General features: G+C 39.4%; 7 protein-coding genes, 1 long non-coding RNA gene and 2 pseudogenes across 16 annotated transcripts in view; 9 read left to right on the top strand and 1 right to left on the bottom strand.

The window, feature by feature from the left end:
• Nucleotides 1–10061: 10061 nt before the first annotated feature.
• On the top strand, nucleotides 10062–12433 carry LOC109794480 (uncharacterized). The gene is made up of 2 exons (XM_083068097.1): nucleotides 10062–11215; nucleotides 11401–12433. Exon 1 carries the CDS (start codon nucleotides 10087–10089, stop codon nucleotides 10693–10695), a length of 609 nt encoding a protein of 202 aa, XP_082924223.1. The 5' UTR covers nucleotides 10062–10086; the 3' UTR covers nucleotides 10696–11215; nucleotides 11401–12433.
• A 25681-nt stretch (nucleotides 12434–38114) lies between these two features.
• Nucleotides 38115–42179, top strand: LOC145954868 (uncharacterized). Its single transcript, XM_083069554.1, has one exon. The coding sequence runs from the start codon at nucleotides 38115–38117 to the stop codon at nucleotides 42177–42179; it is 4065 nt and encodes a 1354-aa protein (XP_082925680.1).
• A 4659-nt stretch (nucleotides 42180–46838) lies between these two features.
• Nucleotides 46839–49645, top strand: LOC109792923 (transmembrane 9 superfamily member 11). Its single transcript, XM_020352373.3, has 2 exons — nucleotides 46839–47067; nucleotides 47283–49645. The coding sequence occupies exon 2, from the start codon at nucleotides 47316–47318 to the stop codon at nucleotides 49296–49298; it is 1983 nt and encodes a 660-aa protein (XP_020207962.2). The 5' UTR covers nucleotides 46839–47067; nucleotides 47283–47315; the 3' UTR covers nucleotides 49299–49645.
• An 8654-nt stretch (nucleotides 49646–58299) lies between these two features.
• Nucleotides 58300–59154, top strand: LOC145954869 (uncharacterized). The gene has a single exon (XM_083069555.1). The coding sequence runs from the start codon at nucleotides 58300–58302 to the stop codon at nucleotides 59152–59154; it is 855 nt and encodes a 284-aa protein (XP_082925681.1).
• A 4173-nt stretch (nucleotides 59155–63327) lies between these two features.
• Nucleotides 63328–64517, top strand: LOC145954870 (uncharacterized). Its single transcript, XM_083069556.1, has 2 exons — nucleotides 63328–63400; nucleotides 63496–64517. The coding sequence occupies exons 1-2, from the start codon at nucleotides 63328–63330 to the stop codon at nucleotides 64515–64517; spliced, it is 1095 nt and encodes a 364-aa protein (XP_082925682.1).
• Nucleotides 64518–84274: 19757 nt separating this feature from the next.
• LOC109792924 (PPR superfamily protein) lies at nucleotides 84275–96479 on the top strand. Of its 9 annotated transcripts, none has more exons than XM_083068103.1 (7): nucleotides 84275–84783; nucleotides 84872–85178; nucleotides 85275–88658; nucleotides 88764–88874; nucleotides 89060–89205; nucleotides 89971–90302; nucleotides 90501–91504. In XM_083068103.1, the coding sequence occupies exon 3, from the start codon at nucleotides 85295–85297 to the stop codon at nucleotides 88562–88564; it is 3270 nt and encodes a 1089-aa protein (XP_082924229.1). In that variant the 5' UTR covers nucleotides 84275–84783; nucleotides 84872–85178; nucleotides 85275–85294; the 3' UTR covers nucleotides 88565–88658; nucleotides 88764–88874; nucleotides 89060–89205; nucleotides 89971–90302; nucleotides 90501–91504. The 9 variants fall into 9 exon arrangements, with proteins under 9 accessions (XP_082924229.1, XP_082924230.1, XP_082924231.1 ...); XM_083068104.1 differs by having other exon boundaries at nucleotides 90180–90302; XM_083068105.1 differs by lacking the exons at nucleotides 89971–90302; nucleotides 90501–91504 and adding an exon at nucleotides 96267–96479.
• LOC109794137 (transmembrane 9 superfamily member 11-like) lies at nucleotides 88913–91504 on the top strand (annotated as a pseudogene).
• A 13802-nt stretch (nucleotides 96480–110281) lies between the features above and the next one.
• Nucleotides 110282–110985, bottom strand: LOC109794159 (splicing factor SF3a60 homolog pseudogene; annotated as a pseudogene).
• Nucleotides 110986–115581: 4596 nt separating this feature from the next.
• Nucleotides 115582–124689, top strand: LOC145954223 (uncharacterized). Its single transcript, XR_014431400.1, has 3 exons — nucleotides 115582–117195; nucleotides 118085–123278; nucleotides 124168–124689. It is a non-coding gene; the product is annotated as an uncharacterized LOC145954223 (long non-coding RNA).
• Nucleotides 124690–138525: 13836 nt separating this feature from the next.
• Nucleotides 138526–144179, top strand: part of LOC145954224 (uncharacterized) — a 5861-nt gene continuing 207 nt past the window's right edge. Inside the window, exons 1-2 of the mRNA XM_083068107.1 lie at nucleotides 138526–139621; nucleotides 140838–144179. The exon at nucleotides 140838–144179 is cut by the window's right edge and continues 207 nt beyond it. Coding sequence (XP_082924233.1) covers nucleotides 141576–142973 — 1398 coding nt within the window. The 5' untranslated portion in view covers nucleotides 138526–139621; nucleotides 140838–141575 and the 3' untranslated portion in view covers nucleotides 142974–144179. The remainder of the gene's footprint in view (nucleotides 139622–140837) is intronic.

Here is a 144179-nt window from a genome sequence, read left to right on the forward strand (position 1 = left end):
ATATCCGAGTCGAAAGGACTATGACCTCCTCAGTGGAGGATAGCTTTCCAACTCAAGCGATGAGTGAAGCTAAGCCTGAAGAGGCTTTCTAAATAATACTCTGGGATATATAAACTTTAAATCCCCACTCGCCTACTCAGAGGCACCCCTTCAAGAAAAATCACAAAAGACAAATAATCATTCCCCAAGTGGAATCCGGCTCTCAGCCAAACATCAAACGTCAAGATAATCCGCCTAACAGAAGAGGCCAATCAAGATCATCACAATAGAATCCCCCAGCGGATAACAGCCTACACAGAGGCAACAAGATCAGAAAACCAAAAAGAGTCACCCGAATAAGGATAACCGGGATACTCCACCATCGTCGAAAGGACGTCAGCCAATCATAAGGCATCGCTCACATCAGAAAGAGCATCTTCGTGTCTACACCCCAAGGAAACAGAAATTCCTCAATGGGCACCAACTACGCAATGGAAAGTTGGGACACAAGAACCTATGAGTAACTGCACATCCCCTAGACGGATCCCTGCGTTATCCAGCCCTCAGTGGCACAAAAATCAAAAACAATCGTCGAAGCAGCATCGTGGACTGTGGAGACAAAATCATCACAAATCCCTGGAGAGGGAAAACTCACGCTACCCCGAGGTTGTCAAGAACACGGAGGTATGCAACTACCACGAGGTTGTCAAGAACACGTTGGTATAGCCTGGAGAGGCGGTACTCGGCTACCCCGAGGTTGTCAAGAACACGGAGGTATGCAACTACCACGAGGTTGTCAAGAACACGTTGGTATAGCCTGGAGAGGCGGTACTCGGCTACCCCGAGGTTGTCAAGAACACGGAGGTATGCAACTACCACGAGGTTGTCAAGAACACGTTGGTATAGCCTGGAGAGGCGGTACTCGGCTACCCCGAGGTTGTCAAGAACACGGAGGTATGCAACTACCACGAGGTTGTCAAGAACATGTTGGTATAGCCTGGAGAGGCGGTACTCAGCTACCCCGAGGTTGTCAAGAACACGGAGGTATGCATGAGCCTGGAGAGGCGACGACTAATACTCAACCTGGAGAGGCTACTCAACAATTTTCCACCGGAAGACACTACAAGTCAGAAGGATGGCCTACTCCCCGGACAATTGGGTCAACTCCTTTACTTATCAAACGGTACACCAAAAGGCCGTTTGACTAAGTAAAGGGGGGGCAGCTGTAGACCCCTAAAATTGTCCGGGTCGGAAATAAGACTCGAAGACTCTCAAAGATCAAAGGAAAGTCAGCCAGAAGGACTCCCAGAAGACCATAGGATGACTATCTGTAGGTTTAGAGGTCTTAGAGTAGCCAAAAATAAGAAAGTGGGAGGTTTGGAGCTCAATACGGCCTCCTTGGAGTTCAGTACGGCCGTACTGCACATTTTGTACTACAATACGGCCGTACTGAAACCAATACGGCCGTATTGAAGTTTCTGTATTTCAATACGGCCGTACTGAACTCAATACGGCCGTATTGAAGTACAAAAACTCAATACGGGCCGTATTGACCCCAGGGGCCGTACTGCGCCTCATCCCTATATATAGGACGTCATTTGGACGTCATTTGACACTTTTCCACACTTCTTGGACTCTCTTCTTGAGTATTCTGGGGTTTTTGAGCAGTGTTCTGCCCTAGAATTCTCTCCGAGAGCCGATCCGACGAAGTTCTTGAGTTCTGAGCATTTAGCTTGAGAATTCGAACTAGTCGAAGTGAAATCTTTTTGATTTCCATAGTAAAGATTAATTTTTAGGGAAGGAGCGAGCGAGCGTGTAGTGGGAGGGAGCGCCAAAAAGCCTCCTAACATTTGAATATATAAAAGCACGCTTCAAAGGTTTCTTCTTCAAAATCCTTCCTTTTACTGCTTTCTGATTGTTGCATCGCATGTTTAATTTATTCATCATGTAGATATCTTATTCATAGCCGTTTATAATAAATAGGGGTAATTTAGTAATTTTACACTGTTATTTATGAAATAATCCGTCATAGGGAACCCGAAAGGGGCGCTGTGGGGTGCTAACACCTTCCCCGCACGTAACCGACTCCCTTACCCAACTCTGGTTGTAATGGCCAAGGTTGATTTATAAAATCAATTGCCTTAAATCTTTTTCCAATGTTTTGAGTAAAATATTGGTGGCGACTCCAAGAACCCTACCTTTTGCGAAAACCACTAATCCATGGAGGGTCCCGCTTGGGATTAACATAGATTGGTGAATCATTTAATAAAATTGTTAGCTCGACAAGGTCTCAGTTTGAGAATAAGTCGTTCTAGCAATCCACCACTTTCCAAAACTTTAAAACGAGTCATGACCATCGTCGCGAATGCCAAGGTCCGTTTCGGCGGGTGGCGACAAGTGGTTCTTGTGTCACATCCATAAATCTATAGAACACACTCACTTTGTCTTGTTTGTTTTTGGTTCATCTTCTAAATTCTTGTGAACCAATCTTTGTGTGTGCCTTAGGTATTCTTTGTATGTCTTTTTCAATGTTTTAGGGTTGCTTTTATCTTCCTTTGGACTCCTATAAATTCGGACTAAAAAGAAACTCCTAAAAAGAAACAAGAATACAAGCATTTTTCATTTCTTAATCTACTAGTTTTGTCTTAGAGTCATGTGTAGTTCTTTTACTTGTCATTAAATCCTTGTTGTGCCTTTTTCTTTTTGAATCTAAATGTGTTAATCTCTGTTCATATGTAGTGTCATTGCTGGTTGAACATTATTAAATCTTAGTGTGCTCATAAAAGATTCCAATGCATGTTATTAGACCTAACATGTTCTAGAGTCAATTTTTGTGAACTTCTTTTGCTATTAGTTTCTTAGCAAATTGTGACCAGCAATTCCTTGTGTGTCTTGTGCTTGTTTTGACAAAAGAAAACAGAGTTAGAAATGTATTGAAAACGAAAATTAAAGTGTACAAAAGATAAGAACAAACTAGTACCAAAACTAGTAACATTTTGTGGTTGAAAATTTTGACTAGTACACTTACATTGCTTACACTTCTTGCTCTTCTTTTCTCCACCAATTGGAAACCTCTTATTAAATTGTGTGGCCTCTGTTTTAAGTGCTTACTCTCTGTATTCAAAGAAAAGAAAGAAAGAAAAGAGACAAAAATATAAGAAAAAGAAAAGAAAACAAAAGAGAAAAAACCTAGAAAAAGCAAAGTGAAAACAAAACATCATTAGTAGCACTTGGCCTTGAAATTTTGTGTGACTTTTTCTTGAGGTTTGCTTGCTGTCCAGTGGCTGGAAAAAGAATTTTAAACCCTCAAAACAATTGCACAAATTTTGTTTTGGTTTTTATAATCCATTCTAGTGCCATTCCTAGGTCTAATCTTTTGTTTGCTAGCTTTTGAAAATTTGCCTTTAATTGTTGCTTTGTGTCTTCTTGGCTCTCTTTGTTTTATCTCATTAATTCCTACTAGAGTGTAGCCTTTTCGAAATTGTGCTTTTCAGTTTTCATTCTTTGGCCTCTATTCTTTCTTGTATGGTTGTTAAGCTTTGGTGAGACACAATCCTTTTCAAGCCATCACACTTGGAAGGAAGGACTAATTGAGACATATTGGCTAATCTCAAAGGGGTCTATACTTTAAGGAGATTGAGGTACACCTAACCTGAGTGAAACACCTTGGATAGGCTCACTTGTTTGTTGTTTTTGCAGCCAAGAATTGTTTTGATTTTTAGGTCACAATTAGAGACGGATTTTGGAAGCAAACTAGTGACGGATTTGGAGAACTTGGTGTAGAATTGGTGGAGACCAATTAGGGACGTTCCACTTGACTTCAAGGCTGTCCAAGCTTGCCTCCTAACTGCCCTTGGTGGAGATTCTTCAAGAAGTTTTGCTTTAGTTTGTTTCCATTGTGTTGTAACTCTTAAACCCTACCTTGGGTTAACTTGTTAAGTTTACTATTGTTAACAAACCTACATTTAGGAGTGGTTGTTTGGGAGATTGTTTAAGTCCCATCACTTCCTAAATAGTACTAAATAAAGACTCATAGACTCGGTTAGTACATGTGGAAGGGTCCCCAAAGGCTTTAAGTGCCATTTGGGCTTCCATTAGGACACGCCTAGTTTTATTTGCTTTCATAATACGTATAGGACTTGTGGAAGTGTCCCAAAAGACTTCAAGTGTCAATTGGACTTCCACCCTAGGACCCTACGACTAGTATATGCTTTACTTGCTTTCCTTTAACTTGTTTTAATTTTAAGGTCGCTTAGAAGTCTTCCTTTGCCTAATAGGGGTTGCGTGCACACACACACAACTATTTGACTTGCTTGTGTGAAAAATTTGTTTTGTAAGAAAAGTATAAGGGGGTTTAGTAATTTCCACTTGAAAAGGCTTGGTTATTAAGTGGCTCCTTGTAGCTCACCTCCCTTGATAGTGCAACTTGTATACTTAGACCTCCAAGTACTTAGTATTACACCAAAAAGAGAAACCCTTTTGTGAAAATCTTTATCACTCACTTTGCAAAATTCTTTAATATTTGTGAAACCTTTTCTCTTGCAAAAATGAGTGATCATTCTCATAAGAGTATTGTGCATGGTCATCATTCTTCTAAGAGTCATAAAAGCACTAAAGATGAGCTTAGAAAACTTAGGGAATATATTAGGAGAAAAGAAATAGAAAATGAAAAGAATAATGAGACAATCAGAAAGTTGTTGAATAAACTTGTGGTGGGGGGTGAGACTAGCAAACCCCATGCCAATGAGGGTCATGGGCCTTCTAGGCCCAAAAGACATGATGGTGAAGGGCCTTCTAGGTCCCATAGACATAAAAATGAGGAAACACCATGTGAGGGTGATCTAATAATTTCCCAAAGGTTATTAACCAACCAATTAAAAGAACAAGATCAATCACAAGGAGAGAACCTTTTTCATTCTAGATGCAAAATTTTCAAGAAAACATGTTCTCTCATTGTTGATAGTGGCTCTTGTAACAATTTTGTAAGTCAAAGGTTGGTTGATAAACTTCACTTAACTACTATAGCCCATCCTAAATCTTATAAACTTCAATGGCTTAATGAGGATGGACCTATAGAAGTTAAGGATCAAGTAAATCTGCCTTTTTCCATTGGAAAATACAAAGATGAAGTTTTATGTGATATCATTCCAATGAAAGCAAGCCACATTTTACTTGGGAGATCATGGCAACATGATAGAAAAGCCATTCATGATGGTGTCACCAATAAAATCCGCCTAGTCCATCTAGGCAAGAAACATACTTTGACTCCTCTTACACCTTCCCAAGTGTTGGAAGATCAAATATTCATGAAAAAGAAAATTGAGGAAGAAAAAAAAAGGAAAAGGAAAAATTAGAAAAAGAAAACCTCCTAAGTCTTGAAAAGGAGGAAGAGAAGTTTATAGAGTTGGAAGGAAGTGTCCCTTCCAAGGAAGTTGTTCCTAGAAGTCAATTTTCAATAAATCATTCAATAAAATAATGTCTTCTAGTTGAACAACTTCTTTTCCTTCTTAATATTAAAAAGACACTACTCTTGGAAAAGAGTAAGGAGGATAGTGTCTCCACCAAAAATCTTGTGCAAAAGGAAAGTCACTTTTTAATTCAAAATGATTGCAAAAAGACTTTTCTTCTTCACAAAGATTTTAACTCTTTTTCTATTGCTGCCACAGACTTAGAGCTTAAGATCCACAACCTAAATAATTTTGAAAATAAAGGATCTCAAGTTCTTAGTCTAGTGAAGAAGAAGTGGACTTCACCTAGTTTTACTTCTTATGCTACTACTTTGGTGGTGCCCAAAGTAGACAGTCATTGTCTATTTAGGACTTCTCTTACTTTAGTTGTTCTAATAAAGCACCCAACCTTTGTTTTATATTGTTAACTAGATACATCTCATGGTGTCTTATTTTCTATTTTTGATCTTAAGGGAAGTTCAAAATTGTTTGAACTTAACTTGACTACTTCCCTTTAAGACCAAATTAGATTCTATGACTCTTTTAAACTCTTTACACCCTCATCCATGATGTATCTAACATATAATATGATCAAGGGTTGTTTAGGTAGTTTCCTTATTATTTTCACTTTGTTTTCTTATAGAAGCCTAGGTTACTACATAGGGTACTTTAGGCAAGATACCTTAGTATGTAGGAGTACTTCATTAGTTTCTTATAGTTTTAGTACTTTAACATTTTTAGGATTTAGTTTTACACTCAGACTACACTATAGTGAGGATCCTATTCTTATGCTTAGAGAACCCATCCATCCAAGTCTAAGAACCCTTGGTAGGACTATAGAAGGGATTCCTCATAGGGTTCACTTTCCACATGTATTATATGCATATTTTATTACTAATGCTTTGCTTCTTATTTTTGTAGGTGATGCTATCCTTGTGGAAGGACCACGGGATTTGAGGACAAATCCTTTCGAAGGGGGAGGGTATGATGGAAATCTAATCTTCAAGGATCCATTTGGAAGAGGTAAGACCAAGAAGGGTAAAGGGTGATCCAAGGATGCTCACACTTGAAGACCATTGGGCATTTAACTAGGTCCATGGTTAGGAGGCTAGAGGAGGCTTCTAGAGAGGAGGTGCTTCTTAGACCTATGCTCAATATGAGTATTGAGTATGATTCCTCTTGTTAGTCTCATAGTCTCTATTGTAAATACATTGTATAGTTTGATTTCTTGTACCTTGTATATAGTAGATACTTGTATAGGTGTATTTTTGCCTTTGTATTTGTGAGGCACTTTATTTTCTTTTTAGTAGCTATTGTATATTGTTTCTAGGGTAGGTTACTTGGGCACTTTGACTCCATTTAACCTAACCTAGAAATACATTCTTTTCTTAGTTTTCTAGTAGTAGGATTGGGAGTGGCATTAGCAAGCTAGAGAGTGTTACTAGCAATTTAGTCAAAAGGTGGTCCTAGGCTAAAATTTACATATTGGACTCATTTTACTCCTAATTTTTCATAGATTTGATTTAGCTAGGTTCCATTCACATCGGATGAACCTAACTAAACCAAATTATCAATTTCAAAACCGGTTGGAGTAAATTAAGTCCAAAGAGCCGCCCACCTAGATGTGTTCACACTTGTGTTCACACTTGTGTTCACACTTGGCCAAATAGCTTGGTTCTTCTCAAGCTTGGAAGCTTGAAGCACAAGCTTCTCCTTAGCTAGCTTACCAAGCAAGCTAAGTGAGGAGCTTGCTCTCCAAGCCTCTAGACCATGGGTGGTTAGCTAGACCTTACCATGGTTCCTAGTGAACCATGGTTAAGACTAGCTTACTCTCCAAGCTTCCTACTCCTATATTTTCGTTTTTCCCTCTTTGTAAAACACTTTTGATGTATTGAGAATTCATTTTCTGAAATTGAGTTCAGATTTTCTCTCTTCCAAAAGTCCTTAAACCTCTTTGAGTGCATCCAATTCTCTTATCCCTTCCATAGAAGAGTGTGGTGAGAATTGAAGGGGCTTATCTCTTCTTCAAGGAGTGGCGCCTCTTGGGAGAGTTTCTCCACCAACCGTGGTGGTCTTAAGGCCTCCTCCTCCATAGGAGACCTTAACGAAGCATAGGAAGAATCAAGGAGTTCAAGATCTAGGGAGGAGCTTGAAGGAAACTCAACATCAATCCGGGTTTCTCAACAAGTTTTCCATCAGGTACTCTAGGGTTGGCTCACTTCAGGATGATGAAGGCCACTTCTAGGCAGTGTTTAAAAAACCAGACCGAACCGGCCGGTCGGACCAATTGGACCGGGAACCGGTGGTCCAGCCGGTCCGAACCTTAAGTTGGATCGGTTATGCAGTCGACCCGTTTCAAACCGGATTGAACCGATCAATTTTTGGGTTCAACCGGTGAACCGGTGGGTCAAACCGGTTCAACCACTTTTTTTTTTCTTTTTAAGGGACCATAAACCACAAAAATAATAATGAAAATTGAATCTTTTAATAGAAGAACAAAGATTCTTATATAACAATAACTACTTGTTCTAATGTATTTATTTATATAATATACAACTTAAATAACTTTTATAGTATATTATTAATTTTATATTATATATTTAATAATATAATATATATGTAAATATTACATATATTATTTTGTGATATCAATTGCAAGCATATTATATATGTACATATTATTTATATTTTTAATTTGTATTAATATACAGTTTAATATGTAATTTTTTATATATTTTTTACAAAATAAAAATAAAAATAATTTTAAATAAGATAGAAAAATTGAAATTTAAAATAAGATAAATTTATTAAAATTTATAAGTATAAAATATATTTAATATGAATATTTTTTTAATATAAATAAATAAAAATCGAGTCATGCGGTTCAACTAGTGACCCACCGGTTCAACCTTTGACCCACTGACCCAGTACCTTAACCGGTTCGATGACCGGTCCGATTTTTAAAACTATGCTTCTAGGGTTGTTTCTCTCAAGGTGGAGATGGGAGGGAGGTGGCCAAATTAGTCAAGGGTAACTAAGGAAAGATATAAAGGCACAAAAGGCTCTCTTTATATTCAATATCCAAAGTATTTACAAGGTGTGGTGCATTGGGTATTTATAGGAGGGGAGGCATCTAGGGATGGCAACGGGGTGGGGCGGGTACGGGTTTCATGATACCCGTCTCCGTCCCCGCGACTCAAACCTATACCCGTCCCCGTCCCCATACCCGTCAGGTATGTAAATTTTGTCTCATCCCCGTCCCCGTCGGGTATCGGGTATACCCGTACCCGTACCCGTACCTGTAAAAAAATTAATTTTTTTTACAAAAAAAATATTTTTAACTTATCTTTATGTCATATTACAATGATAATTGGATTGTTTGTCTATCTCATATTTTAATCAAAAAACTTCTTAATAATTAAACAAATACAAAATACTTATCCCACCCCAACTGCAAGTTGGTCAAGACAAATGAACCACAACATGGCCAAATTTCCCCTGCGAGGTGCAAGTGCAACAACCCAACAGAGCCCACATATCTCAGACGCAAACGCAATCATATCATCCCTATTCAGCAACCCAGGTATACTCCTCTCATTACCTCTTTGAAGATGAAACTAAACTCAATACTAAAAGCATGTAAATCCTTATTTAACTTGCTAATAGATAAAGCCCATGTAAGAGGAAGATTAACAGACAAGAAAGAAGTAAAAATGAAACGAGTCTTCAAATTGCAACTTAATTCTATCTTTAGAGTTTTATTTCTTCTCAACTTCAAATTACACCTTATTGATCATTAAGTTCCCTCGAGTGTGAAGGGATTTGAAAATTGAAACCCTAACTCTGAGGCTGGAGTGTTTGCGTAGGCGTGGCCCTTTAGATTTTAGAACATTATTTTTGAAATGTTAATTTTTTTAAAATAATTAAATCGGGGACGGGTATTTAACCGGGGATGGGGACGGGGACGGGGCGGGTAAGTATATACCCGTACCCGTACCCGTACCCGATTTCATTTATCGGGTTTTACCCGTACCCGTACCCGTACCCGGTCAAAGCGGGTATTCCCCGTCAAAGTCGGGACGGGTTCGGGTATTACCCACGGGTACAGGTTTATTTGCCATCCCTAGAGACATCTAGGGTTGCATTTGAAGTAGGCAAATGCACTCCAAATGAAATGCAAATGAACCCTAGATGCAACTTGGTGGCCAAGGATGGAATCTTTGGGTTTAGATTGGCTATATCTAGGTGCATGATAAGACCATGCAACCTTTGCCCTCCACTTGGGCCTAAGCCTTTCTAACACCAAAAATAGACCCAATAACACCAAAAACATGCGTCACTCTCTAATTAACACCCTAGCCCAAAATTAAAAACCCTAATCATCTAGAGCACCCCATAATACAAGGGTAAAATGAGAAATACAAAAGAAAATAAATCCTATGACTAAGATACCCCAAAATACAAGGGTAAAATGGAAAATATAAGTAAAATAAATTCTAAGACTAAAATGCCCCAAGATACAAGGGTAAAATTTGGAATAAAGTAATAAAATTCTATACTACTCAAATTAGTCATAGCCATGAACCATGTGATGGGTTTCACATGAAGTACCAAGGATGGTCCTCCATCAGGTTTTGTAACTGATTGTTTTACATTTAACATGGTTATTACCAAGTTCTGTGAAAGGAATGAAATGAAAAAGGCCTTTGATCTGGTAAAACAAATGAATCAGTTTGCGGTTATTCCTAATGTAGATACCTACAATGCCCTTTTTAATGGTCTCATTAGAACTGGTGCTTTAGATAAAGCCCACTATGTTTTGCAAGCCTTGTTGGAAAGTGGTTCTGTTCCTACAAATAAGCAATACATCACTTTAATCAATGGCATGTGTAGAGTGGGAAACATAAAAGGAGCATTGAAACTGCAAGATGAACTGAAAACGCTTGGTGTCAGCCCCCACAATATTGCTATGAGTGCTATTGTTAGAGGGCTTGCACATTCAAGGAAGATTGAACATGCTATTTGGGTTCTTGATTTGATGCTTGAGATGCAAATCATTCCAACTGTTGCTACTTTCACTACTTTAATGCACATTTATTGCAAAGAAGCTAATGTTGCAAAAGCTTTAGAATTGAGGAGAATAATGGAACATTGTCATGTGAAGCTTGATATTGTTGCATATAGTGTTCTTATATCTGGCCTTTGTGCTAATGGTGATATTCAAGCTGCTTTTAAACTTTATGAAGAAATGAAACAAAGAGATCTCTAGGCTAATACCTCTTTATATTTAGTTCTTATTGATTCTTTCTGTGTTGGAAATTATCATATTGAAAGTGAAAAACTTTTGAGGGATTTACAAGCCAGGGAACTGGTTTCTTTAAATTTGTTTGGAGGCGCCAAAAGATTGAATGAGTTATTGATAATTGCTAGAAAAGAATTAATTCACTTGAGGTACAAAATGAGTAGAAAGTTTGGTTGATTGCATTATGCTTTTTCTTTCTCCAGAATGTGATTTGTTAGACGAGGCTCAGCCAACAGTTCTGTTACAAGTCCAGATATGATAATTCTGTATGGTTTGTATTGCATTCCTCCAGTATCATTCTTTTGGTTTCTTGCACACTTGATCCTTATTTTTTTAGTGTAATTTCTAATTCACCCCTTCGGAACTTTTTTTTCAGGTTACTCAGCATCAAGTTTGTACTTCCTAGTCCATATGCATAAAATCCCACTTCTCACAATAAGGTTGTAGACAGTGTTACGAGAAGACATTTACAAGTCTATTAGCATAGGTCAGCTTCTTTTTTTCCCCTTCTAAACTAAATGTGTCATGATTAGTGTGCTATATGGTCTTGAAAATAGCAGTTTTTACTCAACAAACAAGCTGTTTGTATTAATGTGATTAGTGATGTTAGTAATCAGCTGTATCTGTCAATTTAATGGTATTTATATTTGCTAAATTTTGAAACATTTGCAGGTCCATACTTTTACTGGGTCAGTTCAATTTGCAGATTTGTTCCCTCTGTTTAGAGCAGTAGTGAGGAAAGAAGTGCAGCTTTCCCCTTGGTTTAAAACCTTTGGGAGACAAATAAAGCTCATAGAAAAGAAGTCCTTCATCATAAGGTAAGCATTTATCTATATATTACAAATTTTTAAGTGTCTAGTGATGATTTTATTCTTGATGATTTTTAGTATTTACTGCTGGTATACTGTTCTGAATTCAATGGCAATGGTGATGGGTGTGGAGTACACCTGTTAAATGGACCGTTCCATTTTTACTATTATCCACTTTTCGTGTTTCATGAAGTCACTAAGGGTGTGCTTATTGTGAATTGCCATATGTGGGTCTAAAGTTTGCATCCAAAATACTTTTGCAATTGTCAGCTAATTATAAATTCTACATTAGCTTCTCTGATAGAGTCCTTAGTTTGAACTCTGATATAGGAAAGGATTTATTATGATGGGCAAGCAATGGAAAGAGCCCACAATTTGGTAAGTGTATACTAAAAGGAATTTAGTGGGAAGAGGTGGCAGGTTGTTAGAATTTGAGGGAATGGGTCGGTGAAAAGAGGGTTATATAGTTTCTGCTTGCACGAAAGAAGGGGAGGAGGTTCATTTTGGTTATTAGGCCAGGCAGAGAGAGTATTTTCTCTAAGGAGCTTTTGCTCTGGTTGAGGGATCGATTCCTCTATTATACCATTACCCTCTCATTCATCTTGGTATCATTTTCGTTCTAATTTCTGGGTTCCTAACATACCCACAAGGACATGGATGTTAATCTGAATCACATATAATATCTACCTTTTTTTTGTTCTGTGCTAACTTTTTTTAAACATGAATTGAATTTATTTATTTTTTACTAACAGAATTTTATTGGTGTGGTTGTAGTTTCACACCATGATCTAATAGTGGAGTCATTTTATCCTGGTGTTTTGGTTGTTACAGCTGAAAATCATTGGGATATACCATTTTCAATAGCAATTGATCTTGATTCTGTGACTACCACTGACTCTTCTGGTGGTTCTGTTATACTTAATTCAAGCTATTCGAAAGCATTAAAATCAAAGTAATAATGCATCACCAACTTTACTTCTTAGGTTGGCCTTCAAAAGTTCCTTTTCATAGAAGAAGAGCATTGATATTTAAAGTGTTAGGTCCAGAGTAGGCTTAATAGTTACTCACAGCTAAAATAAGAGATGAGTAAAAAAGAGACAAGGGAGAAAATAACCACAGTAAAAATATTATTTACTGAAAGGGAGGAAATTACAACACTTCTCTCTCTATAACTTACTCCTTTGAATTAGGAGACTACTACTACCGAGAACAGATCTCAAGGTGTATAAGAGAGGAAGAGAGAAGAGAAGAAGGTTTGGGATGCAAATTATGATTTTCAGCTTCCCTATTTATAGAAAAGTCCCAATGGCATTTTCGTAATTTCTCCTAAACTTTTAATATTATTTTATTATCATGTGGGACCCGCTTTTAATTTTAAATTAAAAAGCCACCGAAAGTGGCATTGGCAGCTGGTGGCAGCTGTTCCCAACATTTCTCCCACTTGAAGATTATGATTAAATTAATCATATCTTCACGTCATTGATACTTCATGTTGCTTATGTCTTCAATAGGCCAAATAAGGATCGACACCATGTAAACTTGTCAGTGTTGACAGGCTTTGTCATTACGTCTGCTATGTTGTCTTTTGTATGGATCTTCTGCATATCCACTTTTCCTTCTTCTACTACTTCACGAACAAAGTGATATTGAATTCCTATGTGCTTTGTCCTGGAATGAAAGGCTGGATTCCTTGCAATGTGCAAGGCACTCTGACTGTCACAATACACAGTAATTTTCTCCTGCTTGTGCCCGAGTTCTTCCAGTAACCTTTGAATCCAAATTGCTTCCTTGCATGCTTGCGTAGCTGCCATGTATTCAGCTTCTGTAGTAGATAGAGCTACAACAGTCTGTAACTTAGACAACCAGCTCACTGCTCCTCCAGCAAGTGTAAACACATAACCAGTAGTAGATTTTCTTTTATCCAGATCTCCTGCAAAATCTGAATCAACATAGCCTCTGACAAAAAACTCCGATCCTTCAAAACATAATGCAACATCTGAGGTTCCTTTGATATATCTAAGGATCCTCTTTACAATACTCCAATGCTCTCTACCAGGATCTGCCATAAACCTACTGACCGCTCCCACTGCTTGTGCAATGTCTGGTCTCGTACAAATCATGGCATACATAAGGCTTCCCACCGCTGATGCATACGGCACTCGAGACATTTCCATCCTCTCTGCTTCATTGCTAGGACTCATACTTGAGGATAATTTGTAATTCACAGGAAGTGGGGTAGAAATTGGCTTACAGTCTTGCATGTTGAAGCGCCGCAAGACTTTCAGTAAATAATTCCTCTGAGAAAGCCAAATCTTCCTATCCTTTTTATCTCGGTGAATTTGCATCCCTAAAATCTTGTTTGCCGGTCCCAAGTCCTTCATATCAAACTCCCTAGCCAATTGTGCCTTTAATTCTTGGATCTGATCTTTGTTGGGGCCTACCACCAACATGTCATCCACATACAACAGCAAGATGATGAAATCATTGTCATCAAACCTATTGTAGTACGTACAATGGTCTGAACTCAGTCTGTTGTAACCAAGGCTAATAATGAAGGAATCAAATCTCTTATACCAACACCTTGGCGCCTGCTTTAAACCGTACAGAGATTTGGTCAACCTACAAACCAAGTTTTCTTTTCCTTGTTCTTTAAAGCCTTCTGGTTGGAGCATATATATTTCTTCTTGGAGTTCCCCATGAAGAAAAGCAGTCTTTACATCAAGTTGCTCAAGATGTAAATTAAATGCAGCACACATAGCCAGAACAACTCTGATTGTCGTTAATCGGACAACTGGCGAGAATATCTCGTTAAAATCAATGCCTGCTTTCTGAGCATATCCCTTAACCACCAATCTTGCACGATATCTCTCCACTTGATCATTGCCATCACGTTTGATCTTATAGACCCATTTGCAACCAATGACTTTTCGACCTTTTGGAAGATCAACAAGTTCCCATGTTTTATTTCTATGTAAGGCCTCCATTTCTTCATGCATTGCTGCCATCCACTGAGAAACATCAGAACTCCTCAACGCCTCTTGAAAGGTTGATGGTTCTCCTTCTTCAGTTAAGAGACAGTACGCATCATGACTTGCCATAACATAGTCTGAATGCCAAAATGGTTTCTTCGTCTGACGTGTTGTTCGTCGAACATCTCCATCATTGTCCTCATTTGGTTCTTGTTCATCGTGCTCTTGTTCTGCTTCAGAGGTGTCATCCTTTTTAGACTTTCCTCCTATCTCCACTATACTAGTGTCTTTGATAGTGCTGTCATTCTCCTGCTCCTTTTGCAGTTCAGTTTCTGCAAAGACTACATCCCTGCTAACAACAACCTTGCGGGCAGTGGGATCCCACAAGCGATACCCCTTAACATTGTCAGCATAACCCAAGAATATACATTTCCTGGATTTTGGGTCCAGCTTTGTTCTTTCTTGGGAGTTGTACATCACGTACACCGGACATCCAAACACATGTAATGAAGAATAATTTGATGGTTTTCCATTCCACATCTCCATTGGTGTCTTCAAACCAATTGCTGTTGATGGTGAGCGATTGATCAAATAACAAGCAGTTTTGACTGCTTCTGCCCAGAAAGACTTGGCTAATCCTGCAGTTCTCAACATAGCTCTTGTCCTTTCTAGAAGAGTTCGATTCATCCGCTCTGCTACCCCATTCTGCTGAGGTGTATGAGCAACTGTAAATTGCCTTTTAATACCCTCTTGCTTGCAGAATGCCAGAAAATCACCATCTATATATTCTCCTCCATTATCTGTCCTCAAGCACTTAATCCTTTTTCCAGTATCAAGTTCTACTTGTGCTTTAAATTCCTTGAATACTGGGAACACATCTGACTTCTTTTTGATTGGGTACACCCACAATCTCCGGGAATAATCATCAATAAATGATACAAAATATTTTGCTCCTCCCATGGAAATTTCTGGTGATTCCCAAACATCAGAATGGATCAAGTCAAGTATGTGTTTGCTCCTTGTAGTTACTTTGGCAAATTGTAATCTATGTTGCTTGCTTGTCACACAGTGCTCACAAAATGGTAAGGTTACCATTTTAAGCCCTGACAAGAGATTACGTTCCGCAAGAATTTTCAGGCCTCGCTCTGACATATGTCCTAGTCTACGATGCCACATCATCGTTGCCTCTTCTTGACTTATTGCTGCAACTGATGCATCTGCTTCTTGCAACGTTTCTCCCAAAAGCAAGTATAGATTTGATGTGATCTTCTCAGCTTTCATCACCACCAAATTGCCTTTAACTACCTTCAAGATTCCACCTTCAACGTGGATCTTGCACTTGAGATCATCTAGTTGCCCAATGGACAATAGATTCTTTTTCAAGCCCTTCACATGTCGTACCCCTTGAATTGTACGAACAGTACCATCATACATTTTTAATTTGATAGTACCAACTCCAGCAATTTCCAAAGCATGATCATTTCCCATAAATACGGATCCTCCTGAGATTGATTCATAAGTGCAAAACCAATCTCTATTTGGAGTCATGTGCTAGGTTGCACCTGAATCCAATATCCAACATTCATGGAGTTGTTTTTCGCCTCTGGAACTTATTGCTTCACTGTACAAGATTTCTCCATCTTCTTGGGTACTAGCAACACAACCTTGAGAGGTTGACGCTTCAGAATTCTTCCCTCCTCCACTCTTCTTGTGCCAACAATCTTTCTTCATGTGCCCTCTCATGCCACAATTATAGCATTTGAGGTTCTTCCTTCCTCGAGATTTTGATCTACCATGATTTTGACTCCCACTGGAGCCACGTTCCATTGATCTTCCTCTCATCATCGTCAAAGCTTCTGCTTGCTTTGAACTTTCCAGTCTGTCTTCCTTATTCTTTCGCCTGGACTCTTCTTCAAGAATAGCTCCGGCAACATCCTCAAAGGATAGACGACCAACAACATTATTGTTTGTTATGTTGATGATGAGTTGATCATATGAATCTGGTAAACTCTGAAGTAGAAGCTCCGCACGTTCATTTTCCACTATGTTGAAATCAGCTGTTGAAAGCTGAGCAAATAGCGTATTCAGATTGTTGATGTGGTCCGTCACTGCTGTGGACTCACTCATTCGAAGAGTGTAGAGTTTCCTCTTTAAGAATATTCTGGTGTGAAGTGACTTGACCTCGTATAATTTTACGAGCGTGTCCCAAATCTCCTTTGCAGTTGTCTTCTCTGCTATGCTCGACAAAACTGAATCAGCCATTGCTAAGTGCAAATTGGCAACAGCATTGTCATCCATTTCTCTCCACTTTTCATCAGTAATATCTGATGGCCTGCCTTCAATTGCTTTAAGACAGTTGTCTTTTCTCAAAATTGCTCTTATCTTCAATTTCCACAGGGAAAAATTGTTCCCGTTGAACTTCTCTATCTCAAACTTTGCTGCCATAATTTCTTCTATTAAACCGACTTAAGTAACTTCCACTAGAATAGTACCGCCTACTGGAACAATGATAAAATCCAGTAACAAGAATAATTCTTTTCTGATGTGACTGATCAGACAATACTGCAGCCACAGAGCATACTAAGAAATTTTCTCCGACACTATACCAATGTACACCACAGCGGAATAATAAACAACCTAGTGGCTCTGATACCACTGTTAGGTCCAGAGTAGGCTTAATAGTTACTCACAGCTAAAATAAGAGATGAGTAAAAAAGAGACAAGGGAGAAAATAACCACAGTAAAAATATTATTTACTGAAAGGGAGGAAATTACAACACTTCTCTCTCTATAACTTACTCCTTTGAATTAGGAGACTACTACTACCGAGAACAGATCTCAAGGTGTATAAGAGAGGAAGAGAGAATAGAAGAAGGTTTGGGATGCAAATTATGATTTTCAGCTTCCCTATTTATAGAAAAGTCCCAATGGCATTTTCGTAATTTCTCCTAAACTTTTAATATTATTTTATTATCATGTGGGACCCGCTTTTAATTTTAAATTAAAAAGCCACCGAAAGTGGCATTGGCAGCTGGTGGCAGCTGTTCCCAACATAAAGAACTGAAGTTCCTAAGTTGAAATTGGTGCAAGTGCAACCATACAAATCCTTATTATCTGCCTCAGGGATTATTGGTAAGTTCTCATTTGTCTGTGCATTATACTTATCCCAAGCTGTTCAGAAGTATTCAAAATCGAAGCAATAAAGTATGATCTATTCGATTTCCTGGTTTGAAATTCAAAAGTTCCTTTTCATGTGGGAAGAAAACTAATATTTAGAGAATTGTAGCTCCTAAGTTGAAATTGGTTGAATTATTGGCAAGTTATCTCCTTGTTTGTAACATTTTTAGGGAAACACAATCTAGAGTCTGGACAAAAAGGATACTTGGCTCATTGGCATTGAACTTTGCACAACTATTCTACGGGAAATACTCAAATATTTTCTTAGCATTTCAATTTTCAAATCCTTGTTTATCTACTTTCATTAGATGGAAAGGATTTGGGCAGCTTTGGGATGTCTGACTTGAGGTAGCAGGTGCAAATGGGTATAATGCTAGACTGAATAGCAGATAGTGGACTAGACTAGAGTAATAACTAACAAAACATATTGGCATTGATCATGAGTATCTTTTGCCACATGTGCATTTCCGTGCAACTTAAATTATGGACGCTTTTAGAATGTGCATATTATTTCCTGGAATTTTTTTATGGTAAGCCACTGCCGCCACCACCAATTTGGGGGATAATATGGAAAAACACAAATAGAAGATGATAGGCAAGGTTCTGTAAGAGTTTTTTCTGAGCTTCTGGAATAAAGTCTAACTTTCTGGCAGATATATTTGCATCCATTTGATTTATAGCCAACATGGAAACTTCAAAAGACAACTTCTACTTTTTAAATTAGTTCTTGAGAGACTTGTTCTTATTTATATGGTCCGGTTACCTATTAATTGTTCATGTGAAAGTTTATCCCAAATATATGATCTTTATAGAATTAATTTTCTTAACCCAAATCTTACTATCAGTATCCTTTCTCTTGCCATCCGCCATATTCTATCTGTGTTCTTCTGATGTCACGATTTTCGTCTTGCCCTGTATGTTATTGGTGCATATTTAGTTCTTAATGCTGCTGTAATGTTAACTAACATATCTTTTATGCATATCTTGTAGATTGTTGGTCCAATTGGTGTTAGAACCGAGAGCTATTCCGAGATTATTATTGAAAGAATGGTGAAGACGAGAAAGAATAACGTTGAAGAACACCAGTCCGAGGACGAGTGTCGCCACCGGCCCGAAACGGGCTTTCGGCATTCGCGAAGGATGGTTGGACTCTTTTATTTGTTTAAAAATATGGATTGCTAGAATGACTTATTCTCAAACTGAGACCTTGTCAAACGAGCAATTTTATTAAAAGGCTCACCAATCCATATTAATCCCAAGCGGGACCCTCCATGGATTAGCGGTTTTCATAAAAAGGAAGGGTTCATGGAGTCGCCACCAATGTTTTACTCAAAACATTGGAAAAAGAAGTTTAAAGCAATCGATTCAAAAATCGACTTCGGCCATGACAACCAAAGTCGGGTAAGGGAGTCGGTTACGCGTGGGGAAGGTGTTAGCACCCCACAGCGCCCCTTTCGGGTTCCCTATGACAGATTATTTATTAAATAATAGCGCAAAATTTCTAAATTACCCCTATTTATTATAAGCGATTGTAAATTAAATATCTACATGATGATAAATTTAAATATGCAACAATCAGAAAGCGGTAAAAGAAGGGATTTTTAGAAAAGAAACCTCTTGAAGCGTGCTTTTTATATATCAAGTAAAACTGGGAAGCTTTTTGGCGTTCCCTCGCTCTACAAGCCCGCTCGCTCCCTCCTAGAAAATTTTAACTATGGAAATCCGGAGATTTCCCTTCGACTAAGTTCGAATCTCCAAGCTAAATGCTCGGAATTCCAGAACTTCGTCGGATCGACTCCCAGAGAGATTTCTAGGGCAGAACACTGCTCAAAAACCCCAGAATACTCAAGGAGGGAGTCAAAACTGTGTGTCAAAGTCTAGAATGACGTCCAATTGACGTCATATTTATAGGGATGAGGCGCAATACGGCCTCTGGGGGTCAATACGGTCCGTATTGAAGTTTTGAACTACAATACGGCCGTATTGAATTCAGTACGGCCGTATTGAAGTTCAAAAAACCTCAATACGGCCGTATTGAGTTCAGTGCAGCCGTATTGAAGTTCAGTGCAGCCGTATTGAGTTCAGTGCAGCCGTATTGAAGTTCAGAAACTTCAATACGGCCGTATTGAGTTCAGTGCGGCCGTATTGTAGTTTAAAATGTTCAATACAGCCGTACTGAACTTTTGGGAGGCCGTATTGGGCTTCATTCCCTCCACTTTCTTATTTTTTGCTACTCTAAGACCTCTAAACCTACAGATTGTCATCCCACGGTCTTCTAAGAGTCCCTTTGGCTGACTTTCCTTTGATCTTCGAGAGTCTTCGAGTCTTATTTCCGACCCGGACAATTTTAGGGGTCTACAACGAGCATCAGTCAGGAGCCGAGACGACGGAAGAGACAAACTTGAACAGTATGATGCGACAGATGAAAGAGGAGATGGCCGCTATGAAGCAACAGCGGGAGAGAGATGCGGCCGAAATGGCTGCGCTACGGGCGGAAAATGCCAGCCTCAAGAACCAATACCACGATCCTACATGGAAGCCCTCCGAGACAACCCACACTCAAGGTTCGTTCCATTCGCATGGCCAGCACACCTCGGTCCCTTATACTTCTGTTGCCCCTGCCGCCCACGCCTCGGCCAGCCGACCAATACAGCCCATGCCGGCAGGATCACACCGACATCCCTTTACACCCAATATCATGCAGTCCGCCCTCCTTGACAATTGGAAGTCCTTGTCTCTCGACAAGTACAACGGAACCACCGATCCAGATGAACATGTTGACGTGTTCTTGACTCAGGTCACATTAAGCACCACCGATGACGCCGCCCTGTGCCGAATTTTCCCGACGTCGCTAAAAGGACGAGCGTTGAGCTGGTTCACTCGGCTCCCGGCCAATTCGATCGACTCATTCGGCACCTTAGCCTCTCAGTTTACCATCCAGTTCGCTACAAGCCGACCACACCAGTTGACTTCTCTATCACTAGTGAGCATCCGCCAGGAGAAAAAGGAGTCTCTCCGGGCGTTCATGAGCCGATTCAACAAAGCGGCATTAGAGATCAGGGACCTCAACCCAGCCGTCGCCTTACACCATCTAACCACCGCGTTGAAGCCGGGTCCCTTCGCCAACAGTATTTGTAAAAAGCCACCGGCAAACATGGATGACCTTCGGCGCAGGGCCGACAAGTATATGCAGATGGAAGAACTAGCCGAGTTTCGCAACCAGGCCAGAGCAGAAGTGGTGAGCAAGACAGAAAAGCCAATAGAAAACAATTTTCGCGGTCGTCCAAAAGAACTCGTACCCCGCGAGCGGCCACCCCGTGGTCCGAAGTATACACAGTACACACCACTGAACACCAGCCGGTCAGCAGTACTAGAACAAGCATTGGCTTCAGAAGTGCTGACTATCCCAAAGAGAGCATCGACCCCTCCCCGAGCCGACACAACCAAATCCTGCAGATTTCACCGCAATCGTGGGCATTCAACTGACGAATGTTCAGCCTTGAAAGACAAAATTGAAGATTTGATCAAGCAAGGACAGTTGCAAGGTTTTGTGAACCGTCCCGACCGGCCCCGACACGGCGAACAATCACAGAGACGTGACCATTCCGAACACCGCAGAGCAGAAACGCGCTCGTATAGAGAGCGCAGTCGGTCACGGGATAGGCATGAAGAACAGCAAGCAACACAGCCACGGCGAGTTATTAACACCATTGCTGGCGGTTTTGCTGGCGGGGGCTCATCTTCGTCGGCACAACGAAGACACCTGCGAGCTGTCCGACATGTGCATGTCGTGGAAACAAATCGTTGCCGTCTGCCAACCATTACCTTCACCGAGGCCGACTTCAAGGGAATCGACCCAGATCAGGACGATCCGATGGTGATCAGCGTTGAAATTCACAATTGCATCGTCCGTAAGACATTGGTTGACCAAGGAAGTTCAGCGGACATACTATATTGGAACACGTTCAAGCAGTTGGGAATTCCAGAGTCCGAACTGGTCCCTTACGATGAACCTTTGGTGGGATTCTCTGGTGAACGAGTCAAAACAAAAGGATATATCAAGTTATCAACACGATTTGGGTTCGAAGGGGCGGAATACCGAGACATCTCGGTTAAATACGTGGTTGTTCATGCGAGCACCTCCTATAACATTCTGCTCGGTCGGCCATCCCTGAATCGGCTCGGAGCAATTGTGTCTACTCCTCATTTAGCTATGAAGTTTCCGGCACAGTCGGGACGGGTTATCACGGTACACGCCGATCAAAAAACTGCACGCGAATGCTACTTTGCCAGCTTGCGGCTACCGAAAGTGCAAGACGAAACGATCAAAGAGCCACAGAAAGTCCACTCGGTAACCCAACAGTCCTCCATAGACCTCGACCCCCGAATCGGGCATGACGAAAGGGTCGAGCCTATTGAAGAAAGGCAACCACTCCAAGTTGGAACCCTTGATACCCAACTGACTTATTTGGGAACTGTTCTGACGGAACAAGAGAAAGCAGCCATCGAACAGGTAATACTTGATAACCGAGATCTATTTGCATGGCACCCCTCCGATATGCCGGGTATCGATCCAGAGTTTTTGTGCCATAAGCTCTCAATTAGTAGGGAGGCAAGGCCGATCGCCCAGCGGCGTCGGAAGACTGGAGAGGAGAAGAAGGCGGCAATCGATGCTGAGGTAGCCAAATTATTAGAAGCACAGTTTATACGAGAGATCCACTACACGACGTGGTTGGCTAATGTGGTCATGGTCCGAAAGCCGAACGGGAAATGGCGTATGTGTACCGATTACACGAACTTGAATAAAGCTTGCCCGAAAGACGCCTACCCGTTGCCCAATATTGATCGTCTCGTAGATGGGGCGTCTGGCCACCGTTTCCTATCCTTCTTAGACGCGTATTCGGGGTATAACCAAATTCGCATGCACCCTCACGATGAAGACAAAACAGCATTCATCACCGAGACAGCCAACTATTGCTACCGTGTAATGTCGTTCGGTCTGAAGAACGCCGGTGCCACGTACCAGCGCCTGATGAATAAAATTTTCCAGAGTCAGATTGGTCAGTGCCTCGAAGTGTATGTTGATGACATGGTCGTCAAATCTGATGAAGTTTCTGCCCATGTACGCCACCTGGCCGAGGTATTCCAAGCGCTCAGACAACACCAAATGAGGCTGAACCCCGAAAAATGTGTGTTCGGTGTATCAGGTGGAAAATTCTTGGGATTCATGTTGTCTAGCCGGGGCATCGAGGCAAACCCAGACAAATGCCAAGCCATACTGGAGATGAAGAGCCCCACCACTCTCAAAGATGTACAAAAGTTGGCAGGGCGGCTAACTTCGCTTTCACGGTTCCTTCCCCGGCATGCCGAGATATCTCAACCTATCCTCGCCCTGCTGAAGAAAGAAAAGCAATTTACATGGACTCATGAATGTGAAGAAGCGTTCCAACAGTTTAAGCATCGCCTTAGTTCACCTCCCATACTGTCCAAACCTACTGCCAGCACCGACATGGTCATTTACCTTGCCGTGTCAGGACATTCGGTCAGTGCTGTCTTAATACAGGAACAGAGGGATCAAAGGCCGATATACTTCACCAGTCGAACACTGCAAGAAGCCGAGAAGCGTTACCAGTTAATTGAAAAGGTAGCTCTAGCGCTCGTCTACACGGCTCGCAGGCTCAGGCAATACTTCCAGAGTCATAGGGTGGTTGTCCGAACCGACTGCCCGATTGCGAAAGTTCTTCGTAAACCGGAAATCGCTGGCAGGATGATGGCCTGGTCGGTCGAACTCTCAGAGTTTGACATATCGTTCGAGCCGAGAGGACCCATCAAATCACAGCATTTGGCCGACTTCGTCAATGAGCTTACCTCAGCAGGTAGTTTTCACGACGAGCCGTGGACAATGCATGTCGACGGCTCATCCAGTGCCCAGGGAAGCGGAGCGGGAATAATTCTAGCCAGCCCTTCGGGCATCACGGTCGAACAGTCGCTCCGGTTCGGTTTTCAGGCATCTAATAACCAAGCCGAGTACGAAGCGCTGCTGGCCGGTATGAGACTAGCAGCCGAGATGGGTGTGACAAGGGTCGTATGCTGTACCGATTCAAAGATCGTGGCCGAACAGGTCAACGGCAATTTTCAAATTAAGGACGCTAATTTGTTGCAGTATTACCACCTCTTCCAAAAGCTCAAAGAGGAGTTCACTGACGTACAAATCCGACACGTTCCCAGAAGCACCAACGAACGAGCCGATCAGTTGGCTCGGCTTGCTAGTAGTCGAAAACCAGGACAGCTGAGAACAACCATTCACCTGGAAATCCCTGCCCCAAGTGTGGCGATTGAGTGCATGGCGGCCGATACTGACACACCGAACTGGATGACTCCTATTCGGAACTATATCCTCCAACAAGAGTTGCCCACCGATCCGAAGGAGGCAAAAAAGCTTCGCACTCAGGCCGCTCGGTACTCCATAGTGGCTAACGACCTCTACAGGCGAGGATTCTCCACTCCGTTGCTCAAATGCATTGATAACTCGCAGGCGGATTATGTGATGCGGGAAGTTCATGAAGGTATCTGTGGGTCCCATTCCGGAGGCCGTACCCTAGCTGCAAAAGTGTCACGAGCTGGTTATTATTGGCCAACTCTGAAAGGGGATTGCGCTGAGTTCGTCAAACGTTGCATACAATGTCAGCGACATGGAAACCTCATCCATGCCTCCGCCGCCGAGCTGCACAGCATCAGCTCTCCATGGCCGTTTGCCTTATGGGGCATTGACGTACTTGGCCCGTTCCCTGTGGCAAAGGGACAGGTTAAGTTCCTCCTCGTGGCAGTAGATTACTTCACAAAGTGGATTGAGGCCGAGCCGCTCGCCTGCATCTCCGCTGCTAACGTCCAAAAGTTTGTATGGAAGAACATCATCACTCGTTTTGGCATCCCATATGCCATCATCTCCGATAACGGCTTACAATTTACAGACAAAAAGTTCAACTCATTCCTCGAAAACCTTGGCATTCGGCACAGATTTACATCGGTGGAGCACCCTCAGTCAAACGGCCAAGCCGAAGCAGCCAACAAGGTTATCCTGACTGAATTAAAAAGAAGACTCGGCTCGGCAAAAGGAGTGTGGGCCGATGAATTGCCAGAGGTTCTCTGGGCGTACCGGTGTACACCACAATCCACTAATAGAGAAACACCCTTCCGCCTCACATACGGCACTGATGCGATGATCCCGGTTGAGGTTGGAGAACCATCTTTCCGGCGACAAAGCTTTCAGGAGGAATCTAACGACGACGCACTCCGAGCCGAACTCGATGTCCTCGAGGAAGTGCGGGACAAGGCACGGGTGGTGGCCGAGGCATGCAAACAGCGAATGACTCGGCGCTTTAATTCCAATCTAAAGCCAAGAACTTTTCACGAGGGCGACCTTGTGTGGCGTGCAACGGAGGCAGCCAGGCGTAACTCTTCTAAAGGAAAGCTCTCTGCCAATTGGGATGGACCATTCCGGATACGACACGCACTCCACAATGGGGCCTACAAGCTAGAAGAGCTGTCCGGCAAGGTTATTCCAAGAACATGGAATTCTACCCACCTAAAGACATACTACAGTTAAATTCGAATTTGTAATACTCGAACTATGTAATTATATCGCGGTGCACTCTTTTCCTTGACTGATCTTTTTCCCTCTTGTAAAAATGTGAAAAGAGGTTTTTGATTAGCAAGGTTTTTAACGAGGCACCTTCTTATCAATGAAAATACATCTCCCACTTAATTATCTCCACTTATTTCTACAAGTCTTCCCTCCCGAGAAGTCTCTCGGCCAAGGATGTGCCTTAAATTTAATTACAAGTCTTCCCTCCCGAGACGTCTCTCGGCCAAGGATGTGGCTTAAATTTAATTACAAGTCTTCCCTCCCGAGAAGTCTCTCGGCCAAGGATGTGGCTTAAATTTAATTACAAGTCTTCCCTCCCGAGAAGTCTCTCGGCCAAGGATGTGGCTTAAATTTAATTACAAGTCTTCCCTCCCGAGAAGTCTCTCGGCCAAGGATGTGGCTTAAATTTAATTACAAGTCTTCCCTCCCGAGAAGTCTCTCGGCCAAGGATGTGGCTTAAATTTAATTACAAGTCTTCCCTCCCGAGAAGTCTCTCGGCCAAGGACGTGGCTTAAATAAATAATTACGTCTTCCTTCGCGAGAAGTCTTTCGGTTACGGATTTAACAGAATTACCCAAAAATTGCGAGAATTTAAATTTCATTCAAAAGGCCCTAATAGGCCTAGAAGTACATGCAAGGGGGGGGGGGGCGCTATCGGCCCAGCATTACAAAATAAAAATCTCAAGACACGACCTCAGGCTCTCCCTGGTTCGCATCATCCTCGGCAGCGGGCTCCTCGTAAGCCGTTTCCTCCTCATTCGGCCTAGTGGGCCGCTCTGGGGCCTCAGCATCGACCTCTTGATCCGGCGGAATCGAGCTTAAGTCCACCAACTTCCCCTGAAAGAAGTCCTTCGTCATATCCAGTTGAAAGTCAGGGGGGAAGTCACCAAAGTAGCTAGCTTGCCGAGCAGCTTGGGCAAAGCCAGCCTCATGCTAGGACAGGAGCTTGTCGCGAGCCTTTTCCCTGAAGGAACCAAAAGATATTTTCTCGGCCTCCAGTTCCTTCTGAAGCAGGGTAGCCCTCTCAGTTTCATTCTTCAAAGACGTCTCTAATCGCTGGACCTTTAAGGTGAGATCGTCAACCATACGCCCTCGGCGGTCAACCTCGGCCCGGAACTTGCCGTTAGACGTCTGAGCATCGGTCAACGCCGTCAGCGTCTCTCGCAGCGACTTCTCCTGCTCAGCTAGTTGACGGCGAAGTCCATCAGCCTCCCCATTCGGTTCCATGACGATGCTTTGAGCCAAAGCCACAGCCCGAACTTGGAACTCACAGAAGAAGTTCCACTTCTGCGCCGAACTCATCCGGCCCAGAACTGCCTGCCCAGCCTCAGAAGTCAAGTCTTGGCTTAGGAAATCCTGCGCGTTCACATTACTGGCCAAGAAGTTTGGCCCAACCAAGCTCTCCGGGGCATTGGGATTGGCTAGCCGCTGCTGCTTGGCTTGGCGGCTCTCCTCCACAGCCTTCCCTTCAGTAGGCTTTCTTTTTTCGGGCTGCCGAGAGGAACCCTTGCCCCCTTTCTTGGGATTGGTGGGTTGCCCCGCTCCGCCCTGTCGTGGAGCCGGTTGATTCCCACCTGCACGCGTCTCGGTCGGGGTCTTGTTTCCTGTGACCCCTGCCACTCGGCTCCCGATCAGATTGCGGATATTCAAGTCATGGTCAAAGTTCGCCATAATACCTGCACATCATTAGTCAAAATCAATGGTAACGCAGGAATTTAAACAAACAAGAGTTACTATACCGATTAGTTCCTCGGTGACGTTGGCCGATTCGAATAATCGGACCAGGGGACGACACGGTAATGGCCGTGGCAATTTCTCCAAAATATCCAAGCTCTGTCTTTCCTCCGGCGACATTCGGGATTTCGATACGGTATCGTACTTTCTCGGCCTTCGGGTCCAATACAGGGGAAAGACCGAGTTCCCCTCATCGTCAAAAAAGTATTTATTCCCCGTCTCGGGTCGAATCATTACCTTTATAAAACCCACTTTAAATTTTTTGTAAGAAGTGGTGAATGGCTGAAGCAAGCAATCACTGTGCCGAATCAATGACAACCACTTCGCTTTCTTCGTCGGCCGAGAGGAGTAGTAATATAAAAATAAATGTGGAGTAGGTTGGAGGCCAAGTGCTAAGCACAACCGTCTAAATCCTTGCATTGCTGCCCAGGTGTTGGGATGGACCTGAGAAGGCGCCACGTTCAGAAGACGAAGTATACCCGAGAAATATTTATCAAAGGGGAGGGATATCTTCAAATCCCGAAACATATAGTCATACACATAAAAGAACGGGTATTTGGACGACCCCTGGTCTAGATAAACAAAATCCGGATTAGGAACCCCATCACCTCGGCATGGCTGGAAAAAGATAGCAGACGGCTCCTCGTCTTCGGGAAAGTTTAAAAATTTCATTGTCGATACGAAGTTAACAAGTGATTTCTTGGTCGTATACCGGGAGTACACACTACCAACTTCCCCGTGTACCCATGAAAATCCAGGCGTCGATACGGGAGGAAAGCTTCTTGATGAACCCCCACCCCCACTTGGACGGTCATCAGAACCTATAGCCGAGGCGGAACCACTTCCACTAACGCTCTGGGCCTGCTCAGATCCAGAAAAGGACTCGGTGCGATCTCCATTAGAGGCCGAAGCTGAGGCAGCGTCCCGGACCGGAGATATTCTCCGTCTCGATTCCCCTTCGTCACCGGAGGAGTCGACATGAACAATATTTAAATTTGCCATTACGTACCTGAATGCTAAACTTCAGATCTTCCTTCGACGAATGCTCGAATGCTGATTTACTAATTCGGATCCGGAGATAATGATTGTGCACGTATGTGGAGCCCCCTCTTCATGCCTATTTATAGACCCTGCATGTTACACATTCAAACGTCGCAGCCTTGGGAAACCGTTGGATCAATTTAATCCAACGATCCTCAATACGCAACCCCTCGTATGCTCCACCTAAGCCCAACTGACACATCCTTTGGCGTTCCACACTTAATGCGAACCCTAGCATGCGCCATTCCACGCACAATGATGGCGACCCTAGTCGCCACCGGCCCGAAACGGGCCTCGGCGGTCGCGAAGACGGTCGAGCTCGCTTTTATTTTAGTTTTGAAAATGTATTGGATTATTAGAACGACTTGTTCTCAAACTGAGACCTTGTCGATCTTATCCAATTTATTTATTAAAAGTCTCACCAATCCATATTAATCCCAAGCGGGACCCTCCATGGATTAGTGGTTTTCGCAAAAGGAGGGTTCGTGGAGTCGCCACCAATGTTTTACTCAAAACATTGGAAAAAGGGATAAGGCAATTGATTTTATAAATCAACTTTGGCCATTACAACCAGAGTTGGGTAAGGGAGTCGGTTACGCGTGGGGAAGGTGTTAGCACCCCACAGCGCCCCTTTCGGGTTCCCTATGACAGATTATTTTCTAAAATAACAGTGTAAAATTACTAAATTACCCCTATTTATTCTAAGCAATTATAAATTGACTATCTACATGATGACAGTTTAAATATGCACACAGAAAGCAGTAAAAGGAAGGATTGAAGGGAAACCTCTTGAAGCGTGCTTTTATATATTGCAAAATGAACTGGGAAGCGTTTTGGCGTTCCCTCACTCTACAAGCCCGCTCGCTCTCCTAGAACAAAATTTTTACTAAGGGAATCAAAAAGATTTCCCCTCGACTAGGTTCGATCCTCAAGCAAAATGGCTCGGGGCTCAAGAACTTCGTCGGATCACCTCTCCGAGTGATTTCTAGGGCAGAACACTGCTCAAAAACCCCAGAATACTCAAGGAGAGGGTTGAAACTATGTTCAAAAGTGTGGAATGACGTCCAATTGACGTCATATTTATAGGGAATAGGCGCAATACGGCCTACAGGAGCAATACGGCCGTATTGAAATTTTTGAACTTCAATACGGTCGTATTGAGTTCAATACGGCCGTATTGAAATTCAGAAATTTCAATGCGCCCGTATTGAGTTCACTGCGGGTGTATTGAAGTGTCAATACGGGCGTATTGATTTCAGTACGGCCGTATTGAAGTTTCAGAAACTTCAATACGCCGTATTGAGTTCGCTGCGGCCGTATTGAAGCTTCAATACGGCCGTATTAAGTTCAGTACGGCCGTATTGGGCTTCATTCCCTCCACTTCCTTATTTTGAGCTATTCTAAGACCTCTAGACCTACAGAGAACCCTCCTAGGGCCTTCGAGGAGTCCTTCTGGCTGATTATCCTTCAGTCTTCGAGAGTCTTCAAGCTTTATTTCCGACCCGGACAATTTTAGGGGTCTACAGCTGCCCCCCCTTTACTTAGTCGGACGGCCTTTTGGTGTATCGGCTGACAAGTAAAGGAGTTGACCCAATTGTCCGGGTGTTGCGCCGACCTTCTGACTTGTAGTGTCTTCCGGCGGAAAATTGTTGAGTAGCCTCTCCAGGTGGGTGCATACCTCGGCGCTTCTGACATCCTCGGTAGCTGAGTTTACCCTCTCCAGGGTCAACTTCACTCGACGCCCGAGCCGGAAGTTGGACATCAACGCGCCTCTGATGACGCTGATGGTTGAGTACCGTCTCTCCAGGCTTAGCTTCACTCTTTGTTCAAGCCGGAAGCTAAGTACCCTTGTGACGACGGTAGCAGTGTGAGTTTCGCCTCTCCAGGCTTAGTCTCGCTCTTTGTTGGAGCCGGAAACCAAGCACCTTTGTGACGACGGTGAGCAGTGTGAGTTTTGCCTCTCCAGGCCTTGCTTTGCTTGTTGCTCAAGCTGGAAGCTGTAAGTACCGTCTCTCCAGGCTTAGCTTCACTCTTTGTTCGAGCCGGAAGCTAAGTACCTTTGTGACAACGGTGAACGGTGAGTACCCCTTTTCCAGAGATAGCTTCGCTCATTGCCCGAGCCGGAAGCTGCATACCTCCGTGTTTGTGACGACGGGGGTAGCGTGAATATCTCCTTTCCAGGGATTTGTGATGATTTTGTCTCCACAGTCCACGGTGCTGCTTCGACGATTATTTTTTATTTTTATGCCACTGAGGGCTGGATAACGCAGGGATCCGTCTAGGGGATGTGCAGTCATTCATAGGTTCCTGTGCCCCAACTTGCATTGCATTGTTGGTACCCTTGGGGAATTTCTGACTCCTTGGGGTATAGACACAGATGCTCTTTCTCTCTGAGTTGAGCGATGCCTTATGTTTGGTTGACGTCCTTTGACGTTGGTGGAGTATCCCGGTTTATCCTTATTCGGGTAACTCTTTTTAATTTTTGGATTTTGTTGCCTCTGTGTAGGCTGTTATCCACTGGGGGATTTTGTCGTTGATTTTGATTGGCCTCTTCTGTTAGGCAGATTACCTTGATGTTCAATGATTGGCTGAGAGCCAGATTCCACTTGGGGAATGATTATTGATCTTTTTATGATTTTTCCTTTTGAAGGAGTGCCTCTTATGTAGGCGACTGAGGAATTGGAGTTCAGTGTTCGGCTGAGTGCCAAATTCCGCTTGGGGAATAGTTATTGATGTTTTTTTGATTTTTCTCCTTTTGCAGGGATGCCTCTGAGTAGGCGATTGGGGGATGAGGGATCTTATGTATCCCAGAGTATTATTTAGGAAGCCTCTGCAGGCTTAGCCTCACTCAACACTTGAGTTGGAGAGCTATCTTCACTGAGGAAGTGTTAAGTCCTTTGACTTGTATATACTGTTTGGATGATCGCACTTCCATTGGGGATTGCGTCGATTTTGCTATGATAGCTCTCGCTGGGGATTTTTCCGTGAGCTTGAGCTGAGGTTCCCTCTGGGGAGTATTATTTCTGCGAACCTCTCCAGGCTCAGTTATTCTGCATACTGTGGAGGATGTGGAGTATTATTTTGGTAAGCCTCTCCAGGCTTAGTTATTTGGTACAAATTGTTTGTTGGATTTTCTATATCCTTGCCTTTTTTATTTTCGGCTTTTTCTGTATTTTGCCTTTTCTTCTGATTTGGCTTTTTCTGTATTTTGCCTTTTTTATGTTTTTGGCTTTTGCTGTACAGAAATTAAAAGTGCTAAAGAAATTAAATTTATGAGAGAGTATTATTTCGGCAAGCCTCTCCAGGCTCAGTTATTTTGTAGGAGTATTATTTCGGCAAGCCTCTCCAGGCTCAATTATTCTGTGGGAGTATTGTTTCGGCAAGCCTCTCCAGGCTCAATTATTCTGTACGAGTATTATTTCGGCAAGCCTCTCCAGGCTCAATTATTCTGAGAGTATTATTTCGGCGAGCCTCTCCAGGCTCAGTTATTTTGAGAGTATTCTTCCGGCAAGCCTCTCCAGGCTCAGTTATTCTGTATGATGCTGTTGATTTTCTGAATCTTTGTATTTTGCTTGCTGCTGTCATACACAAGCAATTTTCTATTTTTCTATTTTATGCGGTTGTCTCATGATAAGGTCTTTGAATGTGCAACTAATGTGTGTGTGATGCACAAATGCAATACGATTTTTTTTATTTTTGTTCATTTATTTAGAAAAGTGAGTGGCTCTCCCTATCCTCTTCTTCTTGGAGGACTTTTTGTCATTGACGCGAGGGAGTATTTTTGTGAGCCTTTATGCAGGAGATTATGGATTTTACAGGAACCCCTCCAATTTTCTTTTATTGACCGATTATTAAGAGTTTCGTACAATTTTTAGAAACATCAATTTAAAGGCATAATCACAAGGTCAAGAAAGAAAAGAAACAAATGGATATTTTATTAATATTCACAAATGTTTATACAGAAAGATTTACAAAGGGAATTTCTGAAGAATGGCTGGCCAAGGTGGGCTATACATTTTTGGCTTAAACAATTATATTTGTAATTGCTGCTCTTCCCGTTTCCCTAGTTGTTTCGGGTGAGATGCCTGAGCTAGGAGTGTAGATACTGCAAGACGCTTGCTTCTAGAAGATTATCACTTGAACCGCCTTTCGGTTTTCGGTTCAAGTGATCGTTGCTTGCTTTACTTTTTGCATTTTATTCTTTCGCCCCTAATTTTTGCCTAGGACATGTCCTAGCGGGGATAATTTTGCCTTTGTTTTGCCTAGTACCCTTGTACTGGCGGGCTTTTCGTTTTGCCCTAACTTTTGCCTAGGATGCCCTTTTTTGGGTTTTCATCCTAGCGGGCTGATGCAAGCAACGTCTTCAAGCATAATACTTCTTTACCATGTCAGCATTGACTGGGTATCGAAGTTCTTCTCCGTCCATGTCTGTGAGAATCAATGCTCCTCCGGAGAAAGCTCGTTTTTCCCACGTATGGTCCTCCGTGATTTGGGGCATACTTTCCGATTTTGTCCTTTTGAGTTGGTAGTAATTTCTCCATTACCAACTCTCCCTCATGGTAGACTCGAGGGTGGACTTTCTTGTCAAAAGCCTTTTTGATCTTCCTCTGATAGGCTTGACCATGGCATATGGCGTTCAGCCGTTTCTTTTTGATAGGGTTCAACTGGTCATATTGGCTTTGAACCCATTCTGCCTCGGAAAGTTTTGTTTCCATGATTACCCTTAGATAGAATATCTCGACTTCGATGGGTAGAACTGCCTCCACCCCATAAACGAGTGAGAATGGAATAGCTCCTGTAAATGGACGTACTGAAGTCCTATAGCCATGAGGAGCGAAGGGTAACATCTCGTGTCAGTCTTTAAATGAGACAACCGTCTTTTGTACTATTTTTTGATGTTCTTATTGGTTGCCTTGACTGCCCCATTCATCTTTGGCCGATATGGGGAAGAGTTGTGGTGTTGGATCTTGAATTCTTGGCACAGTTCTTCCACCATTTTATTATCCAGATTAGATCCATTATCAGTGATGATTTATTTCTCCATGCTTCCACTAGATTATCCTAAAATCTTTTGGGACAAGAGAGAAAAGAAAAGAAAGATATTTTTATTCTGAAGTTTGTGTTTTAGAGGGGATTTATTTTTTCAAAAATGGTTTTTGTAAGAATGGATGGCCAAGGTAGGCTTATGTGTTTAGGCTTGTTTGATTAAACACTTATGAAGTTAAAAAATCGTGTTGTGATTCGACAACTTGGATAGCTTCCCTTGAACCTTTCTTTTTGAATTTGGTTCATGGTACCATCATGGATTTCTTTTGTTTTTTGATTGTCCTTATTTTTGCCTAAAACACCCTTTTGTGGCGTTTTAGCGGACCTTTGTTTTTGTTTATTATTGTAACCCTAACTTTTGCCTAGGTCACCCTTTCGTGGGATTCCTAGCGGGTCTTTTGCTCTTATTTTTGCGCAGTCCCCTTTTTGGGTTTCCTGCCGAGCTTCTTTTATTTTGAAAGATTTCTTTTTACCCATGATGGCACTTGTCGAGGCCAAGGGAAGGTGCTCCAAGTTGTCACACACACCTCCACATAAAAATGATGTGGGTTTATTATCATTAAGATGATTTTAACCTCATTCATGTTTATTCAAACAGGGTTAAAAATAATGTGGTTTAGAATTTTATTATAAGCAAGAAAAGAAACAATGAAGAATGATTTTATTATAATCATAGCGGAAACATGTGTCCTTATTTCATCACCGATATGGGTCCCAATATTGACCTTTTTTATCTTTCGGCCCTGCCCCAAATTCACGGTCTCCAATTCCTCTTGACATGGTTGGAGTAGACGAGTTTCTTGATCTAGCAATCTTTGCAGATCCGGAGAGATGGTCTCCTCATCACTGTCCAACTCAACCCGTTTATCCTCAACTTTCGGACCCCGGTCAGAGCGAACAATTACAGACATAATTATTTTATTGGTTCTATTTAGGTTTAGAATTTATTAATGTTAATGGGGAAAGAGAGAAAAGAACAAAAAAGAGAGTAATGTGAAAAATGCCTCTTTATTGATATTTTTAAAAAACTGTAAAACCCTTATTTACATGAAAAGGTTCTCATGATCTCGGGTACTGATCATGAGTCCCTTAAAAGAAAAGAAAAATATGAAGGGGCCCTATTGTGGCTTGCCATTCTCTACTCCTGCTTTGGTAGAGGATTCTTGCTCACGTCGGGCGCTGTCGAATCGAAGGTGACCCACCCGGCATCAATAAGGTTTTGGACCTTGTATTTGAGAGCTAGGCATCTCTCTGTTGAATGCCCTGGTGCCCCCGAATGGTATAAACATTTGTCTTGTGGCTTGTACCAATCGGGGTAAGGTGGGTCGATCTTCCTTGGTGGAACATGAGCTAGAAGTTTGGCTTCTACTAGCTTCGGAAGGAGATCGCTATAAGTGGTCGGAAGTTTATCAAACTTCTTCACAGGGATGAATTGCGATCTTCCTGACTTCGAAGTGGAAGAAGCCGAGGATATGGTTATAGCATTGACTCCTCCCTCATTCTTCTTCCTGAAGGTCTTCTTAGCCTCGAATGATTGGGAAGGCTTAGCTAGCTTCCCACTTTTCAATCCTTGTTCCACTCTCTCCCCAATAGTGATGATGTCCGAGAAGAGTGTCGTTGTGTTCCCTATCATTTTATCGTAATAGGGACCAGTCAACGAGTTGATGAATATGGACACCATCTCTTTATCTGACAGCGGGGGTTCTATCTGTGCCGCCAACTCCCTCCAACGTTGGGCGTACGCCTTGAAAGATTCATCATTATTCTTGCTTAAGGCTTGAAGATCTGACCTATCGGGTGTTAGGTCGATGTTGTATTTGTAGCGCTTGAGAAAGGCGTCGGCCAACTGCCTCCATGTGCACACTTGACTTCCATCCAGCTGCATATACCAATTGAGTGCGGTGTCAGCCAAGCTCTCTTGGAAGCAATGGATCAAGAGCTTTTCATTGGTAGCATATGCAGCCATTTTTCGGCAATACATGGTGAGATGACTTTTGGGGCAAGTCGATCCCACATATTTTGGGAAATCAGGCACTTTAAATTTGGGAGGGAATTGGATGTCCCTCACCAAGCACATGTCAGCGGCATCTTTGATGTCGAGATCATACCCCTCCATAGCCCTTAGCCGATCCTCGAGGGCGTGGAATTGTTCTTTTGAAACTTCGGGCTCTTTAATCATGATTCCAGCCCCAATAGGTATGGCATGTGGAGGATCTTCTTCATGCTCTTCCTCCTCTCCCTCATGATGGGACCCATGGTCACTGTGATGAGATCCATGAATGTTATGGTGACGCATGAGTTCCAACATTTGCGCCATCTGCTCTTTGAGCTGTGAAAGCTCGGTCGTGAGCTTCTTGTTTTGTTCCTCTAGCGCTTCCATTTTCTTGATTTTCTTTGCGCGTGTGAGGACAGAGAGATGACCAGCCACTTTCTAAAATGAATGTTTATTCTAATTAGCTTATTTATGATATGAATACACTCTTGATGTGAGCTTGATAATCTTTCATCTTTGAGGCGCTGCCTTTTTAAGATGAAAGTTTATCACCCTCCCTAGGCTATTATCTCTCCACAACGGAGAATCTCAATAGTCACGGGTCTCTTTCACTCACATCGAGAGGGTATTAGTGAACCTATAAATGATGATGAGGATGCATGAGGTATTATTGATAATGATGCCTATGCTCCTTACTTTTATTATATTTTCACACATTGGTTTTTCCTCTCATGTCATGACATTTTCATGCATGAGGATTATTTTTTAGACCTTATCACGAGGTTATTTATTAATGCACAAACAATTGCACATAAGCATTTACACAAACAATTCACTCATCCACGAACAGTCACGAGCGAATCACGAGGTAGGGGTCTCCTGCAGAAAAGTGCATATTCAAGGAGGATCTAACTGTTCTCACTTGGTCAAAGGCCCCCAAGGTGCCCCCATTATAGGGACCCAATTCCTCTCGTCGTGGGTCGATGGAAAGTTCCAACGCACCGTCGGACTTAAGTTCATGGTTATCACCTTGAGTGATGTTTTCCGACAACGGTCTACGGGCACCTATAGACCCATTCGACAACCGGCCGTACTAACATCCACTCCCTATGGTTAATCACTCATGCCCCCGGGTATAGAGGGAACTGTTGTGTGCAAAGGTTTGTGTGCAGTTTTTATTTCAAACAATTGCGTAAATTTAAAAATACAACAGTTATTAAAGCCATATAGATAAACATGTTATCATACAAGTGAGGGGTAATGAAGTAATTTTAACTATTATTTGTTAAAAATAATCTGTCACTAAATGGGACTGACTCTCGAAGCTTCCCCAGTGGAGTCGCCATCTGTCGCCACCGGCCCGAAACGGGCCTCGGCGGTCGCGAAGACGGTCGAGCTCGCTTTTATTTTAGTTTAGAAAATGTATTGGATTATTAGAACGACTTGTTCTCAAACTGAGACCTTGTCGATCTTATCCAATTTATTTATTAAAAGTCTCACCAATCCATATTAATCCCAAGCGGGACCCTCCATGGATTAGTGGTTTTCGCAAAAGGAGGGTTCGTGGAGTCGCCACCAATGTTTTACTCAAAACATTGGAAAAAGGGATAAGGCAATTGATTTTATAAATCAACTTTGGCCATTACAACCAGAGTTGGGTAAGGGAGTCGGTTACGCGTGGGGAAGGTGTTAGCACCCCACAGCGCCCCTTTCGGGTTCCCTATGACAGATTATTTTCTAAAATAACAGTGTAAAATTACTAAATTACCCCTATTTATTCTAAGCAATTATAAATTGACTATCTACATGATGACAGTTTAAATATGCACACAGAAAGCAGTAAAAGGAAGGATTGAAGGGAAACCTCTTGAAGCGTGCTTTTATATATTGCAAAATGAACTGGGAAGCGTTTTGGCGTTCCCTCACTCTACAAGCCCGCTCGCTCTCCTAGAACAAAATTTTTACTAAGGGAATCAAAAAGATTTCCCCTCGACTAGGTTCGATCCTCAAGCAAAATGGCTCGGGGCTCAAGAACTTCGTCGGATCAACTCTCCGAGTGATTTCTAGGGCAGAACACTGCTCAAAAACCCCAGAATACTCAAGGAGAGGGTTGAAACTATGTTCAAAAGTGTGGAATGACGTCCAATTGACGTCATATTTATAGGGAATAGGCGCAATACGGCCTACAGGAGCAATACGGCCGTATTGAAATTTTTGAACTTCAATACGGTCGTATTGAGTTCAATACGGCCGTATTGAAATTCAGAAATTTCAATGCGCCCGTATTGAGTTCACTGCGGGTGTATTGAAGTGTCAATACGGGCGTATTGATTTCAGTACGGCCGTATTGAAGTTTCAGAAACTTCAATACGCCGTATTGAGTTCGCTGCGGCCGTATTGAAGCTTCAATACGGCCGTATTAAGTTCAGTACGGCCGTATTGGGCTTCATTCCCTCCACTTCCTTATTTTGAGCTATTCTAAGACCTCTAGACCTACAGAGAACCCTCCTAGGGCCTTCGAGGAGTCCTTCTGGCTGATTATCCTTCAGTCTTCGAGAGTCTTCAAGCTTTATTTCCGACCCGGACAATTTTAGGGGTCTACAACCCTTGACATCCCATCAGCAGTTGTAACCCCTCACGCGTAATTAATGTCTGTCAGTTATGCACCAGAGAAATTAATGCTTGTCAGCTACGCATCAGAGAGGCACTTTAATCATAACCCCTCACATTCCTGAACCTTTCATCGTATCCCAATCGGAACAATTAACCCTTTGCGTCGCTTCCCTCCTCAAGGTTGGGGGGCTTGTGTATCGGAAGGTCCCTATCGGTCACGTTGACCAACACGTGCCGTTCTGTCAGACACCTACGCCATGATGTCGGAAACATCGGTCCAGCCAACGTCCGGGACGAATGTTACTAACGGCTCGGCATAAGACCGAACCGAGAGCTATTCCGAGATTATTATTGAAAGAATGGTGAAGACGAGAAAGAATAACGTTGAAGAACACCAGTCCGAGGACGAGCATCAGTCAGGAGCCGAGACGACAGAAGAGACAAACTTGAACAGTATGATGCGACAGATGAAAGAGGAGATGGCCGCTATGAAGCAACAGCGGGAGAGAGATGCGGCCGAAATGGCTGCGCTACGGGCGGAAAATGCCACCCTCAAGAACCAATACCACGATCCTACATGGAAGCCCTCCGAGACAACCCACACTCAAGGGTCGTTCCATTCGCATGGCCAGCACACCTCGGTCCCTTATACTTCTGTTGCCCCTGCCGCCCACGCCTCGGCCAGCCGACCAATACAGCCCATGCCGGCAGGATCACACCGACATCCCTTTACACCCAATATCATGCAGTCCGCCCTCCTTGACAATTGGAAGTCCTTGTCTCTCGACAAGTACGACGGAACCACCGATCCAGATGAACATGTTGACGTGTTCTTGACTCAGGTCACATTAAGCACCACCGATGACGCCGCCCTGTGCCGAATTTTCCCGACGTCGCTAAAAGGACGAGCGTTGAGCTGGTTCACTCGGCTCCCGGCCAATTCGATCGACTCATTCGGCACCTTAGCCTCTCAGTTTACCATCCAGTTCGCTACAAGTCGACCACACCAGTTGACTTCTCTATCACTAGTGAGCATCCGCCAGGAGAAAAAGGAGTCTCTCCGGGCGTTCATGAGCCGATTCAACAAAGCGGCATTAGATATCAGGGACCTCAACCCAGCCGTCGCCTTACACCATCTAACCACCGCGTTGAAGCCGGGTCCCTTCGCCAACAGTATTTGTAAAAAGCCACCGGCAAACATGGATGACCTTCGGCGCAGGGCCGACAAGTATATGCAGATGGAAGAACTAGCCGAGTTTCGCAACCAGGCCAGAGCAGAAGTGGTGAGCAAGACAGAAAAGCCAATAGAAAACAATTTTCGCGGTCGTCCAAAAGAACTCGTACCCCGCGAGCGGCCACCCCGTGGTCCGAAGTATACACAATACACACCACTGAACACCAGCCGGTCAGCAGTACTAGAACAAGCATTGGCTTCAGAAGTGCTGACTATCCCAAAGAGAGCATCGACCCCTCCCCGAGCCGACACAACCAAATCCTGCAGATTTCACCGCAATCGTGGGCATTCAACTGACGAATGTTCAGCCTTGAAAGACAAAATTGAAGATTTGATCAAGCAAGGACAGTTGCAAGGTTTTGTGAACCGTCCCGACCGGCCCCGACACGGCGAACAATCACAGAGACGTGACCATTCCGAACACCGTAGAGCAGAAACGCGCTCGTATAGAGAGCGCAGTCGGTCACGGGATAGGCATGAAGAACAGCAAGCAACACAGCCACGGCGAGTTATTAACACCATTGCTGGCGGTTTTGCTGGCGGGGGCTCATCTTCGTCGGCACAACGAAGACACCTGCGAGCTATCCGACATGTGCATGTCGTGGAAACAAATCGTTGCCGTCTGCCAACCATTACCTTCACCGAGGCCGACTTCAAGGGAATCGACCCAGATCAGGACGATCCGATGGTGATCAGCGTTGAAATTCACAATTGCATCGTCCGTAAGACATTGGTTGACCAAGGAAGTTCAGCGGACATACTATATTGGAACACGTTCAAGCAGTTGGGAATTCCAGAGTCCGAACTGGTCCCTTACGATGAACCTTTGGTGGGATTCTCTGGTGAACGAGTCAAAACAAAAGGATATATCAAGTTATCAACACGATTTGGGTTCGAAGGGGCGGAATACCGAGACATCTCGGTTAAATACGTGGTTGTTCATGCGAGCACCTCCTATAACATTCTGCTCGGTCGGCCATCCCTGAATCGGCTCGGAGCAATTGTGTCTACTCCTCATTTAGCTATGAAGTTTCCGGCACAGTCGGGACGGGTTATCACGGTACACGCTGATCAAAAAACTGCACGCGAATGCTACTTTGCCAGCTTGCGGCTACCGAAAGTGCAAGACGAAACGATCAAAGAGCCACAGAAAGTCCACTCGGTAACCCAACAGTCCTCCATAGACCTCGACCCCCGAATCGGGCATGACGAAAGGGTCGAGCCTATTGAAGAAAGGCAACCACTCCAAGTTGGAACCCTTGATACCCAACTGACTTATTTGGGAACTGTTCTGACGGAACAAGAGAAAGCAGCCATCGGACAGGTAATACTTGATAACCGAGATCTATTTGCATGGCACCCCTCCGATATGCCGGGTATCGATCCAGAGTTTTTGTGCCATAAGCTCTCAATTAGTAGGGAGGCAAGGCCGATCGCCCAGCGGCGTCGGAAGACTGGAGAGGAGAAGAAGGCGGCAATCGATGCTGAGGTAGCCAAATTATTAGAAGCACAGTTTATACGAGAGATCCACTACACGACGTGGTTGGCTAATGTGGTCATGGTCCGAAAGCCGAACGGGAAATGGCGTATGTGTACCGATTACACGAACTTGAATAAAGCTTGCCCGAAAGACGCCTACCCGTTGCCCAATATTGATCGTCTCGTAGATGGGGCGTCTGGCCACCGTTTCCTATCCTTCTTAGACGCGTATTCGGGGTATAACCAAATTCGCATGCACCCTCACGATGAAGACAAAACAGCATTCATCACCGAGACAGCCAACTATTGCTACCGTGTAATGCCGTTCGGTCTGAAGAACGCCGGTGCCACGTACCAGCGCCTGATGAATAAAATTTTCCAGAGTCAGATTGGTCAGTGCCTCGAAGTGTATGTTGATGACATGGTCGTCAAATCTGATGAAGTTTCTGCCCATGTACGCCACCTGGCCGAGGTATTCCAAGCGCTCAGACAACACCAAATGAGGCTGAACCCCGAAAAATGTGTGTTCGGTGTATCAGGTGGAAAATTCTTGGGATTCATGTTGTCTAGCCGGGGCATCGAGGCAAACCGAGACAAATGCCAAGCCATACTGGAGATGAAGAGCCCCACCACTCTCAAAGATGTACAAAAGTTGGCAGGGCGGCTAACTTCGCTTTCACGGTTCCTTCCCCGGCTTGCCGAGATATCTCAACCTATCCTCGCCCTGCTGAAGAAAGCAAAGCAATTTACATGGACTCATGAATGTGAAGAAGCGTTCCAACAGTTTAAGCATCGCCTTAGTTCACCTCCCATACTGTCCAAACCTACTGCCGGCACCGACATGGTCATTTACCTTGCCGTGTCAGGACATTCGGTCAGCGCTGTCTTAATACAGGAACAGAGGGATCAAAGGCCGATATACTTCACCAGTCGAACACTGCAAGAAGCCGAGAAGCGTTACCAGTTAATTGAAAAGGTAGCTCTAGCGCTCGTCTACACGGCTCGCAGGCTCAGGCAATACTTCCAGAGTCATAGGGTGGTTGTCCGAACCGACTGCCCGATTGCGAAAGTTCTTCGTAAACTGGAAATCGCTGGCAGGATGATGGCCTGGTCGGTCGAACTCTCAGAGTTTGACATATCGTTCGAGCCGAGAGGACCCATCAAATCACAGCATTTGGCCGACTTCGTCAATGAGCTTACCCCAGCAGGTAGTTTTCACGACGAGCCGTGGACAATGCATGTCGACGGCTCATCCAGTGCCCAGGGAAGCGGAGCGGGAATAATTCTAGCCAGCCCTTCGGGCATCACGGTCGAACAGTCGCTCCGGTTCGGTTTTCGGGCATCTAATAACCAAGCCGAGTACGAAGCGCTGCTGGCCGGTATGAGACTAGCAGCCGAGATGGGTGTGACAAGGGTCGTATGTTGTACCGATTCAAAGATCGTGGCCGAACAAGTCAACGGCAATTTTCAAATTAAGGACGCTAATTTGTTGCAGTATTACCACCTCTTCCAGAAGCTCAAAGAGGAGTTCACTGACGTACAAATCCGACACGTTCCCAGGAGCACCAACGAACGAGCCGATCAGTTGGCTCGGCTTGCTAGTAGTCGAAAACCAGGACAGCTGAGAACAACCATTCACCTGGAAATCCCTGCCCCACGGTGGGCGCCAAAATGTACCTGTCTAAGGGCACACTCCTTTTCTTCTAGGTGAAAGGGGACCGAATAAGAGCTCCAACGATATCTCCAAGGGATGGGGGAGGTACCTGCAAAGGGTACTCCGACGCTCAAGTCAGTATATGCACGAATATCTAGGGTAAAAATGAACAGTGACATACCTCGTTATGTGTGACCTATTTATAGTGCCTGAAGTGGGCCTGAGCATTGTGGGCTTTTTCAGGTGTTTACTAAATTAGGTAATACGATGTTAATTACTTACTTACTAACTTAACCATGCGCTTACCTGCTAATCATAATTAATAACCGCTCTTCACCTATCGGTACGGTATTTCGCCGATCCGATAGGTAAAGGAATGGGGCGCTATTATTAATTGGGTTGATCAACAGTAGTCTAACTATCCTGCCCTACGGGGGACTCTCCGGCTCGGTCTTATGCCGAGCCGTTAGTAACATTCGTCCCGGACGTTGGCTGGACCGATGTTTCCGACATCATGGCGTAGGTGTCTGACAGAACGGCACGTGTTGGTCAACGTAACCGATAGGGACCTTCCGGTACAATGCCTATTGGGATTGTAATTGTGGAAATGGAAATAAATGTAATGGAAGAAGAGAACTATCTAATTTCACTAAATACATGGATGACCATTATTTCAATAAAGATTTCTTTGCAAAATTAGTGTGAAACTCGTCGATTCCTTATTTTGCTTGGTATCAAATTCCCGTAAATAGGTGATGTCAATATCAGAACAATCATTTCTTCACATTCATGTTGTATTTTTCAACATTTTCAATCTCATTTATATGTAATCAAGTTAAAATGCCGTTTATTTTTTTTAATATATATATATATATATATATATATATATATTATTAAGCACATTAAATAATAATTTATAATTATCATCATTATTTTTTAATCAATTTTTATTCACCAAAGTTAAAACCCAAGTTGAAAGAAAAATTACAACAAACAAAACAGTGTCTTTGACTTCATCGTATTGCAAGCAATACAGCATGTTCTGTTGAGTATGATGTCAGTTCACAAGGCACTTGGCAAAAAACTCCAAAACTATCAATAAATGACAGGAAGAAAGCGCTCAAGATCAACTTTAGTCGCTTTATTGTTAGTTTTACTAACATTTTGTGGTTTAGCAATAGTAGTAAGGATCAAAAGTAATGGTTTTCAATTTTAAAAGGATAAAAAATAATTTTATTTTATAAGAATTAAAATCAAAATACATTTATTTTATAGAAATTTAACATATTTAAGTCTAAAATTAATCTCTAACAAATTAGAATGACTTATTATAACAGGTCAATTGATGTAGTTGACCATAAATGACTACTTGAGTTTATTTTTTTAGATTAGAGCTAATCACAATAGGGTTGATTTGTTTAATTTTTTTATATAAAAAATATTTTTTTTAAAATGAAAATTACTTTTTCCTTTTTGATGTTTTAAACTTCTACTTTAAAATAAGTAAATTTCTGTTTATTTTAAAAAGCAACTCTTATATGATTTTTAAAGAATTATTTTTTTAAAGCACTTGTTTAGATATATTTTTATTTAAGTTTAGACTTTAAACAAATAGACTCAGTTGTTTATGGTCAACCACTTCAATTAATCTGTTACAGTAGTTCATTTTGACTTGTTAGAGAGTAATTTTAGACTTAACTGTGTTTAAGTCTTTATAAAATAATGTGTTTGAATTTTGATTCTTTAAAATATAAAAAAATTCAGCCTTTTAAAATTGAAAACTATTACTTTTGATCCCTACTATTATTTGAAACTCATTAGTTACTTATATGTTAAACAAAAGATCAAATAATTATCCCAAGTAACTCTTACTTGCATTTGTAGTATTATAAGAACATGTGACATTTCTTTAAAAAAAAATTAAAATATTTAAAATAAATATTATTTATTTACCTTAAGTCATAAGACATCAAGTCAAATCATCCAAACAATATAATTTGACTTAAGTTCAATTAAACCATTCTTAATGAGTAATTATTAGACTTAAACAAAATTAATTTAATCCATCTTAGCTAATTGGTCTCAAGTTCTACACCATTTTTTAAAATCCAGTTTGTTATTGGAAGTTCAAACTGCGAAAAAAAAATGATTGACACCACTTGAGATTTAACGGAAATTTGATGGATAAAGGTCCTCAAAAAAAATTACGGAAAAATTTGCGAGATTGTTTTGTAAACATAAAGTGCAATTATACCGATTTATTCTAGACTAAGCTCTTTGAGCTTTAGGTGTAACAAATATTTCACTCATGTCTTTAAACAATACCAACTATATAACATTATATTATATAAGATATCAATACATAGTTATATAACAATAATTTAAAAAAAAACAAAATATAATTATTTATTATTAATTAAATTCAAAGCTTTAATTTGATCATCCATGTTTCTCTCCAATTTCATAATGACCTTTTTGGTCCTTTCAAATGTCTCTCGATATACATCAGATTCATGTTCAATTCCATATTGAAACTGGATTAAAAAAATAACCTAAAAAATAAATAGCTAATCAATATGTATCTATAATTGTATTAATGTATTGTTTTATAACAAAAGTAAAATTATAATGACATACCAGCAGAATGAAGATCAGAATACATGAATCTCCAATCCTAGTCAATTATTTATTAGTATTGAGAATAATAACGAGATTTTTTTTTGAATTGATTGTTTTGCTCGATCAATTGCCTCATATATAAAAGTTATTGTTGGTTTCTCATCACCATCAACTAGCCTCAAAACTTTTACTAAAGGCCCAAATACCTTCAATATATCATTAGCCTTGCTTCAAAATTCATTGCCAATAACAATTTGTCTTGCTTCAAATGTCAGTCCATTTTTGTCTCTTCTAAATTTAGATCGTCTAAATTCTTCGGAGTTGAACATGCTTCTCAAGCCTTGCTTTTATTGTACAATTGCGTGAAGTTATAATAATTGTGTTGCAAACTGGGTAACATTAGGATGAACAATTTTTCTACCTCCAGTGTATTTTTTCATGAGATTTACAATCCATGTGTGGTTGTAGATAAAAGTTGTTACTACTTTTGCATCGCTTAATAACTTTTGCACATTTTTTTTCTATATCCTCCAAACAAAGGTCCAAACAATGTGCTACACACGCGGTCCAATATAAATATTTTCTTTTTTCCATCAACTTTTGATCAACTGCTTTAAGTGTTTTTTTATTATCCTATACAACTTGAATTACAAATTCTTCTTCCACTTCCTCCACAACCTTATCTAATAACTAAAAGTAATAATTAGTATTTCCGGTATCAACACTAGAAACATCAATAGATTTCAAAAAAATTGTTCCTTTACTATACAATACACTAAAAAATTCATAATATGTTCCCTTAACTACCAATATAGTAACAACCAACTCCGCATTCAAAGAATCAACAACAACATCAATATGTATAAAGTGAACCTTGTAAGAAAGTTTTGATACTGTCTTTGAACAAATCACGACTAGCAACATGCTTCGGAGAAGCTCTTACACCACCATCCGTGCTGATTAATTTAATTAGTTTTTGTGTTTTAATATAATAATAGAAAAATGTTTTTGGTGTAGAATGATGTGACACGTAACCCTTGTATAGTTGTGCGTGATACATCAAACTCAACAAAGCAACGCAGACTCACTATTTCTTTCTGAATTCGCAATGCACTATATTTTTATTTAATAACTTTGGTCAAACAAATGAGTTAGATCTAAGGTAATTCTTCTTTTATAGGTGTAGAAGCAATATACCATAAGAGGGTGTCACGTTTTTCTTTGGTGCAATCATACTAAACATTGTTAGCATGTTCTGTTCCGGTATTCTCCCACTTCAGAGCTGGTGGGTATCGTGACTATTAAAAATGTGAAATAAATATTTATAAATAACATAAATAATTAATTATAAACAAATGTTAGTTCAATACTTTAAGTGTTCAACAAAATATCAAATTAATATAAATTACATTGTTTAGCATAAATTTAATTATTTAACTTAAATTAAATGTCCAAGATAAATCAAACAATTTAATGTTCGTATAAAATATTTTACATTATCAACCAACCATAAATTACTATCAAAATAATTTTTATAAGCCAACAAATTTATCATAAATAATAATTCCACATTAATGAATACATAAAATTGTTTTACATCGTAATTGTAAACCTTTTTTATCCTAAACTAAATTGTTGAAAATAAAAAAAAAATGATAAACATAAACTAGAGTAGGTGAATAGGTTGTAGAAGTGAATATGTAAAACCTGTTAAAAGTAATAATTTCAAAATTTAAAAAATAAAAACAATTTGATAATAAAAAAAATTCCCTTTCTTATAAAAAATAAAATACATTTAAATCATTCATCATTATTCATCATTTCTTTTTCAATAACAGTGCTAAGAAATGTACTTCTAATATACAAGAATGGTTACGAGGAATACTACTAATTTTTACTCCAATAACAGTTACCGAAGTGGAAAATTTAAAAAATAAAAATAAAAATAAAAAAATCATAAGACAATCAAAATATGGAAGTGTCGGTGTCGGTGGGTATTGGATTACTCGCGAAGGTGGTGACATTGAGTATTGACAAGAAGATTTCAATTTTTGTCCATTGCTCATACATGGCAAGGTAGGGGTAATAATGTCATTTACGTAAGTCTCCATCAGCACAGTGACCAGCTCCCGAAGCAAAGTGAAACAAAACCGACCATAGATATAAATGTGCAATCTCAGGCACCAAACTCTACATTGTAGCATTGCACGGTTTTGCATTTCATCATTCCGATTTTAAGCCCCTTATTCTACAGTGCGTGAAGGACGTCTTCATTTCTTTCATGCGCTCGGACTTTTAATCAAAACGCACATTTCCTGCGCATGAGGTTAGTGATATAAATTTAATTTTTCAATATAGTTTTTTGTTCATCTTTGTTTCTTAATTAGTCATATTTCCATTTGCATTTTCAGAAAGAGTACTACTATCTATTTAGCCTTTGCAATTTGCATATCTCTAAACCCAGAAAAGCATACACTAGTTTAAGTGTTTGGTTTTATTTTTCTGCATTTTATCACTCATTGTTGTATCTGGGTCTGTCAGATCTGGCACGAATCACCTGTGAATCTTCCAAAGATGGAATCTTGTGGGCAATTTGGGTTGTGGGTGGTCTTGATCTTGTGCTTGACATTTCAAATTCAATCCAATTATGCGTTTTACCTTCCGGGTAGTTATCCTCACAAGTATGGTGTCACAGATGAGTTGTGGGTGAAGGTGAATTCCCTCACTTCCATTGATACAGAGATGCCCTTTAGCTATTACAGTTTGCCCTTTTGCAAGCCTGAGGGTGGTATCAAGGACAGTGCTGAGAACCTTGGGGAGCTCCTCATGGGGGATAGAATAGAGAACTCTCCTTACAAGTTTAGGATGTATACGAATGAGTCTGATATTTACTTGTGCCGGATTGAGTCATTGTCCGGGGATCAGTTCAAGATCTTGAAGGAGAGGATTGATGAGATGTATCAGGTTAATTTGATTCTTGATAATTTACCTGCTATTCGGTTCACGCAGAAAGAGGGTTACTTCATGAGATGGACGGGGTTCCCTGTTGGTGTTAAGATTGATGATGCATATTATCTGTTTAACCACCTCAAGTTCAATGTCCTTGTTCACAAGTATGAGGAGACCAATGTGGCTCGTGTAATGGGGACTGGTGACGGTGCAGAAGTGATCCCGGTTGGCAAGGAGGGATCTTCTGAGAATCCTGGATACATGGTTGTTGGGTTTGAGGTGATTCCTTGCAGCATTATGCATAATGCTGATTCTGTGAAAAACTTGAAGATGTACAACAAGTATCCCTCGTCTATCCAATGTGATCCGGCCACTGTGGCAATGCCTATCAAAGAGGGTCAGCCTGTTGTTTTCACTTACGAGGTCACCTTTGAGGAGAGTGACATCAAGTGGCCTTCTAGATGGGACGCCTACTTAAAGATGGAGGGTGCTAAAGTGCATTGGTTCTCTATCCTTAATTCACTTATGGTGATCACTTTTCTTGCTGGTATTGTTCTTGTGATCTTCCTGAGGACTGTTAGGAGGGATCTGACCCGTTATGAGGAGCTTGATAAGGAGGCACAAGCACAGATGAATGAAGAGTTATCTGGTTGGAAGCTTGTAGTGGGAGATGTTTTCCGTGCACCATCGAATCCTGCTCTGTTGTGTGTGATGGTTGGGGATGGAGTTCAGATTCTTGGTATGTCTGTTGTGACAATATTGTTTGCTGCACTTGGATTCATGTCACCAGCATCCCGCGGAACGCTGATCACAGGAATGCTGTTTTTCTATATGATACTTGGTATTGCTGCTGGTTATGTCTCAGTTCGGATGTGGAGGACAATTGGATTCGGCGATCAGAAGGGTTGGGTTTCAATAGCGTGGAAGGCCGCATGTTTCTTCCCAGGCATTTCCTTTATGATTCTAACAACCTTGAACTTCCTATTGTGGGGAAGCCATAGCACTGGAGCCATTCCATTTTCACTCTTTGTAATATTAATCTTGCTTTGGTTCTGCATATCTGTACCCCTTACCCTTGTTGGTGGGTACTTTGGAGCCAAGGCACCTCACATTGAGTATCCAGTTCGAACCAACCAAATTCCTCGCGAAATTCCCCAGCAAAAGTACCCATCATGGCTCTTGGTTCTGGGTGCTGGCACCCTTCCATTTGGAACTTTGTTCATTGAGCTCTTCTTTATCATGTCCAGCATTTGGATGGGTCGTGTTTACTATGTCTTCGGGTTTCTCTTCATTGTTTTGATCCTTCTTGTGGTGGTTTGTGCTGAGGTTTCTTTAGTTCTGACTTACATGCACCTGTGTGTGGAGGATTGGAAATGGTGGTGGAAATCTTTCTTTGCCTCAGGTTCTGTTGCCATATACATCTTTCTGTACTCTGTAAACTATCTTGTGTTTGATCTCAAGAGTTTGAGTGGTCCTGTGTCTGCAACACTTTACTTGGGATACTCGCTCTTCATGGTTCTAGCAATCATGCTGTCTACAGGTACAATTGGGTTCCTCTCTTCATTCTGGTTCGTGTATTACTTGTTCGCCTCAGTCAAGTTGGATTGAAGACTTAACAAGCACACAAATTACATCTACAGAGAACAGTTTTTATGAAGAGGACCATTTGAAATGTTCAATTTAATATGTTACTGCATTTCATTTCATTTTGTTAGGGAACATAGCAATGTAGTACAATTGATTTATTATTATGTTCTGCTAAACTCAATGCTAGATAAAATCACTATTCATTGCATGATATAGTAAGTAATTGGTAAGTTCGGTTGCATTCTGAAGCATGTACTATTATTGTTGGTAGTTGTTGTTGGGAATGTAATTTAGATCTTTATGCCCTTGCCTGCAAAATTCCAATTTCAATAAAAACATGATCGCAAAGTAACAACTTGCGTTTAACATCTTGACGAGAGTTAGATCTCGCTGCATTCATTGACCTATTTATAGGTATTGTTTGTGGTTCGGTCATATGCAATTGATCCCACTTGTACGTTAAAAGATTAGTACGCAAAGTACCAACTTAAATGAGAGTTCTACCTTTGTTCAACGAATATCTTCTCGTTTGAAAAAAGAACGAATATCTTCTAGCCAACCACAGCAAAAGAAGAAAAAAACAACTGAAATCTGTTTTTCATGTAATTGATGCATGGTAATTTTTTAATTTTATTGTCTTTATTTTTGAAAAGACATTGAAAAGAGTCAAGAAGATAAAGAAGCAAGGTGGGGAAGCTACAACGGTTTCTTTAAAACATGAGAAGTTATCTATTTGATATGATAATGGAGTTAGATTATGGGCTCCTGAATTGAGGGTGGAGGCAAGAAATGTCGCCTGAATCATGGATCACGGTGGTTGAAGACTTGAAGGGGTGAGAAACGAGGGCACTAATTCCGGAGTTACAGTAAGCAATAACTCTGCAATAATTGGCGATAGTTAAAAACGCAATTTTATTGTTTTGTCGGTTTTCTAAAACCCAAATCTCATTTTCACGCCGAGATTAACGCTAATGATGTTGAATTAAACGTCATTCAGCCGAGATTGTATCAAAGAGATTGTATGTTGAGGTAAAAAAGATTTCGTTTGGAGAATAAATGGTTGGAGGAGAATGAACTTCCATCTATTGTTTATGCTGAATGGGGCATTAATTTTTCTACAGATATTATTTATAAATTGAACTCGTGTTCAAATGTTTTGTTAAATGGGTGCTCGAATTCGTGCCAAGTTTAGAAAGGAGATAAACTTATGCAAGGAGACTTGAGTTGCTTAGGCTTAATTCTAACTTACACTCTATTCCAGAATTCTTAAAGTTGAAGAATTACCTTGCTAATCTTTTAGCCCAAGAAGAGGTATATTGGCACCAAAGAATCACGTCATTTTGAGTGCGTGATGGAGAAAGAAGGCCAGTAATATTTCCTCTCTTATTGGTGATGATGGCGTTGTAGTGTCAACACAAACGGGCTTATGCAATTTAGCAAAAACAAAAAATATTTCCAACAGCTTTATACTCAAGGTGCTAGGGATGTTGATGTTATTGTTCTTCATGGGAAGCCTTTATTCTCCTTCTATTGGACCTGGATTCCTTGAAAGTATGATGTGGTGCCGACCTCACACCTTACTCCTGAGGAGAAGACGAACTGTAACATCTATTTTTATGATTCTAAATTTTAATACTAAATAATGTCTTACTAACGCAATTATAAAATTAATAATATTTATAATAAAGACAAAATAAAATTTCATGAAATAATGTACATATATTTACAATAAGTATATATTTATAAACTATTTTTTTTACACAACTATTACAATAATTATATTGGTGATGGAAATAAATTTATAATTGGATCGACATGGTTGGCAGGTGGTGAAAAGAAAGTTATTATGATAGGTTCATCGATAATAGTAGAGTTCTCTTGGTTGGGGAAAAATACAAATGAAGATAGTCCTACTCCTTGAAAAGTGACGGAGTTGGAAATTACATCCATATTCTAATTCCCTTCAGGGAAGACAATAGTAATAACAACTGTAGAGGAGATATTCGTTTATTCAGTATAGGACCATCCATATCAATCATATCCATTATAATAAGCTATTCAGTAATTCCTTTTGCCTATAACTTTGTTTTATCTGATCTGAGTATTGGTGTTTTTTTATGGATTGCTATTTCGAGCATTGCTCCCATTGGACTTATGTCAGGATATGGGTCAAATAATAAATATTCCTTTTTAGGTGGTCTACGAGCGGCTGCTCAATCGATTAGTTATGAAATACCATTAACTCTACGTGTGTTATCGATATCTCTACGTGCGATTCGTTGAGACAGAAAATTTGGATACTATTTGCTATACTCCTCTCTTTATAATACTTTGTAGTAAAGGAGGATAATAAATTGAATATATTCAATTTATTATTTTTCGTTTCGCAATTGGGATTGAAGAATTTAATCAGATAGTTATATGAGTGCTTCTGGAATCGTAGGTAGATCCATCTATTTTGTAATATTTTTAATTTTATTTTATAACAAAGAAAAATAAGAGGTGAGAATAATTATCCAATAAATACAAAAAAATCAATAAAATGTACAAAATTATTAGTAACCAATATTCAATATATTTATTTATTTATTTATTTATTATTCTTGTGATAGTGAAATTTGAATTATTCTTATAGTGATTAGGCATGATAAATAAGCTTTATCACAATCTCAAATAGGGATAGCAATGGGGCCTCATGGGGGCGGGTAATAGTAAACCCGCCCCCACCCTGTTGGATAGGCATGGCAACGGGGCGGGGCGGGGGCGGGTTTTACGTTCCCCGGCCCCGCCCCCGCCCCCGATAGCCGCCTGGGGTAAAATTTGGGTACCTATCCCCGCCCCCGGCGGGGTTCGGGTTTCCCCGCCCTGCCCCTGCTCTTATTTTTTCTTCTTTTTTTTCTTTTTTTCTTTTAAATAAATATGAACAAATTTTAAAAAAAATAAAAGAAAAGTAAAATAATATTAATTTTTACATATAAATATTTCTAATTTTAATTTATATATATATAAATAATTTTTTAATTATATTATTAAGCGGGGCGGGGATGGGGGCGGGGGCGGGGCAGGTATTAACATCCCCGTCCCCGCCCCCGATTTTATCAATCGGGGAAAATCCGAACCCGATAAACACGGGTTTTTCCTGTCCAAATCGGGGCGGGTTCGGGCGGGTACCCACGGGGCGGGTTAGATTGCCACGCGTGGGTATCTATTAAGCGGGTATCCATGAATTTCTTGAATACCCACGGATATCCATGGATATTTATAAATTTTTTAAGAAATTAAAAAAATTATATTACAAATAATTTTAAGTTTATATTTAATGTCATTGAAATATTAAAAATCTTATATTTATTATCTCGAATTCTTTCATTTTTATAATTTCTGCAATTCCATGGATTATACCTATTTGAATAAAATCCAATGTGAATTTTGAACTTGTATTTAACTTTAATTTTGTTAAAATAATAATAAAAATGCAAGATAATCAATAATTTAAAATACATCAATCTCACAAGTAAGTTAAAGTCTCATCATAAAGCTACAATAATTCAATCTCATAATTCCAAATGAAAGTAAACAACTTAAAATACATAAATTTTATTGCTTCAATCAAAGCTAGAAAATTTATCAAATTACACCCAACATAATTTTATAACATGCTTAACACATGTTGGTAACTTCATCAACCTCACTTTTGTAAGAAAATAAGATGAGAGAGTGTAGTTTTAGTGTTATGTGGTACAAGGATAATTAGGATATTTAAGAAATATTATTAAACGAGTACCCGTGAGGATGAATATCATCATACCCGCTCCCGCCCCATTTATAATCGGGTACAAAACTATCCATCCCCATTATCCATGAGTACCTAATTAGCCTATAAATTTATTATTCGTAACTGTACTATCCGTACCGCTATGCCGAGCTCAAGCTCGGCATCTCAGCGCGGAGCGACCTCGGACACGCGCTAGGCGACGTCACCTCGACATACAAGTAGGTCATAACTGATCTCAGACCCAAGGCCCAATGAAATCCTAATTCACACAAAAGTACGTGCATTACTTATACGAGACATATACATCTACAAACACTAACTTTAGCATCGGAGTCTCTTTTGCAGGTACCACCCCCGCCTTGGAACAGCAATCGTACCCAGTGAAGGAGGCTCACCGATCTTACCCAGTAGATCGTCCCCCACGACCGATCTCCAGTAAGAACATTTGGCGCCCACCGTGGGGCCAATCAAGACAACGCTTATTTGTCACGCTTATGGTTTTCACCCGAAGCCATAGTAGACGAGCAGCAAACGACATAAAGCGCACGACAAGCATGGACAACGAAGTAGCATTGAGAAGACTGATCGAACAGGTCGAGCAGATGCGGTAGCAACACACCACCGATCTACAAAACATCCGTGCCAAGCACGAAACTGACCTAGCAGTGCTGCATACCGCGAATGAGGCTAACCTAGCGGCGTTGCGCGCCGAGAACGAGCGTATTCGCGCCCAGCTTCCTTGGAACCCTTCTGATCAGCCCCCTCAACCGATTAGTCAACACAAAGAGGAGGGGCACTCGGTCTCTCAACCCCCAACCACACCTAGGGCACCGACTCCCCAACAGGTCGGCCCATGAAGTCGGCAATGCTCATGCCGAGGTCTCTGGAAATCGGGTGAGCTTTTGTCGCCATCCTTTTATGGACGATATCATGGAAACGCCTCTCCCTTTCGGTTGGAAGTCTCTCCACGTTGACCGCTACAACGGCACGACAGATCCGGACGAGCACATCAACCTGTACACTATGTAGGTAAACCTTTACACTAATGAAGATGCTATTTTGTGTAGGGTTTTTTCGACCTCGCTCAAGGGGGCCGCACTCAATTGGTACACTCAATTGTCGGCTGAGTCGATCGACAACTTCGACACTCTGGTAAAGCAATTCACGACGCAGTACGCCACGAGTCGGCCTCACCATGTCACATCGGTCGCCTTGGCCAGTCTCAGGCAAGGCTACGATGAGTCACTAAGGGCATTCATGGAGCGCTTCGCCAGCATCTCGGTCAAGATTCGGAATCTGAACCCCGAAGTCGCCCTACACGCCATGCTCATCGCGCTCAAGCCCGGACCTTTCATAGATAGCCTGTGTCGAGAAGCTCCTCGCGACATGGATGAACTTCGTGCTTGAGCTGTCGGGTACATCCAGATGGAAGAGCACTCCGCTTTTCGTGACCAGGTTCGCGGCAAGTCACAGGCAAAGCCAGACCATGGTCATAAAGACAAGATGAAGGTCACTAATGACAGCCAGTTCAAGAAAACTGCTAGGGCAAATAAAGGGGGGAGATATGACTTCTACACTCCCCTGAATATGCCCCGAGTACACATCCTGGAAGAAGTCAGTAGCAACAACCTGCTCACCCTGCCACCTCCTAGACACAATCCCAACAGCGCGGACAAAACCAAGCACTGTCGATACCACAGGAACTATGGTCACACAACCGAGGAGTGTCACACCCTCAGAGATCGCATAGAGGAGCTCGTCCAGGCGGGACACCTCGGACAATACATCCAACGGCAGCAAAGCCACCGAGGAGGCTACAACAGACGAGGACGGGGGCGAGGTCGAGGTGCAGGCACCCGCACAGACCAACCCTCTAGATCCTAGCAAAACGCTGGTGGCGCAGTGCAGGTCGAGGTAAGCCAGGAAATAAGGTCAGCTCCCTTATGGGGGGTTATCAACACAATTGCAGGTGGTTTCGCAGGGGGAGGCTCTACCAGTTTAGCACGAAAAAGGCACCTGCGCAGCATCAACAATGTCCACTCCGCTACCTCGGCCTCGCACCAAAATACACCACCAATCACCTTCACCGACGATGACTACACTGGCATTTGCCCCAACTAGGACGATCCAATGGTCATCGCCGTCGAGGTCGCCAATTGGGAGGTTCACAAGACACTGATCGACTAAGGGAGCTCGGTTGACGTCCTATATTGGCTGACGTTCCTCAGGTTATACATCCCTCACTCCCTCATCCAACCTCACACAGAACCTCTAGTCGGTTTTGCAGGTGAACGAGTCCACACTCGAGGATACGTGGATCTATTGACAACCTTCGAAACTTCTCCTAATTCAAGGAGAATCATGGTCTGCTACCTCCTCGTCGAGGCCAACACGTCTTACAACATCATCATTGGAAGACCAACGTTGAACTAACTCGGGGCAGTGGTGTCTACTCTGCACCTCACCATGAAATTCCCAGGGAGTGGTGGCAAGATTATCTTCGTCCGCGCAAACCAGAAGATAGTTCGGCAGTGCTACACCGAAAGTCTAAAAGTCTCGCCATCCAAAGAGCGTCGTAAAAGTGACCCTCCCATAGTGGCTCATATCACCCACGTGGACATTATTGACCTAGATCCGAGGTCGGACTCCCATGATGAACGACCAAGTCCCATCGACGAGCTCGATGACCTCCAGATCGGAAAGACTCCTGGGCAATGCACCAAAATCAGCCGGCAGCTGAACCCGGAGTTACGGCGACAGCTAGAAGTCGAAATCTCCAAGATCGCCGACCTCTTTGCATGGTCCAGCGCCGACATGCCAGGTATAGATGCTAACTTCATCTGTCACAGGTTGTCAATTCATAAGGAGGCGAGACCAGTGGCTCAGAGGAAGCAGAAGGTCAGCGGTGAGAGGCGAGGGGCCATCATCACCAAAACACAAAAGCTGTTGAACGCAGGCTTCATCCACGAGGTCAGATACACCACGTGGCTGGAAAACGTGGTACTAGAAAAGAAGAGCTCGGGGAAGTGGCACATGTGCGTCGATTATACCGACTTGAACAAAGCATGCCCTAAGGACTCGTACCCCTTGTCGAGCATCAACAGGCTGGTTGATGGAGCATCCGGACATGCCCTCCTCAACTTCCTTGACGCTTACTCCGGGTACAACCAGATCATGATGTACCCACCAAACGAGGTGCACACGTCGTTCATCACTGACCACGCCAACTTTTGCTACCGAGTGATGCCCTTCGGTCTCAAAAATGCAGGGGCCATTACCAGCGGCTGATGGACAAGGTGTTCCACCAACAGATCGGGCGAAACATGGAAGTCTACGTCGATGACATGGTGGTCAAAACTACCTCGACCGAGGGTCATGTTGTCGACCTGGCTGAGGTGTTCAGCCAGATCAGGAAACATAATCAAAGGGGCTAAATTTTTTACCCCGGAACGGGCCGTTCTCACTTCAGAATGGGCCGTTCTGATTTCAGAACGGGCCGTTCTAGGGTACGAAAATGCCACATAACATTCAAATTCGGAACGGGTCATTCCGAATCCAAAACGGGTCGTTCCGGCCCACGTTTGATGCCTATAAATAAGAAATCTCGGGCATTGTTCAGAGGACCTCCAAAATTTTGTCCAAAGCTCCTTAGAGCTCGAAATTTCTCTCTCTCTCTCTCTTATTGTATTTCTTGAGTTTGTGAGGCTTATTGTAGTGTGAAAGGTTGCCACGAAGCACCTAAAACCTCCATAGTTGAAGATCCAATAAAGCTTGTTACAAGGTATTACTCATCAATCTCTTGTTTTATCTTTCTCTTCTTTTATTTTATATATTACTATAATAAATGCAATTATGTAGATATCTTAGGGGTTCACCGTGTAATTTAATTTTCATGTAAATAATCATTAATAAAGGGATTAAATATTTAAACTATTAATTCTTATTACGTTATCTTCATCATAGGGTACCGATTTAGGGCGTTGTAGGGGTGCTTAATATCTTCCCTACACGTAACCGACCCTCGAACCCAATTCTGGTTATCAAGGCCATTATTGGACTTTTAAAAATATTTTCTTTTTCCAATGTTTTGAGTAAAACATTGGTGGCGACTCCACGAACTTATTTTCAAAACCATTGATTAAGGATTAGTTTGGCGTCTGGGCATTCCTTAATTGATGAGATTTTCAAAAGGATGTCTAAATCATAGGTCGCAAGATCGGAAATTTTCGGGTTGCGACAGATGGCGACTCCACTGGGGACGTTTTAAGAGGGTCAGGCCCAAATAAATGATGAAGTTTATAAAATAAGAATAATAATTTAAATATTTTTCCCCTTTACCTTGTTTGTTTTCTTTGTTTGGCTTTGATATCTGTTTGCTTATTTAAATTCCGCACTTGTTTGAAATAAAATTGTATACAAACTTTTGCACACAACAGTTCCCCTTACACCCGGGGGCATGAGGGTATTAAACATAGGGAGTGGTTGACGTACGACGGGCCCAAGTTTGGCCTTGGAGCCTACGAGCCTTGTCGGAAATCACACTCAAGGTGATAACCGGTTACTCTAGCCTGAAATACTGTGACAGACCTTAGAGTTTGCTAGGTGACGGCGACAGAGATACTGGGTCCCTATAAGGGGGGCACCTTGGGGGCCTTAAGACCAGTGAGATTAGAACCATCCTATACAATGCACTTTTCGTGCAGGGACCATAGACCATGGATTTCTACACGACTGTTTGTGGATTGTATGAGCATATGTTTGTTGCATTTTGTCTATTCAAATCATTCATAATTCCCCTAAGGTAAAGAAAAAACACAAAAAAAATTAAAAAATGCATTATCATGTGAGAGAAAACCTAGTGTGAAAATAAGATCTGTGAGAAGCATACATCCCTTCTTTAAAAAAGGGGCATCATACATTTTCCAAAAAAAAATAATAACAAAAAAATAATAATAAAATAAAATAAAATAAAAAGAGAGATTAAAAAGGGAACATGCATATCATATATTTAGGATCACAAGGAGATTTGTATCAAAGACGAGAAATCAGTGTGACCTCTGTCACATCATAAAATATTATGAAGAGGAACACCGATAACTCACCTCTCGACAAGGATGAGTCATCAAGTCTTTGATAGAAACTCCCTTCATGCATTACCATTTAAATAAGCTTGATAGGAAACTATCTTATCCCTTAAAGGTGGCTTTTCAACATTTCGTACTCACACGAGCTCAAAAGATAAAGGTTATGGAAGACCTAGAGGAAAGAAATCGTATCCTCAATGAGGAGCTCGAACAGCTCAAGGAACAAATGGCTAGAATGCTTGAGGCCATGAAAAAATTGCAGCACGACAATAGTAATAGCAACGTCGGTAACGATCATCTAAACGCCTTGGAAGAAAGACTGAGAGTTGTGGAAGGCCACAATTTTGACGTTAAAGAGGCTGCGGATATGTGCCTAGTGCAGGATATCCAATTCCCCGCCAAGTTCAAAATCCCTGACTTCCAAAAGTACACCGGAGCCAGTTGTCGAAAAGTACATCTAACAATGTACTGTAGGAAGATGGCTGCCTATGTGAGCAACGAAAAGCTCCTGATACACTATTTTCAGGAAAGCCTTTCAGATGCTGCTCTCAATTGGTACATGCAGCTGGATGGAGGGAAGATCCAGACATGGAAACAGTTAGCCGACGCCTTTCTTTGTCGGTACAAGTACAACATCGACCTAATTCTTGATAGGTCTGATTTGCAAAGCTTGAGCAAGAAGGGTGACGAGTCCTTCAAAACCTATGCACAGAGATGGAGAGAAATGGCTGCACAAGTAAAGCCTTCATTATCTGATAAGGAGATGGTGACAATGTTCATCAATTTTTTAAGTGGACCCTATTATGACAAGATGATAGGGAACACTTTGACTCTCTTTTCTGACATAGTCACTATTGGGGATAGAGTCGAGCAAGGTCTAAAAAGTGGGAAGATAGGAAAATTTCCTGAAAGCCAAGGGTATGAGAAGACTTTTGGGGGAAATGAAATCAATGTTCTAACCTCTTCCGCTACTCCTCGAACGACCAAAGCATCACCAAAAGCAGAAAAGGGAACTTGATAAAATTCCTATAAGCTACACAGAGCTATTCCCTCAATTGGTGAAGGCATCCATGCTGGTAAGAACTCCGCCACAAAGAAAGCAGCAACCGCCTTACCCACTATGGTATAGGCCCGAGGAAACATGCGATTATCACGCCGCAGCAGGCCACTCCATAGAAAGTTGTAATGCTTTGAAATCTCGTGTGTAAGAGCTTATCAATGCCGGGCAACTCAAGTTTGAGGCCAACACAACACACATCAAGGAATGACTAGATGAGTAACCATTTTGGGACGATAGTTGTTAGGGGCTCTCTTTTTCCAAAAAAAAAAAAAAGCTCAAACTCATGAACTTCACCTACGGTCACGAGTTCAAAAATAAGGGCTTGTACAAGTTTTTTTGCATTCATTAAATAATATACGTCATTTCATAAATCTCTTGTGTTTATTCTTTTCTCTCTTGTGTCACACATTAAATTCAAAATCAATCACCATGAAAAAAATAAAATAAAAAAAAAACAAACATGACCGAAGATAATAAAATTAATCAAAGCTTCGAACATCTACAACGCATTATCTGAGTCTAAGGTAGATAAGAAGATCACTTCCTCGAAACACACAAAAATAAGAAAGTGATCAGAAGAGTCTTACACAAGATTCTCATTGCATAAGAAGATTCTTGCAAAAAAAAAAACAACTTTCGCCCAATTTGGCCGACAAAGGAACCACAAATCTCGGCTCATGAAAGAACTCTCTTTCAACACCCGTAGGTGGGGGCAACATCTTTCTCCTTGGTGTATGGGAATGGGGGGCAGTGTTAATCATCAAAGACGCTGGTTCTCCCAAACCTGGATGGCAGGAGATTTTGTCAAAGCAAAGTAGTGTTATGCCAAAAATAATATCACTTGCAAAATATTGCTAGGATGAAAACCCGTAAAGGGCATCTTAGGTAAAAAAAAATCAAAAGTTCCCGCTAGGACACGTCCTAGGCAAAAATTAGGGATCTAAAAAGGATAAAAATAGCAAGTGATGATTCTCATAGTTGAAAGCTAAAAGGTGGCTTGAACACTTCTACAAGGGGCCAAATTCTACGAAGACTCTGCCTGAGACTCAGATATGTAGTTCAAGATAATTAGGAGAATGATTATAATAATTATCCAAGGAAATGTGTGTTTAAAAAACTTAAACACTCACCTACCTCCACTACCTATTCATTCTAAATCATCTTACCTTCACTAACCATTCATTCTAAATCATATTTTTCTTTCCTTTCTGTCTTGTCTAATCTTAATGACGTATATTGTTGATGGTTGTCAAAATTTAAACAAAAAAAAGAAACAAAAAAAATGAAAATGACCCGCTGGGATGAAAACCCACAAAGGGCATCCTAGGCAAAAATTAGGGCAAAAGAAAAGAGCAAAAATTATATCTGCTAGGATACATCCTAGGCAAAAGTTAGGGTTTTTGAAAAACAAAAAGAAAAAGGGAGAACCCCCAAGGTAGCTCAATACATCGAATGGCGAATACCACTAAAGTTGTGCATCAATCGAAGCAGTCTATTCATGAGAAGGAGAAAAGGAAAGCCACCTTCTAAAAAGAAAAAAACTAAAATCAAAACATGCATTGCACGCATCTCAAAAGCATTTCACACACTTAGAAAAATTTCTTTATTAAAGGGGAATTATTCGAAATATGAAAAACTACCATCATGCATAAATAAGCATTTAGCATTCTTTGCATCTCAAAAAGCCAAAAAGGGAAACACAAGTTCCAATTGACATCACCTGAGCAAAAGTAGCCCAAACCAGGGGCATCAACAATCAAACAATCAGTCATCAACAAACATCAACATGCGCCTAGAGAGGCATCACAATACTCACATGGCAGGGGCAACACTAGAATCCCTGTCACCCATCAACTCTTTTGCCCACCATCACAAGGGCACCACCTACCAGCAATCCTCGTCTTCATCAGACATCCTCCCATAGAAAAGGGGCAATTACATCATCACCATCAGCAGGCAGCCTGGAGAGGCTGGCACAACAATACTCACAATGTCAGCAAACGGCCTGGAGAGGCCGGCACAATAATACTCACAATATCAGCAGGCGGCCTAGAGAGGTCGACACAACAATACTCACAACATTAGTAGGCAGCCTGGGGAGGTCGGCACAATAATACCCACAATATCAGCAGGCAGCCTAGAGAGGTCGGCACAATAATACTCACAACATCAGCAGGCGACCTGGAGAGGCTGACACAACAATACTCACAAAATCATCAGACAGCCTAGAGAGGCTGGCACAACAATACTCACAATATCAGCAGGCGGCCTGGAGAGGTCATCACAACAATACTCACAACATCAGCAGGCGACCTGGAGAGGCCGGCATAACAATACTCACAACATCAGCAAGCGACCTGTAGAGGCTGGCACAATAATACTCACAATGTCAGCAGGCGGCCTGTAGAGGCCGGCACAATAATACTCACAATATCAGCAGGCAGCCTGGAGAGGCCGGCACAACAATACTCACAACATCAGCAGGTGTCCTAGAAAGGCCGACACAACAATACTCACCGTTCAGCAGGTAGCTTGGAGAGGCCAGCCATAATAATACTCCCTCTTAAACAAGCTACAAATAAAGGGACACATTATCACAAGAGAAACAATGGAGCTTCTACTCGAAGACTGAAGATCAGGTGTACAGTTTGTCAACCTTGTTACCCAATAGAGTACGCCATCAATGCTCAACTGCTCTAAAGGGTGAGGATATAAGCAAATACACTTGTCCAAGGGAAGCAACGTAGAAGCATCAACACAGAGACGAGAAGAAGACCCCGACAAAATGTCTACGTCTTTACTTGTCTTTGGAAAAGCAACACAACTATTCCAAAGGACAAGTAAAGAGGGGCAGCTATAGACAACTAATTTCATCCGGGGAAAAAAAACAAGAAGATAGGACATCAGAGGGCCCAAAAGCCTAAATTAACTTTTTTAGTGGCCTGGAACAGGCCGTTCCAAACTCGGAACGGGCCGTTCCCAAGTCCGGAACGGCCGTTCTTGGATCAGAATGGGCCATTCTGAGGCTTCTAAAAGGCCTAAAAAAATATGGGTTGGAACGGGCCGTTCTAGACCAGAACGGACTGTTCCGAACCAATCAAAGGGGCTAAATTTTTTACCCCGGAACGGGCTGTTCTGATTTTAGAACGGGCCGTTCTAGGGTACGAAAATGCCACATAAGTTCGAATTCGGAACGGGTCGTTCCGAATCCAGAACGGGTCGTTCCGAATCCAGAACGGGCCATTTCGGCCCACGTCTGATGCCTATAAATAAGAAATCTCGGGCACTGTTCAAAGGACCTCCAAAATTTCGTCCAAAGCTCCTTAGAGCTCGAAATTTCTCTCTCTCTCTCTCCTATTGTATTTCTTGAGTTTGTGTGGCTTATTGTAGTGTGAAAGGTTGCCACAAAGCACCTAAAACCTCCATAGTTGAAGATCCAATAAAGCTTGTTACGAAGTATTACTCATCAATCTCTTGTTTTATCTTTCTCTTCTTTTATTTTATATATTACTATAATAAATGCAATTATGTAGATTTCTTAGGGGTTCACCGTGTAATTTAATTTTCATGTAAATAATCATTAATAAAGGGGATTAAATATTTAAACTATTAATTCTTATTACGTTAACTTCATCATAGGGTATCGATTTAGGGCGTTGTAGGGGTGCTTAATACATTCCCTACACGTAACCGATCCCCGAACCTAATTCTGGTTATCAAGGCCATTATTGGACTTTTAAAAAGCTTTTCTTTTTCCAATGTTTTGAGTAAAACATTGGTGGCGACTCCATGAACTTATTTTTAAAATCATTGATTAAGCATTAGTCTGGCGTCCAGGCATTCCTTAATTGATGAGATTTTCAAAAGGATGTCTAAATCGTAGGTCGCAAGATCAAAAATTTTTGGGTTGCGACAATAGTACATGAGCACCAAAAAGTGCAGACGCCGGTCTATTTTATCAGCCGAGTCCTCCAAGACACGGAAAAATGGTACCAGACAATTGAAAAGCTCGCACTGGCACTTGTTATCGCAGCTAGGCGTCTTCGACCTTACTTTCAAAGCCACCAGGTGGTCTTCAGGACCGACTACCCAATCAAGCAAATCCTGAGAAAGCCAGAACTTGCCAGGCGGATGATAGCATGGTCGGTAGAATTGTCAGAGTTCGGCATCCAGTATGAAAGTCGCGGCGCTCTAAAAGCTCAATGTATGGCCGACTTCGTAGTCGAATTGACACCAACCTCGATCGATGAACCACTTTACATGTTGATGGGTCCTCTAACTCTAAGGGTGGTGGTGCAGGTATCATCTTGGAAGGGCCGAATCAAGTTACTTTAGAGCAATCCCTCAAGTTTGGCTTCAAGGTGACCAACAACCAGGCAGAGTATGAGGTGCTTCTCGCAGGGCTAAGGTTGGCTCGCGACCTCGGAGCACGGAGAGTGAGTTGCAACAAAGATTCAAAACTCATGGTGGAACAGCTCAGCGGGGCGTATCAGACCAAGGACACCTTACTGCAGAGGTATTTCCATATAGCCACCCAACAAATCTCCTCCTTCGACGAGTTCACAATCCACCATGTACCCTACGAGCAAAACGCAAGAGCTGACCTCTTATCCAAGCTTGCCAGCACGAAGCATCCCGGACAACATCGGACCATCATACAGGAGACCTTACATTCACCCAGCTTGGATGACAAGGTCGTCAACACCAGTGACGGCGAAGAACAAGGATGGATGACAAGCATTTGGAATTACTTAAAGGAAGGAATCATGCCCGAGGATAAGGATGAAGCTCGGAGGATGAGGGTAAGGTCAACTAAGTTCGTAATTATCGGAGACGAGTTGTTCAAACGCTGCATCTCCGCCCCATTGCTCAAATGCTTGACCGCGCCTCAAGCTGCTTATGTCATCGAGGAGATCCATCAGGGAATATGTGGTATGCACTCCAAAGCGCGCTCAATGGCGACCAGAGTACTCCGAGCTGGATATTACTGGCCCACATTGAAGTCGGACTATCAAGCCTACGTACAAAGATGCAAGGAATGGCAGCAGTTCGGCAATACACATCGGCAACCACCCAAAACCCTCCACCAGATGACATCATCCTGGCCTTTTTCCCAGTGGGGAATGGACATCCTTGGACCATTCCCCCCCGCGAAAGGTCAACTCAAGTTTCTCCTGGTGGCAATTGATTACTTCACCAAGTGGATCGAGGCGTGTCCACTCGCCAAGATCATTGCCGAGAATGTGCAAAAATTCACTTGGAAGAGCATCATATGCAGGTTTGGCATCCCTCATTCCCTTGTTACCGATAACGGCAGGTAGTTCATCGCATAAAGCTTTGAGGACTTCCTCCATGAGCTCGGTATCAAACACCTCCCAACCTCGGTGGAGCATCCCCAGACCAATGGCCAAGCCGAAGCCACCAACAAGGTGATACTCCGAGAGCTCAAGAAATGGCTAGGGAACGCCAAAGGAAAATGGGCCGACGAACTCCCCAGCATCCTCTGGGCATACCATTGCACCCCCCAGTCAACAACGCAAGAAATGCCTTACAGGCTAACTTACGGAGCTGACGCAATGATCCTAGTAGAAGTCGGGGAGACATCTCATCGACGCCAAGTCTTCGATAGCGAGCAGAACGATCAGGAGATAGCAGCCGACCTTGACCTGATCGACGAGCTCAGAGAGGAAGCTCAGATCCATGAATAAGCCTGCAAACTCCGAGCTTCCAAAAGGTATATCACGCAAGTTCGACCTTGCTCTTTCCGAGTTGGCGACTTGGTGTGGCGACTGTTAGGCGAGGTACGGAGAGACCCATCAGAAGGAAAACTTGCACCCAACTAGGACGACCCATTTCGAGTTGTAGAAGACTTGGAAAACGGGGCTTACCGACTAGAAGAACTCAGCGGCAAAGCCATCCCGCGAACTTGGAATGCCACGCATCTCATGTTCTACTTCGGTTGAAATTGTAAGAATGAGCTGTGCACTCTTTTCCCGCCTTAGTCTTTTGTCCCAAAAAATAGAAAGATGGGTTTTGGTTGAGAGGGTTTTTAACGAGGCACACCCACCATATTAATAAAATAACTCATTCTTTTTCCATTCATACTCTCTTAACCCTACATCGTTTTACCACGCAATGCTTTATATTAAGCTAAGGTCGAGTTCGAACCCTGGCATGACTTGTCTTATATTAAGCCAAGGTCGAGTTCGAACCCTGACACGACTTGTCTTATATTAAGCCGAGGTCGAGTTCGAACCTTGGTACGATTTATCTCATATTACGCCGAGGTCTTGTTTGAACCTTGGTACAATTCGTCTTACATTAAGCTGAGGTCGAGTTCGAACCTTGGTACGATTTATCTTACATTAAGCCGAGGTCGAGTTCGAACCTTGGTACGATTTGTCTTACATTAAGCCGAGGTCGAGTTCGAACCTTGGTACAATTTATCTTACATTAAGCCGAGGTCGAGTTCGAACCTTGATACGATTTATCTTACATTAAGCCAAGGTCAAGTTCGCACCTTGGTACAATTTACCTCATATTACGCCGAGGTCGAGTTCGAACCTTGGTACGATCATCTTACACTACGCCGAGGTCGAGTCCGAACCTTGAGGTTTAAATTTCACCTTAGGTCGAGTTCGAACTGGGGTACGAATTATCTCATATTGGCGAAGGTCGAGTTCGAACCATAATTCAAATCTACGCTAGGCCAAGTTTGAGCCCCAAAAAGCACAAAAACACAAGTGCAAAAACATAAGTTCAAAAACGAAGGTCAAAACAAAATCATCAAAAGCGCAAAGGTGAAAACTCGGAAAAATAATATGTACACAACAATGTTTATAAGTTCCAAACATGAATCCAAAAGAGAAAAAGCAAAACAAACTAAGTTATTACAAAGCCAGCCTAGGCGGAGGCATTCTCACTCGAGTTGTCCTGAAGGTCGTTTTCCTTCACCAGCCGCCCAAAGCGCACCTCTTTCTCCACGTGCATTGCCGAGAGGTCGACCCCGGGCGCAAGCAACCTCGCCTGGCGAGCTGCCTTGAGGAATCCTTTCTTGTGCTCGAACAGGACAGCTCGCTCAGTTTTGATGAGCTTCTTCTCTAGCTCCGCCTTCGCCGCAACCACCTTCGCAAGGTCCACCCTCAGAGCGGCGACCTCCTCTTCTTTCCTGCCAAGAAACACCTCGTCACAAAGATGCTTTTCGACCGCTACCACCAGATCTGCCTTCAGTGAAGTCACCTTGTCTTCCAAGGAACGCACCCGACCCCGGGAAGAACTGGCGAGTTCCTACAGCTCACCCACTTGGGCAGCGCAAGTCTCATTAGACCTCAGAGCAATCTCTAAGGACTTCTGAACTCTCACCAGCTCCCTCCTGGTGGCTTGAAGCTCGGCCTCATTCTGCAGCTTGGCATCACCAAGAGCAGCCGCTAAGGCCTTGTTCTCCTCCTCTAGCGGCCGGACTCGACCCTTCATTTTCTCGAGGTCTCCCTACTGCTTGAACCACTTATGCTTCCAGTGATCCACAATGGCCATGGCCCTCTACAGGAAGACCTCCGCAGAATTCAGGCCCTCCACTGGCCCGACCGTCTCGATCATAGCCTGATCAGCCGAGCTAAGCGAACCCTTGGGGAAGAATTTCTCCGAGGTCACCCCCGCACTCCACAGTGAGTCGATATCCTCCGAAGCGCTCATGTGGTCCAACCGCGAGAGGGAGAGATCCTTCCCAAAGCATTGGACGAGATATTGGCTCTTGGAGGCCCCCTTTAACGAGCTGGACGGCGGCTCCGAGGCCGTAGGAGTAGATGTCGGGACTTTGGAGCTCAGCCCCTTTTTGCGGGTCTCAGCGAAAGCAGAAGCAAGTGCCTTCTGCTCAGCAACAGGGGCGCCCACCCCTGGTACCTCCGAGCTCGGAGCCACCTGGACCTCGGCAGCATTCCCCGCCTACAAAAGACAAAAATTTCTTCCTAAGTCAAAAGTCAAGAAAAAGGCAGTATAGAAGGAAAACCACAAAGCAAGGCACCAACCTTGGTGGCCTGGGCAACCTCCTCGGCGGCCTGAGCAACCTCCTCGGCGGCCACTTGGGGAGCTCCCTCGGGCGGAGGACTCCCAATGAGGTCAACCGCGCCGGCGTCGGCAGCCTTTGAGGTCACCTCCTTAGCATCTCGAGGGGCAGAGGTCCCCCCGACCTCTTTCTCTCCCCTCTTTCTTTTTCTTCGGGTCTCCAAGGGGGCCACCTCCTCCTACTGAGGCTCAGGGACCTTAATCTCGGCAACATTTGTCGCCACCGGCCCGAAACGGGCTTTCGGCATTCGCGAAGGATGGTTGGACTCTTTTATTTGTTTAAATATATGGATTGCTAGAATGACTTATTCTCAAACTGAGACCTCGTCAAACGAGCAATTTTATTAAAAGGCTCACCAATCCATGTTAATCCCAAGCGGGACCCTCCATAGATTAGCGGTTTTCATAAAAAGGAAGGGTTCATGGAGTCGCCACCAATGTTTTACTCAAAACATTGGAAAAAGGGATAAGTCAATTGATTTTATAAATCAACTTCGGCCATTACAACCAGAGTTGGGTAAGGGAGTCGGTTACGCGTGGGGAAGGTGTTAGCACCCCACAGCGCCCCTTTCGGGTTCCCTATGACAGATTATTTATTAAATAATAGCGCAAAATTACTAAATTACCCCTATTTATTATAAGCGATTGTAAATTAAATATCTACATGATGACAGTTAAATATACACACAGAAAGCAGTAAAAGGAAGGACTTAAGAAGAAACCTTTGAAGCGTGCTTTTATATTCAAGTAAAACTGGGAAGCTTTTTGGCGTTCCCTCGCTCTACAAGCCCGCTCGCTCCCTCCTAGAAAATTTTAACTATGGAAATCCGGAGGATTTCCCTTCGACTCAGTTCGAGACTCAAGCAAATGGCTCGTGACTCAAGAACTTTGTCGGATCAACTCTCCGAGTGATTTCTAGGCAGAGCACTGCTCAAAAAAACCCAGAATACTCAAGAAGAGGGTTAAAACTCAGTGGAAAAGTGTGAAATGACGTCCCATTGACGTCATATTTATAAGGAAAAGGCTCAATACGGTCTCTGGGGGTCAATACGGTCAACATTGAAATTTTGAACTACAATACGGCCGTATTGAATTCAATACGACCGTATTGAAGTTCAAAAAACCTCAATACGGCCGCATTGAAGTTCAGTGCAGCCGTATTGAAGTTCAGTGCAGCCGTATTGAATTCAATGCAGCCGTATTAAAGTTCAGTGCAGCCGTATTGAATTCAATGCAGCCGTATTGAAGTTCAGAAACTTCAATACGGCCGTATTGAGTTCAGTGCGGCCGTATTGAAGTTCAAAATGTTCAATACGGCCGTACTGAACCTCTGGGAGGCCGTATTGGGCTTCATTCCTCCCACTTTTCTTATTTTAGCTATTCTAAGACCTCTAAACCTACAGATAGTCTTCCTATGGTCTTCTGGGAGTCCTTCCGGCTGACTTTCCTTTGGTCTTCGAGAGTCTTCCAACTTTATTTCCGACCCGGACAATTTTAGGGGTCTACAGCTGCCCCCCCTTTACTTAGTCGGACGGCCTTTTGGTGTACCGGCTGACAAGTAAAGGAGTTGACCCAATTGTCCGGGTGATGTGCCAACCTTCTGACTTGTAGCGTCTTCCGGTGGAAAATTGTTGAGTAGCCTCTCCAGGTTGTTGCATACCTCGGCGTTTCTGACAACCTCGGTAGCTAAGTTTACCCTCTCCAGGGTCAACTTCACTCGATGCCCGAGCCGGAAGTTGAACACCAACGTGCCTCTGACAACGCTGATGGTTGAGTACCCGCCTCTCCAGGCCTAGCCTCACTCGACGCCCGAGCCGGAAGCTAGACACCAGTGTGAACATCACCGATGATTGAGTACTGCCTCTCCAGGCTCTGCTTCGGTTGTTTCTGACGACCTAGGCAGCTAAGTTTACCCTCTCCAGGGTCAACTTCACTCGACGCCCGAGCCGGAAGTTGAACACCAACGTGCCTTTGACGACGCTGATGGTTGAGTACTGCCTCTCCAGGCCCTGCCTCTCAACATGAGGTAGTTGAGTATCGCCTCTCCAGGCCCTGCCTCTTAACATTCAGCAGTTGAGTATTGCCTCTCCAGGCCCTGCCTCTTAACATTCAGCAGTTGAGTACCGCCTCTCCAGGCCCTGCCTCTTAACATTCGGCAGTTGAGTACCGCCTCTCCAGGCCCTGCCTCTTAACATTCGGCAGTTGAGTATCGCCTCTCCAGGCCCTGCCTCTTAACATTCGGCAGTGTGAGTTTACCCTCTCCAGGGTTTTGAGATGATTTTTGTCTCCACAGTCCACAATGCTGCTTCGACGTTTTTTCTGATTTTGTGCCGCTGAGGGCTGGATAACGCAGGGATCCGTCTAGGGGATGTGCAGTCATTCATAGGTTCCTGTGCCCCAACTTGCATTGCATTGTTGGTACCCATGGGGAATTTCTGACTCCTTGGGGTGTAGACACAGATGCTCTCTCTCTGAGTTGAGCGATGCCTTATGTTTAGCTGACGTCCTTTGACGTTGTGGAGTATCCCGGTTATCTTTATTCGGGTGTCTCTCTTTGATTTTTCTGATTTTTGTAGCCTCTGTGTAGGCTATTATCCACTGAGGGTATTCTGGATGTTGATTTTGATTTTGTCTCCACAGTCCACGATGCTGCTTTGACGATTGTTTTTTATTTTTGTGCCACTGAGGGCTGGATAACGCAGGGATCCGTCTAGGGGATGTGCAGTTACTCATAGGTTCTTGTGTCCCAACTTTCCTTTGCATAGTTGGTGCCCATTGAGGAATTTCTGTTTCCCTGGGGTGTAGACACGAAGATGCTCTTTCTGAGATGAGCGGTGCCTTATGATTGGCTGACGTCCTTTCGACGATGGTGGAGTATCCCGGTTATCCTTATTCGGGTGACTCTTTTTGTTTTTCTGGTTTTGTCGCCTCTGTGTAGGCTGTTATCCGCGGGGGGATTTTGTCATTGATTGTGATTAGCCTCTTCTGTTAGGCAGATCATCTTGACGCTTGATGTTTGGCCAAGAGCCGGATTCCACTTGGGGAATGATTATTGATCTTTTGATTTTTTTCTTTTTGTAGGAATGCCTCTTGAGTAGGCGACTGGGGATTTGGGGATCTTATGTATCCCAGAGTATTATTTAGGAAGCCTCTACAGGCTTAGCCTCACTCAACGCCTGAGTTGGAGAGCTATCTTCCACTGAGGAAGTTTTAAGTCCTTTGACTAGATATACTGCTTGGGTGATCGTGTTTCCATTGGGAATTTTGTCGATCTTGCTTTGATAGCTCTCGCTGGGGATTTGTTCCGTGAGCTTGAGTTGAGATATCTCTGGGGAGTATTATTTCTGCGAGCCTCTCCAAGCTCAATTATTCTGTATGATGAATTGGTTTTTTGTTCAGCCCGAGAATGCGAGCTGAGACGTCTTTTGGAGAGTATTATTTCGGCAAGCCTCTCCAGGCTTAATTATTCTGTGGGAGTATTATTTCAGCAAGCCTCTCCAGGCTCAATTATTTTGTGGGAGTATTATTTTGGCAAGCCTCTCCAGGCTCAGTTATTCTGAGAGTATTATTTCGGCAAGCCTCTCCAGGCTCAGTTATTCTGAGAGTATTATTTCGGCAAGCCTCTCCAGGCTCAGTTATTCTGAGAGAGTATTATTTCGGCGAGCCTCTCCAGGCTCAATTATTCTGTACGATGAATTGGTTTTTTGTTCAGCCCGAGAATGCAAGCTGAGATGTCTTTTGGTGAGTATTATTTTGGCAAGCCTCTCCAGGCTCAGTTTTGTTGGATTTTCTGTATTTTGCCTTTTTGTTGGCTTTTTCTGTGTTTTTGCCTTTTTTGCTGGTTTCGGTTTTTTCTGTATTTTTTTGTTGATTTTCTGAATTTCTTCATTTTGTTTGCTGCTGTCATACACAAGCAATTTTCTATTTTCTATTTTATGCAATTGCCTCATGATAAGGTCTTTGAATGTGCAACTAATATGTGTGATGCACAAATGCAAGTTTTATTTAATGTTTTTAGAAAAATGAATGGCTCTCCCTATCCTCCTTTTCTTGGAGGAATTTCCGTCATCGACGTGAGGGAATATTTTTGTGAGCCTTTTATACAGGAGATTATGGATTTTATAGGAACCCCTCCAATTTTCTTTATTGACCGATTATTAAGGAATTTCATACAATTTTTAGAAATACCAATTTAGAGGCATAATCACATGGTCAAGAGAGAAAAGAAATGAATAGATATTTTATTAATATTCAAAAATGTTTTTACAGAAAGATTTGCAAAGGGAATTTCTGAAGAATGGCTGGCCAAGGTGGGCTATTTATACATTTGGCTTAAACAATCATATCTGTAATTGTCGCTCTTCCCATTCCCCTAGCTGCTTCGGGTGAGATGCCTGAGCCAGGAGTGTAGATGCTGCAAGACGCTTGCTTCTAGAAGATTATCACTTGAACCGCCTTTCGGTTTTCGATTCAAGTGATCGTTGCTTGTTTTGTTTTTACATCTTATTCTTTTGCCCCTAACTTTTGCCTAGGACGTATCCTAGCGGGGATAATTTTGCCTTTGTTTTGCCTAGTACCCTTGTACTGGCGGGCTTTTCGTTTCGCCCTAACTTTTGCCTAGGATGCCCTTTTTGGGTTTTCATCCTAGCGGGCTTGTGCAAGCAACATCTTCAAGCATAATGCTTCTTTACCACGTCAGCGTTGACTGGGTATCGAAGTTCTTCTCCGTCCATGCTTGTGAGGATCAGTGCTCCTCCGGAGAAAGATCGCTTCACCACGTATGGTCCTTCGTAATTTGGGGCCCACTTTCCGATTTTGTCCTTTTGAGCTGGTAGCAATTTCTTCATCACCAGCTCTCCCTCATGGTAGATTCGAGGGTGGACTTTCTTGTCAAAAGCCTTTTTGATCTTCCTTTGGTAGGCTTGACCATGACATATGGCGTTCAGTCGTTTTTCTTCGATAAGGTTCAATTGGTCGTATCGGCTTTGAACCCATTCTGCCTCGGAAAGTTTTGCTTCCATGATTACTCTCAGAGAAGGTATCTCGACTTCAACAGGCAGAACTGCCTCCATTCCATAAACAAGGGAAAATGGAGTAGCTCCTGTGGATGTGCGCACTGAAGTCTTGTATCCATGGAGAGCGAAGGGTAACATCTCATGCCAGTCTTTGAATGAGACAACCATCTTCTGTACTATTTTCTTGATATTCTTATTGGCTGCCTCGACTGCCCCATTCATCTTTGGTCGATATGGGGAAGAGTTGTGGTGTTGGATCTTGAACTCTTGGCACAGTTCTTCCACCATCTTGTTATTTAGATTGGATCCATTATCAGTGATGATCTTATCGGGAATACCGTATCTGCATATAATGTTTTTTCTGATGAAGGATGTTACCACCTTTCGGGTCACATGAGCATACGATGCCGCTTCTACCCATTTGGTGAAATAATCAATGGCCACCAGGATGAATCTATGTCCATTGGATGCTTTTGGTTCGATGGGTCCAATAACATCCATGCCCCACATTGCAAATGGCCAAGGTGAAGCCAATACATTGAGTGGCGTTGGTGGGACATGAATATTGTCGGCATATGCTTGACATTTGTGGCATTTTCGAACGTATTGGTAACAATCCCTTTCCATGGTCGACCAATAGTACCCTGCCCTAAGGATTTTCTTAGCCATTGCAGGTCCGGGAATGTGGGTACCGAAAACCCCCTCATGTATTTCTTTGATCACATTTTGAGCTTCGACTTGGTCTACACACCTCAACAAAACCGAGTCATAATTCTTTTTGTAGAGGGTTTCTCCTATCAGCAGAAATCCCATGGCCCTTCTTCGGATATGCTTTTTGTCGTTATCGTTGGCCATATCAGGATATTCCCCTTTTTTCAGATATTGTTTGATATCGTGGAACCATGGACAATCGTCGATAACTTCATCTATCAGAAGGCAGAACGCTTGCTTATCATGCCGTCGGATATTAATGATGGGCATTTCATGCTCTTTATCCAAGGCGAACATCGACGAGAGTGTAGCAAGAGCGTCAGCAAACTGATTCTCCTCCCTCGGAATATACTCAAAGACGACACTTTGAAAAAGATGTGTCAAGTCTTTGATATGCTCAACATATGGTATTAGTTTAGGATTTCGGACTTCCCAGTCACCTCGTAGCTGATGAATGACTAAAGCCGAATCTCCAAACACTTTGAGCTTTAGGATACCATTGTTGATAGCTGCCTGGATTCCTAGCGCGCAAGCTTCGTATTCGGCCATGTTGTTTGTACAGTCGAAATTGAGTCTTGCTGTTAGGGGGATATGCTTTCCTTGTGGAGAGATTAACACTGTTCCAATCCCCTGTCCAAGCATGTTGGAGGCTCCATCAAAATACATGGTCCACGCATCATCTTTGCGCTCTTCATGTTGTAAGTTCATGATATCCTCATCGGGGAAATCATCCTGAAGGGATTGATAGTCATTGGTCGGCCCGTGTGCTAGGTAATCAGCTAGGGTACTGCCCTTGATAGCCTTTTGGGTGACATGTATGATGTCAAATTCTGATAATTGCACTTGCCATCGGGCAATCTTCCCAGTGATTATGGGTTTGTCGAACACATACTTAATTGGGTCCATTTTGGAAACCAACCAAGTAGTATGCCTAATCATATACTGCCTGAGCCTTTGTGTTGCCCATGTTAACGCGCAGCACGTCTTTTCTAGTGGCGTGTAGCGGGTTTCATAAGCAAGAAACTTTTTGCTCAGGTAGTAGATGGCTTGTTCTTTCTTCCTTGTTTCATCTTGTTGTCCTAGCACAGCTCCCATGGACTCATCAAGTACCGTTAAATAGAGGATTAATGGTCTTCCCTCGACAGGTGGCACCAACACTAGTGGATTGGCCAAGCACTGTTTGATCTTATCGAAAGCTTGTTGACAATTCTCATCCCAGGTTTCGGAATGATTCTTGCGCAACAGCTTGAATATCGGTTTGCACGTGTCAGTCAATTGTGCGATGAACCTCGCGACGTAGTTCACCCTGCCGAGGAATCCTCTTATTTCTTTCTCGGTTCTAGGAGGAGGCATTTCCATTATTGCCTTTACTTTTTCGGGGTCCACCTCTATGCCTTTTTCACTGACGATGAACCCGAGAAGTTTACCCGACCGAACTCCGAAAGTACACTTAGCCGGGTTTAGCTTAAGCTGATACTTACGAAGCCGATTGAATAATTTTCTCAAATATTGGATGTGGTTCATCTCGTCCTTCGACTTTGCGATCATGTCATCCACGTATACTTCAATTTCTTTGTGGATCATATCGTGGAATAGCGTCACCATCGCTCGTTGGTAGGTGGCACCCGCATTTTTAAGTCCAAAAGGCATCACCCTGTAGCAGAAAGTGCCCCAAGGTGTAATGAAAGAAGTTTTCTCGCGGTCTTCTATATTCATCTTTATTTGATTATATCCCGAGTATCCATCCATAAAGGAATAGAGTGTGTTTGTGGCAGTGTGATCCACAAGTGTATCGATGTGGGGCAAGGGAAAATCGTCCTTTGGACTGGCACGATTCAAATCCCTATAATCAACACACACTCTAACCTTCCCATTCTTTTTGATGACTGGCACAATGTTAGCCAGCCATTCGGGATACTGGGATACAACCAAGAATCCCGCGTCTAATTGTTTTTCTACCTCCTCCTTAATCTTTAAGGACCATTCGGGCTTGATTCGTCGAAGCTTTTGCTTAATGGGTCGAAACCCCTCTTTTAATGGCAACTTGTGTTCGACGATGTTGGAGTCCAAACCGGGCATATCACGGTACGACCATGCAAATATGTCTTTGTATTCCCTCAACAATTGAATCAATTGCGTTTTTATTTCATCACTGATATGGGTCCCAATATTGACTTCTTGTAACTCTTGACCCTGCCCCAAATTCACGGTCTCCAATTTCTCTTGATATGGCTGGAGTAGACGAGCTTCTTGATCTAGCAGTCTTTGCAGATCCGGAGAGATAGTCTCCTCATCACTGTCCGACTCAACCCATTCATCCTTGGCTTTCGGATCCCGATCAGAGCGAACAATCACAGACATAATTATTTACTGGTTCTGTTTAGGTATAGAATTATTAATATTGATGAGAGAGAGAGAGAATAGAACAAAATGAGAGAATAATGTATGAAAAATGCCTCTTTATTGATATATGTATGTAAAACTGTACAAAACCCTTATTTACATGAAAAGGTCCTCATGATCTCGGGTACTGATCATGAGTCCCTAAAAGAAAAATGTGGAGGGGCCCTATCATGGCTTGCCCTTCTCTCTACTCCTGTTTTGGCAGAGGGTTCTTGCTCACGTCGGGCGCTGTCGAATCGAAAGTGACCCAACCAGCGTCAATAAGGCTTTGGACCTTGTGCTTGAGAGCTAGGCAGTTCTCCGTTGAATGCCCCGGCGCTCCCGAATGGTATAGACATTTGTCTTGTGGTTTGTACCAATCGGGGTAAGGTGGGTCGATCTTTCTCGGTGGAACATAAGCTAGAAGTTGGGCTTCTACTAGCTTCGGCAGGAGATCGCTATAAGTGGTCGGAAGTTTGTCAAACTTCTTCACAGAGTTGTATTGCGATTTGCCTGACTTCGAAGTGGAAGAAGATGGAGAAATGGTTACAGCGTTGACTCCTCCTTCTTTCTTCTTCCCGAAGGCCTTCTTAGCTTCATATGGTTGGGAAGGCTTAGCCAGCTTCCCACTTTTGAGTCCTTGTTCCACCCTTTCTCCAATGGTGATGATGTCCGAGAAGAGTGTTGTCGTGTTCCCTATCATCTTGTCATAATAGGGACCAGTCAACGAATTGATGAATAAGGACACCGTCTCCTTATCCGACAGCGGGGGCTCTATCTGTGCCGCCAACTCCCTCCAACGTTGGGCGTACGCCTTGAAGGATTCATCGTTCTTTTTACTCAAGGCTTGAAGATCTGACCTATCGGGTGTTAGGTCGATGTTGTATTTGTAGCGCTTGAGAAAGGCGTCGGCCAACTGCCTCCATGTATGTACTAGATTTCCATCTAGCTGCATATACCAGTTGAGCGCGGTATCAGCCAAGCTCTCTTGGAAGCAGTGGATCAAGAGCTTTTCGTTTGTGGCATATGCAGCCATCTTTCGGCAGTACATGGTGAGATGACTCTTAGGGCAAGTCGATCCCACATATTTTGGGAAATCCGGCACTTTAAATTTAGGAGGGAATTGGATGTCCCTCACTAAACACATGTCGGCGGCATCTTTGATGTCAAAATCATGCCCCTCCATAGCCCTCAACCGATCCTCTAGGGCGTGGAATTGTTCCTTTGAAACCTCGGGCTCTTTGATTACAATTCCAGCCCCTATAGGTATAGCGTGTGGAGGCTCTTCCTCGTGTTCTTCTTCCTCTCCATGATGGGACTCATGGTCATTGTGGTGTGATCCATGCACATTGTGGTGACGCATGAGCTCCATCATTTGCGCCATCTGTTCTTTGAGCTGAGAGAGCTCGGTTGTGAGCTTCTTATTTTGCTCTTCCAGCGCTTCCATTTTCTTGATTTTCTGCGCGCGCGTGAGGACAGAGAGATGACCAGCCACTTTCTAAAATGAATGTTTATTCTAATTAGCTTATTTATGATATGAATACACTCTTGATGTGAGCTTGATAATCTTTCATCTTTAAGGCGCTGCCTTTTTAAGATGAAAGTTTATCACCCTCCCTAGCCTATGACCTCTCCACAACGGAGAATCTCAATAGTCACGGGTCTCTTTCACTCACATCGAGAGGGTATTAGTGAACTTATAAATGATGATGAGGATGCATGAGGTATTATTAATAATGATGCCTATGCTCCTTACTTTTATTATATTTTCACACATTGGTTTTTCCTCTCATGTCATGACATTTTCATGCATGGGGATTTATTCTTTGACCTTATCACGAGGTTATTTATTAATGCACAAACAATTGCACATAAGCATTTACACAAACAATTCACTCATCCACGAACAGTCACGAGCGAATCACGAGGTAGGGGTATCCTGCAGAAAAGTGCATATTCAAGGTGGTTCTAACTGTTCTCACCGGTCTGAGGCCCCCAAGGTGCCCCCATTATAGGGACCCAATTCCTCTCGTCGTAAGTCGATGGAAAGCTCCAACGCACTGTCGGACTCGAGTTCATGGTTATCACCTTGAGTGATGCTTTCCGACAACGGTCTACGGGCACCTATAGACCCATTCGACAACCGGCCGTACTAACATCCACTCCCTATGGCTTACCACTCATGCCCCCGGGTATAGAGGGAACTGTTGTGTGCAAAGGTTTGTGTGCAATTTATATTTCAAACAATTGCGGAAAATTAAACATACAACAATTATTAAAGCCAAATAGATAAACATGTTATCATACAAGCAAGGGGTAATAAAGTAATTTTAACTATTATTTGTTAAAAATAATCTGTCACTAAATGGGACTGACTCTCGAGGCTTCCCCAGTGGAGTCGCCATCTGTCGCCACCCGGCCCGAAACGGGCTTTCGGCATTCGCGAAGGATGGTTGGACTCTTTTATTTGTTTAAATATATGGATTGCTAGAATGACTTATTCTCAAACTGAGACCTCGTCAAACGAGCAATTTTATTAAAAGGCTCACCAATCCATGTTAATCCCAAGCGGGACCCTCCATAGATTAGCGGTTTTCATAAAAAGGAAGGGTTCATGGAGTCGCCACCAATGTTTTACTCAAAACATTGGAAAAAGGGATAAGGCAATTGATTTTATAAATCAACTTCGGCCATTACAACCAGAGTTGGGTAAGGGAGTCGGTTACGCGTGGGGAAGGTGTTAGCACCCCACAGCGCCCCTTTCGGGTTCCCTATGACAGATTATTTATTAAATAATAGCGCAAAATTACTAAATTACCCCTATTTATTATAAGCGATTGTAAATTAAATATCTACATGATGACAGTTAAATATACACACAGAAAGCAGTAAAAGGAAGGACTTAAGAAGAAACCTTTGAAGCGTGCTTTTATATTCAAGTAAAACTGGGAAGCTTTTTGGCGTTCCCTCGCTCTACAAGCCCGCTCGCTCCCTCCTAGAAAATTTTAACTATGGAAATCCGGAGGATTTCCCTTCGACTCAGTTCGAGACTCAAGCAAATGGCTCGTGACTCAAGAACTTTGTCGGATCAACTCTCCGAGTGATTTCTAGGCAGAGCACTGCTCAAAAAAACCCAAAATACTCAAGAAGAGGGTTAAAACTCAGTGGAAAAGTGTGAAATGACGTCCCATTGACGTCATATTTATAGGGAAAAGGCTCAATACGGTCTCTGGGGGTCAATACGGTCAACATTGAAATTTTGAACTACAATACGGCCGTATTGAATTCAATACGGCCGTATTGAAGTTCAAAAAACCTCAATACGGCCGCATTGAAGTTCAGTGCAGCCGTATTGAAGTTCAGTGCAGCCGTATTGAATTCAATGCAGCCGTATTAAAGTTCAGTGCAGCCGTATTGAATTCAATGCAGCCGTATTGAAGTTCAGAAACTTCAATACGGCCGTATTGAGTTCAGTGCGGCCGTATTGAAGTTCAAAATGTTCAATACGGCCGTACTGAACCTCTGGGAGGCCGTATTGGGCTTCATTCCTCCCACTTTTCTTATTTTAGCTATTCTAAGACCTCTAAACCTACAGATAGTCTTCCTATGGTCTTCTGGGAGTCCTTCCGGCTGACTTTCCTTTGGTCTTCGAGAGTCTTCCAACTTTATTTCCGACCCGGACAATTTTAGGGGTCTAGAACATTGTAGCGAGATTTCAGCTCGCGCCACTTACTCTTGCCTATTATGCCTGCAAATACGAGAATCAGATACATCAGCAAAAGAAAATTTTACAAATCCTAATAATAAAAAAAGATGAGATACTCACTCTCTAGGCCCCTCTCCTTGTACACCGAGTTAGCAAGCGACAAAACGAGCTTGCAATCCAAGGGACGAGGGAGTGCCTCTAGGTCGGCAATGGCGGCATGGTCCGAGACCGTTAGTTGAAGGTTGGCCGACCCATTAAACCTGGCCGGGGTCGGCCACTAGTAAAGGGGGAATTTCAGCAACCCGCCGAAGTAAAACACCCCATCCTCTAGTGGATTGACATCCACGAGCTGAACCAGGAAGAACTCTTGTTTAAAATTTTTGTAAGACTGGGAGAAAAGAGAAAACAGCCCCCCAGCCTTACTACCATTCAAAGACGCCCAACCATAAGGAGGGACGCCCAGTTTTAACTGATAAAAATGAAGGAAAACAGGCAGAGAAAACCCTATCCCTAAGGTCGAACACAAGACCTGAAAAGCCCTCAAAAAACCCCAACTATTGGGGTGCAACTGGCAAGGCGCCGAGTTGACGGAATTCAAAAAATCACATTCAAATTGGGAAAAGGGAAGGCACACGTCTAAATCCCTAAAAAATCACTGGTACATGTAAAAGAAGGGAGGGTAAGAGGTACTCCCAATATATACACGCTCACCGGGCTGACAAGGTTCTAGCCGAATAAGCTTGGAAATGGAAGGGTCACAGATTCTATGTGATTTCCGAATCGCATTGATCTCCATGAACGACCTAAAGACGCTTTGGAATTCCCCTACATCACTCTTGACCCACTCATAGCCAGGGATGCCGGAAAAGGGTTCCTTAGGCAGGTTCTCCCCCTTTTTCTTTTCGGCGGCGGCCGTCCCGGTAGCCACCGCCTTGCCGCGCGCCTTGCCTTTGCCCTTGGCTGGCACGGAGGGAGCGTCATCATCGTTGTCAGCCATCAAGAAAACAAAAAAATTTGAGAAGAAGGAGAGGACAGGGAAATCGAAGTACCTGGTACTCCTTTGACAGATGAAAGAACAATAAGGAAGGAAGAGAACTCAGTTGCCGAAAATGGCGACGGAAGAGAACGAAGACAGAGAAAGCGAAGATGGAGAGTGAACAAAGGAGAAGGAAACTGGCGTGCACAAGAAGCCAAAGAAGAGAGGGAACGAAAAAGAGTAAAGTGAAGAGGGGAAAGGGCGAGAGAGAGAGAAAAGGGTTTCTCCAAAATTCAAACGGTCACAACATGTGTCAGCTGGGGGACATAACTGACGACACATTTAATGAACCCCATTATGACGAGCACGACCATCATTGCATAACCGTCACTCCCCATTAACACGCCGCCTGCACGTTTTCGAGAACGAGGCGACGGTTATGACACATGGCATCTTGACAGACAGGCGTACGCGAAGGGTCACGGCCCCTTGTCGAGCTCGGTCTCAACTCCTCAACCCACGGCCCCTTGGACACGCGCTAGGCGACGTCACCTCGACATACAAGTAGGTCATAACTGATCTCAGGCCCAAGGTCCAATGAAACCCTAATTCACACAAAGGTACGTGCATTACTTATACGAGACATATACATCCACAAACACTAACTTTAGCATCAGAGTCTCTTTTGTAGGTACCACCCCCGCCTTGGAACAACAATCATACCCAGTGAAGGAGGCTCACGATCTTACCCACTAGATCGCCCCCCACGACCGATCTCCGGTAAGAACAGTAACGAATTTTACCCGCAGATACTCACGGGTGCGAGTATTTTTGTCATCCCTAATCTCAAATAGCAAAATGATATTTCACCTTTAAGTTCTTTACTCATTTAAATCCCCAAGGTCAAACCTTCAACTACAAATTAATTCAAACTTTTATTTTTATGGCCATAAATTAACATTTATCTCTATAATAAATGATGAAATAATAATAAGATGAACTTAGGAAAGTTAATAAAGCTAGATTATAATTAAAATTAATATAAAAATAAATAAGCTAAATAATTTAGAATATTTTTAATTATTTAGAATTTAGTATCACATAGTTTATAGAAATAAAATGTATTAAAGAATGAGTTAATCATCTATACACTGCCAGTGTAAAATTTTTTTACACTGACAACCAATGATATCTTTTAATAGTGTCATGTCAGCTGCTTATTTAATATTATCAATGCCTTTATTAATACCACGTGATGATGATGTTTTGATTGGGAAACTTAGTAAGAATGATTACTTTTCTTTCAAATCAGCTTATAGCATCTCCAATGCGGATTGCTTATAAGCAACCCTCTGTGCCACATCACTGTTACATCAGTTCTAACCCACTTTTTGAGTTACTTAAATTTTAGCAAAGTTGTTTGTAGAAGCAACTTTGCTAAAATTTAAACAACTCATAAAGTGAGTTAGAGTTGATGTAGCAGTGATGTGGCACAGGAGATTGCTTATAAGCAACCTTCATTAGAGATGCTCTTACTCAAGGACGGAGCCAAGGGGGGACCTACGGGTGCCACGGCCCCCCCAACAATTTTAATTTTTTTTTATATACATATATATTACTATATGGCACCCCCTATTTTTAATATAAACTCATATTTTTAATATAAACTCATATGTATATTACTATATGGCACCCCCTATATGGCACCCCCAGTATTGAAATCCTGGCTCCGTCCCTGCTCTTACTATCATGTAATGGACCATATGATTGATAATAAATATTTGAAAGAGCATGGTGTTTGGTTGCAAATTTGAGATTTAAAAATTCCACAAAAATGTTGCTGATTTGGAGGGTGGCTAGGAGTCTATTACCAAGCAGGATCAGATTACACTTGAAGGGTGTGCTATGTCCTTTAACATGTTCTTTTTGTGAGAATGATGTCGTAATTGGCATATTTTTTTTGGTCGTGATCATGCTCGCATAGTTTGCCAACATTATGGTATTTGGCCTCTAGTTCAGCAATCAACACTTAATACGGAGAAATTCAAGGAATTAATTTTTCTCAGGCTATCATCATTACATTCTAATGTTAAAGAGAAGTTATTTTGGACAAATTGGCGGAGAAGAAACGAGCATGTAGATGAGAATTTGCATAAATCAATTTCTATCTCTTATAATTTTGGACACATGTCAATATGATTTTGCGGCTTGTATGCGTAATCACCATGAAAACTTTATTTTTGGAAAAATAGGTTGGTCAAGGGGATTAATTTGACCCAATGAAAATGAAGCTTTTGCATTATATGAAACAATAAAATGGGTGTTGGAGATGAATTTATCACATAATGAGTGTTGGAGATGAATTTACCATGTCATTATCGAGTAAGACTACAAACAAGTGGTGAATGCTTTTAAGCAAAATTGTTTTTAAATAATGAGATGGCAACCATTTTGAAGAATTGATTCTTCTCATATTCAAAACTTTTCTGTAAAGTTTGTTTGTAAGTTAACTAAGTTGTTTATATTTTTATCAAGAGTGTTTAAATTTCATATTATTTCACACACGCATATATATATATATATATATATATATATATATATATATATATTATTCCATTGTATTCACTCTTTTCTCCTTGTAAAAAAAATAAATTTTAACTTTCAATCAAATATATTGGATCTTAAACATTTTTTTTAGTGAAAATTGTTCCAATTCAATACAATTTTAGCTTACATACCTTCAATCGTGAACAGAATAAAATATGTTAGTAATAGTGTATCATTTGATCACCATTTTTTAACAAACTTGATTTATAAAAGAAAAATAATACAATTGAATTTTTTTCATTTTAGACTTTAAGTAATTTAAATCAAATAAAGTGAATTTCTCACACCTTGATTTCTTTCTCTCTCTTATTCTCTCTCACCATTCTTGTTTCTTTCAAGGTGCACACCATTCTTCAAATTCTTCTTGAGTAACATGGATCTTGGGACAAGGATCCAACTCGACTCATCTCTAACAACCTCCTTCTCATGGTAGACCGCATCTTCAGGGTTCTCCATCTCTTTAATCAGGCTATTGAAATCAGTAAATATCTTCCCTCCATCAGAGGAGAGAAGGCTCTCCTTGTAGGATTTGGACTGATTACAGAGAACATCGTTTTGTATCATCATCCTTCATGCCTCCCTCTGAAACCACGCCCTCCATACACACCCACTCTTTAGTTTTCACCTTTTTCGTACTCCGTAAGGAAGGTTCGTCATCAAGAGAACCTTCCTCCTCCAAAACCCTAACAAAACCCATCGATTTTTGCACGAATGTTACTCTTTAGTTAATCCGTGTTTCTATATTTTATTTGATAAAAATATTTAAAAATTATTAATATTTGTTTTAAATATGTATAACTTCGATTTCCATTATAAATATATTATAAGTTATAATTTTTATTTGTATATTAAAAGTATTATTTATCTAATTGCTTAAGTGTTTTTTTTTGCCAGTTCATCCAGTAACACATTAATATTGTTATACTGTATCGTCATCGTTTTTAACAACACATTATTCCTATTATTAGCTAAAAAGTTATTTCAACACCTTTTTTTTCTATCATTATTATTAAAATTAATATATTTTTGGTAAATATTATTAAAATCAATATATATATATATTAAAAAAAATAATCTTTAAAAATAACTTTATTTCATAATTTAAATTATTCAAAATATATTTAATATAAATTTCAATTACAATATAATTTATATATTTTAAAAAATATTATAAATTTTGATTATATAAAATTAAATATTATCCTAAATATACTTTCTTTTTTAAAAAAAAATTATGACAAAAGTTGATAAAAGTAAAGGTACCGTAAAACACAACACCTAGTACTTTAGAGCATATACAATGGAAGTTGCTTAAAAGCAACTCCCAACCACTGTAAATGGATCTCACTGTGCCACGTTACTCATAAGCAACTCATACTATATTTTTATAATTTTTGCTCCAATAAATATTACTTATAAGCACCTCAACTTTTTTATAATTAATACTACATTTTTTGACATCTCATATTATATTTTATGATAAATTTTTATAAAATTAATTATTATGAATAACTAATAATTAAAACAAATTACATAATTAAAAATTTTCAATAATAAAAAAATATTACATAATAAAAAATGTATAAAAAATTTTAATAATAAAAAAATACCAAAAATTTCACTCTCCATTCACACTCTATTCACTCTCTCTTCTCCGTTCAAAAGCCCACCACGGCCCAACGTGGACCCGCAATCGCACCCCGCGCTCAGGTTCTCCAACATTCTCAAATCGAAGCCGCGGTCGGTAACCGCCATCCCAGAAAACGTCAAAATCAGCGACGACGGCCTCTCTTACCTCATCGACGGTGCCCCGTTCGAGTTCAAGTACAGCTACACAGAAACCCCCAAAGCCAAACCGATCAAAATCCGCGAAGCTCAGTTCGTGTCGTTCGGACCCACCACCACGCCGCGGCCGTGGACGGGGCGGGCGCCGCTGCCGCCCAGCAAGAAGAAGCTGAAGGAGTTCGACTCGTTCATGCTTCCGCCGCCGCACAAGAAGGGGGTTAAGCCGGTCGAGTCCTCGCTACGTGAAGACGAGGGAGGAGATTCTGGGGGAACCCTTGACGCGCGAACGGCGACCGGCGACACGGGCCGGCGTTGGCAAACCTCCCCGGACGAACGAAGATGAGGTGAACATGTTTTTTTCTGTTTTTTTATTTTTTTTATTTTCATAACTCTGGTCCATATTCCACTAACCAATCAAATTTCTCTTTTCAGTGCTAAGCACCGTGCCTTGTAGAAGTAATGCAGAAATTTTTTTAAGAATAAGCAACACAGTAAACATCTCCCATTGGAGGTGGTCTTACTTTGCTCGTGCTGAGTCCATTTTATTTCATGCCAATCAGTTCTTCAGGGTCTTAAAAAAAAATAAAAATCCTCGGGGAACTGGCAACAATTGCTTCAACAATTTTTAATTTAATGTTGAAACCGAAAGTATGTGGAAATATTTTTAAGTCTTTGGAGGCATCTTTCAGTTTAATTCAACATAACCATGCTTCAGTAAGTCGTTCTATAGCGATTCAAGGTAAGTCCTTATTCCTTCTGCCTCCTTGCTCTTACTTGTTACTCTCTCCTTCCCTAAACTCCCCTTTTCTTTTCCCTCTTTGTTTCTGTTTTTCAGTATAAAGTTTGTACCTTTGGATGCATTGGATTGTTTTGGATATGGAGAAGAGTATATACACTTTTCTTACTGTGCACCGTTGGGAGTCACTGAACTTTATGAAATATAGGTTGGCTTCCCTTAGGCCTGTCCATGGAAGGTTGGCTTTGAGATTTCTCAATTGGGTCATAAAGCAACCCAATTTGGAGCTCAATAATGCTACTTATATAATATGCACTACTACCCACATACTTGTTAGAGCTAGAATGTACAGTTTTGCCAAAACAACTTTGAAGCATTTGTTGCAACTGCCCATTGGATTGAACTCTGTTTTTAGTGCCTTGATGGAGACTTACCGCATTTGCAACTCAAACCCGGCTGTTTTTGACCTCCTGATTAGGGTTTGTTTGAGGGACAGGATGGTTGGAGATGCTGTGCAGACTTTCTACTTGATGGGGTTCCGGGGACTGAAGCCGTCTGTATATACGTGTAACATGGTATTAGGTTCCCTTGTGAAGGAGCAGAAAGTTGAGCTGTTTTGGTCTTTTTTCAAAGGAATGCTTGCCAAGGGGATTTGTCCTAATGTTGCTACATTCAACATGATGTTAAATGCTTTGTGTGAACAAGGGAAGTTTAAAAATGCTGGCATTCTCTTGAGGAAAATGGAAGAAAGTGGTGTTTATCCAACGACGGTCACTTACAATACTTTGCTTAATTGGTATTGCAAGAAAGGAAGGTACAAAACAGCGTCTGAGCTGATTGAATGCATGGCATCTAAGGGAATTGCGGCAGATGTTTGTACATATAATGTGTTGATAGATAATTTGTGCAGGGAAAGCAGGAGTGCAAAAGGTTATTTATTGTTGAAAAGGATGAGAAGGAATATGGTGTATCCTAATGAGGTAACTTATAATACTCTTATTAATGGGTTTGTTAAGGAGGGGAAGATTGAAGTTGCTGCAAAAGTTTTTGAAGAGATGTCATTATTTAATTTGTTACCCAACAATATCACTTACAATACTTTGATTGCTGGGCATTGTTGTACAGGAAACATTGGGGAGGCATTGAGACTAATGGATGTTATGGTATCATATGGTTTGAAACCTAATGAAGTGACATATGGGGCTCTTTTAAATGGGTTATCCAAGCATTCTGAGTTTGGACTGGTTTCCAGAATTCTTGAGAGAATGAGAATGGATGGGGTGAGAGTTGGCCATATTATTTATACAGGAATGATTGATGGGTTGTGTAAGAATGGAATGCTTGAAGAAGCTGTGAAGTTGCTGGATGATATGTTAAAAGTTTCTGTGAATCCTGATGTTGTTACATTTTCAGTGCTCATAAATGGATTTTTCAAGGTGGGGAAGATAAATAATGTGAAGGAGATTATGTGTAAGATGTATAAGACTGGACTTGTGCCAAATAGCATTTTGTATTCAACTTTAATCTACAATTATTGCAAAATGGGATACTTAAAAGAGGCATTAAATGCTTATGCAATTATGAATCGTAGTGGTCATGTGGCTGATCACTTTACATGTAATGTGTTGGTTGCCACTTTCTGTAGATGCAGGAGACTTGAAGAGGCCAAGTATGTTATGGATCACATGAGCCGGATGGGTCTTAATCCAAATTCTGTTACTTTTGATTGCATTATAAATAGTTATGGAAATTTTGGTGATGCACTAAAAGCATTTTCTATGTTTGATAAAATGAAAAGTTCAGGCCACTTCCCAAGTCAATTCACGAATGGGGGTCTATTGAAAGGACTTTGCATCAGTGGACATATTAATGAAGCCCGGAGATTTTTGTATAGACTTCGAAGCATTCCTAATGCTGTTGACAATGTTATCTTCAACACAATACTCACTTATACATGTAGATTGGGAAATTTATGTGATGCAGTTGCCCTTATTAATGAGATGGTCACAAATGATATTCTGCCTGACAATTTTACATACACTAATCTTATTGCGGGGCTATGCAAGAAGGGTAAAATAGTTGCTGCACTCCTTTTGTCAGCGAAGGCCATTGAAAAAGGATTATTATCTCCAAATTTTGCCATGTACACTAGTTTAGTTGATGGTCTTCTCAAGAATGGACATTCAAGAGCAGCTTTTTATATTTTTGAAGAAATGCTGAACAAAGGTGTGGACCCTGATACTGTAGCATTCAATGTGATTATAGATCAATACTCTAGGAAAGGGAAAATTTCGAAGGTCAATGACATTCTTTCAACAATGAAGAGTAGAAATTTAAGCTTCAATTTGGCTACTTACAACATCCTGTTACATGGATATGCAAAGAGGCATGCCATGGCAAGATGTTTTATGCTGTTCAAAGACATGATCAGGCATGGTTTTGTGCCAGATAAGATTTCATGGCACGCTCTTATTCTTGGGTATTGCGAGTCCAAGTCATTTGATGTTGCTGTCAAAATTTTAAGATGGATAACACTGGAAGGTTTTGTAACTGATTGTTTTACATTTAACATGGTTATTACCAAGTTCTGTGAAAGGAATGAAATGAAAAAGGCCTTTGATCTGGTAAAACAAATGAATCAGTTTGCGGTTATTCCTAATGTAGATACCTACAATGCCCTTTTTAATGGTCTCATTAGAACTGGTGCTTTAGATAAAGCCCACTATGTTTTGCAAGCCTTGTTGGAAAGTGGTTCTGTTCCTACAAATAAGCAATACATCACTTTAATCAATGGCATGTGTAGAGTGGGAAACATAAAAGGAGCATTGAAACTGCAAGATGAAATGAAAACGCTTGGTGTCTGCCCCCACAATATTGCTATGAGTGCTATTGTTAGAGGGCTTGCACATTCAAGGAAGATTGAACATGCTATTTGGGTTCTTGATTTGATGCTTGAGATGCAAATCATTCCAACTGTTGCTACTTTCACTACTTTAATGCACATTTATTGCAAAGAAGCTAATGTTGCAAAAGCTTTAGAATTAAGGAGAATAATGGAACATTGTCATGTGAAGCTTGATGTTGTTGCATATAGTGTTCTTATATCTGGCCTTTGTGCTAATGGTGATATTGAAGCTGCTTTTAAACTTTATGAAGAAATGAAACAAAGAGATCTATGGCCTAATACCTCTTTATATTTAGTTCTTATTGATTCTTTCTGTGTTGGAAATTATCATATTGAAAGTGAAAAACTTTTGAGGGATTTACAAGCCAGGGAACTGGTTTCTTTAAATTTGTTTGGAGGCGCCAAAAGATTGAATGAGTTATTGATAATTGCTAGAAAAGAATTAATTCGCTTGAGGTACAAAATGAGTAGAAAGTTTGGTTGATTGCATTATGCTTTTTCTTTCTCCAGAATGTGATTTGTTAGACGAGGCTCAGCCAACAGTTCTGTTACAAGTCCAGATATGATAATTCTGTATGGTTTGTATTGCATTCCTCCATTATCATTCTTTTGGTTTCTTGCACACTTGATCCTTATTTTTTTAGTGTAATTTCTAATTCACCCCATCGGAACTTTTTTTTTAGGTTACTCAGCATCAGGTTTGTACTTCATAGTCCATATGCATAAAATCCCACTTCTCATAATAAGGTTGTAGACAGTGTTACGAGAAGACATTTACAAGTCTATTAGCATAGGTCAGCTTCTTTTTTTTCCCTTCTGAACTAAATGTGTCATGATTAGTGTGCTATATGGTCTTGAAAATAGCAGTTTTTACTCAACAAACAAGCTGTTTGTATTAATGTGATTAGTGATGTTAGTAATCAGCTGTATCTGTTAATTTAATGGTATTTATATTTTCTAAATTTTGAAACATTTGCAGGTCCATACTTTTACTGGGTCAGTTCAATTTGCAGATTTGTTCCCTCTGTTTAGAGCAGTAGTGAGGAAAGAAGTGCAGCTTTCCCCTTGGTTTAAAACCTTTGGGAGACAAATAAACCTCATAGAAAAGAAGTCCTTCATCATAAGGTAAGCATTTATCTATATATTACAAATTTTTAAGTGTCTAGTGATGATTTTATTCTTGATGATTTTTAGTATTTACTGCTGGTATACTGTTCTGAATTCAATGGCAATGGTGATGGGTGTGGAGTACACCTGTTAAATGGACCATTCCATTTTTACTATTATCCACTTTTCGTGTTTCATGAAGTCACTAAGGGTGTGCTTATTGTGAATTGCCATATGTGGGTCTAAAGTTTGCATCCAAAATACTTTTGCAATTGTCAGCTAATTATAAATTCTACATTAGCTTCTGTGATAGAGTCCTTAGTTTGAACTCTGATATAGGAAAGGATTTATTATGTTGGGCAAGCAATGGAAAGAGCCCAGAATTTGGTAAGTGTATACTAAAAGGAATTTAGTGGGAAGAGGTGGCAGGTTGTTAGAATTTGAGGGAATGGGTCGGTGAAAAGAGGGTTATATAGTTTCTGCTTGCACGAAAAAAGGGGAGGAGGTTCATTTTGGTTATTAGGCCAGGCAGAGAGAGTATTTTCTCTAAGGAGCTTTTGCTCTGGTTGAGGGAGCGATTCCTCTATTATACCATTACCCTCTCATTCATCTTGGTATCATATTTGTTCTAATTTCTGGGTTCCTAACATACCCACAAGGACATGGATGTTAATCTGAATCACATATAATATCTACCTTTTTTTTGTTCTGTGCTAACTTTTTTTAAACATGAATTGAATTTATTTAATTTTTACTAACAGAATTTTATTGGTGTGGTTGTAGTTTCACACCATGATCTAATAGTGGAGTCATTTTATCCTGGTGTTTTGGTTGTTACAGCTGAAAATCACTGGGATATACCATTTTCAATAGCAATTGATCTTGATTCTGTGACTACCACTGACTCTTCTGTTGGTTCTGTTATACTTAATTCAATCTATTCGAAAGCATTAAAATCAAAGTAATAATGCATCACCAGCTCTACTTCTTAGGTTGGCCTTCAAAAGTTCCTTTCCATAGAAGAGCATTGATATTTAAAGAACTAAAGTTCCTAAGTTGAAATTGGTGCAAGTGCAACCATACAAATCCTTATGTATCTGCCTCAGGGATTATTGGTAAGTTCTCATTTGTCTGTGCATTATACTTATCCCAAGCTGTTCAGAAGTTATCTGGTTGGAAGCTTGTAGTGGGAGATGTTTTCCGTACTCCATCAAATCCTGCTCTGTTGTGTGTGATGGTTGGGGATGGAGTTCAGATTCTTGGGATGTCTGTTGTGACCATATTGTTTGCTGCACTTGGATTCATGTCACCAGCATCCCGCGGAACGCTGATCACAGGAATGCTGTTTTTCTGTATGATACTTGGTATTGCTGCTGGTTATGTCTCAGTTCGGATATGGACGACAATTGGATTCGGCGATCAGAAGGGTTGGGTTTCAATCGCATGGAAGGCCGCATGTTTCTTCCCAGGCATTTCCTTTATGATTCTAACAACCTTGAACTTCCTATTGTGGGGAAGCCATAGCACTGGAGCCATTCCATTTTCACTCTTTGTAATACTAATCTTGCTTTGGTTCTGCATATCTGTACCCCTTACCCTTGTTGGTGGGTACTTTGGAGCCAAGGCACCTCACATTGAGTATCCAGTTTGAACCAACCAAATTCCTCGCGAAATTCCCCAGCAAAAGTACCCATCATGGCTCTTGGTTCTGGGTTCTGGCACCCTTCCATTTGGAACTTTGTTCATTGAGCTCTTCTTTATCATGTCCAGCATTTGGATGGGTCGTGTTTACTATGTCTTCGGGTTTCTCTTCATTGTTTTGATCCTTCTTGTGGTGGTTTGTGCTGAGGTTTCTTTAGTTCTGACTTACATGCACCTGTGTGTGGAAGATTGGAAATGGTGGTGGAAATCTTTCTTTGCCTCAGGTTCTGTTGCCATATACATCTTTCTGTACTCTGTAAACTATCTTGTGTTTGATCTCAAGAGTTTGAGTGGTCCTGTGTCTGCAACACTTTACTTGGGATACTCACTCTTCATGGTTCTAGCAATCATGCTGTCTACAGGTACAATTGGGTTCCTCTCTTCATTCTGGTTCGTGTATTACTTGTTCGCCTCAGTCAAGTTGGATTGAAGACTTGGCACACAAATTACATCTACAGAGAACAGTTTTTATGAAGAGGACCCTTTGAAATGTTCAATTTAATATGTTACTGCATTTCATTTCATTTTGTTAGGGAACATAGCAATGTAGTACAATTAATTTATTATTATGTTCTGCTAAACTCAATGCTAGATAAAATCACTATTCATTGCATGATATAGTAAGTAATTGGTAAGTTCGGTTGCATTCTGAAGCATGTACTATTATTGTTGGTAGTTGTTGTTGGGAATGTAATTTAGATCTTTATGCCCTTGCCTGTAATTTAGATCTTAATTTGTCTAAAGACACACTAGAAATCTTCACATAGTAGACTAGGATTTTGAGCCCGAACGAGAATCCTAAGTTGAGAAATTAGGGAAAGGTACCTACAAAAGTTATTTTGACGTTCAAGTTAAAATAAACACAAATATTAATAATAGTAATAAATAAATAGTAGTTTTATCTCGTTTTGTGTGATTATTTATACGGACCATAATGGACTTGGATTTTGTGGGCCTTATTCTTTGATTACAAATTAGGTAATACGATCACTAATGACGAATTATCCCTTAATATTATCTGCTTTCTTCGTTAATCATGTAATTTATTAAATAACTGGGTTTAATAGTGTCAAGCATCTCGACACATTTGGTATTCGAGGGTGCTGAGACGATACAAAAAGTCACCAATGCAGGTGGAGGTCGTGCCTCTTGGTGGCTGAGATAGTTGATACGACCAATGAATGGTAATACCTAGTCATACGTGTCGACACATGTTTAACGACTAGGTTATGCATAAGGTGAAGACCTCGCTTCTCGACAAACGAAGTGGCTGAGTGGACCGACAGGTTTGAAGCACCCTGATGTAGATGCAACGAGTCAATCATGATGTGATGGTTTCGTACCTCAGTGGCCAAGATGGTTGAACCAGTCGATACATGACTGGCCAAGATAATTGAATGGGTATTCTTGTGGAATCGACATGTGGCATGACACATGGCCATCAACTCCTTTCCAGTACATAAGCCCCTAGGCTTAGGAAGCGAAGCGACGCAAAGGGTAAAAGCGAAGAGTCTTAACGTAACGGTCATGACTCTTCATTTTTTAGCGTTGTATTTAGGGAAGTCGAAGAGTCATATATTGTGAACCCTTGAATCGATGGAATCCAACAACTAATAGGGGTGTGTCACTTAGGGTTTCCACTCAGTGGAGACTATAAAATGGAAGTAGAGGAGGACTATTTGTGTTTTGCGAAGTTACCCCACAAAGTTGAGACCGAGAGTCGAGACTAAGAGTAGAGGCTGAGATTAAAGACCAAGAGCACCTTATCATCAAACAAGTATGTATAGCCTTTGATTTGGACGTCAAACGCCGATGAAGATTTTTGTGTCGAGATGGTGGAGGTTTGTTCTTCTTTCGAGGGGACGAGTGGGTCATCTTCATTGAGGATCGAGTTGGACTCATTATCACTATCGACATTGTCTAGTGACTCTGCTTCGGTGTCAAATGCCCCGGGAAGCGTTGAGGTTGTCCAACGGAGTGACCGAGATGGGAGTGACGACGGAGAGTCTTCAGCCATTGCTTCTAAAGGTCGGCCTGGCAGATCAGCACACATCTCCTCAAGCTAAAAGTTCTTGCCTATGGCTATTCCAGATTACAAGTGGGTACATGGGGAGGTTGCTAGCGTGTACTCTTGCTATACTGATAGGGTGTACTCTTGTTAGAATTTGGATCCTCTCTTACAATTTTCTCTCTCTAGCCTCTCTCCAACAATAATAATAATCATTAGATATATCTAATAGCTCAAATTCAATCTTATTAATTAATGTAATTTCTTAAATGATTTTATAAGATTGAATTTGAGCCATTAGATATATCTAATGGTTATTATTATTGTTGGAGAGAGACTGGAGAGAGAAGATTGCAGGAGAGGATCCAAATTCACTCTTGTTATAGTGAAATTTGAATTATTTTTGTAGTAACTAGTCACGATAAATGAAATTTATCATAATCTCAAATAACAAAAGGATATTTCACCTTAAGTTCTTTACTCATTTAAACCTCAAAGGTCAAACATCCAACTACAAATTAATTCAAACTTTCATTCTTATAGCCACAAATTAACATTTATCTCTATAATAAATGATGAAATAATAATAAAATCATCTTAGGAAAGTTAACAAAGCTAGATTATAATTAAAATTAATAGAAAAATAAATAAGCTAAATAATTTAGAATATTTTTAATTATTTAGAATTTAGTATTAGATAGTTTACAAAAATGAGATATATTAAAGAATATTAATATAATAAATGACAGTTATAAATAACATAAAGTAATTAAACAACATAAATTAAGAACACCTCTTTGATTATTTAGTGTAAAGAATAGCACAGATTATACAAGTAGATGATGTTAGGGACACCTCACTAAAATAAGTATAAATAAAATATAACAAAATAAATAAATATAACTATATAAAAAAATTAAAAGAGATAAAATTCTTCTCCCCTTATCTTAGTAGAAAAGTGAAAGCGTCTAAAAATAATCTAAAGCTGCCTGAACGAAAAAAAAAAAAAAAATATATATATATATATATATATATATATATATTACGTCCTTTTCCTTATTCTATCTTTTTCTCTCTTCCTTCTCAAATTTGTTTTCTCTCTCTATTCACTCTCTTCCGTCTTTCTTTCTACCCATGGTCCCCCTTGTTAACCTATTTATAGGCAAATTTTGAATTATATATATATATATATATTAGTTAACTATGAATGGGGTTTTAGAATCCCATTACTTAAGGATAATGGAAATCGTGAATTGATCAGATTTTCCATAACTTCCGTACATGCAACAATAAATTTTTATCCGCTACAGTTTTTTTAAATAATAATAATTTTATTACTTATATCAAACATTTAATATTTACATAATTAAAATATTCTTTTGAAAAATATTATAAATAAGATTTTAAAATTTTATAGTGTAATTAAATATTATATAATTCCATTTTAGTTTACTAACAATATAAAAATTTTAAAATAAAAACATTGTACTTAATCTATATTTATTTTTAAAATATGGTAACTAAAAATTTAGACTATCACTTTAAGAATAAGATAAAGATAATAAAATTGAGAATATTGTATCAAAAATTTAGAATATTACAATTCTCCTCTACTTATAGAAATTTCATTCTCAAAATTTTTTTATTGCTTAAAATAAATAATGATAACTTTTTCTAATTCTCTCTTATAATTCCCTATTAGATTAGTTATTTCAGTTAATTATTTTTAGTTAGTTATTTTTTAAATACCAGATATGTAGTTTGTTACCCGAGACACAGAGGGTACATATATCCTTCTTTTATGTAATTTTGTGCAACATAATATATTCAGAAAATTATTTTTATTCTTTCCCGTTTCGATTTCTTCATGACATCAAGATTATCATACTTCTAATATGGTATCAGATGAATAGTTCTTTTCCACTTCTTGCTTATGGGTTGTCTTACTACTGATTCTTGCTCAGTTCGTGTCTCTTTACGGCAACTACTTCCGCGAGTCCTCTTGCCCACCAAATATATCACTCCCGCATCAACAATGCACATGGTAGAATAGCTTACGGATCCAAGCAACCCCCTTTTTCTGCACCATTCAGATGGACCAGGGCTTGTCCTCACTTCGCAGCTTCTTGATCACAAGAATTACACCACTTGGAGTCGTGCGATGCATGTGGCTCTCTCTATGAAGAACAAGTTACCTTTCATTGATGGAACCCTCCTAAAACCTGATGCAGAAGATCCTACTTTTGCCTCCTGGAATCATGGAAACAATGTGGTTATATCTTGGATATATAACTTTGTCTCAAAAGAAATCATTACAAGCATTCTCTTTACTACAACAGAAAAAGAAATCTAGGACAACTTGAAAACCAAATTCTCAAGAAAGAATGGACCCAAAATATTTCATCTACAAAGACAATTAATGTCTCTTCAACAAGGTTCAGATGATGTGAGCACTTATTATACCAAATTGAAATATATCTGGGAGGAATTAGCAGGCTACAAACCAAACTTTTAGTGCACCTATGGAGGGCTTGAATCTCTTCGTAAACACAGGTAGTCAAAATATGTCATGTCTTTTCTCATGGGACTCAATGATTTGTTTTCCCAAATTCGTGGCCAGATCCTTCTCTCTGACCCCCTCCCTTCCATTGGTAACGTCTTTTCCCTTATTCTTCAAGAAGAAACACAGAAAGAAATTGTTGTCACTCACACTACTTCTGCTCATTCTGATGATATGGTTTTTGTTGTGAATCAAAGCTCTAAAACAAATTTTGATAACAACAAAGTTAAATTTATCAAGATAGAAATGCCCAAATGTGCTCATTGTGAGATGTTAGGACATACCAAAGATAAATGTTACAAACTTGTGAGTTACCCTCTTAACTATTTCAAAAATCGTCAACCACAAGTTGTAAATCAAGTTGACATTTCACCTGAATCCTCGAAATCAAATACTACCTTAAATCTGACCCCTACTCAGTGCCAACAATTGATGGCTCTCTTGACCAATCAAATACAATTAGAAGACAATCTTGATGCTATAGCTACCAGTGTCATAGGTATATGCATGAATGTGGATTTTTCTGATAAAAACCACATTTGGATTATAGATTCTTGTGCTACTTCACATATATGTTGTTCAAAAACCTTGTATAATTCATACTCACCTCTTATAAATTCTCATGTCTTACTGCCTAACTCCACTAAAGTCCAGGTAAAAGGCATAGGAAGTATAAATCTTAGTGATGAGATTTTCCTGCATAATGTTCTACATATACCTACTTTCATATTTAATTTATTATCATTGTTAACTCTCATCTATGATAATTGTTTTAGATTTGTGTTTGAACCTAACAAATTTATTCTTCAGGATCTGAAAACCTTGAGGACGATTGGCATCGCTAAACCACATCAAGGGCTTCTCTTATTTGAATTTCCCAAATTTTTTTTTTATAAATTATATTTGTAGTGAAATTTGTAATTTTGTTACTTATAAGACTTGGCACCAAAGGTTGGGCCACGTTCATGCTGCTGTTTACCAAATCATTGCTAATAAAACTCAATTGAGTGATATTGATTCTAATTTTCATTGTAGCACCTGTAATCTAGCAAAACAAAACAAACTACCTTTCATAATTCTAACAAATTTAGTGTTAATATTTTTTACTTAATTCATACTGATATTTGGGGACCTTTTGGGATACCTACTTATGATGGATATAGATATTTTCTCACCATAGTAGATGATAAAACTAGAATTACTTGGATATACCTGTTAAAGAATAAATCTGACTGCACTGATATCATACCAAAATTCTGTTCATATGTGGAAAATTAATTTCAGACTACTATTAAGACCTTTAGATATGATAATGCCAAGGAACTAACTTTTAAGGAATATTTTTCTAAGAAAGGAATCATGCATCAATTTTCTTGTGTAGAGAGACCATAACAGAATAGTGTTGTGGAAAGGAAGCACTTACATATCCTTAACATTACCCGTGTTTTGATGTTTCAATCCAATGTTCCCCTTCATATATAGGGTGATTGTATAAAAACTATAGTTTTCCTTATGAATAAAACTCCTAGTCCCATTTTAAATTATAAATCACCGTATGAGCTCATCTACAACAAGATTCCTAACTATTATGATTTCAGGACATTTGGCTCTTTCTGTTATGCCTATACTCTTCTTTCCATCAAGCACAAATTCAGCCCTTGAGCAACCGCTGCGACCTTCATTGGTTACCCTTAAGGCTTCAAGGGTTACAAACTTATTGATATCAGCAACAATCAAATCTTCATCTCATGAGATGTATAGTTTTATGAACATATTTCCCTTTCCAGAATAAATCCACCATAGGGCTCAATGAGGATATTTTTACTTCTAATATTACACCAATCTCGGTCAATCCAAACTTTAAACCTAAAGCTGATATGGACCCAGCCACTAATTATCCTACATCTCAGCAGCAGACTATGCAACAATTATCCTTATCAACTTCTATTGACCCTCCAAGAAGATCAACCAGAACCACACATCCACCTTCTTATTTGTTTGATTATCATTGCTATAATGTGAGAACAGACAACAATCCCATTTATCCTATACAACACTACCTAGACTATTCAAAACTTTCTAAATCTCAAACACATTTCACATGCCAAATATCAGAAAAATTTAAACCTCAAACCTACAACCAAGCCATCAAACACAAGCATTGGCAACAAGCTATTCAAGATGAACCCGCTGCTATGGGAGTTAACAACACATGGACTATTCAACGCCTTCCTCTTGGGAAAAATCCTATCAGTTGTAAATGGTTATTCAAACTCAAACTTAACTCAAATGGAAGTGTTGTTAAACATAAAGCTCGGCTGTTAGCTCGGGGTTTCACTCAACAATATGGTTTGGACTTTCAAGAAACTTTCTCCCCTGTGGCAAAGATCACAACTCTCAGAGTTTTATTAGTTGCAGTTGTAGACCCCTAAAATTGTCCGGGTCGAAAATAAGACTCGAAGACTCTCGAAGATCAAAGGAAAGTCAGCCAAAGGGACTCTTAGAAGACCGTGGGATGACAATCTGTAGGTTTAGAGGTCTTAGAGTAGCAAAAAATAAGAAAGTGGAGGGAATGAAGCCCAATACGGCCTCCCTAAAGTTCAGTACGGCCGTATTGAACATTTTAAACTACAATACGGCCGCACTGAACTCAATACGGCCGTATTGAAGTTTCTGAACTTCAATACGGCTGCACTGAACTCAATACGGCTGCACTGAACTTCAATACGGCTGCACTGAACTCAATACGACCGTATTGAGGTTTTTTGAACTTCAATACGGCCGTACTGAATTCAATACGGCCGTATTGTAGTTCAAAACTTCAATACGGACCGTATTGACCCCCAGAGGCCGTATTGCGCCTCATCCCTATAAATATGACGTCAATTGGACGTCATTCTACACTTTTACACTGAGTTTTAACCCTCTTCTTGAGTATTCTGGGTTTTTTTGAGCAGTGCTCTGCCTAGAAATCACTCGGAGAGTTGATCCGACAAAGTTCTCGAGTTCTGAGCTTTTTGCTTGAGTCTCGAACTGAGTCGAAGGGAAATCCTCCGGATTTCCATAGTTAAAATTTTCTAGGAGGGAGCGAGCGGGCTTGTAGAGCGAGGGAACGCCAAAAAGCTTCCCAATTTTACTTGAATATAAAAGCACGCTTCAAAGGTTTCTTCTTAAGACCTTCCTTTTACTGTTTTCTGTGTGTATATTTAACTGTCATCATGTAGATAGTTAAGTTATAATTGTTTAGAATAAATAGGGGTAATTTAGTAATTTAGCACTATTATTTTTAGAAATAATCTGTCATAGGGAACCCGAAAGGGGCGCTGTGGGGTGCTAACACCTTCCCCACGCGTAACCGACTCCCTTACCCGACTCTGGTTGTCATGGCCGAAGTCGATTTTTGAATCGATTGCCTTAAACTTCTTTTTCCAATGTTTTGAGTAAAACATTGGTGGCGACTCCATGAACCCTTCCTTTTTATGAAAACCGCTAATCCATGGAGGGTCCCGCTTGGGATTAACATGGATTGGTGAGCCTTTTAATAAAATTGCTCGTTTGACAAGGTCTCAGTTTGAGAATAAGTCATTCTAGCAATCCATATTTTTAAACAAATAAAAGAGTCCAACCATCCATCGCGAATGCCGAAAGCCCGTTTCGGGCCGGTGGCGAAAGATGGCGACTCCACTGGGGAAGCCTCGAGAGTCAGTCCCATTTAGTGACAGATTATTTTTAACAAATAATAGTTAAAATTACTTCATTACCCCTTGTTTGTATGATAACATGCTTTATTTATATGGCTTTAATAACTGTTGTATGTTTAGTTTCTGCAATTGTTTGAAATATAAATTGCACACAAACCTTTGCACACAACAGTTCCCTCTATACCCGGGGGCATGAGTGGTAAGCCATAGGGAGTGGATGTTAGTACGACCGGTTGTCGAATGGGTCTATAGGTGCCCGTAGACCGTTGTCGGAAAGCATCACTCAAGGTGATAACCATGAACTCAAGTCCGACAGTGCGTTGGAACTTTTCATCGACTTACGACGAGAGGAATTTGGTCCCTATAATGGGGGCACCTTGGGGGCCTCAGACCAGTGAGAACAGTTAGAACCTCCTTGAATATGCACTTTTCTGCAGGATACCCCTACCTCGTGATTCGCTCGTGACTGTTCGTGGATGAGTGAATTGTTTGTGCATTGTTTATGTGACATTGTTTGAGCATACATTGCATTCTTTAAACATACAACATTCCTTTTTAAAAGAATAAATGGGAATAAGAATCTTCCATTATACGGTGTTAACATCTACCTTCATCACATTCATATAGGTAGTTTCCCTTTTCACCCAAAAAATACAAAAAATATCCAAAAGAAAAAATATGTATTTATCCAAACCAAGCAATATCATGCATCATCTTAGGAAAATCCGAAAACATGATAATGCTTAGTTGAATAAACACAATGCATGCATATTCAACGTCATCATCTCATGTCATGCATTCTTATCAAAGATCATGGAGGGATCTAGGTTTGCATTTCATACATCCCTCCCAATAAATCATTAATAAACATTAATAAAAAGAAAGAAATAATCGATGCGTATGGTCAAGATGGATCGCACGCCATTTGTTATTAAGTGTAAGCCAACAACCGCGCCAAGCGAGCACACATCAACTCCGTTGTTGGTAATCAAGACGAATAAAGGGGAAGGTCCAACACCATTAAGGATCACTGCTCCAAGACCTTTCCCCTACGAATCAAATAAGGCTGTGCCGTGGATATACGACATCCATTCTTCTGCCTACAGCGATATCTCTAACATCGCTGGACTTGGGGGCATGACTAGGAGTGGCAGGATCTACACTCCCGATGATCTTCATGATAAAGCTCCCAAAAATAAAGAAAAGGAAAAAGAAAAAGAAAAAAACCGAGGAAAATAAAGAATCCGAGGAGGAGACTGATGAGCTATTAAAATATATCCGACAGAGCGAGTACTCCATCATGGATCAACTTCATAAGACGCCAGCAAAGATTACTCTGTTGTCGTTGATCCTATGCTCCGAACCGCATCGGCGAGCTCTGTTGAAAGTCTTGAACGAGGCATATGTGTCGCACACTATCTCCCAAGACAAGTTTGAGGGGATTGTTAGTCACATCACGGCTAATGATCACCTCACTTTCACCGATGAGGAAATCCCCGCTGGGGGACCAAATCACAACAAGCCCTTGCACATCTCTGTAAAGTGCAAGGAGTATCACATCGCTAAAGTCTTGGTAGATAATGGATCTTCCTTGAACGTAATGCCAAAAAGAACGCTCGAGCAAGTGGCAATCAAGAGAATCCAAATGCGCCCGAGCAACATGATCGTCCGAGCTTTCGACGGTTCTAAAAGAGAAGTGGTGGGAGAAGTCAATCTTCCAATCCAAATTGGACCCACCATCTTCAACATCGAATTTCAAGTGATGGACATTTCTCCCGCATATAGCTGTCTCCTCGGCCGACCTTGGATTCATGATGCGAAAGCTGTTCCCTCTACGCTCCACCAGAAAGTCAAATTCATAGTGGATGACAAACTGGTGACCGTACAAGCTGAAGATGACATACTCATCAGCAAGCCATCCACCATACCTTACGTGGATGCAGCAGAGAAAGCTTTAGAAACCGCCTTCCAAGCATTGGAGATCGCCAATGTTGAGACATTTCCCCGAGAAATGAAGAAGGTAGCCCATATGCTCACCAAGAATGGATACTTGCCGGGACAAGGACTTGGCAAGGATTCCCAAGGAATTCCCGAGCTACCTATTATCAAGGATAATCCGGGGAAACAAGGGTTAGGATACAACCCTAATAAAGATCAAAGGACGAAGAAGAACCAAGATCCTTCTCGACGTTCTTTAAGCCAAATCTTTAGGAAGGCCGGTTCACAAGCGTCAAGGCCGGTCGTCGTCATCAAGTGCTCTTCTCCTTCCGATAGGGATGTATAGACCTGATGACTATTAGAGATTACTCCTCGGGGACAGCCCGACCCCCGAGCCTCGATATGGCACATGTTTCCATTATGATTATAATAAAATCATTCTTTATTATTTCTTATTGCTTCTTTTCTTGCTTGCAATAAATCTCTAAACCACATTATTTTTAACCCTGTTTGAATAAGCATGAATGAGGTTAAAATTATCTTAATAACAATAAACCCACATCATTTTTATGTGGAAGTGTGCGTGACAACTTAGAGCACCTTTCCTTGGCCTCGACAAGTGCCATCATGGATAAAAAGAAATCTTTTAAAATAAAAGAAAGCTCGGCAGGAAACCCAAAAAGGGGGCTGCGCAAAAATAAGAGCAAAAGACCCGCTAGGAATCCCACGAAAGGGTGACCTAGGAAAAAGTTAGGGTTGCAAAAATGAACAAAAATCAAAAGTCCGCTAAAACGCCGCAAAGAGGTGTTTTAGGCAAAAATAAGGACAATCAAAAAACGAAAGAAATCCATGATGGTACCATGAACCGAATTCAAAAAGAAAGGTTCAAGGGAAGTTATCTAAGTTGTCAAATCACAACGTCAATAACAAGATTTGATTAACTTCATGAATGTTTAAACAAACAAACCTAAACACAATAAGCCTACCTTGGCCAGCCATTCTTACAAAAACAATTTTTCAAAATAAAAATAAATCCCCTCTAAAACACAAACTTTCAAAAAAGAATATACCTTTCCTTTCTTTTCTCTCTTGTCCCAAACGATTTTAGGATAATCTAGTGGAAACATGGAGATATAGTGGTCAATAGGAGGGTTGACATATCTTTTAAAGGAAGGGAAGGATCATTTGGTTGATGACACCAAATCTCAATATAACACGCATCATTCCTCGGTTACAGAAATCGGCAGCGCACAGCCCGTCTAGAGGAATGGCAAAAATCCAAACAGAAAAAACGCATCGGTTAATTCTTTTGAAAAATGAATCAAATAGAATTAGGTGCATCATACATCATACATGCATACAGATGATAGGTGTAATGGAAAATCACTTATTCTCTGTTTATTAAAAAAAAAAAAACAAAAAAAAAACAAAAAATATAAACTTCAGAAAAACAATACGCCCGTATCATGTTCAGTACGCCCGTACCAAAATTAGGGTTATGAACAAATTTTCAATTCAATACGGGCATACTGAAATGAATAACGGCCGTATTGGCAATAACAGAAATCCTCCCTCATCATACAGAATAACTGAGCCTGGAGAGGCTTGCCGAAATAATACTCCCCAAATCATACAGAATAACTGAGCCTGAAGAGGCTTGCCAAAATAATACTCCCCAGAGACATTTCTGTACAGAAAAAGCCAAAACCAACAAAAAAGGCAAAAATACAGAAAAAGCCAAAATCAACAAAAAATACAGAAAAAGCCAAAATCAACAAAAAAGGCAAAAACACAGAAAAAGCCAAAATCGACAAAAAAGGCAAAATACAGAAAATCCAACAAATTATACAGAATAACTGAGCCTGGAGAGGCTTGCCGAAATAATACTCTCCAAAAGACATCTCAGCTTGCATTCTTAGGCTGAACAAGAAAAGCAACTCATCATACAGAATAATTGAGCCTGGAGAGGCTCGCCGAAATAATACTCCCTCAGAATAAATGAGCCTGGAGAGGCTTGCCGAAATAATACTCCCACAGAATAATTGAGCCTGGAGAGGCTTGCCGAAATAATACTCTCACAGAATAACTGAGCCTGGAGAGGCTTGCCGAAATAATACTCCCCAATTGTACAGAATAACTGAGCCTGGAGAGGCTTGTCGAAATAATACTCCCCAGAGACTTCGCAGCTTGCACTCTTGGGCCGAATCCCCAGTGAAAGCTATCAAAGCGAGATCAGCAAAATTCCCCAACGGAAGCATGATCCAAACAAAATATCCAAGTCAAAGGACTTAGACTTCCTCAGTGGAAGATAGCTTTCCAACTCAAACGAAGAGTGAAGCTAAGCCTGAAGAGGCTTTCTAAATAATACTCTGGGATACATAAGAACTTCAAATCCCCAGTCGCCTACACAAGAGGCACTCCTTCAAAAAGGAAAATCCAAAAAAGAAATCAATTACAAATTCCCCAAGCGGAATTTGGCTTTTCAGCCAATCATTGAACATCAAGATGAATCCGCCTAACAGAAGAGGCCGATCAAAATTAACGACAAAATCCCTCAGCGGATAACAGCCTACACAGAGGCAATAAAACTAAAAAATCAAAAAAGAGTCACCCGAATAAGGATAACCGGGATACTCCACAACGTTGAAAGGACGACAGGCAATCATAAGGCACCGCTCACATCAGAAAGAGCATCTTTGTGTCTACACCCCAGGGAAACATAAATTCCTCAATGGGCACCAACTATGCAAAGGAAAGTTGGGACACAAGAACCTATGAGTAACTGCACATCCCCTAGACGGATCCCTGCGTTATCCAGCCCTCAATGGCACAAAAATCAAAAACAATCGTCGAAGCAGCATCGTGGACTGTGGAGACAAAATCATCACAAATCCCTGGAGAGGGCAAACTCACGCTACCCAGATGTCCAGAGCACCGAGGTATGCACAGAGCCTGGAGAGGCAATACTTAGCTACCCAGATGTCCAGAGCACCGAGGTATGCACAAGCCTGGAGAGGCAATACTCAGCTACCCCGAGGTTGTCAGGAACACGGAGGTATGCAACTACCCCGAGGTTGTCAAGAACACGGAGGTATAGCCTGGAGAGGCGGTACTCAGCTACCCCGAGGTTGTCAGGAACACGGAGGTATCCAACTACCCCGAGGTTGTCAAGAACACGGAGGTAAAGCCTGGAGAGGCGGTACTCACAACTTCCAGCTCGGGCGTCGAGTGAAGTTGATCCTGGAGAGGCGGTACTCACAGCTTCCAGCTTGGGCGGCAAGCGAAGCTAACCCTGGAGAGGGCAAACTCAACTGCCTAGGATGTCAGAAGCACCGAAGCAGAGCCTGGAGAGGCGGTACTCACAGCTTCCAGCTTGGGCGGCAAGCGAAGCTAAGCCTGGAGAGGCGGGTACTCACAACTTCCAGCTCGGGCGTCGAGTGAAGTTGAGCCTGGAGAGGCGGTACTCACGCTACCAGAGTGTTCAGAAGCACGGAGGTATGCAGCTTCCGGCTCGGGCGACGAGCGAAGCAAAACCTGGAGAGGCTACTCAGCAATTTTCCACCGGAAGACACTACAAGTCGGAAGGATGGCCTTATTCCCCGGACAATTGGGTCAACTCCTTTACTTATCAACCGGTACACTAAAAGGCCGTTTGACTAAGTAAAGGGGGGGCAGCTGTAGACCCCTAAAATTGTCCGGGTCGGAAATAAGACTCGAAGACTCTCGAAGATCAAAGGAAAGTCAGCCAAAGGGACTCTTAGAAGACCGTGGGATGACAATCTGTAGGTTTAGAGGTCTTAGAGTAGCAAAAAATAAGAAAGTGGAGGGAATGAAGCCCAATACGGCCTCCCAAAAGTTCAGTACGGCCGTATTGAACATTTTAAACTACAATACGGCCGCACTGAACTCAATACGGCTGCACTGAACTTCAATACGGCTGCACTGAACTCAATACGGCCGTATTGAGGTTTTTTGAACTTCAATACGGCTGTACTGAATTCAATACGGCCGTATTGTAGTTCAAAACTTCAATACGGACCGTATTGACCCCCAGAGGCCGTATTGCGCCTCATCCCTATAAATATGACGTCAATTGGACGTCATTCTACACTTTTACACTGAGTTTTAACCCTCTTCTTGAGTATTCTGGGTTTTTTTTGAGCAGTGCTCTGCCTAGAAATCACTCGGAGAGTTGATCCGACAAAGTTCTCGAGTTCTGAGCTTTTTGCTTGAGTCTCGAACTGAGTCGAAGGGAAATCCTCCGGATTTCCATAGTTAAAATTTTCTAGGAGGGAGCGAGCGGGCTTGTAGAGCGAGGGAACGCCAAAAAGCTTCCCAGTTTTACTTGAATATAAAAGCACGCTTCAAAGGTTTCTTCTTAAGACCTTCCTTTTACTGTTTTCTGTGTGTATATTTAACTGTCATCATGTAGATAGTTAAGTTATAATTGTTTAGAATAAATAGGGGTAATTTAGTAATTTAGCACTATTATTTTTAGAAATAATCTGTCATAGGGAACCCGAAAGGGGCGCTGTGTGGTGCTAACACCTTCCCCACGCGTAACCGACTCCCTTACCCGACTCTGGTTGTCATGGCCGAAGTCGATTTTTGAATCGATTGCCTTAAACTTCTTTTTCCAATGTTTTGAGTAAAACATTGGTGGCGACTCCATGAACCCTTCCTTTTTATGAAAACCGCTAATCCATGGAGGGTCCCGCTTGGGATTAACATGGATTGGTGAGCCTTTTAATAAAATTGCTCGTTTGACAAGGTCTCAGTTTGAGAATAAGTCATTCTAGCAATCCATATTTTTAAACAAATAAAAGAGTCCAACCATCCATCGCGAATGCCGAAAGCCCGTTTCGGGCCGGTGGCGACAGCAGTCGCCTCCAACCATTGGCATCTTACTCAACTAGATGTCAACAATGCCTTTCTAAATGGAACTCTAGCTAAAGAAATATACATGCAGATTCGTCTAGGATATTCTACCTCAAACATAAAAACAACAACAACTCCTCTGGTTTGCAAACTCAATAAGTCTATCTATGGTCTCAAACAAGCATCCAGAAGTTGGTTTAACATGTTCTACAACACACTCATTTCACATGGCTACACACAATCCAAGTATGATTACACTCTCTTCACAAAAGGTTTGGAGGCTACATTCATAGCAGTTTTAGTATACGTAGATGATATTGTGCTTGGTAGTCCAAGTTCAAATATGATCAATGTGGCCAAAACTATGTTACAACGGCAATTTAAGTTAAAAGACTTAGGAGACCTCAAATTTTTCCTAGGCTTGGAACTCTTAAAATCAAGAGAAGGTATTTACTTATGTCAAAGACATTATACTCTAGCCATTCTTGAAGACTGTGGTATGCTTGCTTGCAAACCTTATGTTGTTCCAATGGAAGAAAATCTCAAGCTTCATATAGAATCAGGAACCAAACTTCCAAATCCAGGCATATACAAAAGGCTTATTAGGAGATTATTGTATCTAACAATATCTCAGCCAAATATCTGCTATGTTGTCCACAAGATGAGTCAATTTGTGTCTAATCCTCGCTCATATCATATGAATGCAGTAAACGTGTTACTCAAATATCTTAAAAATACTACGGGACAAGGTATTCTATTTAAGGCCAATTCTGACACAAGATTACATGCTTATGTTGATGTAGATTGGGGTTCCTGCATTGATAGTAGAAGGTCAACAACATGCTTCTACATTTTCCTAGGCAATTCATTAGTTTCATGGAAAACTAAACGATAAAAAACTGTGAGTCATTCCTCTGCTGAGGTTGAGTACAAGTCCCTTGCTTCTGTGGCAAGTGAACTCATTTGGCTAAAAAATCTCTTAACTGACTTCCAAATTAGTACAACACATGCAACAATTTATTGTGACAACAAAGCCGTAATTCACATAGCTTCTAATCCAACTTTTCACGAAAGAACAAAACATTTTGAAATTGATCTACATTTCATGCGAGAACAAATCTCAAGAGGAATACTGAAGCTGTTTCATGTTAGAAAGTTTCATCAACTTGCATTTGTGTTTACAAAATCCCTGCCAAGAAATGTTTTTCTAAGCATTTTGTCCAAGATGGGTGTTGACAACATCTTCCTCCCATCTTGAAGGGGGTATTAGATTAGTTATTTAAGTCAGTTATTTTTAGTTAGTTATTTTTTAAATACTAGATATGTAGTTTGTTACTCGAGACACATAGGGTACATATATCTACGAGTGTTCAAAAAATTATATTAAACTAAACTATTGTAAAAGCTAAACTAAACTAAACTATAAAAAGCTAAACTAATTTTTATAAAAACTAAACTAAACTATATTTGAAGTTTAGTTTAAAAAACTAAACTATTATAAAAAAGTAGTTTAGTGCACTTTAACTATTAAAAAAAACTTATAATTAGGAAATGTTCTAAATAATTAATTAGAATTAAACTAATAAATAATTAAATTGAATTAAAATAGAAAAAACTAAATTATTTTTATAAAAATTGAACTAAAATGAATTTTATGTTCAGTTTTATAAATCTAAAACTATTTTCTAAAGAGTAGTTTATTAGACCAAACTATTAATAAACCTAAATTCTTATTATTAATACCTTTTTCGTAGCTTTTCAATTTTGTCTCACTACTACAAAATGCATATTTTACATCGGTTCTTTAAAGTCATCTACATCGGTTCTAAAACCGATGTAGAATAGAGAGACGTAGAAAATGAGCACATTTTTACATCGGTTCTGAAAAACCGATGTAGATTTAAGCATAAATCTACATCGGTTCTCTGGAGAACCGATGTAGATTTAGGCTTAAATTTACATCGGTTCTTCAGAGAACCGATGTAGATTGTTTTTTTTTTATAAAAAAAAAATCATGCTTATTTTTGGATTATTTCTGATTACCTGTAATTAAATACAAATGTATGCACTAGACTAGAGCCTATGTTAATGTTTATAAGCAAAAGTATTTAATCATGAAGAGAAGCCACAGCCAAGTTACCTACATATGATGCCAAAGTTCATATCAAAATTAGACTAGATATGACTTATATTAAATTATATAAAGCTACCATGCAAACTAATTCTTGCCAGTTATGGTTTGTATCAAATACCAAATGGAAGTTACAGAAAAGTATAGGAAATAAACTTTTTGCAATAGACAATGATAAGGTAGTATTTTAATTAAGGAATTGAAGCAATAAATTTGGAAGTAATGGCAGCACAATTGTGTCAATTAAAATAGCAGCGCAATTCTAAGGCCAGTTTGGATAAACACCACGCTAGTTAATTATAGAAAAAGAAAATAAAGTAAACTAAGGAGACAAAATTCATCAAACTTCTTGCAGAAGTTAAAATCAACCTATACACGTAAATTTATTTCCTATGTTACTATATAATAGGCTATATAAAAAATAACAAAGAGAAAAAGAGTAAAAATGACCTCATATATGCCATAAGATAGACACGATTCAAAGGATTTACATTCCTCCAATAAGAATGATAAACTTCTATCATTAATTAGACTAGCCACACTTCCCAGGTCCTCAATAGATGAGAAAGAATATCTTTGTTCCTTGTATGATCTTAGCCATTTCCTGCATTTTGTAGAAGGCATAATATGCAGAGTCAAATTAATATGCCAATGATGATATCTAGGATGAAAGTGAAAGGCTAAAAAGTTCTAACAAAAGGTTAATAGGGATGCCATTGACCTCAACCTCCTTAAAGCGAGGCAACCGCAATTGAGGAGTCTGACCAACACCAACATCCATATTACTGTCCAAACCTTCTGGCTCCGGAGGATGTGCATTGCGTGGAATTATGCCTGGATCTCGGCCAGATGTTAACAAAAGAAGAACTAAGACCTGAGAAGATTGTAGCATCAGCATAGGGTTGGAAAGAATATCTTTTGGGTGCATAACATGGTAAATTGGTGATATGCCTCTATCTTATGACAATCACCAAACAATAATTAAGCAATAAACAAAAAGTTGATAGCTGGAAACAAAGCATAACAGATTGACAACTAGTAAACCAAACACACATGTAAGTGTAGCACATCAAAATTCACCTTTCAAAAAATTCTTTGCGTGTACAAATAAAATTTTCAACCAACAAAAATCACTTTCCAAACTAATTTACTCCATCAAATGCTATCACCATGACAAGTTCTGTTTTGCATATGATCTTCATGTTGCCCATGAAAGCTTCCAATCCCTCATAATTTTTTCATAAATTTAAACACCAAAATAATTATAAGAATGAAATCAAGAAGTGTAAAAATTATATTATTAAATTAAGAAAGGTGACTTACAACATCCCCAACCTACTACAAACACGAGTCATGTACATATATACCCAGATTATCTTTATGGGTTACTTTTTCTTTTTTCAATTACTAGCCTATCCCATAGGTTGCAAGTCAGACTATATTCTTCTAGGAAAAGAATAAAGATAACATTTCATACTAAGTTCCTCAACTGCTTCAAAATTTAATTACCCTCAATTAACATACTAGTTCCTCTGAAAATTCCTCCACCAGAAAGCCAAAGATGGCAAGTTCAAGTTCCCCGGCCATGTTTCTTATCTGCTCTATATTTTTCTTCCACCCACCATCCTCTCTAGCGAAGTCGTCTTCTATCATCATATCAATCGTGTTAGACTCCACTTCTTTCCACAATTCAAACCTCTTGCTTATACCTCTTATCACCATGTCCCTATCTTCCAAGGAATGAAGTTCGCTCTCTTCTTCCCCCACAAGAAAATGGCCGTCCACCAACAACACTCACTTTTTTTGGTAAATTGTTCCAATATGAATGAAGATAACCAAATCAGATCACTTCAATAAAGTGTTAGAGGCTGAACAACATATAGAGAAAAATCTTGAGGATGAGACATAAAGACTCACATAAATTGTGAACACAACAACAACAGCCATTATGGATATCCCCCAGTGGTCAGAAAAATCATCTATTAGTTTTCTGGCAACAAAGACACAGAAAACTACGACAGGAGAAACAATAAGAAAAATTGTCAGTGCCAGTGATCTCACATCTAGTCCAAATATGAACCTTCCCTAAAGAAAAAATTTCTGCAAGAAAATTATCAAAGCAATGAATAAGCACCACAGTCATAAAATGGCTAGATACTGTAACATATTTCAAATAACTATGCAATTTGAGGTTCCTCTTTGAGAATTGCTTCAAAATCATCACTAGCGTCAACAACGCGTGCAATTGGATGCTTCCTGTGATACTCTCGAATCTGTAATGCCACAAAATAACCAATCCGTTACACATACACCAGCAGCAAAATTAAAATAACTACGAGAACCAAACTTCATATATCCAGCTATTTATTTTCTACCAAAACCGACTAAATCTCTAATTCTCATTCCAATTCCACATACAACTACAACCATGAATTGATTTAAATGCAACAATTTCGATTTCGATGCTTCACCACATCAATCTTCTATAAAACTAATAAAAAAAACTGCAGTACATCTAAAAATTGAAAAATACAAGCTGACCTCCTTGAGTCTATCATAAAAAGCACTGAAAACGTTAATTCCGGTGGCGGTTTGGCCTCCTAGAGCAGCAATCTCATCCTTTCTCGCATTGTTGTTATCTTCATATATCTCAATCTGAACCGTAGAACAGAGTATTAGGCTACGATGTGAATACGAAAAAGATGAAGAAAAACCTAATGAGCAAACGTACAAGCTTTTCAGTGGTGAAGGAAATGGTGTCGATTATGTTCCGCACACGATGACTCTGATACAACCACTCTTTGTTGGTGTTCAGTTCATTCTGGAGCTCCTTCATTATCAGCTGCTCCAACCGTTCCACCTCCTCGTGTGTTGCGCGCATCACTTCCAGCACCGTCGACAACATTCTCTCTCGACAACACCTTTCTCTGCTCGCAAAATTCCCTACTCATATATTAACCTAATAAGGTTGTCCTTGGTTAAGCTGAGCGCCTGAAGCGCTATGCAGGCCTTTTCAATGGCGAAGGCGCTTCCGGAGTCGAGGACGCGGATGAGGTGGTTGAAGAGGAGGAGGCCTTCCGCGAGGAGAATGGTTTTGAGTGTGGTTGGAGGCTGACGGCGTTGAAAGGGTAGTGTGCCCTATTAGGGTTTCATTTCTACATCGGTCCAAAGAAAAACCGATGTAGAACAACTCCCATATTTTATTTCTACATCGGTCAATCATAAACCCGATGTAAAATTTCTCATATTTACATCGTTTCTCCCCTCAACCGATGTAAATATGTTTGTATTTTCTATTTATTTACAAGTTTGCCACCGTGTTTATAATTTACATCGGTTCTACCAGAACCGATGTAAATATGGCGATGTTAAATAGTATTTTTGTAGTAGTGTCTATTGCCTACTTTTGAGTCAGTATACTAGTGGTTTAGTGCTATTATGCACAACTACACATTTTTTTTTAATTAATTTACAGGATTAAAAGAAAAATTTAATTTTCATTTATTAATTGAATAAAAATTTATATATCTTTCGTAATTATTACTCTTTCAATATTTTTAATATAATTATTATAAAAATTTAAAAAAAATGCATTATATATGTATGTACAAACTTCTCTCTTTATTATCCAAATAATTTTATTTTTGATGCTAAAAAATATTATTTTAATAAAAAAAACTATAATATTAATTAATTGAGTTTACAACATTATAAAAGTAATGATATACATTTTTATAATATTTTTTAAAATTCATACTATTTTGTAAAGAATGTATTAACTTAAAAAAATAGTTACATGTAATATTTAGATATTGTTTTTAAACCTTTTTATTTAATAATTAATAAGATCAGTAAATTGATTAAAAATTAATAAGATTTGATTGATTTTCAAAAAATATGAATGAAAAATCTATCATGTGGACTTTTATCAATATTATACTTGTTTTACATTTCAAACTATTTTAAATTTAATTCATAATTAATATCAATGATTTGGTAGCTCAATTTAAAAATTTTGATTTAATTTTTTTTTGATGTAGTTCAATTTAGTTTATAGTTAATAATAGTTTAATTTAGTTGATATTATAGTTTAGTTCAAACTCCTAGAACTATAGTGCACTAAACTAGATAATAGTTTAATTTAGTTTAATCAATATTTATTTTAGTTCAATATAGTTTTGTGAACTATTTATTATAGTTTAGTTTAGTTTTCTTTTAGTTTAGTTCAATTTAGCAATTTGAACACCCCTACATATATCCTTCTTTTATGCAATTTTGTGCAGCCTAATATATTCAAAAAATTATTTTTCATCTTTCCCGTTTCGATTTTCTTCATGACATCAAGATTATCATACTTCTAATATTCCCACATAGCGTCTCTAATGTCTTTATGCCAAATGACCTTTACTAGTGAAATCTGTTTGTCTCTCAACTGCTTGATTCTTCTGTCTGCGATCTGTACAAACATTATTTCAAATGTAAGCTTATCCTTTAATTGTATATTAGAGATTATCACATGAGAAGGATCAAAAATATATTTTCTTAATTGAGACATATAAAAGACATTGTGAAGATTAGAAAGAAAAGGTGGTAAAGAAATTTGATAAGCAACGATACCTATTTTTTTGAGGATTTGGTAAGGACCAATAAATCGAGGAGTGAGTTTCTTTGATTTCATTACCCTACCAATTCTAGTTGTTGGTGTAACTTTCAAAAATACGTAGTCACCTTCCTAAAATTCAAGAGGTCATCTTTTCTTATCAACATAAATTTTCTGTCTACTTTGAGTCATTCTTAATTTTTCCTGAATTATTTTGATTTTTTCCGTGGTTTGTTGCACCAATTCAGGACCTAAGATTAAATTTTCTCCAATTTCAAACCAACACAAAAGAGTTATGCACTTTCTTTCATATAGGGCTTCATAGGGTGTCATACCTATGCTAGAATGGAAATTGTTGTTATAAGTGAATTCAATCAAAGGAAAATATTTATCCCAACTACCAGAATCTTCTAACACACAAGCTCTCAATATGTCTTTTAAGGATTGTATGGTCCTTTCTAATTGTCTATCTGTTTGAGAATGATATGCTGAGCTAAGATGGAGCTTAGTTCCCAAAGCTTGATGTAAACTTCCCCAAAATCTAGAAGTAAACCTAGGATCCCTATCAGATATTATACTAGATAGACACCGTGCAACCTTACAATCTCTCTTATGTATAATTCAATCAAATTTTCCAATAAATACCTAATGTTGATGATCAAGAAGTGGGCAGATTTTGTTAGTCTATCCATGATAACCCACATGGAATCAAATTTATGCATTGTTCGTGGTAAACCACTACAAAATCCATTACTATATTGTCCCATTTCCATTCAGGTATATCTAAGGATTGTAGCATTCTTGGTGGCTTTTGGTGTTCTATCTTGGCCTTCTAACAAATCAAACATGTAGCTACATATTGTGCTACTTTTTTTTTTTCATTTTAGGACACTAACATTCTCTTAAGATCCTGATACATTTTTGTTGCACTGGGGTGTATGCTCAACTTGCTTTTATGTGCCTCACCTAAGATTATTTTCTTAATTTCTAAATCATTCGGCACACATACCCTATCATTAAATCTCAAAACTCCCTTTTGATCTATGTTAAACTTTTCACCATCCCTTTGTCCCAACAATATCTTTTTCTTCTAAATGAACTCATCAACTACTTGAGCCTCATAGATTTGTCTATGTAAGTCACTAGTAATCTGAACTGCATGCAATTGTATTATATCCCAGCTTACTATAATTTACAAACTTATATTTCTAAATTTTTCTATCAAGTTCATCTCATGAATAATTGATGAAGAGATATGTAAGGATTTTCTACTCAATGCATCAGTCACAACATTGGCTTTTCCTGGATGATAATGTAATTCAAAATCATAATCTTTCAAAAATTTCATCCACCTTCTTTTTTTCATGTTTAATTCCTTTTGATCAAACAAATATTTTAAACTCTTATGATCGCTAAAAACATCAAACTTACCACCATACACATAATGTCTCCATATCTTGAGTGCAAAAATAATAGCGGCTAGTTCTTGTGCATATAATCTATAAACACTGCAGGAGCATTAACCAAACCAAAAGGCATGACTTGATATTCATAATGATCATACCTTGTTCTAAATTCAATTTTCTATATATGTTATATTTTCACTTTAATGTGATGATATCCTAATCTTAAATCTATCTGAGAGAATACAGTTGCTCCTCTCAATTGATCTATCAAGTCATTTATCCTAGGAAGAGGGTATTTATTCTTTATAGTAAACTTATTTAATTGACGATAGTCAACACAGCCTAAAACCTCCATCTTTCTTTTTAACTAAAGAAATAGGAGCCCCCAGGGTGGTACACTAGGGCGTATGAATTGTTTTTCAAGTAACTCTTCCAATTGTTTCTTTAGATCACTTAATTCAGAAGGTGATATCTGTTAGAAAAGAATGGCACAATCCAAGAGGGGGGGTGAATTGGATTCTATGACCCTTTAAAAATTTCAGAGTATTTTGGATCTTTATTTCACTTAAACTTTTCTAAGACTGAATTTTCAAATGAAGCTTCTTTAAAGACTTGTTATAGAAGAATGAATTCTATATGCTTTCTTGATTACAAAAATAATGAGGTTCAAATGTAATGCTTTAATTCAGTTTAAACCACCAATATTCACACACACATGCTAATCAAGAATCATCTTCTTTAATGTACAATCAAGATATTACTCAAAGTAAAAGATAAAGGTAGAAGAAGATTGCACAAGTCTTTTATCCTGGTTCAGCCACTCCACATGTGACCTACATCCAGTCCTCAATCAGAACCTGATCAAGATTGGTTCCACTATCTTAATGAAGAAGGTTTACAAGCATACCACACATGCATATACTTCAACACTCAAGATAATCACTTTCTTGACCCCAAGAAAGCACCCCTTGTAGAAACCCACTACAAGAATCCTTACCACTTGAGAAACCCTTCTCAAGATTTTACAAACATTCACAAAGAATTAAGGAACGAATTCACCTGGAATTCAGAAGCAAATCTCAATCTTCCCCTTTCAAGAATGTGATGATGATGATGATCCTTTCTCAAAGTTTTTCACAAACGTTTTTCTTCTTGGATTCACAAAGAAAACTCTCCAAGATGGTCACAAAGACTCCACAAAAACGCTTTTCCAAATTTGATTATCAATTCTAACTCTTGTCTAAAGTTTCAAAAAGTTCAAACTATTTATAAAAGTCTCAGACCCAGATAATCGATTATTTTAAAGAATAATCGATTATTTTGTTCTTCAGGTTTTCTGGAAACCAACCAAGAACAATATAATCGATTATTTTGCTGGATAATCGATTATTCCAGAGAGTTATTTCAGGGATAATCGATTATTTTGCAAATAATCGATTATTGCAGCAAGGCATCCCATTTTTCCTGTTGCATGAATAATCGATTATATTTAATGATAATCGATTATGTTGAGTTAGTTTTCAAAACTTCGTTTTAAGTCTCAAAATGACTTTTTAGTCCCTTTAACTCATCATCATACACTCTCTAATCAGTTTAGATATAGATTTAGCTTATGCACACAGCACACACAACAAATAAACTCATTCAACATAATGTACATACTAATCCTTATTACATAGCTCTTTCTTTGACTTTGTTTTTGTCTTCTAATTTGTTGTTGTTGTTTGTTGTTGTCCTTGACACACATTTTGTGATCATCAAAACTCTCTTAATCTTAAGAGATAATCTTGACCTCATCAAGTTCAGGCTCCCCTAAGCTCAACAATCTCCCCCTTTTTGATGATGACAAACCATGACTCAAAACATGACAAACCAAGCTAGGCTTCAACCATTGTGCTTTCACTTTCAACATAAAAAACCTGCAAAATCATACACAAACAAGCACAATACCTGCAAAAACAACAACCATATACCCACAATAACCTTTCTCCCCCTTTGGCATTATCAAAAACAAATCAAGCCATATGCATAGTCCTTAAGTGATCAGTATCACACCAAAACAAATTTGACACATGTTAGGCATTAGATCCAAACTTTGTGAATAATATCTCAATCAGAATTATTTGATCTGTAACATCTCAGTTTTCAACATGATTATTACTATTATTATTATTATTGTCATTATTACTATGTGGTATTTGGTCATAATTTGGTGGTTATATTTTACTTCAATTATAGATAATTCACACTCCATTTATGCTTAGAAAGATATGTGTGTTGTTAGATCTAATTAGATAGTTGTGAAATTTTTTTTTTTTTTTTTTAGAATCATTTCTCGCTGGGCTGACTGACTAGTCTCAGTGTCCGAGGCATAACTTGGGCTGTGATGGTCCAAATGATGCCAAATTGGTGTCAATGGAAATCTAAGAGAAAAACGCACAACTTTTGCAGAAATAGCCATTTGCAAAATCGGTCGTTTAGGAGGTCAAAATTGGACTTTTATTAATACAATTGTTTCTCGCTGGGCTGATTGGCAAGCCTCGGTGTTTGGGGTATAACTTGGTCGGTGGTTGTTCAAATGATACAAACTTGGTGGCTATGGAAAGATAAGAGAAAATCCTACAACTTTCATGAAGGAAATATTTTCAGATTCGGCTGTCTATAAGGTCCAAATCAGTAGCCAAAGTCGGTGCGGAAAAGAACATGGCACCAACTCCATTAATTCACACCAACTCCATTAATTCATCCCACCAACTTCTATAATTCATTCCACTAATTCATTCCACTTAGTTTTGTCTATCTTTTTCTCCATTATTTTACATTATTTTAATGTGTTATGGAGGCTATAAATAGGCCTTCACTTCTCCATTGCAAACCATCCCAAGAAACACTTCTCATTCTCATCCTCTCTTCTCTCATACTCTCTTCTTTCCCTCTTCTTCTCTTTGAAGACCAAGGGAAATCTAGAGGAGGAGGTTCTGTCCTAGTTTTAGCTCCGGCCCCTATTTTAGACGGAAGGAGCCTTGGGGAGGCAGCTGTGCTATAGTCTCAGTTTTTGCCCGAGTTTCAATTCAGGTTTATCCAAGTAAGGGTGGCATTTATAAAATTAATCTAGTATGGGTAGTACTTATAAGACTTAATCTAGTATACATGAGCATGATAGGAGTAGTATAACTTTTAATATGCTATTTTGTTTGTATGAAGGTTGTTATTTATTTAAATTGATGGTTGTTATTTATTCAAGTTGGTGGTTGTTTTGGATATTTAATTTGGCATGGTTATGATTATGTTTATATATATAATTATGAAGTATGTGTATGTGGTTTGGAAAAGTAAATAGGACTGAGAGGAGTAAGGTTATGGATGGGAGGTCTCTTGGTGAGATCAGGGATATAATCTTTGGAGAAAATATGGTATTTCGGAATCCCATTGTGAGGATTTCCAATTTGGAAATTTTCCAAGGATTATATAGTAAACCACTTCAGATGTTAGGTGGATTCTGAAGTACTCCTCTAAGTATCTATTTGCTACCGGTATGGGTCTGGGTCGAGTCATACCGATGGATGAGGTGACCCCACCAGGGTTACGTGACGATGTAATCCAACTGTATACTTTCCATGAGAGGTTAGGCGTGAGACATGGGTTGCTGACATGTTTCACCGTATCAACACTTGGTTTGGATAGGTGTTGAGGCCAACATTTGGTTTGGATGTGTTGGTTACATCATGGATTATACGGTGGTGTGACTTTGCTTTGGATGTGGATTATGTATACATATGGTATGGATTGTATACTAGGGTTATGGATTTCTTTAATTAATATGTATGCTATTGGTTTATATCTATCTTGGAAATACATGTTGGTTTGAACAAATAATTGTTAAATGATATTTATACTATGGTTGGTTTTATACGTGCTAACCCTTATGTTTCCATGTGGTGGAACTGTGATGATCTCACTATGTGGGGGAGCAGATCAGGTGTGAAGCCATAGGATAGCAAGGAGTCTTCTGGGTAGCTGCTTTGAGAAGTGGCTAGGCTTAGAGCTTGACCAGCACCTAGGGTGTTTCTGTTAATGGTTAATGTTAATATATTTTGGATGACTGTATGATTTTACTGAGAATGACTAATATACTTATGTTTGCTATTATGAAAACAATTTTTACACTCTAGCGTAGCTGGCTTTTGCTATATTTTTTTTTATTATAAATGCTCTTTTATTTTGGTTGGTTATTGATGTGATGACCTAAGGTGGGTCGTTACAATTTTGGTATCAGAGCTGGTCAAGTCTCTTTAGGATTTGTGGGGAATGGTCTTGTTATGTTTCCGTTGTATGGAAACGAATTTTGAAAGGAACTTCATGAGTAACTCATGAGTTTCTTAATCTTGATTAGGAATTTCTTATGAGTTTCGTGTAAACTCATAAAGTTCTTTGACCTTTTTAGGATGACTGGTAGGGGAAATCATTCTAATTCTTCTTCAAGCATGGATGGGCGGCAAATTGCTCGAGCTATGGAGCTAATTGCTGCTACTATTGGATAATAGAATACTTTATGGTGAGCTTAGGTACCAATAGTATGAATAAAGCCTTGATAATCAACTAGAAATTATTGACACCTTAGATTTAGGTGAGACATTGATTTGGCAAGAGTTTACAATTAATGGAATTTAGGAATCTATAGTAGTAGTGATTGAATCCAAAGAGGTTGTATCTGAGAATTGAAGTTTTGATGGGAGATTGGAACGTTCCTTGAGTGTTGGTGCTTGCATGATAACTTTTATGGTTGAGGTAGTATGTGAATTTTATTTTGTGAGCTGTTTTGGTTTAGGATTGTAATGAAAAGCTTGAATATGAGTTTAAGGTGGAAAGGAGTGAGTTTGGAATGATTAAGGTATGCTGTATGATATGGGGATTATTTTTGTTGAAATTTTGTTGTGCCAGTATGAGTATCATATTGATAGAATCTGATTTTGTGGTCTTTATGAGAATTATGGCTTTAGATACTATCTTTCTAATGGAACTGGAATCAGGTAAAAAGCAGGTCTAGAACTCTAGTTATGACTGCTTTGGTGATCAGAAGTCTAGTTGTTAGAGCTGAATATACTTGAAGTGATTGTTGAAATTTTAGTTAGGAAGGTGATCTTTTTGAAATCTTAAGAGTTGTAGCTTATTCATTTAGCTTTCATTTAAGACAGGTTTGAAATCATTTGGATAACTCTATAGATATATACTGTCATGATAGGCATAACAAGGATAAAATAGATTTGGTGATGTTTTGAGGTTTGGTCATTGAAAGGTTGATTAAAATGATATGCTTGGTTCATGGTGATCAATTCATATATGCTTAGGGATAGTATATGTGAAGGAAGTATTCTAATATGAATTGATATGCAAGTATGTGACCTTATGGATCAATTAGTGGATATTTGTGTGTTAATGAAAGGTTTTGATCTTAGGATGTGATACCATCATATTAGAGTTAAGTGTGAAGATATATCCAAGATAAACTTAGGCTAGATTATCTAAGTATGACTCTGATTGTATTAGGTGCGTGTTTTAGGCCATGTAATTTCTTGTGAAGGTTTAACATAGAGCTACCTAAGGTAGAAGTTGTAGTGAGAGATACCTAATTCAATTAGTAAAATTAAGAGTTTTCTTAGGATAATTTATAGGAGATTTATTAAGTAAATTTCTAAGATAGCAGTTCGAGGTTTAGGCTACTCTCATCTCACTCGCCTCTACTACAGGAATCGCTTTGCTTTCTTTTCCTATAGCTACTAAGATAGATTCGGGAAGAGTGTTGATGCATGAAGGAAAGATAGTAGCTTGTGATTCTAGGCAATTGAAAATTCATGAGAGGAATTACCTTACCCATGACCTTGAGTTAGCAATTTTAATTAAGATTTGGAGACACTACATATATGATTCTAAGCTAGAGGTTTTTAGCGATCATAAGAATTTTAAATATCTATTGACAAGAAGAGATAATTGGAATTTTTAAGGACTAGGATTTTGATCTTAATTGTCATTTGGGCAAAGCTAGTATGGTGGTTGATACTTTGAGTAGAAGACCTCTAGATATATCTTCCCTTATGGTTAGAGAGATAGATCTTTTGGTTTGGTCTAAAGATTTAAGTTTGGCTTATGAGGTTACCCTTAGTAGTATGAGACTAGGTATGACTAAAGTAACAAGTGAATTATTGAAGGAAATTGGAGAAGCATAATTAGTTGATTCATTTTGAAAACAAGACAAGAGGATATAGGACAAGGTAGTGGATAAGAGCTGCCTTCGGTATAGATGAGGTGGTAAGACTTGGAGATTGATTCTGTGTAAAACTTACGCTTAGGCACATGATTTTTGGAGAGGGTCGTAGAAATGAAAATATTATTCTGGCAGATACCTTGAGTAGGATGATCTTTCGCCTACCACATTTGATGATTTAAGGGTTGGATTTGACTAAAGAACTTAGAGACTTAAGCGTGATGTGTGAGCTCACCCTTAGGAGCATTGAATTTAGTATGTTGAAAGTAACTAATGAATTAATGGACGAGATTAGAGAAGCCTAGGAGTTAAATTCTTTCTTAGTGAACCAAGTGGAGAGGATTAGTAGGGGTGGGTATAAATAGCCCTTTACGAGTGGAAATTGATGATGTTTTGGGGTTCAATAATAGGATCTATGGCCTAGTAATCTTGAATTTAGGAAGATGATCTTAAAGGGAGGACACAAGTGTTCTCTTAGTATCCATTGAGGAGCTACTAAGGTGTATCAAAGTCGTGCAGTGGAAGCATGGTGGCCTTAAGTGTAGAGAGGAATAGAGGATGGTGTGTACTCATATTTAGTATAGTATAAGTCTGAGACAGAACATTAGGTGCCTTTTAGGACTTTTGTAGCCTTTAGATGTTCCTATTTGGAAATGAGATAATGTGTATAAACTTTGTTGTGGGTTTTCCTAGGAGGTTTAGGAAGAATCTTGAACAAGATATGGATGGGGTTTTAAGGTACAAAGGCAGAATTTGTATTCCACAAGATGGAGAGTTGAAGAAGTTGATACTTGAGGGAGGTCATAAAAGCAAGTTGAGTGTACATCCGGGTATGACAAAAATGTATCAAGATTTGAAGAAAATGTTTTGGTGGAATGGAATGAAAAAGGAGATAGCTGAGTATGTTGCATCTTACATTGTGTGTCAGAAAGCTAAAGTGGAACATCAAAAACCAGGAGGTTTGTTACAAATAATGGAGATCCTTGAATGGAAATGGGATAGTATAACCATGGATTTTGTTGTTGGATTACCAAAGTCTGCTAAGAATTGTGATTCTATTTGGGTGATCATGGATAGATTAACTAAGTGTGCTCATTTCCTTCCGGTGAATATAAAGTGGTCCTTAGAAAGGTTAACTCAAGTGTATATTAAGGAGATTGTTAGATTACATGGTGTGCCCTCCAGTATCATCTCTGATAGGGATCCTCGTTTTACATCTTGATTTTGGCAGAGTTTGCATCAGGCGTTAGGGACTAAGTTGAGACTCAGTTCTGCTTATCACCCATAGACTGATGGGCAGTCTGAGAGGACTATCCAATCTTTGGAGGACTTGTTGAGGGCTTGTATTTTGGATCATCTAGGGAGTTGGGAAAAAATGTTGCCTTTGGTCGAGTTCACTTATAAAAACAATTTTCACGCATGTATAGGAATGGCACCATTTGAGACTCTATATGTGAGGAAATGTAGAACACCTTTGTGTTGGTTTAAAGAGGGAGAACATGTATTTTTGAGGGTGACTCCTACCACAGGTGTGGGAAGAGCTATTAAAACTAAGAAGTTGAATCCTAAGTTTATTGGGACCGTATCAAATTCTCAAGAGGATTGGAGCAGTGGCATATCAGATTGCATTACCTCCATTCCTATATAATTTGCATGATGTGTTTCATGTTTCACAACTGAGAAAGTATATTCACGATCCGAGTCATGTCTTGGAATCAGAGGCAGTGCAAGTGAAGGAGAATTTAACTTTTGAGAAACAACCAGTTTCAGTGGCAGACAAGAGAGTTAAGAAGTTGCGAGGTAAATCTATCAATTTGGTGAAGGTTATTTGGGATGCAGACACTAATGAAGCCACTTGGGAGTTGGAAGACAATATGAAGGATCAATACCCATATCTCTTTTGAGTAAGTGAATTTTCGGGGACGAAAATTTTTATTGTTGGGGAGAATTGTAACATCTCAGTTTTCAACATGATTATTACTATTATTATTATTATTGTCATTATTACTATGTGGTATTTGGTCATAATTTGGTGGTTATATTTTACTTCAATTATAGATAATTCACACTCCATTTATGCTTAGAAAGATATGTGTGTTGTTAGATCTAATTAGATAGTTGTGAAATTTTTTTTTTTTTTTTTTTAGAATCATTTCTCGCTGGGCTGACTGACTAGTCTCAGTGTCCGAGGCATAACTTGGGCTGTGATGGTCCAAATGATGCAAAATTGGTGTCAATGGAAATCTAAGAGAAAAACGCACAACTTTTGCAGAAATAGCCATTTGCAAAATCGGTCGTTTAGGAGGTCAAAATTGGACTTTTATTAATACAATTGTTTCTCGCTGGGCTGATTGGCAAGCCTCGGTGTTTGGGGTATAACTTGGTCGGTGGTTGTTCAAATGATACCAAATTGGTGGCTATGGAAAGATAAGAGAAAATACTACAACTTTCATGAAGGAAATAGTTTCAGATTCGGCTGTCTATAAGGTCCAAATCAGTAGCCAAAGTCGGTGCGGAAAAGAACATGGCACCAACTCCATTAATTCACACCAACTCCATTAATTCATCCCACCAACTTCTATAATTCATTCCACTAATTCATTCCACTTAGTTTTGTCTATCTTTTTCTCCATTATTTTACATTATTTTAATGTGTTATGGAGGCTATAAATAGGCCTTCACTTCTCCATTGCAAACCATCCCAAGAAACACTTCTCATTCTCATCCTCTCTTCTCTCATACTCTCTTCTTTCCCTCTTCTTCTCTTTGAAGACCAAGGGAAATCTAGAGGAGGAGGTTCTGTCCTAGTTTTAGCTCCGGCCCCTATTTTAGACGGAAGGAGCCTTGGGGAGGCAGCTGTGCTATAGTCTCAGTTTCTGCCCGAGTTTCAATTCAGGTTTATCCAAGTAAGGGTGGCATTTATAAAATTAATCTAGTATGGGTAGTACTTATAAGACTTAATCTAGTATACATGAGCATGATAGGAGTAGTAAAACTTTTAATATGCTATTTTGTTTGTATGAAGGTTGTTATTTATTTAAATTGATGGTTGTTATTTATTCAAGTTGGTGGTTGTTTTGGATATTTAATTTGGCATGGTTATGATTATGTTTATATATATAATTATGAAGTATGTGTATGTGGTTTGGAAAAGTAAATAGGACTGAGAGGAGTAAGGTTATGGATGGGAGGTCTCTTGGTGAGATCAGGGATATAATCTTTGGAGAAAATATGGTATTTCGGAATCCCATTGTGAGGATTTCCAATTTGGAAATTTTCCAAGGATTATATAGTAAACCACTTCAGATGTTAGGTGGATTCTGAAGTACTCCTCTAAGTATCTATTTGCTACAGGTATGGGTCTGGGTCGAGTCATACCGATGGATGAGGTGACCCCACCAGGGTTACGTGACGACGTAATCCAACTGTATACTTTCCATGAGAGGTTAGGCGTGAGACATGGGTTGCTGACATGTTTCACCGTATCAACACTTGGTTTGGATAGGTGTTGAGGCCAACATTTGGTTTGGATGTGTTGGTTACATCATGGATTATACGGTGGTGTGACTTTGCTTTGGATGTGGATTATGTATACATATGGTATGGATTGTATACTAGGGTTATGGATTTCTTTAATTAATATGTATGCTATTGGTTTATATCTATCTTGGAAATACATGTTGGTTTGAACAAATAATTGTTAAATGATATTTATACTATGGTTGGTTTTATACGTGCTAACCCTTATGTTTCCATGTGGTGGAACTGTGATGATCTCACTATGTGGGGGAGCAGATCAGGTGTGAAGCCATAGGATAGCAAGGAGTCTTCTGGGTAGCTGCTTTGAGAAGTGGCTAGGCTTAGAGCTTGACCAGCACCTAGGGTGTTTCTGTTAATGGTTAATGTTAATATATTTTGGATGACTGTATGATTTTACTGAGAATGACTAATATACTTATGTTTGCTATTATGAAAACAATTTTTACACTCTAGCGTAGCTGGCTTTTGCTATATTTTTTTTTATTATAAATGCTCTTTTATTTTGGTTGGTTATTGATGTGATGACCTAAGGTGGGTCGTTACATGATCAATCAAAAATTACAAGATACAAATCACAAGTCAGAGTTTGACAACCCAAAAACATCAACAATATATCAACAAACATTCATGCTCAAAACAGAGCACTATGATCAGCAATCAACCATGACTTAATTGGCTAAAAAAACACACAAGATATCACAGTTTAAAAAACAAAACATCAACAAATATGCTCAAAACCAGAGCACCAATGCACCAGCCAACCAAATTAGCACATGGTACCACAATTCAAACCATCATATCAAAATAAACTTCAAATTCACCAGAATTTAATTGTTCAACAATTTAAAGCAAGTAAATTGTTCCAGAATTAAACTATTACAACCAAATTGAAATGATAGATCAAAAACAGAATTTAAAAACCTAATGAAACTAATAAACAAAACAGAACAGAAATCATTCTTCATCTTCTGGTATGCCTAGGTGAGTCTTGAGCAGCTTCACCTCATGATCAAGATCATCGAACCTATCAAGAATACCAGAAAATAAAGATTCATGTCTTTGAGACATTTCCATCACCGCATCAAGTTTATTTAGCATGATTTGCTCAAAAGGTGAGAACGGCTTAGGCTCCGTTTTTGGCTCCCTGCCAGGTTCAGCTTCCACCTGTGGTGGCTGATCCTCATCATGTGACAGAACACCGTCTTCATCGGTTGCCGGCTCAGGGGTTGGGGGTACATCTCCTTTAAACACCCATTTATCTTCCTGTTTAAGCATCCCCATGTGATGCAAGGAAGATTTTTCAATCTTGTTCGAAGCATGGAGAACAATTTTCCTTTCCCCTGTTAAGACCACCCCTGCATTCTCAAAGATTTTTGACAACAACAAAGCATACGGAATCGGTTCATCTTCCTTCCGTCTTGCTTTCCACATACAATCATTAACGACTGATACCCAATCAATCTTAATTTTCTTCTTAATCACATGCATAAGTAAAATGTCATCTCTTGACATTTGAGCATGATTATGCAAACGAGGTTTCAACATCCAAGCAATGATAAAAGATATTAAACGGGAATTCTTTTTCATACCTCCCGCCAGAAACTTGTCATAGTTGGTATTCACCGGATTCCTCTGACAGTCCCGGAAGGTTGTCAGTTCTTCAAAGTCCCCAAAATTGAAGGGTTGGGGTTTTTCACGTCCCGTGCCACTCAGTCCCATAACTGCCTTCAATGTTGGCCCGTCCAGCTTAATCATTTTCCCCTTCACCACTGAATTCATGATACCCTCATTGCTTGTAGCAAAGCAGAGGAATAACCTGATCAGCTAAGGGTAATATGGTCCCTCCATTTCCAAAAACTTCCCAAGTTCTTGGTGCTCTAGCAGGGTTGGGAAACTGAAACCTTCATTTTTAAACCACTCTAGCTTGAGGGTTTTAGGAGGAATGATTCTCCGCCCCGCATACCATTCAAAATAGTACTCTTGAGTCTTCTTATCCGGAAACCATTTTGAAATCAGTTGCCCTGAGGGTAGAGGGCGCTTGCTCCCCCTCACTTCAAGCTTCTTGGGTCTCTTTGATGAAGATGCCATGAGTGGGTCTTGATAAAGAAGAAGAGAATGAGAGAGTTGAGAGGGTTAGGGTTTGTGGGTTTGAGAGAATGTGAGAAAATGAGAGAAAGAAAGGTTTTGAGAGGTTTTTGCCCTAGCACCGTTTGAGTGGGAGAGGTTTTAAGAGTAATGGGAGGTTTTAAGGGATTGGCGCGTATAGAACCGTTCAAATACTTCAGAAATATCAAAAGTCACCCACATAATCGATTATTTATGCAAATAATCGATTATTTGCATCAGTAAAATCCCTTTTGAAAACATAATCTGATAAACCCTAAACCCTAAACCCTAAACCCTAAATAATCGATTATTCCAGAGGGATATCTTTCCTAACTTTGCCCAGATAATCGATTATTTTCAAGATAATCGATTATTCCAGTGGCCTTTCAGATTCTTCTTCCCAGATAATCGATTATAACAATGACTCTTTAGTTTCTTCTCACCCAATAATCGATTATTCCCCAAATAATCGATTATTCCAGTGGCTCTTTGAATTCTTCATCTCCCAGATAATCGATTATTATCCAAATAATCGATTATTATTATGGTTTTACTTAGAATAATCGATTATATTTTAAGATAATCGATTATTCCAGAGAGGTTTTGCTTCTCAGAAATTTAACCTTTCAAACTACACCAAGTATAATTGTTCCTTGAATACTCTCTTTTATGCTTCAATATTTCATACTCATTCCACACAGTTGTCCAATCATTCTCAATACAAGCATGATTCATTTATTATCCCTAACTCAATTCTTAATTGGTTGAATCTTTCCCTTGGTAGAGGTTTTGTGAATATATCCGCTAATTGCTTGCTAGTCTCTACAAAATCTACAACACAATCATTTCTTTGAACATGATCTCTCAAAAAATGATGTCTTATCTCAATATGTTTTGTCCTAGAGTGCAAAATTGGGTTTTTGGTCAAATTTATTGCACTTGTGTTGTCACACCTCAAAGGTATTTTGGTTAACTCAGTTCCATAGTCTCTTAATTGTTGCTTCATCCAAAGAATTTGAGCACAACAACTTCCAGCAACTATATACTCACCTCAGCTGTACTTAAGGCAACACAAGCTTGCTTTTTGCTATGCCTTGAGACAAGTGCACTACCTAGTAGGTGACAAGTTTCACTTGTGCTTTTTCTATCTAGTCTACACCCAACATAGTCTGAATCTGAGTAGCCTATCAGACTTAGTGAGACTCCCTTTGGATACCACAAACCTACATTGGTTGTACCTTTCAAATATTTTAGAATTCTCTTTACACTCTTCATGTGAGATTCTTTTGGATTAGCCTGAAACCTTGCACAAAGGAACACAACAAACATTATATCAGGCCTACTAGCTGTCAAATATAAGAGTGATCCAATGATACCTTTATACTTTGAACTATCAACAGCTATTCCTTTCTCATCTAAGTCAAGATTGCAATTGTTTGATATTGGTGTGGCAACCTCCTTACACCCTTCCATACCAAACTTTTTCAGAAGTTCATTGCAATACTTGCTTTGACTTGTGAAAATTCCATCACCCATTTGTTTGATTTGCAACCCCAAAAAGAATGTAATCTCTCCCATCATTGACATATCAAATTCTCCTTGCATGGTTTTAGCAAATTCTTTGCATAGAGAGGTATTTGTAGATCCAAATACAATATCATCCACATAGATTTGTACATACATTGTATCATTTTTAAACTTCTTAACAAACAATGTATTATCCACCTTCCCTCTAACATAGTCATTTTCAATAAAAAATTTGCTCAACCTATTATACCATGATCTTGGAGCTTGCTTCAAGCCATAGAGTGCCTTTTTAAGCTTGTACACATGATTAGGATTTTTAAAATCCACAAAGCCTAGTGGTTGTTTAACATACACTTCCTCTTGTATCAACCCATTGAGAAAAGCACTTTTCACATCCATTTGATAAAGCTTGAAATTCATTATTGAGGAATAAGCAAGAAGTAATCTAATGGCTTTTATCCTTGCTACAGGGGCAAAAGTCTCATCATAGTCAATTCCCTCTTCTTGATTATACCCCTTAGCCACTAGTCTTGCCTTATTTCTTATTATTATTCCAGATTCATCAAGCTTATTTCTAAAAACCCACTTGGTTCCTATGATGGGATAGTCTTTTGGTAATGGCACTAAATCTCATACTTCGTTTCTTTCAAACTGATTTAGTTCCTCTTGCATGGCCATTAACCAATGTTCATCTTTTAGTGCTTCATCAATACTTTTAGTTTCCACTTGTGACACAAAAGCCATAGTATTACAAATATTCTTGATGGCACTCCTAGTTGAGACTCTCTTACCAATATTTCCAATTATGTTATCTATTGATAAGTCCCTAGAAGTTTTCCATTCCTTAGGCAATTGTTCACTTGTTTCCTTTGTGTTTTCATGTGATTCACTCTCTTTAGGCTTATTATTAGTTTCACTCTCCAATAGAGGTTGATCAAGCAAATCAGTTAAGTCTTCAATTTCAGTTTTCCTTGTCTCTTGTTTATTGGTCTCATCAAATACCACATGGACAGATTCTTCAACAACTAGAGTTCTCTTATTATAAATTCTATAAGCTTTGCTATTTGTTGAGTATCCTAGAAAGATTGCTTCATCAGCCTTTGCATCAAATTTTCCAAGTTGCTCTTTCCCATTGTTCAGCACAAAGCACTTACACCCAAACACTCTAAAATATGAAATGTTAGGCTTCCTTCCATTGTAAATTTCATAGGGTGTTTTCTTTAATATAGGCCGGATCAGAACTTTGTTTAACACATGACAAGCTGTGTTAATAGCATCAGCCCAAAAATATTTTGGCAATTTTGTTTCATTCAACATTGTCCTAACAAGTTCTTCTAAGGACCTATTTTTCCTCTCAACAACCCCATTTTGTTGAGGTGTCCTAGGTGCTGAGAAATTATGGTTTATACCATGTTCCTCACAGAATTTTTGAAACATTATGTTTTGAAATTCACCTCCATGGTCACTTTTTATAGAGGTAATGTTTGAACATTTTTCATTTTGAACAAGCTTGGCAAATTTTCTAAAGGCATTAAAAGCATCATTTTTATTTGCAAGAAACATAACCCATGTGTATCTTGAGTAGTCATCAACAATCACTAAGCCATAGTAGTTTCCACCTAAGCTCATGGTTCTTGAAGGACCAAACAAATCCATGTGAATTAATTACAAAGGTCTAGTTGTGGAAATTTGATTTTTGCTTTTAAAGCTAGCCTTCACTTGCTTGCCCTTTTGACAAGCATCACATAGTTTGTCCTTACTAAACTTGAGTTTAGGTAAACCAACCACTAATTCTTTCCTACTCAGTTTATTCAAATGATCCATATGAATATGTGTAGCTCTCCTATCCCAAAGCCATATGTTGTCTTCTTGAGTTATTAGACACTTAGTGTTGGAAATTGTTATTGAGTGTTCTAAGTCAAGCATGTATATATTGTCAATTCTTTTTCCAATGAATCTGATTTCTTTTGTGTTTTTATCACATATCAAGCAACATGTATTGTCAAATTCAATTTTAAAACCTTTGTCACTTAGTTGACTTATACTCAGCAAATTATGTTTCAATCCATCAACAAGCAATACATTCTCAATCAATGTTTGAGAGAAGGAATTACCAACATTGCCATGACCAAGTATTCTCCCTTTTTTGTTGTCACCATAGGTAACATACCCTTCATTCTTCAATTTCAGACTTGAGAATTTTGAAAGATCTCCAGTCATATGCCTTGAGCAGCCACTATCAAGATACCATAGTAAGTTTTTGGCCCTCAAGCATTCCAACAACAAAGATTCAGAGAAAAAATTTAGGTACCCAAGTGAAGGGTCCTTGTAGGTTAGTTCTCAGCCTTTGACATTTTTTAATCCAAACCATTTCTCCATTTGGAACTCCATACTTCCTAGAGTAGCAGTTCCTTATAGTGTGACCTCTTTTACAACAATAGAAACAAGTTGTTTGTCTTGAAAAATTGCTTTTAAATTTTCTGAAATCTTGGTTTTTCTTAAAAGTCTCTTTCTTTGACTTAAATGGCATGTTCATGCTTTGATTAAAACCAAGTCCACTCCTATCAAAAGTGTTTCTTTGCTTTCCCAAAAGAATGTTTAAATTTGCATTTCCATTTGTGAACTTTGCAAGAGTTGATTTTAAATCAGCATTTTCTTTTTCAAAGGTCTTGCAATTTTCACAAACATCTTTTGAGGAGTTGGAGTTTTCACAATGAGCTTCACTAAAGTTAAACATAGTTTGAAGATTTTCATGCTCATGTTTCAAATCCTCAAGCTCTTGTTCAGCTTTAATTAAAGCATTTTCATACCATTTTAACTTGTTTTTAAGTTTTGAATTCAAGGCATCCAATTTCACAGCCTCCTTATGAATTTGTATAAAAGCTTCTTGGAGTTGGTCATAGTCTGGATCAGATTCAAGGTCAGAGTCACTTACAATTATGTCTTGGTCAGTTCCAGCCATCAAACACAGATTGTTCTCTTCACATTCGGATTCATCACTTGTTGTGTTTGAGTCATTATCCTCCCAAGCAATGTAGGTTGTCTTCCCTTTTCCATTTCCCTTGATTTTCTTCTCCTCTTATTGCTTCTTCAAGAGGTTTGGACACTCAGCTTTCATGTGTCCCGATTTTCCACATTCAAAGCAATTGAAGGAGGATGTGCTTGCTTCCTCTTTCTTGTTTGTCTTTCTATTGAATTTATAGGGGGAATTTTTCTTTCTCCTTATGAATTTTTTGAACTTCTTCACCAGCAAATTGAAGTTCTCAGTTTCGGAATCATCGGAGCTTGATTCTTCACACACCTCTTTTCCTTTGGCAGATTTCAAGGCTTTCAATGACACTCCTTTGCCTTTCTTATCTTGCTGTTCATTTTCTTCAAATATGTGCAGCTTTTGCTCATGCTCTCTTAGCTTCCCAAAGAGAGTAGCAAGTGTCAAGGAGGTCAAATCCTTTGATTCTTCTATGGCTGTCACCTTTGCTTGCCATGATCTGTCCAAGCATTGTAGCACTTTCAAATTCAGGTCTTCTTTCTCAAATTTCCTGCCAAGGTAAACAAGGTGATTTATCAAGTGTGTAAATCTCTTTTGAAAATCAGAAATAGATTCACCATTATGCATTCTAAACAGCTCACATTCTCTTATGAGAGTATGCTTTCTAGATCTCTTAACATCACTTGTTCCTTCATGAGTGACTTGCAAAGTATCCCACATTTCTTTAGCAGACATGCATTGTGATATTCTAAAAAATTCATCAATAGACAATGCAGATGTAATGATGTTTTTGGCTCTTTTGTCATGTTGGGCTCTTTTCTTTTCCTCATCACTCCACTCACTCCAATATTTTTCTTTAATCTCATCACCTTCTTTTTTCATAGGGATATAGGGTCCATTTTCTATTGCATCCCATACAACAATATCAATAGCTTCAATAAAAATTCTCATCCTAATTTTCCAGTAGACATAGTTTTCACCATTGAAAACAGGAGGTCTATGAATAGACACACCCTCACCATAGGGTAGGTTGTTATTGGCAATTGTTGAAATCTTGAATAACTCTCAAGAACCTTGCTCTAGATACCAATTGTTAGAAAAGAATGGCACAATCCAAGAGGGGGGGAGTGAATTGGATTCTATGACCCTTTAAAAATTTCAGAGTATTTTGGATCTTTATTTCACTTAAACTTTTCTAAGACTGAATTTTCAAATGAAGCTTCTTTAAAGACTTGTTATAGAAGAATGAATTCTATATGCTTTGTTGATTACAAAAATAATGAGGTTCAAATGTAATGCTTTATTCAGTTTAAACCACCAATATTCACACACACATGCTAACCAAGAATCATATTCTTTAATGTACAATCAAGATATTACTCAAAGTAAAAGATAAAGGTAGAAGAAGATTGCACAAGTCTTTTATCCTGGTTCAGCCACTCCACATGTGACCTACATCCAGTCCTCAATCAAAACCTGATCAAGATTTGTTCCACTATCTTAATGAAGAAGGTTTACAAGCATACCACACATGCATATACTTCAACACTCAAGATAATCACTTTCTTGACCCCAAGAAAGCACCCCTTGTAGAAACCACTACAAGAATCCATACCACTTGAGAAACCCTTCTCAAGATTTTACAAACATTCACAAAGAATTAAGGAACGAATTCACCTGGAATTCAGAAGCAAATCTTAATCTTCCCCTTTCAAGAATGTGATGATGATGATGATCCTTTCTCAAAGTTTTTCACAAACGTTTTTCTTCTTGGATTCACAAAGAAAACTCTCCAAGATGGTCACAAAGACTCCACAAAAACGCTTTTCTAAATTTGATTATCAATTCTAACTCTTGTCTAAAGTTTCAAAAAGTTCAAACTATTTATAAAAGTCTCAGACCCAGATAATCGATTATTTAAAGAATAATCGATTATTTTGTTCTTCAGGTTTTCTGGAAACCAACCAAGAACAATATAATCGATTATTTTGCTGGATAATCGATTATTCCAGAGAGTTATTTCTGGGATAATCGATTATTTTGCAAATAATCGATTATTGCAGCAAGGCATCCCATTTTGCCTGTTGCTGGAATAATCGATTATATTTAATGATAATCGATTATTTTGAGTTAGTTTTCAGAACTTCGTTTTAAGTCTCAAAATAACTTTTTAGTCCCTTTAACTCATCATCATACACTCTCTAATCAGTTTAGATATAGATTTAGCTTATGCACACAACACACACAACAAATAAACTCATTCAACACAATGTACATACTAATCCTTATTACATAGCTCTTTCTTTGACTTTGTTTTTGTCTTCTAAGTTGTTGTTGTTTGTTGTTGTCCTTGACACACATTTTGTGATCATCAAAACTCTTAAGCTTTAGAGATAATTTTGATCTCATCAAGTTCAGGCTCCCCTAAGCTCAACAATATCCTATAAGGAGCCATTGAAATTGGTCCAATTCCAGGCATCAAATCAATTTAAAATTCAATCTCTCTATCAGGTGGCAAACTAGGAATATCATTGGGAAAAACTTGAGGAAAATTTTAAACAATAGCTATATTTTTCAAATCAACTTCCTCTTTTACTTCCATAGAAGATAATACTAAATATCCTTGAACCTTACTCCATGAAAACTTGTCTATTGGATTGGATAATGAAATTGGTAGGTCCTTAGAATCAGAAAATATTACAAACTTTTCTGCACAATTGAGAAGGACATGATTAGAAGATAATCGGTCCATACCCAACATCACATCTAATTGTGATAAAGGTAAACAGATCAAATTTACAATAATTTTTTTTTTATCACTAATGAAAATAGGAATATCTAAACAAACTTCATTGGCAGTTACAGATTTATTTGTAGGAGTTGAAACAATTAGATTAGTCTCTAATGAAGAAGCTGACAATTGAAGGTGTTGAACACAATCATTAGAGATGAAAGAATGAGTTGCGCCTGAATCATATAGTACATTCAAAGTTTTGTCCTTAATGAAACATGTACCTTGTATTAGATCATTTTTTTGAGCAACTTTAGTTATAGTCATGGTATAAACTCTCCCAATTGTAGTAGGCTTTAGTTTGGGTCTAGAAGTATTTGCATGGGACTTTGGTTGTACACACTCAAAGAACACATGACCAGGCTTCCCACATTTGAAATAGACAAGTCCTTTGAGATGAAAATCCTTAACATAATGTCCATGTCCACACTTAAGACACTTAACCTGATTATTCATAGGTCTACTAGAATTTCCTGAAAATTGAGAAGATTGGGATTTTCATTGAGGTTGATCATAAGGTTTTCCCTCCATTATTTCTTTTTTTGTTAAACTAAGGGCCAAAAGATTTTGGTTTATTATCTTTGTTATGATCAAAACCTTCCAGAAAATGACACTTGTGAGATAGTGTAGGAAAATCAAAATTTCTAATATCTTCACTACCTTTCTTAATTTAGGCCTCAGTCCATCCTCAAATTTAATACACTTCATTCTTTCATCCAGATGATAAAAGAAAGCAAAATATTTCCTCAATTTCCCAAACTTAGAAGCATATTCTCCTACTGTCATGTTCCCTTGTTTTAATTGCATAAATTTTATTTCTTTATCCCTTCTAACTTCATTAAGAAAATATTTTTCAAAAAATTTAGCTCTAAATATTTCCCATGTAATAATTATTCCTTCTCTTTCTAATAACCTTCTTATACTATCCCATCGATACTCTACTTCTCCTACTAACATAAACACTACATAATTCACTTTTTGGTTATTAAGATAATTCATGACTCGAAATATCTTTTCTATTTCCTTAATCCATAATTCAGCCTTTTCAGGATTATATCCTCTATAAAAATAAAAAGGTTTATTTCTTCTAAACTCAACCAATCCTTGTGACTCACTCATTTCTTTTGGTCATTGATTTCTTAACAAGGTTGCAACCATGTCTTTAATAGTTTGCACAGCCTTTGTCAATTCTGTATTTCTTTTTCCTGCCATATGAAATTCTTATAGATTAGCTTATTATAGAAACATGGTTAGCACATTTCCCCAAGTTACACATGGAACATTGCTTTGATACCATTAAAATGTAATGCCTATTTTTATCATTCTAAATTTTAATACTAAACAATGTTTACTAACACAATTATAAAATTAATAACATCTATAATAAAGACAAAAGAAAATTCCATGAAATAAGATACATATATTTACAATAAGTACATATTTACAAATTTTTTTTTTACACAACTATTACAATAATTACATTGGTGGTGGAAAAATTTTAAAATTAGATTGACATGGTTGGCAAGTGGTAAAAAGAAGTTACTATGATAGGTCCATCGATAATAGTAGGGTTCTTTTTGTTGGGGAAAAATACAAATGAAGATAGTCCTACTCCTTGAAAAGTGACGAAGTTGGAAATTGCGTCCATATTCCAATTACCTCTAGCGAAGTCAGTAGTAATAACAACGGTAAAAGGGCCTAGAATTGCGAGTAGATCCATCTATTTTGTAATATTTTTAATTTAATTTTATAACAAAGAAAAATAAGGAGTGAGAACAATTATCCAAGAAATACAAATAAATCAATAGAATGTACAAAATTATTTATAACCAATATTCAATATATTCATTTATTATTCTTGTTATAGTTAAATTTGAATTATTCTTATAGTGACTAGTCAGGATAAATGAGCTTTATCATAATCTCAAATAACAAAAGGATATTTCACCTTAAGTTCTTTACTCATTTAAATCCCCAATGTCAAACCTCCAACTACAAATTAATTCAAACTTTCATTCTTATGACCATAAATTAATATTTATCTCTATAATATATGATGAAATAATAATAAGATGAACTTAGGAAAATTAACAAAGCTAGATTATAATTAAAATTAATATAAAAATAAATAAGCTAAATAATTTAGAATATTTTTAATTATTTAGAATTTAGTATCACATAGTTTACATAAATGAGATGTATTAAAGAATATTAATATAGTAAATGACAGTTATAAATAACATAAAATAATTAAACAACATAAATTGGGAACACCTATTTGATTATTTAGAGTAAAGAATAGCATAGATTATACAAGTAGATGAGGTAACCCCAAGCGTGTGGTTCAGCGGTAGGGGTTGATCCACACTTAACCAAGGTTAGGGATTCGAATCCTGCCTTGTGTATGCAGCCGCGTTATCCCACCCTTTGAGGTGCCTCCACCCTAGCGAGGAGATTAGTCACCACTATCGAGAGTGGATACTCCAAGGACGAACAAAAAAAAAAGTGAAAGCGTATAAAGATAATCTAAAGTTACCCATATATATATATATATATATATATATATATATATATATATATATATATACATGTAACCAATGTTTAAAAACCCGAATCGAACCGGCCGGTCGGACCGGTTGGACCGGGAACCGGTGGTCCAGCCGGTCCGAATCGTAAGTTAGATCGGTTATGCAGTCGACCCGTTTCAAACCGGATTGAACCGGTCAATTTTTCGGTTCAACCGGTGAACCGGTGGGTCAAACCGGTTCAACCACTTTTTTTTATATTTTTTTAAAAAAAATTTAAGAGACCATAAACCACAAAAATAATAATGAAAATTGAATCTCTTAATGGAAGAACAAAGATTCTTATTAAATATAACAATGACTACTTGTTCTAATGTATTTGTTTATAATATATACAACTTAAATAACTTTTATAGTATTTATTAATTTTAAATTATATATTTAATAATATAATATCTATGTAGATATTACATATATTATTTTGTGATATCAATTGCAAGCATATTATATATGTACATATTATTTATATTTTTAATTTGTATTAATATACAATTTAACATGTAATTTTTTATATATTTTTTTACAAAATAAAAATAAAAATAATTTTAAATAAGATAGAAAAATTGAAATTTAAAATAAGATATGAATTTTTTAAAATTTATAAATATAAAATATATTTAATATGAATATTTTTTAATAAAAATAAGTAAAAATCGAGTCATGCGGTTCAACTAGTGACCCACCGATTCAACCTTTGATCCACTGACCCAGTACCTTAACCGGTTCGATGACTGGTCTGGTTTTTAAAACTATGCACGTAACTATTTTGTTAACTATAAATGGGGGTTTTAGAATCCCATTTCTTAGGGATAATGGAAATCGTCAATTGATAAGATTTCCCATAATTTCCGTACATTCAACAACAGATTTCTATCCGCTATAGATTTTTTATTTTTATTTTTAAATAAAATAATAATAATTTTATTACTTATATCAAATATTTTAAAATTTACATAATTAAAATATTGTTCTGAAAAATATTATAAATAAGATTTTAAAATTTTATAATATAATTAAATATTATATAATTCCATTTTAATTTACTAATAGTATAAAATTTTTGAAATAACAATATTATACTTATTTTGTATTTATTTTTTAAATATGATAACTAAAAATTTAGAATATTACTTTAAGAATAAGGTAATGATAATAGAAATTTCTTATCAACCAAAATGATATTGTTACTCATGTTTTCAAGGCAAAATATTTTGCTAATGGGGATTTTTTAGATGCTCAATTGAGTAACAATCAGAGTTATGCTATGCGTAGCGTCCATATTTCACGAGTGGTGGTCAGAAAAGGTATAATATGACAACTAGGAAATGGAAGAAATATTAATATGTGGAATTCACCTTGGGTTCGAAAATTTGAAGGTTAGCGATTTGATTGACCATGATGCTGGAACTTGGAATGATAATTTGATCCATGATTTATTTTGTGCTCTTGATGCTCAACTAATATTATCAATGCCTTTATTAATGTCACGTGATGATGTTTTGATTGGGAAGCTTAGTAAGAATGATTACTTTTCTTTTAAATTAGCTTATTATCATTGTTAGGCATACTCGAAAATAGCATGAGTTGAAATAGTGCATGAGATTCCTCGGAAAACATGAAGTTGACATCTATGGGTGCTATGGGTGACGGATGTTCAAGATCGAAAAGAATCATTTTCGAGTTGAACAATAATATACTCGAAAATCAGGGAAGTTATTTGGAGTTCCCGTGAGTGCACTAAAGCAGTTATCAAGGTCCACATCGAGAGAAATAGAACACGTGGGGAGGCGGTTGAGAAGTTACAATTTAAAACCACGTATTGAGCATAGTGGAGAGCGGTTATCGTATAATGGCTTGCACGCACAAAATTAACCGTTTTTGGTTGGCTCTATAAATTCAAGAGTTAGCCATCTTTACGGAGGTCGGAAAACTCATACTAAGACTAGAATCTGAAGCACTCTCTACCTACGCATATGGCTTTCGTGCAAGGAATCGTTTTTTGGTATGGTTATTTCTCGGCCACTTTTCTTTTCTCTTTTTAGGAGTAGAAGTAGAATAGTTTTCTTGTTCTTCTTTTAATCACGTAGTGTATTCATATACTTTGATCAATATGCTTTCATGTGTAATGTAATTTGACCATTGCACGAAATGAACTATGATTTGCATTGCTAATATACGTGTTGTTCATTCTGTGCATTTAAGTATTTACATACATGAACATTATTGCTTGATAATACTTAACGAATATTTAGAGACAAACAATTATTGAAAGTTTCCACTCTGTCTCTTTTCTTTGCATTGTGTTTCAAATCCATAAGAACGTTAACATACCTAAAGTGAAACATTGATTGTGCTAGTCCGAGTAAAAAGAATCCTTAAAACAAATTCCACTGTAAACAAATTGGCACGCCCGGTGGGACGCGTTTAAGTCACAAACATAATTAGGCTAGTTTTAGGTATGCATGTTGCATGAGACTTAGAAGTGGAAGAACCATGTCTACATCTAATAATCAGAGAGAAACAAACACGAACAACAATAATCACGTAGATGTAGAACAAGCAAACCCTAACCCCGATAATGTGACTAATGTGACCAAGGGGGCAGCATCTTCCCCTGTGTTACTCGAAAATACAGCTAGGCAAACAAATGTTACTCAGGAACTAGCAAACGTCACTAGGGAATATCCCTGGGGTATGCCACAGAATTGGCAAAATACCCAACCAGTACATGTCAAAATGCCAATACCTTTCTTAGGACCTAATCCACAAATGCACGTATCCCCACAGGGATATAATCCTGGACCTAATGGTTTGGATTTTGTTATGCAAGACCTGATGGAATAACACTAAGGCCGAGAAGACCAAGAGGTGATATATTAAAGGAGGCAAGAGGAATGGGTTAGTGAGGCCACTTTTGGACCTTAGCTCCTAAGTTCTTTTTAATCATAGAATTTATTTTACTTGTATTTCCAATTTTACCCTTGTATTTTGGGGTGTTTAGGACTTAGAATTTATTTTCCCTTGTATTTCCCTTTTTACCCTTGTATTATGGGGTGCTCTAGATGATTAGGGTTTTTAATTTTGGGCTAGGGTGTTAACTAGAAGGGTGACGCATTTTTTTGGTGTTCATTGGATCTATTTTTGGTGTTAGAAAGGCTTAGGCCCAAGTGGAGGGCAAAGGTTGCATGGTCTTATCATGCACCTAGATATAGCCAATCTAAACCCAAAGATTTCATCCTTGGCCACCAAGTTGCATCTAGGGTTCATTTGCATTTCATTTGGAATGCATTTGCCTACTCCAAATGCAACCCTAGATGCCTCCCCTCCTATAAATACCCAACACCCCACACCTTGTAAATACTTTAGATATTGAATATAAAGAGAGCCTTTAGTGCCTTTATATCTTTCCTTAGTCACCCTTGGCTATTTTCGGCCAAACCCTACCATCTCCACCTTGAGAGAAACAACCCTAGAAGTGGCCTTCATCATCATGAAGTGAGCCAACCCTAGAGTACCATTCTCAAGCATTTCCTCAAACACCTTCTACCCAACCTTCATTTTCGTCCATTCCATCATCATCCACCCTAAAACCTTGGTCCACCTTTGAAGAACTTGATCCTTGGAGAAGGCGTCCTCCTCCTTGCTCATCATCTCAAGTTCATGCAAGTAAGGATGCCATCAAGTGGTATCTAGAGCCTTGGTTCTTCAAGGGTAACAATCTCTTTATCTTTAAAAATATTCGGTCATGTCATGTCTTCCTTACATGTCTCCTAAGTGTGCCTAAATGAATCATCTTAATTGCCATATTTTGATGATCCATAAATCTCTTCTCATGTGCTGATTCATACCATATGTTCTTTGTGAATCATCTTGGCATTTTAGGCTTTCTTATTTAGGTTCTTGCTTTTTTCTTTAAATTTTTGAGTTGCTGGAAATTTTGGGCTGCATGTTATACATTAATGTTTTTATTTTTTTTAATCCATCCAGTTTTGTCACAAGCTTGTCTCTTTGAACTACCTTGAAAGAAATTCCAAGTTTTTTATGCTTAGCCTTTGAAATGAACAAAAAATGACATGCATGCCACTTGTTTGATAAAATGGTCGTGAGTCCTTGATGTGCTTTAGAGAGTCAATCATGCATGCTAATTAGTTCTAGCATGTTCTACATCACTTAAAATATCATGTGTGATTAATTCCTTTACACATACTTACTTCAAATTTTCGGCCAATTTTTTGTGTATTCCTTGGTGAACTTGTATGCCTACATGATGTTTGATAATTTGAGTGTGAAATTGATTTCAATATGCCTATCTTTGCTGCTGGACGCGGGCTATTAAAAAACTTAAGAAAAACACTCAAATTTTGTCTCATTAAGCTAGTGTAAGTTGCTAAAAGAATACTCCAAAAAGTTGCTAACAAAACCACCAAAAACAAGTGTAAAACCCAAGCAAAGGAATAGTATAAAATTCAAAATAAAAAAGAGAAAAGTGGCTGGACTTTGAACAAAAAAAAAAAGCCAAGACTTGGACAAGCCCAAAAAGAACAAAGAAACCAAAAATAAGAAAAAAGGAACCTTTGCTAGACTTGTGGAGTTTTGGACCAACTTTCATACCATAGCACTTGGAGTTAATTCTTGGACCATTGGACAATACTTAATGGCCGAATGAGACAATAAATCAAACATGTTAAGTGCATAATTTTTCTTTTAAGCCTACTTGCTAAATTCTATTCTAGTGCCATTCTAAGAATTACTCTTTTGTGTGCTTTCCTTTTATTAATGTGCCTTAATTTCAGTTTTTGAGTCTTTCTTCTACTCTTAAGTTTGTCTCATAAATTCCATTTGAGTTTAGCCTTTTCTTAATTGTGCCTTTTTAGTTTTTCTTTCTTGGCCTCTTGTACTCTTGGGTTGTGTTTTCTTCTTGATCTAGGTGGGGAAAACTTCTAAAACACTACACACTTTCTTGGTGGATTGAGTGGAGGGGTTGTCCGATTGGAGTTCAAGGAACTTTGGAGGATCACACCAATTCAAAGAGTGCAAACACCATTTCAAGACTAACATTGGGTGTTCATTGTGAAGGGGTGGAGAATTGAAGACTTGGAGACTTCCTTTTTTTTTCTTCTACTTATTTCTTTCTTGTTAAATTTCGGCCTCTTGTGTTTTTGGCCTTGGTTTCATTCATTTTTGGTTTGTAATTGGCCATTTTTAAACCTTTTCAATTTGGTGGTAGTTTCGTGTAGTTTGAAGGTGATTTGAAAACCTTCACCTAGGAAACTGACTATCATATGCTTTAAGTGCTTTCCTTTGCATGCTTTAAAGCTTTGGTAGTATATTTGCCTAGGACTTTACATTGTTTATATGTTTCGTTTAGAAGGCTTCATTTGCCTACTAGGGGGGCGTGCACATCACACACCTTAGTATTGTGAAAATTGTTTTTGTGAGAAAAGTGTGAAAAGGCTTAGTGATTTTTACTTGAAAAGGCTTGGCTTTTAAGTGATTCTTAGTAGTCCACCTCCCTTGATAGTTCACTTTGTACACTTAGGCCTTTTCATACCTATCTTGCACCTTGAAAATCTTTTTTTGTGAAAATCCTTTTATCACTCACTCTTTTTGAAAACTTTTTCAAACCTTTTTGAAAACACTTTGTGAAAACCTTTTTGGATCAAAGATGAGTAATCATTCTAGTGTCCATGGTCATAACTCTTGTAGTACTAGGTCTAGTGTTAGGGAAGAAATTAGGCAACTCAAAGAGTACCTAAGAAAAAAAGAAGAGGAAAATATAAAAAGAGAGGAAGAATTGAGAAGAAAAGAAAAAGAGTTTGAAAAAAATAATGAGGAAATAAAACAACTACTTGCAAAATTAGTTGAGAGGAGAGAAACTAGTGGATCCCAACCTAGGATTGTTCCAACTAGATCTCAAAAAGGCAAAGAAGTTAGAGTTCCTAGGAGTATGCATGAGCAAGAAAATACAACAAGAGAGGAGGAACTTAGAAGGAAAGAAAAAGAAAAGAAAATAGAAAAGAAAGAAAAAATAAAGAAAAGTATAGAGAAGGTTAAAGAGTGGGTAGAAAATGAAAAACAACAACCAACACTCTTAGAAAAGAGTAAGGAGGATAATGTTTCTTCCAAAGGGCTTATGCTTGAAGAGAGTCACTTTCCCATTGAAAATGATTTTAAAAAGACTTTCTTCATTCATCAAGACCTTAACTCTTTCTCTCACGTTGCCACTAGTCATGAAGTGGAGATTCAAAAACAAATCCTTTTTAAAGAAAAAGAATCTCAACTTCAAGATTTAGTGAAGAAGAAGTGGACTTCACTTAGTCCCACTTCTTGTGCTACTTCCTTGGTGGTGCCTAAGGAAGATAAGCTTTCTTTCTTTAAGACTCTTTCTACTTTAGTTTTCTTCATAAAACACCCAACTTTTGGTTTGTATGGTTTGTTGGATACATCTCATGGTGTTGTATCTTCTATTTTTGATCTTGAAGGAAGTTCAAACTTATTTGAACTTAACTTGAATACTTTCCTACAAGACAAACTTAGATTATATGAGTTTCCTAGACTCCTCTTAACACCTTTTTCTCATATGTATCCAACAAATTATGCAATACAAAGTTGTTTAGGTAATTTTTTAGTTAAGTTTTCTTTATTTTCCAATACATACCTAGGTCATTACATTGGGCACTTCCAACAATATATTTTAGTTTTTAGGACTAATACATTAGTGTGCTATAGTTTTAGTCTTTTTACCTTTTTAGGTTTTAGTTATACACCTAGACTTCACCGTGGGGAGGATCCTATCCTTAACATTAGAAAGTCTAGTCCTTTTAATTTAGACAATCTTTTTAGCATTTTTAGTAGAACTCCTCTTAGGATACACTTTCCATTTCTATCATATACTATTACCTCTAATGCTTATTTTTATGTTTTTGTTGGTCATGATGCCCACCATGAGGAACCTCTTGATTTGAGGTCAAATCCTTTTCAAGAGGGAGGGAATGATGGAATAACACTAAGGCCGAGAAGACCAAGAGGTGATATATTAAAGGAGGCAAGAGGAATGGGTTAGTGAGGCCACTTTTGGACCTTAGCTCCTAAGTTCTTTTTAATCATAGAATTTATTTTACTTGTATTTCCAATTTTACCCTTGTATTTTGGGGTGTTTAGGACTTAGAATTTATTTTCCCTTGTATTTCCCTTTTTACCCTTGTATTATGGGGTGCTATAGATGATTAGGGTTTTTAATTTTGGGCTAGGGTGTTAACTAGAAGGGTGACGCATTTTTTTGGTGCTCATTGGATCTATTTTTGGTGTTAGAAAGGCTTAGGCCCAAGTGGAGGGCAAGGGTTGCATGGTCTTATCATGCACCTAGATATAGCCAATCTAAACCCAAAGATTTCATCCTTGGCCACCAAGTTGCATCTAGGGTTCATTTGCATTTCATTTGGAATGCATTTGCCTACTCCAAATGCAACCCTAGATGCCTCCCCTCCTATAAATACCCAACACCCCACACCTTGTAAATACTTTGGATATTGAATATAAAGAGAGCCTTTAATGCCTTTATATCTTTCCTTAGTCACCCTTGGCTATTTTCGGCCAAACCCTACCATCTCCACCTTGAGAGAAACAACCCTAGAAGTGGCCTTCATCATCATGAAGTGAGCCAACCCTAGAGTACCATTCTCAAGCATTTCCTCAAACACCTTCTACCCAACCTTCATTTTCGTCCATTCCATCATCATCCACCCTAAAACCTTGGTCCACCTTTGAAGAACTTGATCCTTGGAGAAGGCGTCCTCCTCCTTGCTCATCATCTCAAGTTCATGCAAGTAAGGATGCCATCAAGACCCATATCAACACGTAGGAACAAGTTAGGAAGGTTCCCTGATTCGACAGGGTAGTTACGTCCCTACAGGTATTAGTAATCAAGCCATGATGACTCTTCGTCAACAGATGGACTATAGTAATCATGACATGGTCAATTTGTTGTCAACCCAAATGCATAATATTATGACTCCTCTGTATGAATTGATAAACAAAATAGGAGATAAATTAGGTGATGGACCACCCTCGAGAGCCATGAGTGCAAATCTGAATGAGATGGAAAATCCATATGGGAATGGAATTTTTCGACAAAACGTAGGTCAACCTAATAGGAATCCAAATGATAATCTAGATCAAATGGTAGAAAGGATATTAAACAGACATGGATTCGATGTAGGTCAAAATGAACGTCCTTATTTTGTGTCAGCCTTCCCAGATTACGTAACTC

Source organism: Cajanus cajan, chromosome 2 (assembly GCF_000230855.2).
Source record: "Cajanus cajan strain Asha chromosome 2, NIPB_CcT2T_4, whole genome shotgun sequence".
NCBI classification, from domain to species: domain Eukaryota; kingdom Viridiplantae; phylum Streptophyta; class Magnoliopsida; order Fabales; family Fabaceae; genus Cajanus; species Cajanus cajan.

Bases quoted from the DNA above. Each gene is read 5' to 3' on its own strand.
- LOC109792924 (XM_083068105.1), top strand. From the start codon at position 85,295: ATGCATTGGATTGTTTTGGATATGGAGAAGAGTATATACACTTTTCTT.
- LOC109792923 (XM_020352373.3), top strand. From the start codon at position 47,316: ATGGAATCTTGTGGGCAATTTGGGTTGTGGGTGGTCTTGATCTTGTGC.
- LOC145954868 (XM_083069554.1), top strand. From the start codon at position 38,115: ATGGTGAAGACGAGAAAGAATAACGTTGAAGAACACCAGTCCGAGGAC.
- LOC145954869 (XM_083069555.1), top strand. From the start codon at position 58,300: ATGGAAGACCTAGAGGAAAGAAATCGTATCCTCAATGAGGAGCTCGAA.
- LOC145954870 (XM_083069556.1), top strand. From the start codon at position 63,328: ATGATAGCATGGTCGGTAGAATTGTCAGAGTTCGGCATCCAGTATGAA. The intron at 63,401-63,495 runs GTATGGCCGACT...GTGGTGGTGCAG, and splicing joins CGGCGCTCTAAAAGCTCAAT to GTATCATCTTGGAAGGGCCG.
- LOC109794480 (XM_083068097.1), top strand. From the start codon at position 10,087: ATGGTTATTACCAAGTTCTGTGAAAGGAATGAAATGAAAAAGGCCTTT.